We start from the raw sequence: 121,487 nt of genomic DNA, 5'->3' as shown, positions 1-121,487 counted from the left end.
GAGGGAAGGAAAAATAGAACATCTCCCTTTCCTCTGGAAGAAAGGAAGAAAGAAAAAGACGCACACATAGCATTATTGTGAAATACAGCCTCGCTGGTACCCTGCAGCGTAGTTCGCTCCAGCACTGGTGTACTTCAGAGACCAATTTGTTTAGCTGATCACTGTCTCTTTGACGTGGCTGCAAATGTTACCTTTCTTTTTCAATCAAAAACACAGCAGGGTGTGCCATCTGTTTGGCACAGCCTCTCGCTCTCTTCCCCCGATGCCTTTTTGTGCTGATCATTTTACATGGCAATTTGTTCTCAAACCACCACCACAACCACACCAGCCCCGCTTTTCTTAGCTTGGGCTTTGGTAAAAGATAAGAAAACGGGGGTGGGGTGGGGAATCAAACTTTTATTTTATTTTATTAAAAGAACACACTGTTCTGCTTTGGCATTTTGTGCCTACTCTCGAGTCTCTCGATGGATGGGCAGCCTCGAAAGATCAGAAGAGAGCTCTTTGTCCATAACCAGCTGGATAGCTGCCTGTCAGCATGGGGGTGATTTAAAAGAGACATGTTACCAAGGCTGTTTTTCCTACTACTCCTGCTTACCATTGCGGTTCAGGTCATTTTCCTTTCGATGATTTAACCTAAGTAGCCTTGCTAATTAACTGATTTATTGAAAAGTTCCCTCCTCCCACCATGTATTCTTCTTCTTTGTTACCACTACTATTATTATTAGCAAGTTAACATAGAAATACATAATTTAACTGTCACAAGCTACACAGAAGCTGGACTGGAGAAGAACTTAAATATCCCCTGTGCCACACCATCTCAGATGCAACTCAGAATGCTGATAGCCCTCTTTATACCAGAACAGATGATGGGCACCCAACCTGAAGCCACGGGGATGTTGGTGGAGTTTGGGATGCCTTCGGCATGCAAATGAATCATCATGCCCCTTTTGCCTATGTGGGTAAGGCAAGCTAGCGGCCTTCATTAGGATTCAGTATCATTCCGCTTTTCTAATGTTCATCTTCCAGTTGTGTGGGAAACACAGGGAGGGGAAAGTGCTTCTACTACTATTACAGTCAACATGATATCCTAATTCTGAATTCATTCATTCATTCATCCCCCTTAAAAGGGAATTATTACATTTTCAAAACGTGCTGCTCTTGAAGTCCTAATGCAAACCCACTCCCTTCCCATATTAATTAATTAAAAGCAAGCCTATGCCCAGTTTAGAATTGCAGTGAGCACTTTTAATTTTTGTTTCAAAAGTGCTGCTGTGAAAAGAACAGCTTGTGCGAAACCTTTGAGCTCATTCTGCTCTGAAAGTAATAATGCACTAAGCAAACAATAGTATCAGGTAAGGTGTGTGTGTGTGTGTGCGTGAGAGAGAGAAAGAGAGAGAGAGAGAGAGAGAGAGAGAGAGAGAGAGAGAGAGAGAGAGAGAGAGAGAGAGAGAGAATATCCAGGAATAACTCAGACGAACATTAGGTGCCCTTCCTCTTTTGTTTGATGAAAAGTCTAATGGAAATAAAGCTAGCAAGGAAAATTGGGGCAGGATTACTACTTGTGCCTTTTTTAATAAGCCAGGAAAAAGTTAGCTAATATTTGTATGAAAAGATGCCATTTTAGCACGATAATCAGATGTTTGCACAGTCAGGACATTGTGACTAAATCATTTTTTTCAGAGTGCTGATGTGCAGAGATTTATCTGCTGGGCGGAGGTGCAGCTTCACTCACGCTGAAGGCTGGACTCAAGAAACTACCAGATCTGTACTTTGATTTATTTGCAGAAGGACAACAAACCTCTTCTAAGACAAGTGACCTGGAGTGGAAATCGCACATAAGAATTGCAGATATCAATATTTAACCAAATGTCTTGTTTATGTCCCCAGCTTCTTCTGCTGTTGTGTTCACAGCGAGAAAGCAATTGAGTCTGAGACATTATTAGGTTTTCAAAGAAAGAAGCTTCCCTTGTTTGTATATCAATCCAAAGTTATACACTGGCATATCTTTTATATAGGCTCAGTGTTATTTGATAGGTTATTATTGCAAAAATGGCAGCTTAATTGAAAAGTTAAAACTTCTCTAAAGTGATATTCACTTAAGGCTATTAAGTCAATCTGAAGTATTTACCTGTATGGGGTGGCTAAAAACTGTGTTTCTTTTGAAATTCTCTTAGCTGGGAGATTGAGCTTACATTTTGTTAAATTAAGCTCCCAAAGATACCGTAGCAGATCCCTTCTTTATCTAAAGCGCACCAGCCAAAGAGAGAGAGAAATGTAACTCCCAGTGCCTAAACAAAATGATGTTTCTATAAAATCAGTTGCTGAGAAATGCCCCATTATACCATGTGGTGAATAGCATGGTAACACTATGGCTAGTACAATATTAATCTTTAAAATTAAGACCACAAAGTAGGCTATAATGCTGCTTCTGTCTAAGGATACTTCTACTGCAATTAAGTAATCAATATGGAGTATTTATTGCTATAAACCCAAGCATGAAGAGAAACACAGAAAAGGCACGCTTTAAACCAAGGGTAGGGAACCTTTTTTCAGCTTAAGGATTTCCTTCCCTTCCAGTCAATCTTCTGCGTGGGGCCAAGGGCAAAAGTAGATACTACAATTAATATTATACCTTTGTGCAGCATTCTAGTTCCACACAGTCATGCACCCCCCTCTAGGCAAACAAGGGACATGGGTGGCGCTGTGGTCTATACCACTGAGCCTCTAGGGCTTGCAGATTGGAAGGTTGGCGGTTCGAATCCTCACGACAGGGTGAGTGCCCGTTGCTCTGTCCCAGTTTCTGCCAACCTAGCAGTTCAAAAGCATACCAGTGCAAATAGATAAATAGGTACTGCTATGGCAAAAAGGTAAATGGTGTTTCAGTACACTCTGGTTTCCGTCGCGGTGTTTTGTTGTGCCAGAAGTGGTTCAGTCATGCTGGCCACATGACCCGGAAAGCTGTCTGCTAGGTCCCCCCATATCCCTACTTTAAACCACACCTGCTTGGTCATTCTCAAGAACAGGCATCCCCAAACTTTGGCCCTCCAGATGTTTTGGACTACAATTTTCATCATCCCTGACCACTGGTCCTGTTAGCTAGAGATCATGGGAGTTGTAGGCCAAAAACATCTGGAGGGCCGCAGTTTGGGGATGCCTGCTCAAGAATGTCCTTTATTTCCCCACCCAGATTAATGCACATATATTACTGCACAGCCTTTTCTGAAAGACTCCTAGCTTGTAATTTAGCACAGGTTTCCATCTGTGGTGACAAAAGCCGTGCCAGAACTCAAAATATTACAGCTCTCAGGTCCATCACAGCTTTGTGTTACATTTGGTCTTGTAGTTATTGTTTACAGGAGAGGCAGTTATTCCCAGCGTGTGGATTTCAGTATAAGATCATTGAGAACTGCTTTAAACTCAGGTGGAAAAAGAGAGTTCTTTAAAGGACAATCTACAAAGATAATGGATAGGCCAAAACATATATTAAATGTAACAGCAGGTGCATGTGTCAGTGTGCGTGAGAGAGAGAAATCCAGAATTATCATGACTGGGAATATGAAATCTTCTCCTCCCTTCCCTGCCCCAGTTAAAAGGAGAAGGATATCCTGAGAGATGCTTAATGTACAAGACAATGAGCAGAGTATAATTACATTACAGTCGTACCTCGGGTTACGAACACCTCGGGTTACGAACTCTGCAAACCTGGAAGTATTTTCGCCGTGCGCGCGGTCTGCACATGCGGAGAAGCGGCGTGCGTGGTCTGCGCATGCGCAAAATGGTGCTTCGGTTTACAACCATTTCAGGTTACAAACTGCGTCCTGGAACGGATCGTGTTTGTAACCCGAGGTACCACTGCACTGTAAAGCAGAATGGTGAGCATTCCAAATTCTTCTCAGAAAAATACATTTGCAGAGTGGCATTGTTATGGAAGTTCGGACATGGTTTGGCACTTGCAGAGATGAAGACTAGAGATGAAGAAACTCCTCCACACCCCATTCTTCTTCTTCTTTTTCCAGGAATACACATGGACACACAAAAGCAGGCCTGTGTATTCCCTTACATGTGAATGCACCCATCTCCTATCTTCCGGTCAGCATCAGCATGGCCATAATGTTCAGATATGCTGAAGGAGAAAATGGCGACTGTAAGTGAAAGGAAGGGAGAAGGCCCCCCCCCATGACAATGAACTCACTGTTTACCAGAAGACTCCCCTGATCAAGTTTCCAGCCACATGCACACTGTACATTTAAAGCACTAATGAATTATGGGAGCTGTAGTTTGTTAAGGGTGCTGAGAGTTGTTGTGGGACCCTTATTCTGCTTCCATAGCTACAATTCTCAAAGGGATTTAACCACCAATCCCTTGTTATAGCGAACTGTGGGAATTGTAGCTCTGTGAGAGGAATAAGGGTCTCCTAGCAACTCTAAGCAAACTACAGTTCTCATAAAAATTTGGGGGGTGCCATGGCGGTTTAAAGTGGTATCATAGCACTGTAAGTGTAAACTGCTTGTTTTCCTTAAGGCACACCTACGTGGCAGCAGCCTGCACACAGCTGAAAGCAGAGGAAGGATTCCTCATGTGCAGACTTGTTAGCTAGAGAGAGAGTGGAATCTGCCAAGTTTGTTTTCTGCCTGTTTCTTGTTTTCCAAGTCTCAAATCCGGTTCTGCCCATTTCCACATCACAGCTTGTGATTTATTTATTTTTAAGTCCTTACCGAAATTCATCAGCTTTTTTGTACGAATTGCAGTTTAGGTATGTGGTTTTCGTGGCAATATATAAAAATAATAATACCTGAATTACCTGAGTGGAGAACGGCATTGTAAAATTTGGAGAAGTGCAAATTTCAAAGGGTAGCTGAATTTTGCTTCATGTATTGTTTTGGGAAGTAGAAATTAGGTAAGTCTGAGTTAAAATATGATCTGAATCTTCCCCCCCACCCCTACTGTCATTTATGCACAAAGGGGAAGGGGGCAGTGCTAATAGCTCATTAGATTCTGAAACATGAATGTAATGGTTGGTATCCAGTAGGTTCATTGAACTGGAGTCTGAAAGCAATAGACTAGAAGGGAATGGACTAACTCAAGGATGACAATGCTGAGAAATTGTTGGTGTGAAGCCCAATAGAGGCTTGGTGTTACGTAGGCCCTTGAGATACTCTTAACCAGGCATCCCCAAACTTCAGCCCTCCAGATGTTTTGGACTACAATTACCATCTTCCCCGACCACTGGTCCTGTTAGCTAGGGATCATGGGAGTTGTAGGCCAAAACATCTGGAGGGCCGCAGTTTGGGGATGCCTGCTCTTAACCATCACACTTACAGTCTTGGGGTGCCCTTAGATCCATCTTTGCTTCTGGATTCTCAGTTGTCACCATTGACAAGGAGAGCCATAATTTACATCTGTCCATTGTGTACATTATGCAACCCTTTTTCTCAGCCTAAATAATGATAAATTATAATAATTTATTATTTATACACCGCCCATCTGGCTGGGTTTCCCCAGCCACTCTGGGCGGTTCCCAATAGAATATTAAAAACACGATAAATACATCAAACAAACTTCCCTAAACAGGGCTGCCTTCAGATGTTTTCTAAAAGTCAGGTAGTTGTTTATTTCCTTGACATCTGATGGGGGGGGGGGCGTTCCACAGGGCGGTCGCCACTACCAAGAAGGCCCTCTGCCTGGTTCCTTATCTGTAAATGAATCTACTACTTACTCCCCCCCCCAACCACCACCTCAAAGGCTGTTGTCGAAGGAAATGCAATGGTTGGAGAGACATATAAATGAAGGTCATCCCACTCAAGGATTGCGACACCCTGAATATTATTGTTTAACTCTGGCTGGGTCATTCTACAGATATCCTGGTGCATATTTAGGATATGAGCGCTGTTCAAATGCAACAGAAGTGTGCATGCACACAAAAGCTCATACCAAAATAAAAACTTAGTTGGTCTTTAAGGTGCTACTGAAGGAATTTTTTTATTTTACTTTTACCAAAGTGAATGAGCCCCAATGTCAGAAACATAGCAAACAGTCTTGGAACGATTAGTCCTCTTCGTAGATTAATTATGAACTTGCATTATTTTATTTTGCATTATAAAGTTCAACTTCCAAAGGAAGTGATGGATTTTGTCCACATACGAGAAAATACAGTGGGGACTGAAATGTTGCGATCCTTCCCACACAGGCTGCATAACAATGCAGACATTGGTTAGATATGTAGAAGGAGCTCGTGTCAGTTGCCCCGTGCACTCCAACAGACAGAGAGCACTCATGCAATGTGTCAATGAACCTGCTTCCTCCATTGGAATGAACAATGGAGAAACAGTGGGTGGGTCAGTTTGCAGCTCACATGTTGGTGTGTTCAAGCATGGCTTCAGCTCGATCAATATGCATTTGACAAAACTTACATGAAATACATCTCAAGCCGAGTTTATCTGACACTGAGCCCTTCGCTTCATTGACCCATTCTTAAATAATTGGTGTCTACACCTGGAAGCAGCTTGTTTCAAATACACAGAAGATGGTCCCAGCGTTGCTGTAAGCTCCAGCATGCATATCTGGAATGTTTACATATGTCTGATGTGCAACCAGGAAAATACACAAGGGGAAAAGATTAGAATTCAACTGAAACTCTCCAAACCTTGAATGTTTCAAGTGGGAATTAAAAAATCTGCAGCGTGTAGCCGAAGTTTCCATCTGGATAGGGGAGGTATCTAATATGAAGGAGATCTTCTCCAGGCAGATGGATACCAGCACAAGAAAAGTCACGGACTTCTTATCGCTCAGAAAGTAGTCCATATTCTACCAGACACAAAGGACTGCTGCACGCACACTTTCAAATTCTGCATGTTCATAATTTTCAGTGAAGGCCGTTCTGTGAAATACATGGGTGAGCATTCAATCCACAAACACTGCTTAGAGCTAGCGAAACTTCGGACATGAATTTTGGTATTTTAAGCATACCTAAACTTTGGATGTTGAGTTCCAATGAAATGAACACTCCGGCGCAGTTAGTTTTGTACCTGGAACTGATGTAGTGTATTCTTTCCAATTGTTCCACTGATGATTTGATTCTTAAGATTTTAATCGCTGAAACATTTATGTTGGTCGCATTCAAATCTTTATTGTAAGCTACTTTGAACAGATTGTTGTAAAAACAGGATATAAATTACTAAATGAATATTATAGCACCCAAACCACCCAACCTAATTAGCTATAACTGAAATAGACCAGACATGTAATTAAAGGAGATACATTTTTTTTCTAGGACTACTATAATGATATACTGTTACTCTAAGGAAATGTTGTTGAGATTTTTTGCTGCGTTCTACATGTTTTCATTCCTGCACACTTTCTGCACTCTGCACAGGAAGAACATCACACTTTTGGAAATCATGACTATAAATCATGATTGCACTGTTTGTAAATGTGCAGAGAACAGCTTGCACAATTTTTATAAGCTTCCATATATTTAAAAACTTTGATCATCACAATGAATGATATTATACATAGAAGCAGTTTAATGGTACAGTATAAATTCAAGAAATATACAGTTTTTAATAAATACCACTGTTTAATGAAGTATGGCTCCGTTTCATGTAACTACATATAACTAGGAGTCCACAGAAAATTGATGGATGGGGGCCTTCCATGTAGATTTGATCGGCGTTCTACAATATACCAGTGCCCATCTGCTGGTGTTCTTACAGATGGAACTTCATTAATGATTTCCCTCTTCCAAACTTCCAGTTTCTAACTAGTATTTAATACAGAGCAGGCCAATGTGAAGCAGCCTGCCTACTTAAGTATGCAGCAAAATACATCCCCCCCTCCATCCCCCTCCATCCCCTACGACTTTCTGCTTCGCTGTGGCTGAACAGATTCCAGGAAACTTCTCTATGTGACTGCAACACTGACTTCACAGGCACTGACATTCATATTGCACACACAAAAACAACAACAGTTGATTGTCTTAATAAGCTGAACGTCATTTCTATAGAACTAGGGTTGCCACCTTTCAAACAGTGGCAAAGTTGTTGGGCTATTTTTATATGGAATCAGCAAAAATAGCACTGTTGACATGGGCTGCCGCCATACATCTGGATTTTCCCGGACATTTGTCCAGTTTCTGCCCAGACTGCAGTATTCTGGACATATGGCAACCCTAATAGAACATAGGCCTAACCGCAGCATCATGTGCTTTTCTAAAGGATTGGTCTGGTTTGCTCAGCCTTGTTTTGAATAAGACCAGCCTTTCCCAGCTTGATGTCCTCTAGGCGTTTTGAACTACAACTCCCATCAAACGCAGCCAGCATCGCCACTGGTCAGGGATGATGGCAGCCACTGGTGTACGGTCAGTAGACTAAGGGGGACTAGGCTAGACCCCTAAATGTTCCCCTGGCACCTCCTTCCCAAAGCCTTGGAAGCTTCTGCCTGGCTTAGGGAGGGAGGCACGATGCTCATGCACATAATGTAACACACATGTGTGTCCCCCTCCCATCGCCCTTGCAAGCTGGTGGCTCTGGCCCTAATTATTCACCTACAAAAAAAAATTCACCACACGCCACCAGATGGGATTTATAGGCCAAAACGTTGGAAGGAATCAGGTTGGAGATGGCCATGGGCGTAGCCAGAGGGGGCAGGGGGGCAGCTGCCACCCCTCTAAATCAAGTAAATAAAAATACTTAACTGACCAATCGTATCACAGATAGCTCGGTTCTGCCCCTGCCCAACAAAAGTCCTACCTCCCATAAATCCTATGGAGATGGCTGAATTTGAAATGAACTTCTGCCAAGAAAAAAACGATGCACACTAGTAGAAGAGAGTCTGTATTTATTCTGAATCTGAAACTCAATTGCCGCTGATGGAAAGAATGCTAATCCAGGATCCAGCTAGAGAAGAGCAGATTTTCGTAGGATTGCTTAAAAGATGAGTTTGTGGTGACATCTTAAGGTCTATGTTGTCTTCTCCAGGGTAAGCATTTATGCTATGTCCTATAGGTTAGCTCCCAGCCCATTCTTTGTTGTTTACCAGCACAGAGACCAGCAGCAGGGCCTTGTGTGTGGTGGTTTTAAACAATCCTACCTACTCTCGAGAAGCTATGAAACGTTTACTCGATGCTAAAGGGCAATAGGAGAGATTGCTTTCAATACCTCTAGAAGTTTTATCCACCTTACCCTTGGGATGGCTCAAGTTTAAGTTAGTTGATCTTGGGCAGGAGTAGGCAACCTAAGGCCCGCAGGCCAGATGTGGCCCAATCGCCTTCTCAATCCGGCCTGTGGACGGTCCAGGAATCAGTGTGTTTTTACATGAGTAGAATGTGTCCTTTTATTTAAAATGCATCTCTGGGTTATTTGTGGGGCCTGCCTGGTGTTTTTACATGACTAGAATGTGTGCTTTTATTTAAAATGGATCTCTGGGTTATTTGTGGGGCATAGGAATTCATTCATTTCCCCCCCTAAAATATAGTCCGGCCCACCACATGGTCTGAGGGACGGTGGACCGGCCCACGGATGAAGTTGCTGACCCCTGATCTTGGGTCCCACTGAAATAGCTACTTAGGACTCATTTCCTGTTGATTTCAGCGAGACCTGAGCGCAACTCACCAATGCTCCTAACCTCTACGTACTCGCTTGGGTGTACATCCCATTTGAATGTACTTCTGATTATTGCACTACTTGTTGTTGTTTAGTTGTGTCTGACTCTTCGTGACCCCATGGACCAGAGCACGCCAGGCACTCCTGTCTTCCACTGCCTCCCGCAGTTTGGTCAAACTCATGCTGGTAGCTTCGAGAACGCTGTCCAACCATCTCGTCCTCTGTCGTCCCCTTCCGTGATCTAAGAAAGGTCGTGCACTGCTATTGACCCCATCACTGTGAAGCACAAGATCTAGAGATCTCTACAACAGTGTGTCCTCTCTTTGTCCATCCTATGTACACTTATCTGGGAGTATGCATAACTCAACTGAAGTTGACTTGCTTACGTGAGCAAACATGCACAGGATTAGGCAGCAAGTATCACAGCAGCTGTAGGCTAATTCAGCCACTGGTTTTATTTATATCCCATTCCATCCCAGTAAATAGTATGTGCTTGAAGTTATTAGCATAATTCCAGTTTATTTCTCTAATCAGAACTAGTGTCTGAAAGAGCCGCATTTTCTGATTCTGAACTTCTTTGTACAGGTAATTTTGTCCCTCAACTCTGCGTTATTTCACTTGATGCAGAAGATGAGGAGAATCTGAGACAAGTGAGCCGCAAGAAGAATCCGAGGAGCAAAATGCCAGGCATACTCACCAAGTGGACCAAAATACTTGGGTCTTTTGTGTCAGGCCCCAGATCTCTGTCCCTTTCCCCTATTTTCTTAAAAAGCTTTTGTGGCTATATGCACTGCCGGGTGCAGAACTGACGAGACCCAACATCTTAACTGAGTCAGTGGCACATATATTAGCACATGCAAATGTTATGTAAATTCATGTCATGGGCCTGTGCCCACAGCTCTTTAAGCAGCCAGCACTTCCCTAGTGCCGCAGCAAGTTGCAAGTGCTTTTCCATAATCATGATCCAAGAGTGTTGCTTGTTTAATAATCCAGTCAAATGCAGCTGCAATTCTATCATCACTAACATTAATCTATACTTGAATCTGGGATCTTACCCTTGTTATCTCTTGGCCTATCAGTCCTAACAGAAAGGCCTCTGGTCTTTTGGGAAAAGTATATTTAAATATCTTTTTCAGTTCGTTATATATCATTTCCCAATATCCTTTAACCTTTTCACATTTCCACCACATATGATAAAAGTCCCCTTCCTTTTTATTACATTTCCAGCACATTCTATTACTCATTCTATACATTTTCGCTAATTTCACTGGAGTTAAATGCCATCTATACATCATCTTCCAAACATTCTCTTTCAAAGCAGTACATGCTGTAAATTTTATTGTTTGGTTCCATAATTTCAACCACGCATCATATTCAATATTATGCCCAAAATCCTTAGCCCATTTTATCATTACCTCTTTCGTCAACTCATCTTTAGTATACCACTCTACCAGCAAGTTATACATTTTGGACAACAATTTCACTCTGCCCCCTAGCAACTCTGTTTGAAATTTGGACCTTCTCTCCTCAAAACCAATTTTTTTATCTTGCACAAATACATCATTAATTTGATGATATTGCAACCAACTCGTCAAATATACTTTCACCTCTTCATACGGTTTCAGTTTCCAACCTTGTTCCGATTGTCTTAGAAAATTTTCATATGTTGGTCTCTCACCTTCCATATTCACTTTTTTCACTATAATCACTTCCATTGGTGAGATCCACCATGGCGTCTTGGTCTCTAACAAGGCTTTATTTCTTTCCCATACTTCAAATAACGATCTTCTTATAACATGGTTCGTAAATCCTTTATGGGTTTTTTTCTTATCATACCATAGATATGAATGCCAACCTGCTCTGTTGTCAAATCCCTCCAAGTCCAACAAGTCCGTATTTTCCAATGTTATCCATTCTTTTATCCAACAGAGACATGACGCTTCAAAGTATAATTTCAAGTCTGGCATGGAGAATCCGCCTCTTTCGGTCTTGTCTACCAATATTTTATATTTTATTCTTGGTTTCTTCCCCTGCCAGACAAATCTTTGTAAATCTTTTTGCCATTCCTTGAATTGTCTTGTCCCCTTTATAATAGGTATTGTTTGAAACAAGAATAACATTTTGGGCAATACGTTCATCTTTACAGCTGCAATTCTACCGAGGAATGACAACTTCCTCCTATTCCATATCTCTAAATCTTTCTTTATTTCTTTCCATACCAATTCATAATTATCATTAAACAAATTTATATTTTTGGTTGTCATCCATATTCCAAGGTATTGTACCTTTTTTACGATCGCAATACCATATCTTTGCTGCAAATCTTCCTTCTCTTCTTTACCAAAATTTTTTATCATCATTTTCGTCTTTTGTTTATTCATTTTAAATCCTGCCAATTGTCCAAATTCTTCAATCACTTCTATCACTTCAGCAACACTTTCTTTGGGGTTCTCTAAAGTTACAACTACATCATCTGCAAATGCTTTCAGTTTGAATTCTTTCGCACCTAATTTAATTCCTTTGATGGATTGTTTTTCTCTAATTCTGTTTAGTAGCACTTCCAAGACCGTAATGAACAATAACGGGGACAGCGGGCATCCCTGTCTGGTCCCCTTTGTGATTTCAAATTCATCTGTCAAAATATTATTTACTATCAATTTTGCTCTTTGTTCCGAATATATTGCTTCAATCCCATTCAGGAAACATCCCCCTACCTTCATCTTTTCCAGGTTCTTTTTCATAAAATGCCAAGATATATTATCAAAAGCTTTCTCTGCATCAATGAACATCAGCGCCGCAGGTTTATCTATCCTAACCTCCAAGAATTCTATCACGTCTATAATATGTCTTACATTATCTTTTAATTGTCGGTTAGGTAGAAAACCTGCTTGGTCTTTATGGATCAAGTCCTTCAAGATCTCTTTCAATCTTGTTGCCATTATGTCTGCAAAAAGCTTATAGTCATTATTCAATAATGAAATTGGTCTGTAGTTTTTTACATCTAAACCATCTGAACCTTGCTTCGGTATCAAAGTTATATAAGCTTCTTTCCATGTGTTTGGGGTCTTTCCTCCTTGAAGTATGTTATTCATTACTTCCACTAATACAGGGATCAACTGTCCATTCAGTACTTTATAATATTTTGCCGATAGTCCATCCGGTCCTGGCGCTTTTCCTTGCTTCATCTTCTTTATCGCATTCTGGATTTCTTGTGCAGTTATTGAGGCATTCAATATATTCTTCTCTTTTTCCATAATTTGCTTTAACTTATGTTTCTCCAAATATTCATTTATCTTTCTAGCATCTTCTTTTCCTTTACTATACAGGTTTTTATAATAATTTTGAAAGGCCCTTCTGATTTCTTTTGGGTCTTCAATTATTTCTTCCTGAACTTTAACCCTTTTCTTATATGCGACAACCGCGGCGAGGACATTATTAGCCCAAAAATGGAAAACCCAGGACTTACCGACAATTGGAGACTGGCAGACAAAGATGATTGAATATGCAGAATTAGCGAGACTGACTAGCAGGATTCGAAACCAGAGGGAGACAAGGTTTCTAAGGGATTGGAGTAAATTTGTGGACTATATGGAAATGAACTGTAAAGGTTTAAAGACACTTGCAGGCGTGAAATAAATCCTACGAATTGACCCTAAAGATTAGATACAAAGGAACTGCGAGATAAGAACTGATTAGAAAACCTTTTGAGGGGAGGGAGGGAAGTCAAGCTCGGCGGAGCATGTTTTTTTGGGATGTTTGTATTTTTGAATGTTTGTTTATGTGTTTGTTTGTCTTGTATAATGTTTTAAATGTGTTTATTTTGGAAAATTTAATAAATAATTATTAAAAAAAAAAAAGAATCTGGGATCTTAAAGAGATTTATAGTACAATGAACTGTCTGCAACAGTATTATTATTATTGAATCTGCTGCAAGAAGTGTTCCACTAATCCAGGGCTAGGCAACCTAAGGCCCGTGAGCCGGATGCGGCCCAATCGCCTTCTCAATCCAGCCTGCGGATGGTCCGGGAATCAGTGTGTTTTTACATGAGTAGAATGTGTGCTTTTATTTAAAATGCATCTCTGGGTTATTTGTGGTGCCTGCCTGGTGTTTTTACAAGAGTAGAATGTGTGCTTTTATTTAAAATGCATCTCTGGGTTATTTGTGGGGCATAGGAATTTGTTCATTTAAAAAAAAAATTCAAAAAATATTCCGGCCCACCACATGGTCTGAGGGATGGTGGACTGGCCCACGGCTGAAAAAGCTTGCTGACCCCTGCACTAATCCTTCTGAAAAAGAAAATATTTCACTTTTTTAAAAAAATCCCACATTTCCCCATGTATATATAGCATGTTTACTTGCAAGTAAGCCTCACTGAGTTCCAATTCTGTGCACAGGATTATAAGTAAGAGTACTAGTACCTGGCACTGAGCTATTTCATTTCACACGAGAACCATTTAACATGCCATTCCCTCACCGGTCACTACAAACAGGGCCCTGTTCCTGAGATTATAAGGTATGGTACCCATAATCACTAGCCATCTTTTTACAGGGAGATTGGCTCAAGGCTGAAACACAAGAGGAGAAGATTTGCACCTCCACTATTGCCAATCCCCGAGTTTAACAGCAGGTGTCATGTCTGCGCAGGTTTTTGCCGCGCTGAAGAACACAGCAGCGGAATTGTTCCCCGTGGCAATTTGTTTTTAGCGTGCAAACGTGGCAGTGTCTGCTCTCGTAGCCCTGGCCGTGCGAAAGGCAGATACCATTAAACAAGAGGCAAAGAAGTCTTTAGAACAGGGGGGGCTCCGGAGCATGGAAGCGCGCAAGCAAGTGAATTACTGCAGGCAGTGTATATGAAATCGTTATATAAGGTGGCATGGCTGCATCACGGTGGCACTGCAATTGAAGTCATTTGTATTAGCCCTTACTCCTCTGAATAAATTCAGATGACAGCTCCATTTCATTTCTTCATTCACACTGGAGGCCAGATGGCATTAGAATCATTTACTTCACCTTGTTGTGTTTAATTACTACAATCAACACACTATTTTCCAAATTAATCATAACAAAGTAATTTCATTAGTAACACAGCAGGCTGTTGAATTATTAGCATCATAACGGTTTGCAAACAATTAAACTTTATTTGAACCTTAAAAATTTGCAGCGTGGAACATTATTGCAAGATCTTAATGGCGGCAGAGTACAAATCCACGGTACAGAGCAAATAATCAAGCAAAATGTTGCATAAAATATGACTTGCAAAACAGCTCTCTTAGTATTCCAAGGAACGCAAAGGAAATATAAGTAAACAATGAGAACAAAGCAATTAGCATATATTGCAACGTTCTCTTCTGTTTGAGACACATTAACGGGGGGATTCTCCCATTCCCCCCCAAAAAAAAAGGTTATGGTATTTGTCAAGATTTCAAAGCAAACATTTCACCCCTTTTATTTTGCCGGGTTTATTCCAAGGCATGTCTACTTAAAAGGTGGGGATGCGGTACATTTGAAATATCTTCATTTGCAGTGTGTGTGTGTGTGTGTGTGTGTGTGTGTGTGTGTGTGTGTGTGTGTGTGTTTGCTAAATAGATCACTTTATACTGCATGAGGGGGGGAAGGTTATGGAAATAATAAAACTGCTGCTGTCTATATTCTCCTATCAATAGGAAAAATTGTTTGAAGATCTGTCATTCATCAGCTGGCTAAGGACTCCCTCTCCTGGATTTACATGAAAAGGGGAAGGGAGTCCTACAAATATTTTAAGTCGCAAAAGATTCATCTGAGCGTGATGGTGGGGGATGGGTTTTCCCAGAAGCCCAATATGCTGTGAAAGTCTACTGCCATCTACTGGCAAACACTGGCAGTACAGAGAAGTCTATTCCTCTCTCTCCCCCCCCCCTTCAGATCAGTGCTAAGTAGCACTGATGTAATTTCTGGTTTGTTTGACTAGCATTGCTTCTCGGGGATTTAAGACAGCTCCTCCACAAACCTGAGGAAGTCTTTAGTCCTTTGGACTGGATTGGACGGCAATGCTTTGGCTTGTAAGCAGACATGTTTGAATGCTCCCCACCCCACCCTCCCGGGGAGGAAAATCTCACAAACAAGAGAGTTGGAGCCAGAAAAACAGCACATGTCTACTTAGAAGTAAGCCCCTTTGAGTTCAGTGTGGGACTTGCTCCCACAAATGTGAGTGTAGCAAAGCATACCACGTTAGTCACATTTAGGTCTCAATTAGCTACCGTACTAACATGTGACCACAGTGGGAACATTATTTGCTTCTTTTTGGAATGATTCCGGAAGGGGGACTTTTTGCAAACATGTTCAGGAGCGACAACACACACGTCCTTTTCATGGTTTGCTTCCCCCCACCCCCCACCCCCCGGCAGCATGGCTCACACTCTCAGTTGGTTTTATGACATGTCTCAATGACATGTTGGTACATCGTTACATAATCCCTCTATTATGCAAATCCTGGTTTTCTGAGGATCATCTATAGACTTACCAAGGAAGTGTGAAAACAACAGAACCAGAAAGAGGAAGCAAAGACAGTAATCTCCCCCCATCCCCCTCTAAAAAAAGAAAAGAAAAATATTCAGGGTTGCTGGTGGGGGGTGGTTGTCGAAAACTCTACAATGGCACTGCATCTGGCCTGAAGATATGTAAGAATGTATCCTAGAAAGTGCAACATAAAGCATCTATAATCAAAGACTGCTCTCTCTATATATATATACAGAGAGAGAGACTGATATATATAATATTTCACATCATATATAATTTGCTAACACAGTGTCGTCGACTTTTGCATTTTAAAAGAATGTGAAAGTAATTAAAAATGTAAAATACCACTAAAGTAAAATGTACCGTTAGAAAAAAGAAATGAGGAATATTTCACATCCAAGACTCTCTGCTGTGTATAAGACGTAGAAGCTTAACTTTTTTGGAGATGTCTTCTGTGTCACTTGTGTTAAAATGAATGCGAGACGGTCCATAATCTCTTGTAGATTTCCCTGACATTTATTTCAGCTGCAGCAGCTCAGGATACATATCCTGTGTGTGATGCCTGTTTTGCAAAAGTATAACAAATGCCTGAACGCAACAGTTTTTTAAAAAAATAACTCCGATGCAAAATAATTTGAGTCCTACGATAAGCAGAAATTATGATTATTTAAAAAAGAAAGGTTAAGCTTAATTTATACGTCAACACTCACAATAAACATGAAATATAAAAATACAGCATTAGAATCAATATGTAGAAGTGCAATATATTAGGGTTAATGCTCTTGCTAAAATCTAGGCACCTGCAGATTTTTCATTGGCATACTCCTATGCCAGGCTTCATGCAATTTGTAGAATCCACCTAATGAAAGAAAGAAAGAAAGAAAGAAAGAAAGAAAGAAAGAAAGAAAGAAAGAAAGAAAGAAAGAAGCCCACAGTTAATGTGTAAGAAAATACTCACACCTCTTCAAAATGAATGGCAATCCTTGAATACTCTACACCTAACTCCAGTGAACTGGTTTTCCCCATGGGTGCAGATGAGCACACGCAAAACTGCACAAACCACTCAGGCAGACAGACATGGGACTTATTTTCTATGATCAGTCACCACCGATCCAGACTACAAAAAACTAAAGGTAAGAAGACTCAAGCAGAATGCTGTGTTTGTTCTGCATCGTTTATCTGCAGTGTCCAGAATTTAAAAGAAAAGATGGAGGCAGGGCCTTAATAAAATTCACAAGCCCCACCTTCCTCAATTTTAGCCAGATTGTGCCCATTACAGATGTCTAAAAACCATAGATCAGGAGGTCAGACACAAAAGGTAAGGGGGCTGGGTCCCCTTGCTCTACTTAGTTCCTCCAGGAACATAAATTCTGTCCATCCCTTCTATTGCTTGGCCAACAGCAGCCATCGATGGCAAGCTGGGAATCTCCCTAAAAAAAGCTCTTGCGGCAAACGGGTAGCAACTATCCCACCAATGCAGAATGACTTCCCTACATGGTGCCATCTGATTGGCTGCATTTGCGTTATCACGGAGTGAAACCCAGAGCTGAATTAATTTAAAACGGCAGAATCCAGGAATAATCTGGAGCTGTTTTGCCTTGGGAGGAGAAACATACGCAGATGAGTGGGATTTGCGGTTTTAAGCAAGCCATGACCCCAAGCCAGCGTTAGCATTACTGGCGATGTAAAGAAATCCTAGGAAGCAGCATGAAGCACCACTTCTGTCCTCTGAATGGCCTGAAAGCCATTCATATAAGATCATTCCTGTAATGTGGCATTTGGACACATGGAAGCACCCTGACATCATCATCAGGCTGTTGTGTATAAGGAACGTGGCTAACAGAGCTTGCCATGATGGGAATTCTAAAGCAAAATAATAATAATAATTTTAAAAATCACTTTGACTGGATCACGCTCAGAATTCGCCTTAAAAGAGTTTTGGGGCGTATACAGACACCACATTATTTGAGCCACTATTTGCTCAAATGAATGGTTTTTGCCTGCTGGTTTTGCTCAGGAAAAAGCCGTTCCGAGCGTCTGAAGCAGAACCACAAGTGCACACAGCATTTTATGGGCTTTGTGTGGCACACACACACACACACACACACCCGCCGCCTGGTGCCTTCCAGATATTTTGGACTACAACTCTCTTCAGCCACAGCCAGGCCTGCAGCAGTAGATAGTTGCAGTCCAAAATATCCAGGCTACCACCTGATGTCATAAAGCCCCCTTTTCCCTCTCTCCCATCCTGGAAGCCATTTTGTGCTCATGGGTATGATATTATTACAACTAGTGTGAATTAAAAAGATTAATACTAGCTCCTTTGAGAAGAAGTGGGGAATAGAATTGTGATTACTGTTATGGTTACCATTATTGGAATTAGAATTAAAGTTTACTGAATGTACAAGTGCCTCATCCCGCAAAAAGGAAAATCCATTGTGACTCCTGCTTCAACATTGCATCTGCAGGCATCCTCAAAAAATTGAGGCAGAAATACGGTGAGTCACCCGGGAGGGATGTGGAAGACTTATTTCCTCCCATTATACAATAGTTTATTTTATTTCACTTAAAACTACACTACGGGTCCATTTTTTATTTTGTTTTATTTGCTGCAGTCTTTATTAACAGAACTCCAGCGAAGATTCCAGGAAAAGAAATCTGTATGAAACAGAGAGCAAGGAACATATAAGCCATTACAGAAGATTGAATTAAAATGTACTTACCCGGGCCTCTCAAATATCATACATCTCCATTATGTAGGCTCTAGGCACCAAGCCAATGGTTCCTTTCATTTCTCCTACCCACCAGCCAAATCTACCGTACTCCTAATTGAAAACAATATGCAATATTAACCTTTAGTCTGATATAAATGCAATAGAGTTTTTGCATGTGACTCCTTAGGTTTCCTCCTTATATACAGTTACAAAAGCATGAATGGAAAATTAAAACATTAAGGAATTGTGTGTGTATGTGTTTCTGAAGCACTTGAAATGCAGTTAAGCAAAACAGGAAATTACATTTTTAAAGACTATCTGTTACTACGTCCTAGAGAGAGAGACAGCGAGAAAGAGAGAGTTGAGAGAGAGAGAAATACTAACTACCTATAGCAAGCCAAAATTCACTCAATGAGCAATACAGAATGTGATTATACTAATGTCTTGGTTTGTAGTGTTTGTATATACGTCTAGTTGTTGTTTTTAACAGTAATATCCAAACCATGCAGCCTTCATTGGGCTTATTTCATTCCTGGTTACCCACTTTGCTTTTCCTCAGTTAATGGTTCACCTTGAACTTGCTGGTTTTGCCTGCTTTGCCCCCCCCCCTGCCCCCACCTCCGCCGGCTAGTTTTGAAGGAGAAATAAACCAACGATCTCTGGCTCAATATTATGTCTAAATCAAGGATCGTGGCTCATTTCATGCCAAACACATCACGATCTGGAGCCAAGGTTTGTTCTTGGCTTACTAACTGTGGTTTGAACAAAACATACTAAAAAACCCAGGAATGGACACAATACTAACCAAAAGATCATGGTTTGCGTCTCCCACACTCAAGTGGGGAGCAGCAAAGTGAGCGAGATCAGGACATCATTAACTGTGGTTTACTGTATCGTGTGAACTGGGCTGTTGTGTGTTGTGGGTTATGGTTTGGTATTATAAACAGTATATTATTATTATTATTATTATTATTATTATTATTATTATTATTATTTTGGAATACAGGTCATGAGGCTCATGGGGTGAATTCCCCTACAGTCAGGGAGCCTTAGTCTGCCTTCTTTTTACATTCTTTCATCCAAAACCGTATCAACAGCTGACATTTGAAAACTAATACTTTGTAATAAGGTACGGAGATCAGCTGGGAGCCATTCAGTAACGCAGCCTTGAGCCGTAAAGAACCGTGGTTAGTTAAGTTCACATATATGCCAAGTTAAGTTGACGTAGAGGGGCGATGCTCCCCACACGCAGCCTCTATATCCCTTCTCAGAATTCACCATTGCTTTATGCGGAAAATTCTATCACAGTTCTCATATGCCTGACAGGTGACTAATGCATTTTGGTTTGAAATCTGCTTAGGCGTGGCGAGATAAATCTGGAACAAAACAAGTATATGATAGTTTAAGGAAATAATATTTTCCAAAAAGCAATACCAAGTAAGAGCATTGCGGGATCCAAATTTAATCTCTGTCCCTCTGAGGTAAATATTGTTAAGATCAATCCTAACAGCAGCTCAATAACTTCCAGCTGCTGAAATTGCCCCAATCGTACGCTGCGTGGAGCAGGCAGCCGTATGAAAACAGAGAGCTCATTCCAAAACCAGGCTGACAGTGACCGCATGAGGGAAAGCAGAAACACAGAGAGACTTTGATATAGGAGAGAGCATAAACCTTCTGTTGGAGTATGTTGCAGTATAAAGCAAGCTGTTTTCTACCTGAATCTAAGCACTGGTGGCATTCCGATTGGATTCCGGCATGCATGTGAGATGCAAATTTTACCTGTCCTTTTCTATAGATTATAGGAAAAGGATTGAAATTATGCCCAACCCTTACAGGGATATCTTCAACAATCTGGTTCACTCATGCCATATATATTATCCCCAAAACCCAAGCCATCCATCTCTCATAAATGCACGTCTCCCAGTCATTTCCACCCATTAGCCTGGATTGTGCTGTTCAAACAATCAAAACTACACCATGCTTCCTGAAATATGCCACACTTTTTTTTTCATTTTCCTTAATTTATAATTTGACATTAACTGGTGAGAAAGCAAGGGAACTTCTTCTGTAGGTAAATCAATGATGGTGGATCATGGATCTGTCAAGTCTGAATCTGTCAAGATATGATCCTGGTGCCTCTTTGTAAATTAAAAAAATTAGAGATTTGGGGGGGGGGGGTCAATGAAATCAAGGCTATTAATGGCTACTCAGGTCGGTGGGTAGAATCCAATGCTCAGATTCTGCTTTGGGGCTTCTTATGGGCATCTGGTTGGCCACTGTGGGAAGAGTATGTTGGAATAGATGGGCCACTGGCCTGATCAAACAGGCTCTTCCCTTGCTCTCAGATAAAAAGTTGTATTCTGGCTAGGATGGCTATACAGAATGTTTTACATGTTTTATACATGGAAGACAGGCAAACTAATATCAGTGTACTGGAAGAAGCAAAGATTACCAGTGATGAAGCAATGATTCTTCAACATCAACTTCATTGGACTGGTCATGTTGTGCGGATGCCTGATTATCGTCTTCCAAAGCAACTACTCTATTCCGAACTTAAAAATGGAAAGCGTAATGCTGGTGGTCAGCAAAAGAGGTTTAAAGACTGTCTCAAGGCAAATCTTTAAAAATGTAGTATATACACTGACAACTGGGAAACACTGGCCTGCGAGCGCTCCAGTTGGGGAACAGCCTTTACCGAAGGTGTCATGGGCTTTGAAGAAACTCGATCTCAGGACGCAAGGGAGAAACATGCTAAGAGGAAGGCACGCTTGGCAAATGCACACCGTGATCAACTCCCGCCTGGAAAGCAATGTCCCCACTGTGGAAGGACGTGTGGATCCAGAATTGGCCTCCACAGTCACTTACGGGCCCATTGTTAAAACCGTGTTTATGGAAGACAATCTTACTTGGCTACGAGTGGAAGAAGAAGAAGAAGAAGAAGAAGAAGAAGAAGAAGAAGAAGAAGAAGAAGAAGAAGAAGAAGAAGAAGAGGAGGAGGAGGAGGAGGAGGAGGAGGAGGAGGAGGAGGAGGAGGAGGAGGAGGAGGAGGAGGAGGAGGAGGAGGAGGAGGAGGAGGAGGAGGAAGTGTGTGTATGGTCGTGTCTGCGTGCGAGCCCACACAGTTATACCCTAACATAAACAAGATGGCAGTTTTCACGATGGAAGCAATCTTTTATTTTATGCCTAACTTCACCTGGATATTAAAAACAAAGGTTATGAGATACGCTAAGCATGTTAATTTAACTGAGCACCTACAACGAGAAGCACGCCCAGGCTCTGCTTTGAAAGCCCTGCACCTTCAGGGGGACAAGAGAAGTCCCAAGGCAGAAGTGGGATTTCCCCTTTGCCCATTGGAGTGAATGGCGCTGGTTCATCAGCGCAGACAGCAACCAGGCCGCTCTGCCAGGGCAAGAACGACTCTCCTGCTGCAGTTTCGAAACGACTGTTCTGGGGCCAAAACCCTTAAAGGCAAAGAGGAGCTTTGCTGCCTCACCAGGGGTTCAGATGTTCCAGCTGTGTGTTTGTGTTTAATAAACACATGTTTCATCCCACATTAGGCTGCTTAAATATACAATCCGTGTCCCTGCAGACTTAAAGAGCGAGCAATCACTCACGATGCCAGCCCTCACCTGTGCGGGAGGGAATGGTGCCAGGAAAGCTTTCCCCCCCAAAAAAAGAGAAAGAAGAGAAAGTGGGGGGGGACACACACCGCCACTTTCTGAACACTAGCCATACAAATCGTTCATAGATGGGGCAGGGAGCAAAACAACGTGAGGTTTGCGGAAGGCTGCTTTAGTTAAGTGATCATTAAAGGCTTTTACGACTAATGGCAGAGAATAAAAGCAGTCTCCTAAATTACAGAATGGAAATATCCCATGCAGACATTTCAGGAACTTGGAAATAACACGTATTTTGCGGTGCGGGTGGGTTGGTGGGTGGAGAGAAAGCGGCTTCAGAAGAATCCAATTAAATTAAATTTAAAACCAAATTTCTCTTCCTTTTTGAAAAAAACAATTTCTAGCTGCTAAGGAATATACAGTTTAATGCACTTGCATGAAGCTAAACTAAACTCGAAGATGAAGTGGCTGGTGATGTAACAGTCTAGTAAGCTAATTTATAGATTGGCTGCAGACATCGGCCCAGAAAGAGGGAGAAGCCTGCAACCCAGATGCTTTTATTTTATCATTACTATTCTTGGTATGAGCCTCACGAGCAACATGAATCCCAATTAGAGCATTTGTAGTATAAGCAAGTAGGAAGGAAAACACAGGCCCCGCTTGATTGGGGACGCCATATTTTAACCTTCGGCTGGAGTCATTATTGCAGAGAGACCCCTTTCTAACCAGTTAATGTATTTACATCTGTCTCTTTTTTTAAAAAAAGAGTGCTTCTGACTTTCATACGCACACAAAAACCAATTTGATCCTGCTCTTAGAGCTCTGTTACAGATACACTACTTACAAGTGACTCTAAAGGTAATTGATTCGGGCTACTCTGAGAGTCATACATGCTAGTTATTGAACTAGCACGCACATATGGAATAAAAAGCCTTAACATTCACCTCCGGGGAAAATATAAGCATTAGGGCAATTCATATATTCTAGGTTCCTTGAAAACCAACAAGCTGCTGCCATGCATTTTGATTCATGGCTCGGGGGTTGTGCGTAAGTGGGAAAGCACATACGCTTGTGCAAGGCAAGGCAACCCCACCTTGTTCCCCTGTGCCACACATCCCACTGTGAGGGTCTGTCGCGGGCAAGGGAATGCAGTGATAGCGAGCCAACAGATCTCTGTTGCACAATCAGAGATCAGCTCAATCTACTCCGGATTCAGCCATTTATTATTAGTACATCGACTCTACGAGCAGCAAAATATGACTGATTGCATTGTATCATAATACAGGTAAGATGCATGTAGCCCCTCCTTTGTAACTAAATGCTAAGAGACAAAATAATTTATGCTATGGAACAGCTCCATATCATTCAGGAGGGTGCAAAGATTCTGTTCATTACAGGGAGGTCTCTCGAATTTGAAAGCCGGTCTTTATCCTACAGCCAGTGAACGACAGCATCCATCAGCAAATTATTTAATATTTGTGGGGAAACAGCACCGTGAGAGCCTGTTGTGTAAGCTGTTTATTTATACCTTATTCAGGTATGAATAAGCCTACTATCTGGTATTCCTCAGCATATGTAGGTGGAGCGTGTGTTCTTCCCATCAGCTCCAGCTTGGGCAATTGACTCCACTTCAGAGAGACTGATAAAATAATGAAGAGTCCTTTAATCTGCAGGAAACCATTCCAGTCAATTTATAAGAAATATTGCATTCCTTTGTAGGATGTGTAATTATTTTCTATTAATCATGCGCTATAAAGCTACATGATGTGGTTATTCTGTTATCGCTAGGAAGAGGCCTGCAGTCAGCTCCTGACAATGTTAGGTAATTACGAACACAAAGCTTCTTTCTCTTTCTGTAGAAATGCTATCAAGATCCAGGAGCACTGTAATGCTTTATTGTATGAAAATAACACTCGGAAGAAATTAAAGAGCCACATAATGAATGGCTTAAAGGCAAATGTGTGCGTGGCAGGGAGAAGAGGAGGGAGGAAGAGAAGGCGGGGAAAAAACACTTTAGGATTTTGTAAAAGGAGGACTATAAAGGGACAACCAGCAGTGACATTTTCAAAAGACGCCATGCACCCAAATTTCATCTGGAACTATTAGCCCATCCCTCCTGAAGCACTTAATGCAAGTATATCTGGCTACCTGAAATTATAGCTGTGAGCCAGAACGCCAGTTACAACCATTGCTTAAATCTCAGTGACATCTATTTATTGGTTTATTTAAAGATCAATTTATTTCTACCCCTGCGGCTCAGCCCAAAAAAGGTTCCCAGAGCAGTTCACAAAGATCAGTCATCTGTCAGCCCTTAGACAGAAGACAGAAGAGAAGGCTTGGGAAGAAAGCAAATTTAGGCCCTGGATCTTAAGCACAACCTTCTTATACCTGGAATGGAAACAGTTCAAAGGAAGAGGAGGAGCCAGAAGTTGCTGGTCTTTGGGCAGAGCCAATAGGATGACCTTGCTTCCTTTCTCTTGCTCAGCTGCAGCCCACCGAAAAATGGCTGATGCAGGTGACAAGGGAGATTTCAGCTGGCTTTACTACGTGTAGGACAGGCATAGGCAAATTTGGCCCTCCAGATGTTTTGGGACTACAACTCCCATCATCCCTAGCTAACAGGACCAGTGGTCAGGAATGATGGGAATTGTAGTCTCAAAAACATCTGGAGGGCCAAGTTTGCCTATACCTGAGTGTAGGATTTTGCTGCAAACTTCAGTACAACCGGAATCTCGCTAATAAAACAAGAACTAAATAAACAAACAACACTAATGATAAAAGTAGTTGAGAACTTTTAAAAAAATAAACGCCATGTGCTTCTTTAGTATAATAGAAATTGCAGGTTTTCTACAATTACTGCAAAAGAAAATGGTTCATGTGGATGAATATAGGAAGATTTACGTAGCAACTCTTTAACATAAAAATAAAATGTGCACTTACTCCAACTAGGCAACAGAGATCCTGATCTTACAAAGGTTGCCCAAGCAGTTAAAATGAATTGAGGATCTTTGGAGAATTTGTCCCAAACGCACAAAATCCCATCATTTGCCTTCGTAATATGAATTTCCGGGACCTTTTCTCTGCAGGTAGGCGTGAGGGTGTTTATAAGGCAACTCAACAGCAAAATGCAGAACACGACATTTTATGTTACTAAGTTGCTGAAGTCACAAGTAGCTTAAGTTAATATACTCAATTGGTGATTCAAACTATACTGTGGTTTGAAATGCATGGGAAAAGAGCTGCTGGGTGGACAGTCCTGACTTTCAAGCCAAGCCATTGGCCTAGATTGCCTTTTCAAACTGTCTAACTCTTTGATGCTGTGACTCAAAGAGCTCATCAAAAGCCTTTTGATTATACAACCCTCTCACACCCTGTAACACCTGAGTAAGAACTTGCCCATCAAAAACTTCCTAAACTTGAGAAGTCCATGCCAGAAAACAGAGGTTCTACCCTTCCCTTCTCCTTGTTTTGTAAACTTTCTACTTTAAACTTTTCTACTTGCTTCCTACTTCTCCCCCCCCCCCTAAGAGCAGCAAAACAGAGAGATCGCAACAACACAATTCAATCACTCCATGGCTGAGTGGCACTGAAGTTTTAAACCAGGTCCAGGAGAAACCCTGTCCACTGACATGCACTAGAATTCTGTGCTGAACTATTTTGATACAAAGTCATCCCAAGTCTAGATTGGATTTAGTAAAGCAACACATTAAGATCAACTCTAAGTATCCTTTTACAGTTTAGGGACGTATCTTTCTGCAACATGCGATTTGTACATGGTCGTTTTTAACAAACAGTTTCAAACCAGCAGTCGGTTCAATAGCACAGAAATATCAAATATTATCCATGTATTTAGCTAAAAAAAAAAGTTGATGAAATACATAACCTACAGATATATTCCAGAGTAAGTGGATAGCAATATGCCTGCTATTATACAATACAAACCTGGATTTCTAGCTCTCATATAACTGGAAGTGAAAGGCTGTAAACTATTTTAATAGATTTCTGTTTGCTTGCTGGACAAAGTTGCTGGTTAAGAGAAGGGTTTTGTTTTTCCCTAAAACTACTTTGGTCATCTTCTACTACTAAAAACAGGAGGACAATGTTTTGGTTTTTTTAAAAGATTTTTATTAAAGTACGATAATTTTTACATGCAATATATTCTACAGGAAGACAATGTTGAGCATATTTTCCATTTATAAGCAAAAGCTCCAAAAAGATGTTCAAGCAGAGCTGAGCCTATACTTTTTTTTTAAGGACAGCTAGGCTTGTGCTGCACGGGCATGTGCTGAATTAGAAACAGGAAATAAGCAGCGATAATAATCTCTGAACTACGGCACACATCATCCCAGTAAATGTTATTGATTGCTCTGAAAATAGGAGTGTATAAGACTGGGTTGGCAGAATATCTGGCTATAAGGCTAGAATAAGGCTATATTCTGACTGAATTCAGATTTGTGTTATAAAAATAATAAGGAGGGGTCTGCTGATATACTCGACATAATCATTTGCACCTGGCACATGAATTTATGCCATTCAATTTATGAAATTATCTCATAGCAAGATAGCTCACACCCTCCTTACTCCATAATGTGGGCCACAGTGTTCCTAACAAAGGCTTGGAGCAAAATGAAGACTTGCCCATTTCTATTAAAAGTTTATGTTTAAAGCTGAACAGTCTACGGTGCAGGTATTTTGGAGCATGCAGCTTGTGAAAAGAACAACAGGATCTGGTGCTAAGCAATCTTTTTCTAAATGAAAAGTTTTTCAATTCTTTTAGGGTCCTCAAAAACCTACATTGTAATTTATATTCCTATTTTAAACCTGGTTTTAAGATTTAGCCAAAATTAGGGGAGAAAGATTCCTTTAAAAAAAAAGTTAGTTACAATATTTCAAAAGTGAAAAGTGATTCTTCCCCCTTGTTAAAATCCTCAGTACTGTAAACAACAAATTACATTATGGAGGTAGGAAACCACCTGAAGATTTTTTTTTCTTGCATAAAAATCAGGATAAAGCAAACACAAAGTATTAACTAACAACACAACACTTTATGGTGCCAGGGATTAGATCAGAAACGTATATTTGCCTGTGAGCAGTCAGAATGCTCCTATATAATATTGCTATTAAGTTTAAAATCAAAAAGATGATAGGGGAAGGAGGAGAATATAACCCTGCGAACTTTACACATACAGGAAATATATGTGAAAACACAGAATATAAAGCTCTGTGCTATTGAAGAGTATTTAAGACCAGCCTTGTGTCCAGTTGCAGTTGCATCTGTTTGCAATAAGATATGAGCAACAAGATGCACAGACAGAGTCAAAAGTTGAAGTGTGCAATCTGTTTCAAAACCTACGTACGATCCCACTGTTTCTGTACTTAAAGTGAAGTTGTTTCCAAATATTTATTTTAGGGAAGGGAGGAATTTGTCAAGACATGGTTAGTTAAAATAATTTTGTTGCTCATATTTTAGGAACGACACCCACCCACCCACAAAGATGCTACTGGGAGAAGCACCAAAGGTGTGTTTCGGCTCGTTTCACAACTGGCCCTGCTGTTATTTAAATTTCCTCTCCTGAAATGCTTCCTGCCTCCACAAGTACTTTATCTTTCAGCTCACGTTGCATTCTTCTCACAACATATAATACTTACCTTTAATTCCTTATCAGCAGAATAAGATTTCCTGAGGATTAATGTCAAGGGGGGGGGGCTGATATACGATCAGAAAGTAATAAGCAATAGCTGAGATCAAGCCAAAGTTGAAATTTATGACACCATTTTGGAACTGCAGACATTAGCGTCTCCCCACACCTGCATCCCTCCTTTTCAACCACTAGATGGTGTAAAAAAATGTTTCTTTAAAAAAGAAAAAAACTGGCAAAAGAATCATCCGAGTGCCATAAAACTGAAGCACCAATTTAGAGGGTTAAGAAGTATTTGTTCAAGTCCTTCAGTTTAAGAGCTTGTGGATTATATCTTACTGTGATTATATTCTTAACAAACCCTTTGGCTGGTAACAGTCAGTTAGACCTTGAACAGTAGGGGCAGATTATTCCCTGGTGTTTTAACTTTCCAAAGCCCCTGAATTCAACGCTGACTGGAGACCTCACTTTGCTGCAACAGTCAAAAGCATGTTGAATTTTCATCAGATTTATTTGGGAAATTGGAGGGGCAAATTCTGAACATAAAACTTCCATAGATCTGGAGCAGCTACAACTGATCAAAACCAAGGTGTAGATCAGGGGTCAGCAAACTTTTTTTAGCAGGGGGCCAGTCCACTGTCCCTCAGACCTTGGGGGGGGGCTATATTTTGGAGAAAAAATGCAACGAATTCCTATGCCCCACAAATAACCCAGAGATGCATTTTAAATAAAAGACACATTCTACTCATGTAAAAACACACTGATTTCCGGACTGTCCGCAGGCTGGATTTAGAAGGCAATTGGGCCGGCTCCAGTCCCCAGGCCTTAGTTTGCCTACCCATGGTATAGATCAGGCATCCCCTCCAGATGTTTTGGACTACAATTCCCATCATCCCTGACCACTGGTCCTGTTAGCTAGGGATCATGGGAGTTGTAGGCCAAAACATCTGGAGGGCCGCAGTTTGGGGGTGCCTGGTATAGATAGATAGGTGATAGATAGGTGATACATAGGTAGGCAGGTAGGTAGATGAATCAAGATACCACATAGGATTGAAGGGAAAGGGAAGGCTTGTTTGCTCCACCTTGTGTTTCTTTGCAAAGTGGAATGCTTTCAGTTCTGGGTCAAATGAACCATGAATTTGACTGGTGAAAATCAAGATGCAATTCCTTGTAGGAATGTTTAAAGAGCTGTAGCTGTTTAACATGTTAGTTAACACACTTAAGAGAAAAGTACAGTAAGACAGTGCTATAAAATAAAAGTGTAAGGCTGCAATTGTGCACCCTCTGTTGGAATACAGTGGGCCTTATTTCCAGAAAGGCATGGACAGGATTGCAGAGCATGACCACACACCTGGAAGCTAGCTACTCCATTTAACAAAGCAAAAAGAGTGGATTAGATATGCTGGGTCTGGATTTAAGGGAGCTAAATTCCTGCTGCGCCAAGGATTTAGCAAGTGGACCTGGGAAAGAACCAGTTCCCCGTCTGTAAAATGGGAATAAGGATAAGATCATAGTGTTCTGAGGACAGATGTGCAACAGAGATATTGTAAATCATTATTATTAAGTTATTTGTTACATCAATGATGAAGCAGAAGAGGTATGCTTAGTTCCAATGAAACACATCTATTTAATTAGAAATACTTTGCACTTTACAGGCGTGGGAAAGGCATGGTAAGGTTGCCACTTTTGTTCTGGCAAAACACAGGACAGGGCGGTGCGGTGCGGTTGGGAGGCATTTATTTTTTTTCATCTGATGCTGAAGTGACTTCAAAGCAATCCATTACAATATACTGCAGCCTATCACAATGGCCCCTCTGGAATTTGTCTGTCTGTCTGTCTGTCTCACACACGCACAAATTTGTAAATCTGTCTGTTCTTGGCTACCCAGAGCTTAAATACATGACCTTTCACATACCCTTTCAAAAACATGCAGTTGGAGACGTTCTCTAACTTGGGGTGGGAAAGAGAAAGAGAGAAAGATGGAGGGGGGGGGGAGAGGGAGAGAAAGAAGACCTGAAATACAGGACAAAACTGTATCAATACAGGACGTAACTTTTTACGTTGAAATATGGGACAATCCTGTATTATACAGGAAGAGGTGGCAACCCTAGCAAGTGTATGCCATGAACATTGGCTTGCCAGCTCTACAGACAGCAAGGATGGGGTTCAAGAAGCAATTGCTCAAAGTATCGCCCAGGTGCCCAGGCCACAGCCGTGGCTCATTGTCAGGGTTGCCCCTCTAGCTTCTGCACGGCAAGAACTGAACATTTTCTGGAAAGGGGGTCTTGCTCATTTGTGGAGGAATTGAGGGGGGAAACAACTCTTAAGTGAGACTCAAAAATAAAGTCCTGTTGTGTTTGCGGCTTAGAGGCGCTGCTATAGTGGATCTACTTTCCAAAATAGTTAAAATATTGTAAGAACGAAATATTAGTTTGATGCATACTGACGTTAATTCTGCCCCCTTCAGTAAAAGCAGGGAGGAAATTGCATTTGTGTACAGTGATTAACAGAAAAGAGAGGGAGGGGAAGCAATGTGGTGAAAGTCAACTGAATCTGTAACACACACACACACACAGAGAGAGAGGGCTGCTGGTTACTGCTGAGGCCAAAAACTGTGATATGAAAACAATTCCAAATATTCCGAGTTCAGCACATGCAAGAGCTGCCAAGGAAGAGGATGTAACTTGTATGCACACAGTAGTTGACAAAGCTAACTTTTACACGCAATTAAGCGCATTGTCTCCGAGGGAAGCAGAGATAAACATGCTTTAAAGGCAATTCCTGTTGCACAATACCACTTCAGATGTGATTACATTCCATTGACAAAATAATTAATGGGCAAGGAACTTCTGACTGAACGCGAAGGATGTAAAGGAAATGCCAATTTCCCGACACCCTTGAAAGCTGCACGGTCCCCCCCCCTCTTTCTTTTCTTTACTTCAGCTATCTCCTCGTACCTATCTATTCTCGGTAGGATACAGTACCTTGCTGAGAATGTAGATAGCGTCCCCACGTTTGAATGTCAGCTCATCAGGAACATCACCGGTACAGTCCCACATACCTTGATAGAAATTAGCATAATCGGGTTTTTTACTGCCTGGGGACGGAAGAGGTGAATACATTAGATTTGTCAGCATATGTGATCTGGGGTTTTGTTATCAAGGTTACAAATACACCACCGCTCAAAAAAACACAAAGATCGACCGAGAAACATTTTCCAACTTTCTTTTCTGTCATAGGAAACCACCCCTTCGTCTCATAAGTGCGGCAGCAAGGGTGAAAAACAAGTTCCATTTCTTGCAGTCGTCAAACATGTAGTCACATTTATTTATCCTTTTTTTTAAAAAAAACAAGTTATTGCTATGGAGTTGCACATCACAAATCTGCTACTTTATTTCATGTAAGCAGCTATGCGTTTTCCCATAGAAAAGGGGTAAGATTGCTGCCGACATTAAGAAAACCTGTGAAAACAGGGCAAACCAAGCACTTTGAAGCTCTCCATGTCTTTCTCCTGAAAAAGACAAACTTCCCCTCTGAAAACGTCTCCCTTTTTTGAGGGCTAAAGCTGAAATATTGTCACGTCGGTAGAGCTAACCTTGCTGAAGTTGTGTTTTTAAAAATATTTGTGTCAGCACCAGCTTAGGACATTAAGTTCCGGCTAAATATGCAACACACACTACAGCCGGTAAACTCATCCTTCTAAGAACATAAGCACAATGAATGTGCTGCGTTCAAACTGCCATACAGACCATTAACTGATTGATTATTTTAGCACTGTTTGCTCTGGAATGCCACCATAACACAGTAATAAATGCTTTGTCATATGCTTGCCATACAGAGAAGCACTTACTGGAGCACAGAAATTCCATGCGGTTGAAATACTTTGGAAGCCTCTGTGAACACAGGAAGCTATTTCCTGTTTGCGATTCTGTAAGAAGCGCATTGGCCGAGTTTTAATACAGCAAGAATGCAAGAAGCCCCGATGAGGCAAGCGGGGAACATTACGCTTACAAGACCCGCGACAGATGCAAGTGTGCTAATAATCTGCATCTTTCAATTCAGATATAAGCATTCCAGATTTAATCAGATTAAGGGAACGCTGTCTTCATTTTGTTACAGCTGCAACAAAACTGCCATACTAGGAATCACACAGCAACACTTTCATGGTATTAGAACTCAAAAATCATTACTTATATCCCTCCACACATATAACCGTGTATAATTAATGGTTATCACATCTGTAAAAAATTAAAAAAAGCCTCGCCAAATGTAAGCTGAGCACTGCATTTCAGAAAACGGCGCGGTTTTCTAATCAGGACGGTGATCTACATTTAATCCCCTCCAGTATTAAGATGTCATAATAATATCTTCCAATGCTACATTCAGCTCAGCTCACGGAAAGTCATAGGCAGATGTTTCCCTGATCTGCATTTCACTCGAGGAAGCAATTTCCATTTTCATCACGTGGCCTGGATTCCAAACAGAAACGGCTTAACTTCTGTTGGAAAACGCTAGAGGGCACTCAGGGTGGCAGTTTGCACAATGAGTGGGATTCTGCATGCACCACTTATTTTTAGCCATTTCTTTTTTTTCCTCCCCCACCCCCACCCCCATAAGCAATTTGCGGGTTCTATGTTAAATACCTATATCATATTTCATTAGGATTTTTTAATAGCTTATAAATGTAAGGGGGGGAATCTGATTTGTGGAATGTGATTCCTATTCCCCGCCTCTCCAAAATTGTAAAGTAAGAGTCTTAAAAATAAGGTGCTTGGGCTTGATAACGCCTGCATTTATTATCTTGCATTTAATCATTCCCAACAGGGTTCTAGAGCTGCTGCAACATGCCGTTGCTTACCACACAATTTGTCTCGCAGCGATGCACGCTTGCAAAAACGTACGTACAAATTAACATCAAAAAGATAAAAACAACACCAATAACTAAAAATGCTCAACCCCAAAATATTCTAAGAAGGAAGAATCCTATCCTACTATAATAAGGTGAACACCAATACAGAAAAAGGTATATCCCCATACCTCTGTACAACTGATAGATAATGAACAAGGAGTTTGATATCGAGATCAATATATATCTTGATAAACTAGTTCTTATCTGAAATCAGAATACAGACTCATAGACTCATAGAGATGGAAGGTACCCTGAGGGTCATCTAGTCCAACTAAACTTGGCTCCATGAATGTAACAATATTATTAACTGCGGCTTTATCATTTTGAAATTTTTATTATTTTAAATTTGTTCTGTCCTTCATGGTGATTTAAGGTGATTTTGGATACAGCCGTCGAATGCTTATAATGACTTTTTTTTTCAAAATCTTTTTTATCTTCAACATCGTATCTTTCTGTACGGAGAGGGCAAGGCATTTACCTATTAAGAATGTAAACATTGCTCTCAGTAAATTGAATTCTGACAGAGAGTTAGAATTCAGTGCCAAAACCAAAGACCAAGCGGGCTAGGCTGCTGTACATTTATTTGGATTACAGCCTTAACGTTAACAGGATTTGACAGTGCAAACCTATGCTTGTCTACTCAGGTATGCTTGCCTACTCAGGAGGGCTAGAGTTCAGTGAGAATTACCCCCAGGGAAGTGTGTACAGGATCGGAGCCTTAGATATGAAAATAAGGTACGTGAAGAAACAACTTTTTCCCACATACGTATCTAAAAGTCACATTTGTCCATGAGGGGACTAGCACGACTAAGGCATTGATTGTGGTCAACACATGATGCCCGGTTGTTCAAGCCACACAGGTATGCAAAAAGAAAACTCTCTATATATTATGGTTGGAAGGTGGGGGGAGTTTTAATGTGAAAAACATCTTACATTCTTAAGTAAGGTTAGAACAAGTTCATGTCATGTGATCTGTAGTAAGGCCAAAATATTCTTTGCCAATTCATGACCCTACATAACAAACAAACTTCTAGCATTACATGTTTAACCGTCCAGAGAGGATCAGAGGTCACTGCCGTACTAAAGTGTTAGAACTATTGCTTGAAATGAATTTCACATCAGGGAATAATTATTATGGTGCTTTATTTCAAGGATATTGTATGAAACGTACTTGTATTTATAGGTTCGCTCATAAAAATTTAAGACCATGCTAACAAAGAAAAACAGTAATATTTCACGATGGGGGCAGGCCACTTTTTCAACACAGAGACTGCTGGTAACATGAACTATGTTGTCTATTATTTATGTGCAATAGCCATCATTTGCATAGAATTTGCATGAGTGTCAGGGCACAGCTGTTGCAGAAACTGCCACTCTGGGACAATTGTACAATTTCTGACGTGGGAGTTAAAAGCTCTGAGAATGCTTTGTAAGTTACAATCACTTTGGAAAGATTAAAGTTTCAACTCCTCAAAGACTTAGCAAGTGGGGGGAAATGTTTTGCCCCCATATATACACAAACAGACTTGTGAGGAAGAGCTAAAAGTATTGTGGAGGGTAGTTGGGGAGGAAAAGGCAAGGGGAGTTCATGACAGAAGTTAATAAAAGTATGTATAGTGAGCATAATTTTTCATCCTCTCTCATAACTGGATCAGAACCTGAAGCCAGAAAATGAAATGGACAGCAGGTTTAGGACAGGCAACAGAAAGTAATCACTCAGACATCGCACTAAACTGTAGTTTAGCATTTTAAAAAATGAACCATGGTAAACGCTGGTCTCACGTGCTCCTCTGCTGTGCCTACAAGATGTTCACTACCAATTCAGATTAACCCTAGCTTGTTGTCTTGGCTGAACCTGACAAATGGTGCTTAATCTTAACTATGGTTTGTTAAAAAGAAGCCAAATTCAAACCATGGTTTATGATGGTAGCTTGTTTAATCAAACAATAACTTAACATTAACCACAGCTTTTAGTGTTTGGAAAATAAGTTGAACTGATGCTTATGAGACGGACAGCTTACTTGGGCAAAGCATTATCTCTAGACCTATTTCAATCTGGGAGACAGGAAGACTATCACTTTTATGCCCTGTTGCTGGAAGCTGCTGTGGGAAACAAGATCCTGGATTAGACTTTGATCTGATCCAGCAGGGCTTTCTAATGTGAACAAAGAAAAGGTAATTTGGCCACATGTTGCAACAAATATGTGTTAATCCCATCCTTTCCCACTGTCAAATCCCTTTGGACTGTTCCCAGCGCTATAGTTCACATCAACAAAACCCAAATGTAAAGAAGAAATCCTAAAAGGTTCTCAAAATAATCCAAGTGCAAGGAATAAATTGCATTCAAGTTAGGGCCTACTACACATGCCGGCACCTTAAAAATTCTTCAACTTTGTGGGTTCTAGAAACAAACTTTTAACTTTAGAACTTGGGAACTTTATCGGGATTAATTTGAAGAAACATCCTGAACATTGCATACAGAGCCTAGAAGTTAAGAGGCAATTGTGGTATGGCAGTTGCCTAGTACAGCCTTCATGTGAACGGGATGGCATTTTATTATTAAATTGCTTCGTGTTCAAAGTTCCTAAGGCTCTAATCCCTAGGAGCCCAGGCATCTGACCATTGGGTCCATCCAACTCAATATTGTCTACACAACTCAATATCGTCCGCCCTGATTGGTAGCGGCTCTGCAGGGTTTGAAGGAGGAGTCTTTCCCAGCCCAACTTGAAGATACACCTTTACCAGGGAGTAAGCCCTGTCGAACTTCCTTATGAGTAAACATGTATAGGAGAGGCTATGGTTTTAGAAAAGATTCTGGCACTCACTTTATAAATGGGGCTGGCCTACATCGTATTAATTTGGGAACGTGCCTATTTACTGGAAAGCTTCCGTGATCCTGTTGCCAAGGTTACGCTGAGAATTATTTTTTTAAATGCTTGTTTTGTAGTGGTCCACTCTGACAGCAACTTCTGATGACTCACCCCTTTGTTTCCTGTGCACGGCAAACCCAAGCCCAAACTGTCTACAACAACCTGCTCAGATAGCTTCCTGTGAGAGGCCTGCCTGTTCCTCTCCACACACTATATGAGGAAGGGCACAGCTAAGACACTTCCTGAACACACTCCTCGTCCACCCTTTCTGTGACAGCAGTGGAAGAATGATGTGGAGCAAATATGACGAGAAAGATAACCCTAGGGCTCATTCCTTTGTAGGGCCCAGCTGCAACAGTGAGCCCCTTGCTCAGCTGGTGTCTGGGGCATAAAGAACTGTCCTGATAAGGAACAAGTTCTGGTTTTCGAAGTTAAAAACAACACTTAGCTCAAAGTGGCAAAAGACTGAGCTCCCAAAGGAGAAGTTGAGTTGGTTTTTAAGAGTGGCAAAGAAGGCTGCTCCTACCCAAAGGCTTCATATGGCGTGTCCAGTCCCCACCCTGCTCTCCCGAATGTAGTGCTGCTAATTTGCACGGGGCAAGTTGCCAAGGCACAGCGGAGAGAGGCCATTCTTCACGGCACTTCATGAGCACCGCTGTCCTTTTCTGATTTTTTTATGCTGCCGTCACTTTTCCATTCTGCTGTCACCGAGCACCGGCATTTCTTAGCCCAGTTCATTTGCTTTCTGTGGTATAATCATATGCAATGAAGATATGCATGGCCAACATTTAAACAGGCTGCAGATCAATTAGTGGTCTTAAGTTTATCTGATTTTTATCAAAGAAGACAGAGCTGTGGGTCGATTGTCAGAGCCTGTGTCAAGATGACCTTTTCAGAGACGTCTACATTGCTGGTCCCCTGGGCAACTTGTTGTCCCCTGTTAGTCTCTGAATGACAGAAGTCTGTTCTGCTCAAGCACAAAGTATACACAGATGTCTATATTACATTCTTATAGGTTTGACAGGAACTGCATGTTGTATCTATAAACTGTCCTTTAGCAGTGACACTTCCTCAATGATGATAAGCTAATTTATGCAGCTAAATCTCCTTTGTGAAGAAATGAAAGCTAATTGAGTCATTACAAAGTAATTCAGGAAGGAATACCTTGTATAAATTGGCTTACTTTATAAATCCTTCTCAAGCGATTTTCATGCATCCTAAATGGTGCTATTCGGATTCCGCCCCCCCCCCCCACCTTTCTCCTGCCATAAGAAATCAGTTAAAACTTTCAGAAACTTCAAGGCTTTTATCTGTGCCAAGGGCTGGGATGGGCGAGAGGAAAACACCGAAAAGTAAACGTAAAGCAATGGAGGCAAAACACAGGCTGGGAATCCAAAAGGTACCTGAAGCATTGCTAAGGTTCTCTTGGCTCGGTTTCCTTGACTCTTCAGCCTTCCCTGGCACTCTGGCCGGTGCTTCTTCTTCTTCTGCAGACACAAGCAATACGTTGAACAAACATGTTAGTCTACAGGAATTATAGCCCACGACAGTTTAGAAAATACAGAGTGTGGCTGAGGCGGCGTAAATTCTGTCTGTCAAGGAGGCCACAAAGTCAGCACACACAGCAGGGTTGAAATATGGTCAAGGACTTGGATGTCCCTCTTAAAAACAAACGCCCTAGTTTTGAACTAGAAATATAACTCGAGTGCCTTTAGATCCAATCCTTGTCCTCCGAAGGAAAGAGAAGGCAGCTTGAAGCATCATTTTCACTGGTTGGCTTCTCTAGTTCCAGCGCTGACACAGGTTTTTGATGTAATGATGCTCCCCACAAGGCGTTACTTCTCACATCGTTTTCACAACGCCACCATATTGCCGTTTAGTTCGCCTTCGTACAGTGAAAGCTAGTAGCATATCAAGGCAGTGGTGTGCCAAGCCATTTTGCCGCCCGAAGCAGAGCTCACATAGCACCCTCTGCACTGAGGAAAAACCAATTCAGTGGACCAATTCAGCCACTCATTCCTGACCCTTCTCTATTCCCCACACTGCCACGGCCCCATTGTGTTCCCTGAAGGAGGTTGCTTTAGCCTGCTGTATGGCAGGGCCTATCCCACATCAAGGAGACAGGCCTGAAAATCACAGTTCTCCCTAATGAAATCTAAGATATCACCATATGCAACAAGGTTCACCACATAAAAGAGTACGCAATTAAGTCAACATGAGCTAACATTTTCATTTCAAAAGGGGAAAAAGCCTAAAAGCTTGATGGGTTCTAAGAAAACAAAAAACAAAGCAAAAGCGGTTGAAACTAATTTACTCTTTTTGTGTGTGTGCCACTGATTCATACATTCTCAAAACAATTTAGCTGCTGCTAAACTATGGCCACATTCTCACCATTTTAAGCATGTTATTCTATTTCACACAGCCCGGTTGATTAAACATAACCACAGCAGAAATCCTAGAACTCAGAAAACAAAGCAGCAAGTAAGCTATTCTGACCATTTCTACCCCGCCCATCCGGCTGGGTCTCCCCAGCCACTCTGGGCAGCTTCCAACAGAAGGTTAAAAACACATTAAAACATAATTAAAAACTTCCCTAAACATGGCTGCATCTTTACACCAAGCCTGAAACTCAATAAGGAAGGAGCCAACCATACCTTTAGGACGGTGTTAAGACAATGTGGTCCCCAGATGATGATGTTGGACTCCAGCTCCCACCAGCCACAGTCAATATGGCCAATGCTCAAGGAAGTGGTAGTCCAACAACATCTGGGGACACCGTGGCTGCTCTTGCATAAGCCTCAGCCCGAGATGCCAGGAGCAGTGTGCACATACCACACACATACCTAATGCTGCAGGGGTAAGAAGACCCCATCGTTCAGAAATACCCCAACTACTTCAGATCACAAAATAATAATAATAATAACAACAATAATAAATAATAATAATAATGATGATGATGTATGGAAGTGAGAGCTGGACCATAAAGAAGGCTGATCGCCGAAGAATGGATGTTTTTGAATTATGGTGCTGGAGGAGACTCTTGAGAGTCCCATGGACTGCAAGAAGATCAAACCTATCCATTCTGAAGGAAATCAGCCCTGAGTGCTCACTGGAAGGACAGATCCTGAAGCTGAGGCTCCAATACTTTGGCCACCTCATGAGAAGAGAAGACTCCCTGGAAAAGACCCTGATGTTGGGAAAGATTGAGGGCACTAGGAGAAGGGGACGACAGAGGACGAGATGGTTGGACAGTGTTCTCGAAGCTACGAACATGAGTTTGACCAAACTGCGGGAGGCAGTGCAAGACAGGAGTGCCTGGCGTGCTATGGTCCATGGGGTCACAAAGAGTCGGACACGACTAAACGACTAAACAACAACAACAACAACAACAATATATTATTTATACAAGGATGCTTTAACTATCACTACAACCTCTGCACCCAGATTCATTTTGTTGAACCCTACGTACCCAACCACAGCTACCAGACACTGTCTCATGAAACAACACTACTCCTGGATTGACAGAGGATTTTTTTTATTAAAAAAAGGTAAACTGGGTGACAGCATGCTGGTGACTTCTCATTTCAAACTGATGAATAGAGATTTTTAGCAGCCGTGAGACCACTCATCTACTTAGACATGTTTCGCACTTGTCAAGTGCATGCAAGGCAGAGTACCAGTTCATAATACCTGCTCCACCTGTTCCACAACACCCCACTTAGAGGCTGGTTATGTGCTGCTTACCTGCAGAAAGCAGCAATTGTAGTTTGGATGTTAAGGGCACCCTTTACTCAACATAGCAGCTTTGTAGATTTCAATTCCACCATCCAGTGTAGACAGATTTTATGTTGGCACAAGACCCCCACAAGAACGCTGGCATGGGTAGATCTGTTGCGGAAACCGTATTTAAACTGACATAGCACGCTCGAGGTTCAGCTGGGGCCAATTTTTTTGTTCTGGGATCTGGAAATAAACCCACTTGCGATTGCCGTTCGGCCACGAAGCTCACTGGGTGGCCAGGGGCAAGCGAACCACTAGATAAGGATTTTGTACAAATAAAATGATATCACTTCATACAAGGGAAAGTGCTAGGGAAATGCTGAAGAGCGGATAGAGTTTCCTGTTACCACACATTTTAAAAGGCTAAGTAGGAACACAAAGACAAGAAAAGAAATGCCTTTCTATATACTGTTAGGGGCACCAGGAGGCACTCTCATCCTATGGCTTATATCCAAGGAACAAACATGCCCTGTTAGTTATCTCTCCTTTCCACTGGGTATCACTGTTCCTAATTACGTTACACTGCATAAGCATCTGTTAATATGCAGCACACTGGAGGGAAAAAGCTCTTCCTAATAAACCCTATAAAACTATTCTACTGCGGTATCAAGGTCAACAGTTCTCACCAGTTTTAAGTTTCTCCAGAACTGGAGAGGGTAAAAACTTTTCCAATATCTGAATTTAACTAAGGAGACTAGTCTTTCAAAAATGCTGGTCTAGCCCTCTCCTCCACTGCCCCAATGCACCCTAAGCAACTTTTAAACAAATCCGTGCAGATTTCTCAGATGTTAGATTCCAACTTGCCTCGTCCCTGCAAGAATGGTCAAAAATCAGGGGTGCTATGAGCTCAACATCCTGTGGGGGGTCCCCCTCCCTGATATAGATGGTGATTTTCAGATTAACACAAGGATGTGTGGATGACTACAGTGGTGCCTCGACTTACGAATTTAATCCGTTCCGAAGGCACCTTCGTAGGTCGAAAAATTCGTGAGTCGAAAAGCGCCATTGGAAACGCAATTTCCCATAGGAATGCATTGGAAACGGAAAAATCTGTAAGTCGAAGCAACCCCATCTAAAAATTCGTAAGTCGAAAAAACCCTATCTAAAACCACCGTGAAATTCGTAAGCGTGCGGCCATTTGCCCCATTCGTAAGTCGGAAAATTTGGTTGTCAAGTCGTTCGTAAGTCAAGGTACCACTGTACATAAAGGACAATAGGTTTCTTTCTGTCTTATGAGGAAAATTATGATTAAATTTTGATAGAGGCCAGCAGATCATAGACCAGGTCGCTTTCTTCATCAGATGCATGAAGCTCATCTTCCTGGGTAGTTATAAACAGGGGTGCCAAAATACCATGAAAGACAAGTAGAAATATCTTGTGACTATGAATGAAGAAATAATTTGTTTGGTCCACTTTTTGCAATAGACTAAACCCAATCTGATACTCCAGAATTTGCTTGCAGATTAGAATGTAGCTCCCAGTTGGATTGCATGCTCTTCCAGATTTTGCAATGCATTTTTGGTGGACAGAGCACGTATTTTATTTATTTAGTGCATAAACTGTATATACCACTTGGCTGTAGAAAAGAACTCAGGGTGGTATACAAGATGCATATTTTACTGGTGAATGTGGTGAGAAGCATGTATTTCATGCAAAAAGTGTGCACAAAATGCATATAATGGAATTGAATGACTGGAATTCTACGAATACAGTTAACTGAAATAAAAAGCAAAAATCGTATCAGGGTCAGTAGTTGTTGTTTTGTTAATGTCCCAAGTTAGCTTTCTAGAGCGCACTTCTGTCACGAGATTGGTTATGCCCAAGATAAAGATGTATTTGAAGTAAGCAATTCTATCTTAGATTCCCGTCAAAAGCTCTAGTATTCATTACTAGGATACCTCCATTAGCCCTTATTAATAACACGGCTAATCACAAGCAAGCACTGTATTGTGCTATGCTAGCTAAGAGACACCTGTTAGGATTTTGTGATGCTGGGTAGTGTGATTGGTATAAATCACATGAGATGTCTGAGAAGAGTGTGGGAACGGAAGACTGTCTTATCTCTTCTGTCTGAGTGTGTTATGGTTTCTTTACTTTCACTTTTGCAGTATGCAGCATTCTTGTTCTCCCTGAGCTGGAGAACACAGATGTGATCATGGATTCTCTGTACATATTGTGAATAAAACGTAGTTTAGATCTACGGATGTTTCCTTCTTCTTGCTGTTAGATGCCAGAAGACTTGCGTACACTTTTCATAAGAGAAGTGTCGCTAGGGTTGCCAGACTCAATAGAGGACAGAACCTCTGTGCCTTTAATTGCCCTGCTCTCTTTTGAGTCTGGAAACCTTAAAGAGAAACCAGCAGACCCTTTGCTTGGAAATTAAACAAAGGGTCTGCTGGTTTCTCTTTAAGGTTTCCAGACTCAAAAGAGAGCAGGGCAATTAAAGGCACAGAGGTCCTGTCCTCTATTGAGTCTGGCAACCCTAAGTGTCGCAGAGAGGCACTCTGGAGTGAAGGGGCATGTCATTCCAGAGACATGCCTACTGGGAGACGCACGGAGGCACCGGGGTTCGGCGTGTCCCCGGGTGCATTTTCCAACAACACCATGTCATTGTACAATATTAATTAACACCTTAGATAACAACAGTTTGTGTGTTAATATATTCTACTCAATACTTTTAGCAACAGTAAACACAAACAGCTGAGCTATGCAGTAAAATCCATCAAGCAACACAGATGGTTATAAGGTTTTCATTATGTGGTTTCCATAGCAATCATCTTGCAAATCTGGAAGGTCCTTGCAAATAAGCAGCTTGCATTTACATGCCTTTCAGCTGCACCGTGGAAGTCTTCAACACGTAGAGTTGCTATTCCAATCGCATTAGAAGGGTCATTGGGATAAATTTTGATCAGCCACTACTACTGCAGATTCTTAAGACAATTTGCCTTTGTGAGAAAAATGCATTGGTCAATAATTTCATGCCTGTAGTGTATAAAGGTGCATTTTTATTTGAAAGCTCAGTGATATCTCAGCCACTTTAAGAAGTACACAATTTTTTGTTTCAAAACTGATCATACTAAAGAAGGGAGAGCCTTCTCGGGAGTCGCACCCCAGCTTTGGAACTCCCTCCGCTTTGAGATACAGCTGGCACAGATGTTGCTGAGTTAAAGATCTGGTCATTTGTCTAGATTCTGCTTTGCACTTCCAAGACCCCCTTCCAAGACCCCCTTCCTCCTCAGCTAACGTCTGGGGGGTGGGAAGCAGACAGGTGCTACCTTGGTAAATAAGTACAAAACCTTCTGAATTACATGAACACACCTAAATCTATTCTATGGTCCAATGCAGCAGCAGCAGCTATTGTATACTGTAGCTGCAGTTAAAAATATTGTGCTTGTTTACTCTCAAGTTGTAATTTTCTGGATGGCTGTCATGACAAAAGGCTATTGGAAAAGTGCCTTTGCTCGGCATGTAAAACAGTTGTAGAGGATATTATCATCACCGTATCAGTAGCATTTTACAAAAAATAAAGTGTCAAAGCGACTAAACAGGATAAAATACAACAGATAAAAGCAAAAAAACCCACCCCAGTATATTTAAAGCAATGAATAATACAATATAACTAAAATGCTCATCCAATAACATAATAATGAGGAGGAGTCCAACTAACCCATTAAAAGATTAGTACCACCATAGAGGCCAGATTAGTTAGCCAAGGCCTAAATGAATAGAAATGTCTTAATCTGGTGCCTAAAAACCCAGCCTGTTTTCCTCAGGACAGCATTGCACATTGTTCACTACATCAATGTCCTTTTTATAAAGATCCTCATAACAAACATTTCTCACACCTACCAAGCTTCTATATTTTTTGGTATTTGACCATGAAAACTATGTTGCTTTGCAATTATATCTCATTTGCATTGGCAGGCTGTTTATGAAGGGCTAAATTTGTGGTTCAAATCCCAATCCTCTTGATGTTTTGTTATGGCTAAACAAATACAAACTATTGCCCACAAGAAAGCCAGAGTCCTTCCCTAATTTCCAAGATAATAAAATACTTTCCCAATATTTCAGACATTGATTTCCCCTCTAAAGAAAGTTAAATTCATGTCAAATAAGTAACACTAAACCACCATTTAAGATTAAGTTTCATTGCCACTACTGTTTTGTGGATAAATTAACAAAAATTTAATCCCGTTAGTGTAAATAGATTTGAGAGTCCACTTAGTTACGTGTGTGTGTGTGTGTGTGTGTGTGTGTGTGTGTGTGTGTGTGTAAATATAACAAACACATGAGCATCTACACAACAACATTTTTTTGGTGTGTTCAGATTTAAATGGAATTATTTCGAGGCTTGCATATGCTAACTGTTCAGAAACCAATGGTTTTATTTTGTGTACCTAAGTAAAAGGGACATTAAATCTTATCATCTTGTTTTAAAAAGACCTTGGAATGTATATGGGATATAAATCTGCACACACACACACACTTATGGTTCTCCGTCTCTCTCATTTCCAAGGGGTAAAGAGGATGAGTGTGTGGCAAAATGTAGGAGGCTCAGGAAACACTAAACTTCAGAGTGACTGCCACAGCTCTCTGTGGGTGGCCAGAGATCTGCAACATTTCCATGGACAACTTAGACCATCAGCAGACATGGTTAGTCTCAACTCCTGCTGGCTTTGCAGGGTGGCACATCTTTTGAAAAAGCAATCAGTGGGGCTTAGAATAAAGCATTTCCTGGCACTTCCTGAAATGATTTCCCCCCGTAAGACAATAATTTGGTGCAACATAAGGAAAGCAGAATTAATTAAACGAAGTCAAGAATAAGGTGACTGCTGAGAGAGGTCAGATGGGGTGGGTGGGTTGGATTAAAATAAGAAAAAAGAAGAGGGGGAGGAAACCTGCCACATAGTAATTATTTACTCATGAAACAGCTTTACGTAATATGCCTTTGTTCAGTTCTTCTACGTTGTATACACTTGAAGAAAGAAAGGGCCCATAAAAATTAAGTCAAAGCAAACACCTGTCCTGTTCTTTGAGCATGCTTCCTCTCTCCTCGTTTAATGCAAAAAAATCAGAGAAGCAAATTCATGAAAAATGGAGTTAGTCTTGACCTTACTACTTTCAGAAGACATCTCAGCATTTGCAGCAGCTGTTAAGAAATCTTGTAGAACTCATTATTTTTTGCTGAACCTCTCAGCGTTAAAGTGAACACTCCTGTGAAAAATATGAATTAAGTCAAAGAAAAAACACATTGAAGCCCCTTTTGTTCCGATGACACAGAGAGGGAAGCACCATTCTTGAACTTCCTTATTAAAATCAAAAGTAAAATCATGTTAATAGCTTATAGTGAGCTCATGCCAAACAATTACAGTGGTACCTTGGTTTACGAACTTAATCCATTCTTAAAGCAAAGCGTTCTTAAACCAAGGCGTGCTTTTCCATAGCAGCGGGGGACTCAATTTACAAATGGAACACACTCAACATGTTCTGCTTCCAAGGCAAAGTTCACAAAACAAAACACCTACTTCTGGGTTTGCAGCGTCCTTAATCGAAGTTGTTCACAAACTAAGCTGCTCTTAAACCAAGGTACCTCTGTAGTAGTCTGTTGCAGCAAGCAACAAATTCTTGTGGCACCTTAAAGTCTTAACTAATTTATTGTGGCATTAGGCTAAAGCAGCAGGAGGAAGATGTACGCTCACACAAAATGGAAAACTGTTGCCTCTGTTATTGTTGGTGTGGACAACAAAATACATTCTGAGGTAAACAATGAAGTTAGAAGAGAGAATATATACTTATTGAAGCATACTGACAATTGGAAAGACCTGAGGCAACAGGTCTTTGCCTCGACTCTTTTTGAGCATCCTTATCAACACCTTCTGCTAGAGACAGACCAGCAATACTGAGCTGAATAAAGAATGGCTCCTGTCTGAGTTCTAGAAAGAGCACACATGGAAACTGATCAAGCCACAAAGAACTGGAGATACTACAAGTAACACCGGGGACTCTCAGCTAACATGCACACAAATCCTAATCTAAACACTTCCTAAATCAATAGGGACCATAAACGCTTAAATTCAGAGGGCTGTGGAACTGCCTGAGAGGCAAAAGGCAATTAAGCAGATCTCTGAATCATTGTTAAAAGAAGTTCCAAAATGCCTGCATGTAATGGTCGATTCTGGGACCCAGGTGGCGCTGTGGGTTAATCCACAGAGTCTAGGGCAGGCATCCCCAAACTTCAGCCCTCCAGATGTTTTGGACTACAATTCCCATCTTCCCTGACCACTGGTCCTGTTAGCTAGGAATCATGGGAGTTGTAGGCCAAAACATCTGGAGGGCCACAGTTTGGGGATGCCTAGTCTAGGGCTTGCTGATCAGAAGGTCGGCGGTTCGAATCCCTGCAACGGGGTGAGCTCCCGTTGCTCGGTCCCAGCTCCTGCCAACCTAGCAGTTCAAAAGCACATCAAAATGCAAGTAGATAAATAGGGACCGCTCCGGCAGGAAGGTAAACGGCGTTTCCGTGTGCTGCTCTGGTTTGCCAGAAGCAGCTTTGTCATGCTGGCCACATGACCCGGAAGCTGTCTGCGGACAAACGCCGGCTCCCTCGGCCTATAGAGCGAGATTAGCGCCGCAACCCCCGAGTCAGACACGACTGGACCTGATGATCAGGGGCCCCTTTACCTTTTTAATGGTCGATTCTAGTACTATGGATACTTTCGGACACTTTTTTAAAGCACACAATGCTTAGCTGTAGTACAGGTTGGGTTTTGATTTGACCTTTATAATGCCCTCTTGAGATAACTCCCTCTAACTTATTAGCTTCATCAGTGCAGCTAAAGGTCATGAACACAGGGATGATTATGCACACAATTATAATGGAGAATGTGGCGTGACAGCTTGTAACGAAACCTTAAAAGCAAACTTCTTCTACTTTTTATGCATTATGGAGAGTTAAACAGCATTTTTCACAGGAATAAATAACATCATGTACAACCAAATCTCCACCAGGACCTACTTGGTCAAAGACTTGCACAGACTTTGCTCAGTTCAGATAGTGGCGATAATACATAAGATTGGTCATTCCACAAGGTGAACACACACAACATTTTCCTAAGCAGATTTCCTAAGCGCTTAGTGTGTTTGGGCACTGTTTTGTTCTTGCTGATATTTCCCGTTTAAGTCAGTTATCTGAGTTACAAATACACTGAGCAACCAAAAAGTCATTTTCATACCGTACATGCTTGGTCAGTCTCCGGCTGCAAACACACTTTACATTTAAAGCACATCCCATCAAGAAAAACAAAGAATCATGGGAACTGTAGCATGTTAGGGGTGTTGGGAGTTGTAGCTCTTGAAAGTAGAGTTCCCAGACTTTTTTTGGGGGGGGGTGCAAAAAAATAGTTCAGTCAAGAAACTGCCTTATTCATATATTGCATTAGAGAAAATTTCAGTTCTACCATCCAATCTGAACAGAGGTTCCTGTATCATGATTTCACCTTTATAGATTCCATTACAGGGTCAGTATTCAGAAAACTGTGAAAACTAATTCTGCAAGTCTAAAGGGAGCTCTTGCACTCGTTTCCTTCCAACTGCAGCTCTGTCTCCTGTAGTCAATGCCACATGGCAAATTGCTCTGGAAGCTGACGCAACACTCTCAAGCAGTTTGTGACATGGCATAGAGATGGGCAATTCAGCCTTGTTGTTTTAACACTCGTTGATCCAGTGCAAACACCTTTGGTGAGCCTAAGCAGGTATTTGGATACTAGCCCAGGATATGCGAACACAGCGTAGTCTTTCTCCTTCTTGCTTCCTAGAATGCCTCCAGCTCATATTCCATACCATTGGCTCCCAGTGCTTGGCATTTCAGCCAAATCTATATGGCATGATCAGAACTGGCAGTCGCAATTGCGGGACGCACTGCCAAGCATTCCTTCTTGGGACTCAGTCCATTCACAAATCAGAAATGCAAACAGCACACGGTCATATATGTGCCAGGCCTCCACATTTGTTAGGCTCATGGCAAGAGGAACCATTGATTTTTCATACAGATAGATGAATTCCCTACTGGATGCCTGCCAAACCGCAAACTATAAAGAGCCTGCCATCTCAGTAATGTTTTGCCTCAACTTTAAACTAACTTTGGCCCAACTTCTCAAACATCTGTTTCCCTTGATGCTTGGCATTTGCAATCCACACTCCTAATGTGTAGACGAAAGCGCCTGCAAATGTGGACTTCTGTGTGCACTTTATAGCAAGGCAGAGAGTATAAATAAATGAGAAGGTTTTGTGGGTGGTGGGACTACCTACACACACACACACACACACACACACACACACACACACACACACACACTGCAGCCCTTGTACCTGCAAGTAACCAGTGTGTTGGCACAAACAGATTGGCACCTGTCCAAAATGGCTTACCATTTAAAATAGTGGACATCAGGTGGAAACCGTAAGGCAAAAGGAGGAACAAAATGGCTCTTATTAATTTTAACTGCTCCTCTCACAAACAGCTACTCCCAAAGATTTATGATCAGCGATTTTTCACATGTTTAGAATCACCTGGTCAAGCCCATCTGTTTTGATTTTTAAAGTGTTTTGAGACCCTGACAGAAGACGGCATTCTACCTTGGACTTGCAAAGAACACAAGATACTAGAAGACAAAACCCCTTTTAACTAAAATGCATTTTACAGATTCAAAACATAACAGCATGAATCCAATGGATCCATAAAGAAACAAGGCGTATAAAATGTGGTTCAAAATGTTAGGGTTAACTCCTGACCGCTGGGTGTCATTAACACATGACAACACAAAGCAAAGCACAAAAAGTTCTGCTTGACTATAGACTGAAAACAAAATTATTCACCTCTGTGTGTTTTGTGTTGCCGCATCAAGCCCTATTTGGAGCAATTTAGAAATGTTTGCTCACCAAGTAGTTCAACAGACCTACATTACGAACTATAAACTTCATGCTAAAATGTAGCTAATGAATGACAAGGGTAAATAGTTTTCATAAATAAATGGCCAAGCGTGCACACACGTACACACAAAAGCCTGCAATAAAAAGTTGCCCTACTTTAAGATCAATTTGTTATACACAATATTCTGTGCCTTAAGCATAATATGAGCAGAATGAAGCAGAAACTAATCGTGTCCTGTGACATCTCCTGTGCATATCTATCGGGAGGGAGGGATCTTGATTTAAGAGTAATTCATGAAAACTAAATATCTCTAATTGTGACAAATGTGACTTGGCAACATAGATAGCATCAGAATGACCCACTGTACCTCCTACTTTGTGAATAATTATTTGTGGGTTTAGAACACTGGATTTTGTTTCCTGTTCTTTGGATAGATTCATTTCTGTCTGAATTCAGGGGAGAGAGGGAGAGAGAGAAACCCAAAGCAAGTTGTTTCAATGTGACTTACTACAGTAAAGGAAACACAATGCAGTTTTTTGGAATGGTTCCACAGGAAAGGTCTGGCTCCCAGACGTTTCACTCCTAGCTGCTTTGGCCATTTTAAGTAACTAATGTTTATGCATTCCCTGCATAGACAGCACAGGGACAAGAGAGTCGACCAGAGAGATCATTTGCCATACTTTCATTCATTGTCAATATAATTAGACACTGCTGCCATTTTCTGCCTGCTTGAAATTGGCATCACCACGTCCTACAAATTAGCTTGTCCCCCCACCCCCCGTCTGTACTAAAAGAGTCCAGTTTATAAACTAGCTAAAGGTTGACTCATACAACAGAAGCGAAAAGTAAGAATATGTAATAGACAGCAAAAGAGCTGTCGGCCGGCACTCGACAATAATTTCAGTCTAAATTCTTCTGCAACCCAGTCTTGTGGTCCCTAGCTGAACCCACATACCAAGAACATATGCTTGCACTCTACCATCTCAGTTGTGGAGGCAAGACACATATCCACAGAAAGGGGGTATCTTTTATTTCTCTTACAGCACAAGTTCAGATATCTGCCAAGTGGTTACTGCCACTTTAAAACATGCAACTTTTTGTGGTGGAGCAAAAATTGCACTGCTGTGTTATTAGGTAGTGGCTATTCCCCTTCAGACTATTTTCAGCACTTGAAAAGCCATTAGCTTAATCTAACCCTTTTTGTGTTTACTATCCCCTAGAAGGGCACTTAGCAATTTCCTTCCCAGGGGATCCCTTAAGCTGCCTCCCCTCCACAGACATACAAAAGGGGGGGGACCTGAAGCAGAGAGCTTCTAAAATATCAGATGTACATTCTCAAACTTCTCTTCCTCCATGCTTGCATGCTGAATGACATGGCAAGTGATGATGCCGCTATCCACAGAGAGCTCAGCAGCAGAAGTGGACTGTGGTGGTTTTAAGGCTTTGGGTATGGCAGTGTTGAGTATGCTAATCTAGATGGGCCCATGGTCTGATTCAGTATCTTATCTTTATCATTTATTAATTTTATGCACCACCCTTCCTCCACATGGACCCCAAGGCTTAGTATTATGGCTTCATGAATACTCTGTGGCGCTAGCTTTTTCGGGGGTAGCTTTGTTCATGTGCCTCCTGCCACTCATATTTGTCACCTTCTGTCCTCCAGTGTTTTGTTTAGGTAAGGTGCCAACTGTACCAGGGGTGTTCAACCAGTAGATCATGATCAGGGGATACCATCCATCACACCATCAGGGGATGGTAGATCAGGGGATGCTTATTGTGTACAAAAAGTTATGGGGGAAAGCTAAAAAACTGTGCAATCCTCCCAAAAAAAGCTCAACAACTCTGGGCACTTCCCTCCTAAAAAAAAGCTCAACAATTCTCATGCACGCTCCTCCTCCCTCTAATGACAATGGGTAGATCACTGCCAGGTTTTTTTTTATACTGGGAATAGCTCACAGTCTCTTGGGAGTTGGATATGCCTGGTTTAAAGCAAGAGTGGGGGAACTTTTTGGCTTCATGGGCCACATCATGAACAGGTCAGCAGGATTGCCCCTCTGCAGCTTTACAAATTGACCTTTGAACAAGCCTCTCTCCCCTTTAAAGGCAGGGAGGCTGGTTCAAGGAGCATTTTGCTCGGTTTCTCCTTTAAGTGGGTGAGCAGCAGCATTGGTGCACCTCACCCACTTAAAGGAAAAGAGTGGAGATTAAATTCTGCTGCCTAGACTGTGCAGTTCTGTTTCCTGCTTGGGACAGAGTGGTACATATTATACAAGATTTAACCCTACCTTCCTCTTATTCCATGACAGCTAAGCTTACTCAGGAGTATTCAGTGAGGTAGTATGTCAAAGGCTTTTCAGAAATCTAACCGCATGTCAACTGAATTGCCTCTATCTATGTGCTTGCTGACACTCTCAAAGAACTCTAAAAAGTTTCTGAGACATGACTTGTCCTTGCAAAAGCCATGCTGGTTCTGCTTCAGCAAGGCTTGTTCTTCTATATGCTTGGTAATTATGTCTTTTAGCAATGCTTTTCACCAGTTTCAACAAAAATATATTGCTTGTTCTTTGTTTTAATTTTTAATAATTCTGATATTCTGGAGCACTGATGTTCAAGTTTAAGACTGTTTCGTTGCATTGCTTCTTAATCACAAGACAGCTTTGCTTGCATATGGAGAAATATTCTATTTTGGGCACATAGTGTGCCAAAGCTATTCATGAATAAACAAAGTGTTGTTAATGTGTAACATGAAGCCAGCTGTCAAAAATGTAGTCAACAGTGAAAAGGCTTCAATATAAGGAAAATTACTTTTGTCTCTCTAGAATGACAAGATTCTCCAACTTGGGATTCTCCCCCCTCAATAAAGCAGCCAACTTCTGTCACACAGCATTCACATCATATTGGTTTTACAAATCAATAGTGTCAAAAATGTTTTCGCGTTGGTCCATTCAAAGCAGTAAAAAGGATGACTGATCAGAACGAGTAATAAGCAATCTTATTTTAATAGGAAGCAAATGTGTGGGAATATGATGCTTGATTGTTTCTCTTTTTTACGGTTCTTTCAAAAGTTGAACTGCATGCTTATGAAGAAACCTCCCTTTTTATTGTGCAAGGGGATCACTTTCAAAAATTACAGGGAAAAAGTATTACCAAAATGCTTTAAAAGGATAAAAAGCTAAATGGTGTTAATCCGAACATTAAAATGCTTGTCTGCAGACAAAATCTGTTTATGCAGGGTTCTTCCCCCTAACCACTCAGAGGTTAGGAATGGCCATGCAGAATGGCCATGTGAAGCTCACCTTGTTACTCCTCCCCATAGTGGCGTAGCTCTAGTTTCTGGTTGCTCTAGGAACAACACTGCCTTGGGGAAGGGCTGTTGCAACATCAAGTCCTCCCACATGGCCTGGGGGCTTTTCAGGTTAACTGAGCAGGATATGGCAGCTCCCATGCATGAGTAAAAATGTAAATAGAGGACCAGAATCCTGAAAAAGTTTCATACAACAACAGTGTATGCAGTGTTAAGTAGCTAGATTTCGTTCTAAAAGGGAAAAGCTTAAAGCTATCCTGCCATGTTTTGGGGGCAGAAATAAGAAACTAAGATCATGGCCACTGGTCCCATCACCTCCTAGCAAATAGAAGGGGAAGATATGGAGGCAGCGAGAGATTTTATTTTCTTGGGTTCCATGATCACTGCAGATGGTGACAGCTGTCACGAAATTAAAAGACGCCTGCTTCTTGGGAGAAAAGCAATGACAAACCTAGACAGCATCTTAAAAAGCAGAGACATCACCTTGCCGACAAAGGTCCGTATAGTTAAAGCTATGGTTTTCCCAGTAGTCATGTATGGAAGTGAGAGCTGGACCATAAAGAAGGCTGATCGCCGAAGAATTGATGCTTTTGAATTATGGTGCTGGAGGAGACTCTTGAGAGTCCCATGGACTGCAAGAAGATCAAACCTGTCAGAGGGCCTGATATGGCTACTCAAGAGTAACGACTCCAGCATGGTCTTTTAAGGCTTTTATTAAGTGCTGATTATTTACAGTGTTCAGAGCAGTAAAAATGCCTCCTTAAGGTGAGGTGTCAGAACCTCCGAATGGCGATTGGCGCGTTTTCTTCCAGCACCAAAGCTTTGGCAGACCCAACCTCTTCCCCCTACGTTTGCGTCGCAATTCGGGAGTTGGGGGGATTGGCCTCCCCCCCCCCCCGTGCGTCCAACTTCCTGTCCCACCGGCGGCATGGGCTCCACAACCTTGCCTGAGCCTCGGACACCACTTCCTGACTCTCCGCTGGAGGCAGAGCTCTCCTTACTCTCTCCAGCGCTTGGGGATGGGCTGGAACTTAAGATGGGAGGGACTTCCCTGTATCCCTTGTCCCTCACAAAACCTATCCATTCTTAAGGAAATCAGCCCTGAGTGCTCACTGGAAGGACAGATCGTGAAGCTGAGGCTCCAATACTTTGGCCAGCTCATGAGAAGAGAAGACTCCCTGGAAAAGACCCTGGTGTTGGGAAAGATTGAGGGCACAAGGAGAAGGGGACGACAGAGGACAAGATGGTTGGACAGTGTTCTCGAAGCTACCAAGATGAGTCTGACCAAACTCCGGGAGGCAGTGGAAGACAGGAGTGCCTGGTGTCACGAAGAGGCGGACATGACTAAACGACTAAACAAAAAAATTGGGGAAACAATGAGCTCCTTGTTCTGGATATTAATAATTGGGGTGGGGGATTAAGGTAAAGGTAAAGGGACCCCTGACCATTAGGTCCAGTCGTGACCCACTCTGGGGTTGCGGCGCTCATCTCGCGTTATTGGCCAAGGGAGCCAGCGTACAGCTTCCAGGTCATGTGGCCAGCATGACTAAGCCGCTTCTGGCGAACCAGAACAGCACACGGAATGGGGGATAACAAGCCACTATTACTCAGCCTAACCCTCACAGTGTTATTGTAAGGGTGAACGGGAATGGGAGGACATAAGCAACCTTGAGCTCCTTGGACAGTAGCCAGGATATGAATGTAATAAGCAATGGATCAGCAATGGATAGCTCAGTTGGTTAGAGTGTGGTGCTGATAACGTCAACAAGGTTGCAGGTTCGATCCCCGTATAGGAGGGCTGCATATTCCTGTATTGCAGGGGGGTTGGACGAGATTACCCTCAGGGTCCCTTCCAACTTGTATGATTCTATTATTCTAAGATACGTCACAAAGTTTTGGGGATACTACAAAAAGCACAAGAAATGCAGTTTATTGTATCACAAGTTAGGAAAAGCTACTTTTTTCAGGGGGTAGGAGGATTATGCCATTGCATCACTTGGCAGCAAGATGCTTTGGAGCCAAACACACTTATGGACTGAAGCTGCAAATGTCACAGATTTTATTACAATTGTGACTGATACCAAAGTCCAATTATTGCTGACATTTGGGGTTGGGGGCTGAAATCTTGCAAAAGGTCAGCGTGAACAGTGAAGTAATACTCCCTTGGAACATTTCTTAAAAGGAAAGCTGAACGGGACTCCCCCAGGCATGGAGCAGCTTATGATGGCTACTCTATGTATTACTTAGCAAAACCCAGGACAAAAGCAATAGGATACAATCTGCAACAAATGGGGGCAATTATTGTCTTATTTGAACAAGCAGTTTAAATTATACATGTTGGGAGAAGGGCAAATCTTGGGAAGATCGCCGCAAGAAGAAAATCAAATCTGACTATGTGCTGTGTTTTACAGTTTAATTGTACAGTACAGTAATGCTTTTTATTCAATATTTAAACAGCACATTGAGTGCTTTAGGTGAAAGAGGTGCTTTTAAGTACACCTAGGGGGCTTTAACATGCCTGGTGTAATGTTTTCCCTTTAAAAGATGGACGCCTCACCCCACCCAAAACTCTCGTCTCAATATGCAGCATCACAATTTGTGTGGTGTAGTGGTTAAGAGCAGTAGTCTCGTAATCTGGGGAACCGGGTTCGCGTCTCTGCTCCTCCACATGCAGCTGCTGGGTAACCTTGGGCTAGTCACACTTCTCTGAAGTCTCTCAGCCCCACTCACCCACAGAGTGTTTGTTGTGGGGAAGGAAGGGAAAGGAGAATGTTAGCCGCTTTGAGACTCCTTACGGTAGTGATAAAGCAGGATATCAAATCCAAACTCTTTTTCTACTTCTTCAAGTTCTATCCCAAAACAGGTTTTCTGTGTAAACATGGGGTGGGGCTGCTGTTCAAAAAGGGAAGGAATCCATTTGGCATGGCTAATGCTCCCTTGGATGCATTGAATAAGTTGCACAGCTCTTTGAATCCAGGCCAAAACAAGCTATGTTGGGTCAAGACTGGAGTCTGTGCTTCGATATTCAATTTCTCTGCAAGCCTTTTAACCCAGCGTAATTTAATTACACCCAAGAGAATGTCCGTTTAACTTTCCTTAAACAAAACTTAAGAACATCAGAAGAGCCTGCTGGATCAGGCGAGTAGTCCATCTAGTCCAGCCTCCTGTTCTCACCTTGGCCAAAGAGATGCTTAAGAGAAGCCTGCAAAGCAAGACCTGAGCACAGCAGCACTCTGCCCACCTGCAATTCCCAGCAATTGGTATTCATAGGAATATGGCCTCTGACAGTAGAGGTAGGACATGGCCGTTGTGGCTCTCAGCTGCTGATAACCTTGCCCTCCTTGGATTTGTTGGATCTTCTTCTGAAGACATTCAATTTAGTGGCCATCACTGTCTCCTGTGGGAGCGAGTTCTATCATTTAACTATGTGCTGCATGAAAGAGCACATTGTTTCACTCTGTCCCGAATCTACCAATATTCAGCTTCACTGGATGCCCACGAGTTCTAGTACAGTCATACCTCACTTTAAGTACGCTTCAGTTTGAGTACTTTCAGTTTAAGTACTCCGCAGACCCATCTGGAATGGATTAATCCACTTTCCATTACTTTCAATGGGAAAGTTCGCTTCAGGTTACGTACGCTTCAGGCTAAGTATGGACTTCCGGAACCAATGACACTCAGATTTTGGGTTAAATACGCTTCAGGTTAGTACTCCGCGGACCCGTCTGGAACAGATTAATCCACTTTCCATTACTTTCAGTGGGAAAGTTCGCTTCAGGTTAAGTACGCTTCAGGTTAAGTACAGACTTCCAGAACCAATTACACTCATACCTCGGGTTAAGTACGCTTCAGGTTGAGTACTCCGCGGGCCCGTCTGGAACAGATTAATCCACTTTCCATTACTTTCAATGGGAAAGTTCGCTTCAGGTTAAGTATGCTTCAGGTTAAGTACAGACTTCCAGAACCAATTACACTCATACTTCGGGTTAAGTACGCTTCAGGTTGAGTACTCCGCGGACCCGTCTAGAACGGATTAATCCACTTTCCATTACTTTCAATGGGAAAGTTCGCTTCAGCTTAAGTACGCTTCAGGTTAAGTACGGACTTCTGGAACCAATTGTGTACTTAAACCGAGGTACCACTGTACTATATGCTGTGTATGATTTTGTAAACGTCTATCATGTCACCTCTTACTTCCCTTTTCTCTAAACTAAAAAAATCCCCAAATGCTGCAGCCTTTCCTCCTAGGGGAGTGGCTCCGACTCGTTGCTTGTTTTACCCTATATGGAACTGGGCACACTTTGTACTTTATCAGATGTTAAGAAGAGATACCTCAGCAGGTATACCAACTCTGTGGAGGAAGCAAATGACTGACCACAAAGCAAAACCTGGAAGGGAATGAAATTATGCTTCCTAGTTCTCTAAAAAAAATGAGAAAAGGCTAAGAGCAGCCTAAATGCAGTCTGCTTGCAAATAACTGGTGTCAGTCCAAGTGGGCTCAAGGGAACTCTGGAATGTGGCTTTGGCTGAACAGCAGAGGCAGCCCAGAATCCTGGTGCTGCTGAGAATAATATTAGTCAACTGCAATAAATTTATTCTGTTTCCAGAAAATAAATTAGTCATCTCCCCCCTTGTAAAACCAGATTTATGGCACAAGGTACCAATAGATTAGTCTCCCCTATCCAATAAACAGCTCCTTACTTAGCAAGAGAATTGCAACACAATCCTATGCAAGTCTACTCAGAAGTCCCATTGAGTTCTGTGGGATTTACTCCCAGGTAAGTGTGTACAGGCCTGCGGTCGTATCAACCTGCAAGACAAGCTAAACATTTTAATGCACCAACAAATTGGTACTATGCATCAGTCTGAAACTATTCTGCTCTATTCAAGGGAAAAATTGTTTCTACAGAACATCCTGGTTTTATTAGAAAGATTCATAATATCTGGAAAATGTGGCACAACTCTGGGCTCTCTCTAGTGTTGAGTACCCATGTTTTAAAAAATGAACTGAAAGATTCCCCTACCTTCTTGTTCTGGCAGGAGGCTATCTTTGAAATCTATATTCCACTCTCACCCAAGGTTGGTGCAGATGTGCAACTTAGCTGTGATGAAGGTGACAGGGAGACTGTCATTTTGTAAAAATAAAAATAAAAATGATGGCCCTTTTTACCTTTTACCTGGGTTAAGTGGGCCTATACTCATTGCTTTAAACCAGGCATCCCCAGACTTCGGCCCTCCAGATGTTTTGGACTACAATTCCCATCATCCCTGACCACTGGTCCTGTTAGCTAGGGATCATGGGAGTTGTAGGCCAAAACATCTGGAGGGCCTCAGTTTGGGGATGCCTGCTTTAAACCTACCTTAAACAGCTAGCGAAGTTCAAAAGTAATGTCACAGGACAACAGCATGGTCAATTATAGTAGAAGGGTGAGACTAAAGGGATGAAGTCATAATTAATTTATGTCAATATGGATGCTAGGATCAAACATTAGGAAGAACTTCCTGGTGGTCCAACTTGTTTGACAGTGGAACAGTCTGCCTTAGAAGGCGCTGTACCCTTGATTAGAAGTTTTTAAGGCGAATGGCCCCCTATCAAGGATGCTGTAGTAGTGAGTTTCCTGCGCTGGCAGGGGTTTGGTTGGACTAGATGACCTTTCAAAGTGCCTTCCAATTCTATGATTCTGCAGGAAACTGAGACAGATGCAAAACACCTGCCACCACGAAGAAATCATAAGAACTGCAGTAGTGATTGGACAATTGAGGAGAGACAGGGCAAATGCCCCTGTGATGAATGGGTACTAACACTAATGGAAAATCATGTCCAAAAAACATGGAGTAAATTTGCACCTGATGTTTAACAGCACCAGCCCAAATTGCTTACATTTGGGTAAATTTTATTCAGTCTTGAAGCTTGTTGAATGTAATACTGTAAATGTAAAATACTGTGCATTTTTCCACACCCACTTCCATAATTGATCAGGGATTTACTTGAATAAATCTGCCTCCCATTTTACTTGGCATTTATTTATTTATTTATTTACTCACTCACTGTTTCCGAATTAGAGCTAGTTTTGTAAATCCGACCTAATACTCCTCCTGTTAGGCCAACAGCTGGCATTAACTTTTCAAACTTTGCACAGTCTCTTAAGTGATCCATGTCATGTCATGTCATGTCAATAAATAGTTTAACATCTGTCTTACTCAGCAATACTGGGGGGAAAGGATCAGTGCTCAACCCATATCCTATTGGATGGCATGACTTAATTATGCCTTCTTTTGATATCTTTCAAAGTTCAAGCATTCCAAACCAGTCCCAAAGCTTCATATTACTCAAGAGCTCTTTCCTTTCAACTCTGCATTATTGCATTGTGGTCAGTGGTGAGAATTCTGGGCTCTGCCTACCTTGAAACTTTCCCCTAAATAAGTAAGCATCCTAATGCAAAGATTAATCTTAATAATTGATAGATTCCAACCATTGGGTAGATTTCAAATTTGCAACATACCCTGTTATTATTATTGTTATTGTTATTATTATTTGAATTTATATTCTGTCCTATACCCGGGGGTCTGTTTGAGATCTGTTACTGTGTTTCTCATTAACCAAGTTTTAAAATGAGCTTGATACGGAGAACACCTGCTGATAAAAAGTCTAAAAGTCTACAATAGTTTTCAGTCTGTGTCTTTCCTTATACACTGAACTTATTACAGTTATATTTTCTGGAGAACTAAAATATCTGAAATGTATCAGATGTAAGTAATTTTTATTTGCCAACTTACCTTCTGATAACATTCTTTTATTCTAGAGCAGGCATGGCCAAACTTGGCCCTCTAGATGTTTTGAGACTGCAATTCTCATCATCCCTGACCACTGGTCCTGATAGCTAGGGATGATGGGAGCTGTCGTCCCAAAACATCTGGAGGGGCGAGTTTGGCCAAGCCTGTTCTAGAGATATACCCCACACTCCCCATTACATTTACAGTAATAAGTGCTGCCGTTCTCTGTATTCAAGATCTCTTTAAACTGCAGCAAGGAGGACACCTCATTTCCATGTATTTACATCCCTACAGGCCCTGTCCTGCCACTTTCTTTTTACTGGAGTGAAGTTCAGCACTAGATGCCAAAACGAAGGTTTTAATGAGATTTACATCTGGGTGTCAAGATGCAGAAAAACTTTTCCGTAACTGAAAAATCCAGAGAAGAAATCATGGCACGATCAGATTCATGCTGGATGCAATTGGGGGGGGGGGAATGTCAAGCCAAACCCCACAAAGACCTTTGTTGACAGTTCCTCTCTACAACCCCAGAAATCAAACCCCCAAAACACCACACATCTTGTGCTATATGCAGGGATTATGAGATCATAGTATGAGGGAACAGCTGATAAAAAACAGAGAGTGTGAAGAAAAATGGTTAATGCAAGTGACACTGCGAATAAAGTGAGGAGGAATGAGTGACTGCGTTGGTGAGACAAAGCTGTAAGGCACGTCAATGTTTTAATTAAAAAATTATGTAGCAGAGATGATGCTAATGAGCCAATAATCTCAAGAGACCATTTCTACAATTCCTGTCTAGTTTCAATGCCCTTATTAGCCTGAAGTGAGTAGTTCTTTTTTTAAACCTAGTAAAAAACAACCCCACCACACTTCTTTAAATACCACAAGCGCCTGGCATTAATCATGGAAGACCATGTGGAACTGAGGCTGACACACTATGACTCACCTAAGACCAGACAGTTGAGCTTGGTTCAGGTCTGCCATAGCCAAGAACTCATCTGCTAGAATCAATTCTTTCCACCAACCCCTTCTGTCCCTCCAGAGCTGTACACGGCATCTCCACTACGCAACCCAGGCTCTCCCCACCCCAATACCTGGAAGTTCTTCGTAAATATCATCATCAATTGGCTCTGTGCTTGCTTGTTGAGAAGGAACAACACTTTCATCAATGTCATCATATTCTTCTTCTTCCTCCTCCTCAAGAATATCTTCAGATCCCATGTCTGTTCAGAAGAATGCAAGAGCTGCTCAACAGGTATCCACCCAGTGAACACAGCCACAAGGAATGCGAAAGAAAGCAAAATAATTCTGACACTTCCCAAGGAAATTCAATGCCCCAGTTCTAGCTTATTAAGAGACGCCTCTGAATTACAGATGTGACTGTTTTTATTTAGCTAGCACCAGCTGAATAAAAACAGGCACATCTGTATTTCAGTGGAATTTAACTCAGTAGCATGTCCTCAGCTTATTACTGTGTATATTTCTTTGGAAGCAAGTCCAACCGAGTATAGAGGAACTTATACCCAAGTGCGCAAGGGATTCCTTATTCACACTCACACAGAAAGCTGAAAACAGGAAACGTGTGACACAAAAATGGCCACAATGAAATTCCAAGATCAATAAACAGACAATCTATTAGAAAGCAATAACGATTGGAATTCCAACATGCACTGTAAACAAAGACTCTTTTCAACAACTGGCTTACCTCGTATTGCGTGTCTCAACGTCCGCACCCATTCCACAGCTTCCTTGGAAGTAGCAGCTGTAAACTGTTCAAAAAGTTGATTTTACTAGTAGTAGTCATGAGCATAAAACCACAGCCAGCACGGTATCAGTAATGAAAAGAAAGTAACATTCTTGTCACTTCTTCAAGGCACCATTAGCAATTCTTTACATGTCTTCTGGTACTTTTCTTGCAAGGATGCTTCTTATAATGTACAGTTAATTTTGACAAATTTACGTAATTGAAGCAGAGGATGATGGATTTGGAACTCTGATCAGCAGCTGGCAGCTGTGCAGAAAAAAAAGCTGCTTCTCTTCATCAATGTCAAAAGCAGGACTGATGAACAAAATTCGCCCTTGACAATTAGAAGACACCCATGAATTTCTTTAGACTGCTGGGTACAGTTTTCTTAAAAATGTTCTTGTCAGATTCCAACACAGTACCTGACAACTTAATTAACTGGCTTTCAACTGCAATCTCAGATATTTAAAACTTATTAAACTTACATTCCACACTGATGCCTAGCTGATAGATCTTGAATCACATAGCTGATATGTGCCTTTAACTTAGATTTCCTTCCCCGTCCTCTAAGCAATACAAGATATGTTTAACAATTGGAGTGTATATATATATATATATATATATATATATATATATATATATACATACACACACACACACACACACACACACACACACACACACACACATATACATTATTATTCATCCAAGAGCAGACCTATTAGATAATAGATATTTAAATATAAGCTGTGAAATGGAACAGCAGATAAAAATGGTATATTGGTTGTTCTTATCCAAAAAGATAGTATAATGTTTAATCTATTCACACACATACACATATATATGAATGAATGTACAAGGTAAGCAAATCAAGAGTTACTTCTTCTTGAACATGTCAGGAGTTGTTTTATTGAAACGTTAATGTCTTCATAACTGGAACAGTAACAGTTTTTATCAATTTAATTTCAAGATGACATAAGAAGTCCAACCTGATAAATGCGTTTATCAGGAGCAGCGATTTCAAAACAGCAATCTTTCTTTCCATCCTTCCGAAGGGTATTATTCATTCTGACGGTGTAGCCATCTATAGCAAATTCACCTTTCTGTTGTTTGTCTGTCGTAGATAAAAAGCAAAGATAGAACTTCATTTGCAACGCTGAACGTGAATGGCACGACAGGTTATCATTTATTCAGATTTTGCTTTCCATTTCATGAATATTCGAGAGAATAGGTTAGACGTTATTAGCCGAATGGTTTAAGTGATGCTATGAGTGATTTAAAAAAAAGAAAAACCTCTCCTTTAAAGGTACAAACAAAGCACATTTTTATGAAAGCTGCCTACAGAATCCCCCAGGATGATACTTACAGATGGTCACATTTAGTGAGAAGTACATGCAATGATTTCTTTACCTAGGGAGAACCAAGAACTGGAACATGGAACTTGCAAGACAAGTGCATCATAAATCAGTGTCTCTTTCTGGTTCAGTAGCCACTGGGAAAATCTGTCCAGTGAACAACTTACTGATCTCCTTGGTACATCTGCCCCACTATTGCATCTCAAAAAAGAAGAAGTAAACTTCAGAGGCTGTTAGCGACTGTAAAAGGGGGTTCTTAACCTACTGACCAATGTGAAGGCGCCTACAAAATGCTCAGCTTATTCTAACTTCTGCTGAGACAACCCAAAAGCCAAGTAGCAGCATACACAACCATTTCAAGATAAAAGTACCCTCAGGACAAACGGGGGAAAACCACGAAACCAGCAGGTGCCTCTTCATAGCTCCAGTCTTCAGACACTGAGATATATCAATTTATCGTGATGTTTAGCTGTTGATATATTGGGATGTTGAAAACCTGGTATTGCCCAGCCCGTCTGCCACCTTTCAAACCCTGGAAGCCTCTTCCTTTCAAGAAATTCAAGAGACTCCTTGAACTATTCCTTAACTATTAGCCCCGTTGACCAAACATCTACTGTACTAGTCAATCTGGACCATTAACAACAAAATGTATGGCCAGCCAGCAGCTATAACAATAATTACTTGTAAACGACAGAATTAAATGGTGCTGCTAACATTCTTGCAATGGCCTTTGAAAACAAATTTTGCAGTCATACTGCCTTCCTAATAAGACATACAGTGGAATCCTAGTAAAGATTCATCTTCAAGCTGCAAGTAGTTCCAATTCAGCCGAGAATCATTAGAAATTCAAAAAGCAGTTAACCATTTTCTGTAATAAAAAGTTCAGTAGATCTGGGTTCTTTTCTACCTCAAGGGAAGCTCTGATGCTATAATTATGAATCAAATTTATTTTTCTGCCTCTGAATGCAGCCCTAAATATTTTTTAACAGGCAGTACTGTAAGGCCATTCCCCAAAACTCCTGCTGCAGACAGACGGGAAATGGACCTGTGCTAAAACTAGGGAAAGTCTTTCGCTTTTCAGGGTAGCATCAGTCACTAGTTTGAGCCTTCTTTACTGTTTTTATTTAGTCTTACATGGACTCTGCTTGTGTCACAAGGCAACCTCAATGAGGAGGACAGATCTACAGGTCATCCCTAAATAACATGAGTTCTCTACCATGTATGATTGTTTAAAAAACAGATTTCTTTATCTTCACAATCTAAACTGTCTGCTCAGACAGTGCTTCTACAATCAGTGCTACTGCAGTTGTTAAAAAACATCCTTGAGCTAAAGGATGTTTGCCAAGTGCCAGATTTGGTATTTCCTGAATGAGGCTTCTGCACAAGAGACACAAAGAGTGTTAGTATAGCAAACATCTCAGAAAAGAAACAGCTGGCCTTTAATATTAATTAATTTGATGTTTGCACTGCACACACACAGATACGCACGCACACATTTCTGGAGATGTCCCCTTTCTAAATCTATGTCTAAATACACAACAGAACTCCTAGAAGACAACACTCCTTTCCCACGTAAGTTTAGTTTCTGTGTAAATCAGTCCACTGTGGGTATATAACTAGAGTACGCCCATCTCAAACTTTTCTAGTAATCTAGAAGCAGAATGTATTGGTGTGCATACTAATATCAGCTTTCGGGGTGGCCTTAACAATTTTGTAGCACACCTCATGTTATATCTATGAAGAATCTCTCTCCCTCAAACTTTTGTACAGCAACTAGTGTGTCATGGTGCACAAGTAACTTCTTGGGTTGTTTTCAAGCAACAACCATTTGGAGGCACACTCCACAATAATTTCAACAACATGTGTACCAAATATGCTCAAAACAGTGGGGTGGCAGTTCCTGGGCACTCTGGCCATTTTGCACATGTGAAAACCACAGAGAAAAAGCCACCAAGAAAATGCTGGCAACAGGCTAGTGTCTCCTGGCTGCCATTATTAGTTATTAAGGAAGGAAATTGTGATATGCAGGAGGAATTGCAGGAGACTGAAGTATTTAGAAGAGAGCCAGGGAGCACTAGATGGCACACTGGGCACTGCTCACCTTTGTGGAAGTTGCCAGCGTGCACATACAAACTCATAAATAAGAACTGCCTCCAGTTTTTTAGCTACTGCAACCAACCGTCTTTCATCCAACTTCTCTGAAATTCAGAAAACATCTGGCCCACACCCAATAGATCTTCTCTACCAAATTTCACAATTATAGAACAAACCACTTTTGGAAGGGTTTATATAATAAACAGTCATTTGTAATTTTAACATGGAATGAAATACATCCTAAGTCTAGTGGTGTTCCCACAATGTAAACTGTTCTGCCTTACAAATTCAAGATTGCCATTAATTCCATCTGGAACTAAATTGAGACAAGAAGATGGTAAACAGGTATAAAACTTCAAAACCACTTACGAGGGGAGGAGAGAAGAAGAAACAACAAGGGAAACTAAGTGAGAATAATGTTAAGGCATCTTGAAAACTGATCAAAGTTTGGGGGGGGGGAGGGGGGAGGACCTATCTGAAATTCCAAAGGAAACAACAGAAGAGATAAGACAACATATAACAGATACAGTACATTCACACCATCTGGAAACACAGGGACCATTATACAAAGGCCATGAATGTTGCACGTAAATCCGGAATGCCTCAAAACAACAGGGCGACCCTAGAGGTCTGCAAACAGTCAACCGCATTGCACTGGGCTCTAAGATAAACCACAAATTTTTTACAATACCTTTGTCACTTCCATAATAGTAGAAGACTGTTCGAGTCAGAGCGCACCACCGCTTTTGCCACTCAAAGCCAAGAAAGCTGTGGTCTGCAATTAACACAATCTATATTAGATGGGCATTCTACACAAAATTCAATGACACACTTCATATTTGTTTCCATTATGTATTTCCTTTTTTAAGGATGGAACTGACTTCTCAATTAAAAAGCAGAAATGCAATGTTGGAACAAAATTTTAAAAGCACTGCAAATAAACAGTAATATAGGCTTTATTATTTCTACTGTATTTTTTGTAAGTCAAAATAAGGGTATACAGTGGTACCTCTACTTACGAATTTAATGCGTTCCGAACGCACATTCGTAAGTCGAAAAAAATTGTAAGTCGAATCCCATAGGAATGCACTGGGAGAAAAAAAATCGTAACCCTATCTAAAACCCTATCTAAAAATTCGTAAGTAGAAAAAATCCTATCTAAACCGCATCCAAGATGGCGGACGGAGCTCCATTCGTAAGTAGAAACATTCGTAAGTAGAGTTATTCGTAAGTAGAGGTACCACTGTATAGGCAAATATATGTGCTAGTATGATTTCGTGAGTGTGTGTGTGTGTGTGTGAAAGAGAGAGAGAGGGAGATAGATTTTCCTAGGACTTTCCCCCTTTCCTTGAAGTAGCAGTAGGTGGTTGAAGAATGGCAAAACTTTAGACAAGGAAAGACTAACTATTTTTCAACTTCCAGCATAGTGAGTTAACAGTTCCAAGTACATCCTACCAAACTTTACTTGATCTTTAAACACTGGTCCAGCTCAGTCTTGCTTTACAGCAATCTCGTATGATGGAGGAACTACAATGCATCCCCTTCAGAAGTCTAAAGTTTGAAGAGGCGAGTTATGCAAACTTGTGCATATTCATATCATTTCCAACTTAAATTTTGCTTCTGCAGCTTGTAAGGTCTTAAAATCCATAAAGGGGGGGGGGACTCTTTTCTTAAAAGAATTGCATCCAGCAGTTCAATCTACAGAATTATGCTTGATCCTCTCTCTCTCTCTCTCTCTCTCTCTCTCTCTCTCTCTCTCTCTCTCTCTCTCTCTTTTTAGAACATTTTGATGAAATTTTCTTTCATTGTACTACAGGCGGTAAACCTTATATCTTCCTACCAAAGTTTCTCCCATTGCTCTAAATATTATGTTTGATCCTCTCTGCACTTCAAGGTGTTTAGCAATACCTGCTGAATTTGGGAGTTAGTCTAGCTACAACAGGGAATGTCATTCTTACAATATATAATTGTGTTTCTTCAAATTAATGGGTTCTGTCTTATATGATATCATTCCCTTTAATTGTTGTCTAGAATAGATCACATGCTGTTTCAGACACAGATTTATAAAAACATTTAAAGATGTGCCCAGCAAAAAGCAGGGGTGCCAACTTGAATAAAATATTGAGGGGACCCAGGTAGGCCCCGCCCTGCATAACTGACACGGCACACACACACACACACACACACACACACACACACACACACCATTTGAATGGCAATGCCCATCCTTAGCCCCTAGGAGTTGGCTCCTATAGGGAAGAGCATAGTAATCTCTTAGGACTGGCTAAAATTCTCACTGTGACCTGGCATCCCGCCCCTGCCCTCACTGTTAGACTTCACAGCCCATGCTGGTTCTTGAAAGTCATGAGCTGTGGGGAAAGGGAGAAGGAAAGCGAGGTTTTTAAACATTGTAACAGGACTGCGATGATCCAAAACAGCACGTTCAGTTCCATGTTGACTGCAGTGCCTCACGTCTTCATGCTGTTCATCAAATTCCACCCAGTGATGGATGCGTTTTTAAAGGTCTCTTTATAGCACTCTCAAACATAGCCACACATTTTTCAGGACTCTCCAAAGAAAGCCACTCATCTCATGGTTTTAGTCTTCTGAATACTTCTTGCTTTTCCACTAGCTAAGAGTTCTTCCCACCTGTGCTACCAGTTGCAAGGGGAAGCGGGAGAGAGAAGCTGCAATTTAATTTTTCCAAAGCTGCTTACCTTTCCTGCGCTTTTCCAGGTACCCAGATTTTAAAACACACTGAAGGTCTTGCGCTGCAACTGGAAGGAATTGATTCCCTGAAAAAAAAGAGGGGAACGGGGGGGGGGGGTAGTATTTTTAAAAAGCATTGGCAAATCATTATCAAACTGGGGGGAAAGATAACCACTAGTTATTAGTGAATGTTCAGTATATTTGTAGACATTGATCAGCCCCACTTTTTAGCCAAGATGGTGTGAAATTGTTGTATTCCATTCCCTCTTCCAGGCAGCCCTCCTTCGGTGGCTCGGGAGTAATTTCCTGTGTTTTAGGAGGAGAGACACCTGGTTAGGAGCACTTTCCTCAAGCAGCAGTGCAATTGTGGGAGACAGCATTCATAACACCAGTTCCAAAAATAGCCTAGAACAGTTACTAGTTACTACACAGATTGGTGAAGTAAAGACTGCATCTGAGCATGCCTGTCTTTTACTATAACCAAGGTCCACAAATATAAAATTAAGCACATCCCCACGTCTTATCAACAATTGGGGTGCATCCTATACTGATTTTTTTTCTTTCTTTTAGAGACAGCTGGAGTTTTTCTTGCTACAGAAAAAAATACGTAAGGCATCCTTTCATAGAGTGTTTTCACTCAGCATTATTTTAGGGGGAAATATTTTAAAAGGAATAAAAAAAATTAGCTTATGAATAGCACAAATTTAGGGAAGATTTAAGCAATCAATTAATTGACACCGATTTTTTCCCCCCACCATGACAGCTCTAAATAATAGTCCTTTGAAGATTTGTTACATCAGTAACGTTAATTACACCTTAAGATTTAAGATAACATACACTATGAATTATTCTTGACATCTTTTATTAGTACTTAAAATCATCTTTCCTATACCAGGCATTGATGGACACCTGCCACTTGTCAATTTATACCACTAGGGTGCTCCAGTAGTCAGCAGAATTGAGACAGAACTCTTGAAAACGCACATTTCCCCTCATTTTTTTTAAAAGCTTTACCATTTTACCATTGATTGCTTCTTTGCTACACTTCAGCAAATACTGCAAATAATTAAGCAGTAATTAATTTTCTCCCTTTAGTTCCCATATGCTCCTTTTTCTACATCGCAGTAGTTAACAGAGGCATTGCATGGATTTTAAAGGATCAGATGGAGTGCAACGGCAAAGCAGGCAATTACCCAACTGTCAGCAAATTACAATGATCACCAAGAGCTCTTGGCATCCAGATCCAGGTTGGTACTGGGCAACATGAATAATCATTTCCCAGCATGACACTCTAGGCAATCATGTCATTCACAACAGTCTGCATGCTTTCGGGTTATTGGAGAGAAATTTCATCATCAACATGGAAAAGACTGGGGAGTCTCTGGTTATGTCATCTGGCCAAGAGAGCAAGGACTTCTTTGCACAATCTGCTTAAATCAAACCTCATGGCTTCTTGTTTCCAAGGCATTGTAGCAGTGCTGCCATAATACATTACCTTTCATATCTTCTTTCCTTAACTCCCCCCCCCCCAAAAAATGAAAAAGTGCAATATTTCCCCCCCTTCTGCTATGAGGGGCAAGTTTAATAACTTCCCACAGTTATGAACCATCAACACCTTTTTGCTTAATACAGTGGTACCTCGGTTTATGAACACAATTGGTTCCGGAAGTCTGTTCATAAACTGAAGCGAACTTTCCCATTGAAAGTAATGGAAAGTGGATTAATCCATTCCAGACGGGTCCGCGAAGTACTCAACCTGAAGCGTACTTAACCCGAAGCATGGGTGTAATTGGTTCCGGAAGTCTGTTCATAAACTGTAGCGTTCATAAACTGAAGCGAACTTTCCCATTGAAAGTAATGGAAAGTGATTTAGGTATCAGGGTGATATAAGCTTCTTTCCAGGAGTCCGGTGTCCTCCCTCCCCTCAGTATTTCATTACATAAATCAGTCAAAGGTTGTATCAGCCATTCTTTTAATGTCTTATAGTATTTGGATGATAGTCCATCCGGACCTGGTGCTTTGTCCAATTGCATTTGATTTATCGAACTTTCCACCTCTTGGGTCGAAATCTGTTGGTTGAGCAGGTTAATTTTATCTTCAGAAATTTTCTGCAATCCATTTTTGTCCAAAAACTGTTCTGATACCTAAACCAGAAACGGACAGAACACAGTTGAAGAATTATCGACCCATCTCCCTACTTAATGTGGATTACAAAATTTTTGCAAATGTACTAGCTTCTAGAATGAAGAAGGTCTTGGTTGAACAAGTACATGCTGATCAAGCCGGGTTCTTGCCCGGCAGACATATGAAGGATAATATCAGAAATATTATTGATATATTGGAGCTATTACAGGAGAAGATCAATACTAAGGCGATGTTGATCTTCATTGATGCAGAGAAGGCATTTGATAATATTTCTTGGAATTTTATGAAGAAGAATCTGGAAAGGATGGGGGTGGGACGAGGATATATGAATGCTATAAATGCAATTTATAGTGATCAAAAGGCAAAGATTATTGTAAACAATGTGGTATCAGAAGAAATTAGAATCGAAAAAGGAACCAGACAAGGGTGCCCTCTCTCCCCCCTTTTATTTATATCGGCCCTGGAGGTGCTTTTATCAATGATAAGAAAGGAGGATGAGATTAAGGGGGTGAGAGTGGGGAAAAAACAATATAAGCTAAAAGCCTTTGTGGATGACCTAGTTTTGACTTTGCAAGATCCAGAAGTTAGTGCAATTAATGCACTAAATATGATTCAGGAATATGGGAGCGTGGCAGGTTTTAAACTAAATAAGAGTAAAACCAAAGTATTGGATAAGAACCTAACAGCAGAGGAGAAAAAGTGGTTGGAGGAGGCCACTGGTTTGCCATTTGCTAAGAGGGTGAAGTACTTAGGGGTGAATTTGACTTCGAAGAATTTAAATTTGTTTAAAGATAATTATGTAAAGGTTTGGAATGAAATTAAGAGAGACATGGATAGATGGTCTGATTTAAAATTGTCCTTATCAGGCCGAATTTCTGTGGTAAAAATGAATATATTGCCAAAAATGCTATTTTTGTTCCAGTCATTGCCAATTATAGATAAGTCGGAATGTTTCAAAGAATGGCAGAAGGCACTTTCAAAGTTCATATGGCAAGGGAAAAAGCCTAGAATTAAATATAAGTTGTTGACAGAGAGTAAGGATAGAGGAGGCTTTTCCATGCCAGATCTTAGAATCTACTATGAAGCAGCTGCCTTCTGCTGGTTGAAGGAATGGTGTTTGTTAGAAAATGCAGACATATTAGACCTGGAAGGGTTCAACAATGTGTATGGATGGCATGCGTACTTATGGTATGCTAAGGTTAAGAGTCACAAAGGCTTTAAGAACCATGTAATTAGAAAATCGCTGTTGAATGTTTGGAACAAATATAAAGACCTATTAGAGAGGAAAACACCTCTTTGGATTTCACCGTTGGAAGCGAAAGCGCGAAAGAGGATAAATTTGGAGACCAAATGGCCTAAATATAGAGAAATTCTGGTGGAGGAAGGAGACCAGTTAAGGTTAAAGACATATGAACAGTTAAAAGGTAATATTGATGACTGGCTCCAATACCACCAGATAAATGAAATGTTCAAAATAGATAAGAAGATTGGTTTTGGACTAGAGAAATCTAAGCTAGAGACAGAAATGTTAGATCCAAAGACAAAGAATCTTTCCAGAATGTATGATTTATTGCTACAGTGGCATTTGAAAGATGAACAGACAAAAAAAGTGATGATAGATTGGGCGAAGGATGTGGGACATAATATTATGATGGAAGACTGGGAAAGATTGTGGGGGGAAAATATGAAATTTACCGCTTGCACTGTGTTAAGAGAGAATATGATGAAAATGATGTATAGATGGTATTTAACGCCAGTGAAACTTGCTAAGATTTACCACAAACAGGATAATAAGTGTTGGAAATGCCAAAAAGCGGAAGGAACATTCTATCACATGTGGTGGACCTGCCCACTAGTTAAGGATTTCTGGGAAAAGATTTATAATGAGTTGAAGAGAGTGTTCAGGAACACATTTATTAAAAAACCAGAATCCTTTCTACTGGGCATGGTAGGAAAAGAAATACCTTTAAAGGATGTGAATTTGTTTTTGTATGCCACAACAGCTGCTAGAATATTAATAGCAATGTACTGGAAAACACCAAAAATACCTACAGTGGAAGAATGGCAAATGAAGATGATAGACTATATGGAGCTTGCTGATCTGACCGGAAGACTACGCAACCGGGGAGAAGAGAAGATGGAGGAAGAATGGAAGAAATTTCGAATCTACTATGAAAAATATTGTAAAATTGATATTTGAAGAGTAATTTAAGCAATTATGGATGCTGCAGGTTAATGACTTAGAAATTTTTGCTTGGGAAATTTAGAGTGATAAACGGACTTTGATAGTAAAATACAAGGGAAATTGAAAAATGTATATAGGGAAAGAAAATAGGATTAGAACCTGCGAGGTTTGATATACAATGAACCGATAGAGGGGGACCTCGAGGAGGTCCATTATAGATAAGATAGAAAATTTGAAATATGATTAGTGTGTTTTTCTTTTTTCTTTTTTTGTTTTCTTTTCTCTTTTTGTATCTTTTTTGATGTTGTTGATGTTGTTGTGATTCTTTTTTTTTGTATTTTTCTGTATTTAAATTTTGAAAATTTTAATAAAAATGAATTTAAAAAAAAAAAGAAAGTAATGGAAAGTGAATTAATCTGTTCCAGATGGGTCCGCGGCGTTTGTAAACCAAAAATTCATAAACCGAGGTGTTCATAAACCGAGGTTCCACTGTACTGCCAATAACAGTAAAGTTTCATATCTGTATTACTGTTTATTTTGACAGGGTTCCACAAGTGGCTAACCTTTTCCTAGTGGCCACGCACATAAGTCAAATGACCGGTTGAATTGTGTGTGTGTGTGTGTGTGTGTGTGTGTGTGTGTGTGTGTGTTAGCCAAAGGCCACTGCAACATCCAAAGAAAGAAGAAGGGGGGGCAGACAGCCGTCACTACATTTGCAGTAAAACCATGGTCAAATGCACCAAAATTTCTTATTACCCAGAATAGGAAGTAATTCTCAAATAAAATGTGCAGACTAGATCTCAGAGCCCCCTTTGCAATTGACCGCTAGTCCATCCAGTTCTTTCCTCCTAATCTTCCTAGCTCCCAGGGCATAGAGAGCCACCTTATAAATCACAGAGTCATCAGTATCACTTAGCAGCCATTTCACCCTGCAAATGAGGACGGTAAATTTCTCCCTCATCCCTACCCATCAGGTAGCAAAAAAATCTCTTCCCGGCTCAGCAGGAGGAGATGTTGTGGGCTCACGCGGCCTTCACGTGGGGGGGAATGGTTAGCATTCCCCCCAGCCCATTGGATGTTTTCCTGCCGCGGCATGCCTGCGGTGCGTCCAATCGGGGCGCACCGGGAGGGCGTGGCTTGCCAATATAGGCGAGTCCGCGGCAGGAGTCGTCCTCTTTCCTTCGGACTCAACTCACCTTTTTCTCCCGTCCACCTCCCCCCGTTCAGGCAGGGTTCTTTCTTTAACGTTGCCTACAGACTTCGGTTGGTCGCCGTTGAGGGGCCTGGTAGGAATTTTCCCACCTGGCAAATTGGCTCGGGCCAGGTGGTTTTCGCCTACCTCGTGGTAATCGTCACAACTTTGGTTTTGGCGGTAGGCATTGGATTATCCCTTGAAGGTCCAGGTGTGGGGGGAGGTTACTGCCATCACCTCCCCCAAATGCGGAGGGGTACTCCCTTAAGGAGTCCAGGGGGCGTTGCCAAGTCCGAAACCATGGAAGGTGAGGGCCAGAGGGCACGACCCCTAGTGGTGGCCCCAGGATGGGTACCTAGTTGATGTGCATCGCAGGACCCATCCAATCGGTGGTTAACCCTTCACAGACTGCCAGCAGAGCGGGCTGGAGTCAGATATAGTCGGTTAGATCCAATGCCTATGCCAATACCTCTCTTCTTCCGTAATCAATAAAGTTGTGGCCTATTCGACCCATTAACCTTAAGCTATGTGTCTTGTGTCTTTATTCTTCCGGGGAGGCCTCGTGTATTGCCACACAACTGTCTGGTCTGAGATTACTTTCATCAGCATATGACTCCTCCTGCTCTTTTAAAGGCTGGCCATGGGCTCTTTCCTTGTTTAAACGAGGATCAAATGAAAGCAAAGTAAGTCTTCCTTCATCAAATGGTACTGTAAAGAACGGGAAATAAGCAAGGATTGCGTTTTTTCCCCGTTTCCAGTTTGCAACTTCTGTGAAATACTACAATACTTTCTGAAGGCTCAGGGCGGGTCACAGCTTAAACATACAAAATACATAATAAAAACAAGAACAGAAGAAGTCAATAACCCCCCTCTGACAACACATTTAAAAGGACATAGGATATTTAATTAGCCAAAGGCCTGGTTGAATATTTATTTATTTTTACTGCCTGGCGCCTAAAGATGTTTAATGAAGGGGCCAGGCGAGCGCCCCTGGGGAGAGCATTCCACACACACAGCTTTTAAAACACGTGGTGTCCGACAGCTAAATCTTATAAGAGTCCATCCTTCCCTTCTTAAATCATTATATCCTTTGTAAAGCAAATATATACTCATTTGCCCTGCTACTTTAAAATGGTTGATTCTGGGGTGAAAGCGCATGGCAGTGTTCTATCTGCACTGTGTAGCCCATATGCCAACTTTAGTTGAAAATAGGTATGACACCTCTAAGATCAAAAGGGAGACTTGTAGCAGCTGACAATCTTAAATCTAGCATGGCTAGAGGATGAAAAAATAATACGCCTGTAAGCTCCTATAATACCTACCACAAACTCATTAATATGAACGATGTTGGCTTCACAAGGCACACTATACACAGCACAAGGGATGCCGGCTTCATTTTGAGAAGCAAATCAGTAATCAATATTTGTAGAAGCAAGCTAATCCTTTGTAAAATCACTGGTTTAGTGATTGAAGAGTTTGCTCCATCTACACAGTTAATCCCTCTTCATCTGTTTGAGCCCTCTATTTATTTCAGCCACTTACAATGGTAGCTGTGTCAGATTAATACATCTCCACATGCTAAACATGCCTTGACAACTGACAAAAGCTTACTACTGTCAGGATAATCTCTACAAACACAGGGATTTTTCTTAGAGAGCCAGAAGGCAACATCCAGAAATCAAATGTTTGCAATGGGTCTTAACTTCAAGTGACATGGCCTGTTCCCACATCATCAATCACACAGTAACCACCTTACCACTGAATCTTTTTTCTAGCCCTCATGGACATTTTTTCTTTAAACTGGAAAGATGTGAAATTGCTTAAGCCATAAGAAGATTTTGATTTTGATTTTCTTTTCTTTTTAACCAAAGCAAATACTTCATATAAGAGATGGACCTCCAGGTGAACTCTCATCAATCTCAACCTCTCCAGCCATGCCATTTGGAGGTGATGGGAGTTACCTGGAGGGCAACACCGGGATGACTTGTTTACAGCATGTAAAAAACTTTCTAACTATGCATGTCAGAGGGTTGGACTAGATGACCCTCACGATCCCTTCCAACTTGGCAATTCTATGATTCTATTGAGGGCTTACCTTCCAAGTCCCGGACTGCAGAATCCGGGACCGGCAGCCATGTGACACCGGAAGTTGCGTCGACGTAACTTCCAGTGTCGCTTTGCCCTTCTATGGGCACCAAAAATGGCCACCGCCAGCTTCGAAAGTCGCTTGTACGCATGTCAGGAAGTGCGTTGACGCAACTTCCGGTGTCACTTTGCCCTTCTATGGGCACCAAAAATGGCCACCGCCGACACCGGAAGTCGCGTCTATGCACTTCCGGACATGCGTAGATGCGACTTTTGAAGCCGGCGGTGGCCAGTTTTGGTGCCCATAGAAGGGCAAATCGGAAAGGAAAAAATGGCCGCCGGCAGGAGAAAATAACGGAGAAAAACAGAAGACGAAGTGATATGGGGGACCACCGGGAAAAGGTAAGTAAAAGCGGGGGTTTCCCGGGGAAAACGGGGTACTTGGCAGCTATGATTGAGGGACAACCTTAAAAAGAAAAGAACCACCAAAATTAAACTAAAATCCTGCAAATTTGCCACCAACAGAATTCATGTAAATGATGCCTGCAACATTTGACCTATTCCTTTTTCTTGAGAAACCTGGCATGGCAAAAGTTATTTCAGGATAATGCCACTTGTGTTAGATTAAAGATCACCCTAAACTGCAAAGTAGTACAAACTGTAAAACAAAACAGCATAAACTCCTGAGCTGAGGATGGACCCTAAGGGGAGAGGCTGCAAACTGCCACAAAAAGGAAACAAACCAATACCTCCTGCAAAATAAAAATGCATTGCAAATTCATTTAAGAGTTGAAAACCATGTCAGATTAAAGCAAACACATTATTAGGTCAGTGTTTCTCAAACTTGGGTCGCCAACTGTCGGTGGACTACAGCTCCCATCATCCCTTGCTAGCAGGACCGTGGTCAGGAATGATGGGATAATGTAGGCCAACAACAGCTGGGGACCCAAGTTTGAGAAACACTGCTTTAGGTACTTGCAAAGCATGGGGATCATATGTTAAGGCAGCAATGTGCAGCAAACACATTCCATTGCACACTATCCCTTGGTCCTCCAGCCCTAACCTTCCTCCTCTGCAGGTGTGTGTGAGATGTCATGTGGATGTCCACAGTTGGAAGAGTGGCCAGTCAGCACACCAACCCTCTGCTTTCCTGATGTGCTTTCATTTGGGCTACAGAGATTGGCATAGGTGAGATGAACACACAAGACTGAGGGCAGGCAGCCATTGGGGCTCTCTGCATCATGAAGTGACACACCAGCGAGTCTTAAACCTCCTCTGAAACCTAGAGATCTTTTCCTCAGTTTTTGAAAATAACTTCGTTGCATGATGTGAACCGGGGTGGGGGTGGGGAGTAAGAGCAAAGTTTATCATCATTAAAGGTAAAGGTAAAGGTACCCTGACCATTAGGTTCAGTCGCGGACGACTCTGGGGTTGCTGCGCTCATCTCGCTCTATAGGTAAAGGGAGACGGCGTTTCTCCGCAGACAGCTTCCGGGTCATGTGGCCAGCATGACTAAGCCGCTTCTGACGAACCAGAGCAGCACACTGAAACGCCGTTTACCTTCCCACTGGAGCGGTACCTATTTATCTACTTGTACTGGTGTGCTTTCGAACTGCTAGGTTGACAGGAACAGGGACCGAGCAACAGGAGCTCACCCCGTCGCGGGGATTCGAACCGCCAGCCTTCTGATCGGCAAGCCTTAGGCTCAGTGGTTTAGACCACGGCGCCACCCTCGTCATCATTACAGATCTATAAATATTGCTGTTGGGTGGGGGGGGTTGTGGTTTTTTTGAGGGCTTTTTTCTCCCCCCTCCACATTTTTACACAATTCTCTCTCCCAATTTCTGGCCAGATTACAACCAGAAGCAGCTCACCCAATGAGGCGAAGATGTACTCATAGCTCCTTGCAGCAGGAGCACAACTGCCACTTACTGGATTGGCTCCTCCAGTGGGCCCATGCAGACCCAACCTCACCACCTCATGAGACACTATGGGCTCTGCCCCAATGCTTGAACAGAAAAGCAAAGCAGAGCAACAAAGGAGAATACCGAAATACTGAGGCAAATACCTGAGGTACCTCAGATTGCTAATTATCCTACCAAGGACTGCTAACCTGTGGGTCTCACCATGTTATTGGCCTCCAACTCCCATCAGCCTCAGCCAGCACAGTCAGTCAGACCTGTATTCCAACAACATCTGGGAAGACCACAGATTGGCCACCTCACCCCTGTTCTAGAAGATTCTCTTCTTTCACCCAAAATATCCCACCATATACACAAATGACCTCAACTCTAATAACAAAAATGGGCACTGTTAAGGAAGTGGAAGCAACTGACAAACAATGTGTAGCCCGCACAGCAATTGTATGTTATAGGAGCAACCTTTTACCTGGCGCTGCTCAGGAATTCTTTAAAAAAAACACACACCAAAAAATGGTTGCAGTTTTGAAAAGTTCAGTCTGCCATCTTGATTCAAAATGGCACCCAATAGTAACCAAATACAGATGAAAACCTGCTCCTTGCTTTCAGGAGCCATCGCGTGAAATTTAGTTACACTCTCTGAAGAAGTGTCCAAAAGCATAGCGAACAGACAACTTTCCAAGATATATAGTATGTACACGTACGTACACACACAGAGAGTTTTACTATTTTCACATGAATACAAGCAACAAGTAGAAGATTAAGAAAAATGTTAAAAGACTAGCAAGGTTTATTCTGTGACTTGGAGAAACGTAAGGTGCCCATAAAATGTGTGTTCCATCTTCTTTTAACATGACTCCCATATAAGGGAGTTTCAGTCTTGCAGATGACTTATGGGTTTTCACATGACTCTAGCAGACAGATGTTCATGCTTAAGGCCTGGCTGTAAGACGGAAAGAGGGGAAACAGCTGGAATGAGCAGCAAGCACCAGCAAGCAAAGTGACAAGATAGAATGCCGAAATCCTGAGGCAAACCGCAAACAAGAGGAAAACACCATCTGAAGGATTGTTTTAGGGTGCCTGCTATTCTAGAAATTTATCTCTTCCCCTCGTCCATCCAAGTTACACAAGCATTCACACCTGCCTCCTCCTCTTCTAATAAAACTGGCCATTTGAAATGCCGAAGCAGGAACATCTATGTTTTCCCCTTCTGTTTTGCTGTTTCCATATGGCGATAAGGATATGAAACAGAACCCAGCACATGAAACAATGTCCAAAGCCTTCATGAAAAACAAACAGTTTACATGTTAGAAGAACTTGCTCAAGTCAGTATCAAGAGAAATATGCAGAATGAATGCTGGACACTGTATATCCCGGCTACATTATGTGTGCCAACATGAGTTTGACCAAACTGCGGGACGCAGTGGAAGACAGGAGTGCCTGGCGTGCTATGGTCCATGGGGTCATGAAGAGTCGGACATGACTAAACGACTAAACAACAACAACAACAACATGTGTGCCAACAGCATGGAAAAGATGCACATTCTTTTCAGCTCCTGGGAGATTGCTAAATGCTGCACATATTTTTATACGCCCCCTCTCCCCTTGTGCAAGCAGAAGGAACAAAAAATATTTGTTTAATATGCACAGATACTCAGGATCCCCATTCTGAGCAAAGTATGAACTTCGTACTAATTGCAAGCAGGTTTTTTTAATATATTCTTCAATACACTAGTTTTTGGTACATAACTATATTTAAGTACCAAATAAGAACATTGCTAACGTTTCAAAGCCATCAATTATTAACTGGGCTTCCCCAGGTCCTACTGTTGTACCGATGTTTGCCATCCTGGTGCACTTGAAACTTTCTCAATCTTCAAAGTGAAGTCACCTGTTGGCCCTAGTCCAACATCCTGTTCCCACAGTGGCTAACCACATGCCTATGGGGTGCCCCAACGCAGGACCTGAGTGCAGCAACCCTCTGGCCAGTTGTGATCCCCATCAAATAGCCATCCAAGTTGGTGGCCACTGAAGCATCTTCTGGAAGCAAACTGCCACAATCTTAGGATCATATCTCAGCAGAAAAATAAAGTTGGAAGAGACTCCATGGATCATCTAGTCCAGGGGTCAGCAACCTTTTTTAGCTGTGGGCTGGTCCACCGTCCCTCAGACCAAAGGGGGGGGCGGACAGTATGGGTTTTTTTTGGGGGGGGACGAATTCCTATGCCTCACAAATAACCCAGAGATGCATTTTAAATAAAAAGACACATGTAAAAACACGCTGATTCCCGGACCATCCGTGGGCAGGATTGAGAAGGCGACTGGGCCGGATCCAGCTCCCGGGCCTTAGGTTGCCTACCCCTGATCTAGTCCGACTCCCTGCAATGCATGCATATGCACACACATGGCGATCAAACCGATGACCTTGGCATCAAAAATTTAAAAATGAATGAAAAACGCAAACATGGTTGAGCAGGGCTTCAAACCCCAAAACGCCACATATTACACAGTATTCACTATTTAGACTTCTTAGAAGTAAGTCTACTGATTTCAGTGGGGCTAACTCCCAGATAAGCTGTATGTAGAATGGCAGCCTGAACCACGAATATGTGCCCACTAAACAGAAGCGTCCATATAATATTGATTTCAGTGGTTGGTAGTCAGGTATTCTTTTCCTCAATGTCAGAACCTCTTACGCAAAAGTTGGCACTTGAATTTGCTGGCTTTTGTCTTCTTTCCTTTTTGTTTCATGTGCATGAAACTACCTATAAGCTGTTGTTTCAATTTGAAAACTGCAGTAAGTGCATTGGAAGAAAGGCAATATATAAACGAAAGAAAGAAAGAAAGAACAAGCAGCGTGAAAAGTCCTTGCTTCCCAGATCCCCAAAGGACCTCAGAAGAGACCCGATAAGCACTTTTCCCTTTGTCAATCAAGAAAAAAAAAATCTGGCTGACTAAGCGGTTTTTGTGCTTTTCCTCCTTACCACCTTTGCAAGATGCCATAAGGCAGAGAATCCTGGGTTAAAAGGACAGAATTCCATTTTTTTATGAATGGAAACTGAGGTGGGGACAGAGTTACCTAACTCAAAATAGGCATACAAATGTACAGTCCTCCTTTCTTTTCACACAACGGACAAAGGCCAAACAGATTTTTCTAAAAGTGGCAAATAAAATAAAATATTCCCCAAGGCTCGATTACTGTACGTTCAAAGTTAAGCAAAGAGGGTTTTTTTTTTTTACTGAGTGAACTAAAGCAGAGTCATCATTCTCGAGGCAAAGGAAGGAAATTCTAGCAGGATGCAGAACCCTTGAAACTAGCACTAAAATTAGGTAAAGGTAAAGGGACCCCTGACCATTAGGTCCAGTCATGACCGACTCTGGGGTTGCGCGCTCATCTCGCATTATTGGCCGAGGGAGCCAGCGTATAGCTTCCAGGTCATGTGGCCAGCATGACTAAGCTGCTTCTGGCAAACCAGAGCAGCACATGGAAACGCCGTTTACCTTCCCGCTGTAGCGGTTCCTATTTATCTACTTGCATTTTGACGTGCTTTTGAACTGCTAGGTTGGCAGAGCACTAAAATTAGCAGATACTAAAGGCATGATTAGATGACCACTTACAAGACAGCAGTTTCGTTGTATTGAAGAGGAGATTACCACTATGTGCAATATGACCCTTCAGAGTCGTTTATGCTATAATTTGCTGCTCCATATCGCCATACATTTTATTAAACTCTCAAAATGCTTCATTTTTTTGCCCAAAGATCAAAACCCATTTGCATTATTTATCTATTCCCCATCCCCCACACAAAGCATCCACTATTTCTGGGTGCTTTTTTTTGCTTTTTTTCATTTTATCAGCAAAAATAATAACTCTTTGGACCTTGCAGGCAGCCAAGTATCAGGCTTTAACCATCTGTCAACTGGCTTGGATTCAGCAAGCATGCTCCCATAGTTTGGGCTCTAATTGTGTTTAATGCTGCACTAATTATTTCAATGGGGAATAATCTTGTACAGTCAAAGTTGACTCATTTTATAAACTGGAAGCTCCTCAGCTATAAATTGGCAGGTCTCATCCTTCATTTCTCCTAAGCGTTGTGCCAAGGGGGAATAAGTATATGGTTGCTCTGTGACCAAATGTCATGTGCTGGGCAGAAACATTGATCCTGGCTATTAATCACTCCACAAGCCCTCCCAGTAATCAAAGGGCACAGCTGCGGTGATATATGACCAATGTCAAAGCAGAAAGCCCTTTACAAGACTGCATGCCTACCAGCTGATGGCCAGTATGTAGTACAGTGTGCAGACTAGCCAGCCCAAAATGCCCAGGCTAATTAATCACCACCTCTAACTGTTCATACCATCATTAAACACCTTTATTGGCTGAATTATCTGAGGATTCTTACCCCGTAATTGCTTAGGTCTGGAAGCTATGAACCTTCTCACCTGGATACACAGAGCTGACTATTACCTGCTCTGGACCACCCCCTGGCCTTTCATTCTCTCCTCGGAAGAGTTTGCTGACCCAGCAGTGAACCAGTGACGAGGAGAAAATTGGATACCTTTCCAACCAATCTTGGGATGCTTCAGTTTATTGGGAGAACTAAATAATGCCAGGGAGGTGGGGACGGGGAATCATTGGATCAGCTTTAAAATCTACTCATTCAGACTTCTATTCTCAAAGGGCATGAATGCCAAATGCAGAAGTCAGGGGTGCCAACTCGAATTAAATATCATGGGGGCCCAGGTAAGCCCTACCCCACGAAACTGATCACATGACGCAGTGCACACACACTATTTGAATGGGAATTTCCATCATCTTTGCAGGGTGCAGGGGCCCAGCCCCCTCAAATATTTGATTGTGGGGGCCGAAGCCCCCACTGCCCCTAGGAGTTGACTACATTTTTAAAAATCTGAAAGCCAAAGAAATGAAGATTACAACAAATGCATCGATTCAGGCCAGAATCTGTCTGCCAGAACCAACCCAAGGCATCAGCACCAGCACTAAAGGCTAAATGACTTCCATAATGCTGGTTATCACTTGCTGCAGATCTGGAGCATCAGGTCCAATCTCCGTTATATCCAGAAAGGACTGGTAGAGAACCCTGACTGACTGAAACCCTGGAGAGTTACTGTCAGTTAGTGTAGATGATACTGAGCTAATATGGACCCAATGGTTTGACTCAGTATAAGGTAGTTGCCTGGCCCAACATTTACAGAGTTGAAAATACTGGATTCTTTTCATAGCATCTCCTTTTGAATGCACTTGGGTTTATATGGGGCAACTACTGGTTCCATTTTAGCAGACATAAAGGGAATTGTGGCAATGACCCAACAATTTGAAACCCATGGTTCTTATTCATTTCCTGTTACGTGATGCTTGACAACTAGCAAAAAGTTGAGTTGCGCCAAACTAATGTTACTGGAACAACAGCCTCCTTGGTGGCCAAATTTTTTTTTATTTTTTTTTTTTGGCCCTTAAGCGTCGTAAGGTTAAAATTGACAGCACCGACCTGGGTCTAAATGTATAGCCTAATTTATTGTCAGTTTCAGTTTTAAGTTTTTTAGATGTTTAGATGTTAAATGTCTAGATGTTTTAAATTTTGTATGGATAAATGTTTATTTCTGACTGGCGGTCAAATAAAATTGAATTGAATTGAATTGAAAGTTACGCCAAACAAATCAATTCAGTTTCGAATGAATCGCAACGTACAGCTCCTCGTGAAACCAATATTCAGGACACCCGTCATGGATACCTTAAGAGCCACAGTAATCAATGAAGAGACCGTTTTGGAAGCAAACAACAGGTGGAGGCAAACAGCATTCTGGAGAGAGTTGAAGGCATGACGATAGATGTGCCATTGCTTGTGGTATACACACTTATTGTTATGGCCCCACTATCATCTCTGGTCAAAACAGAACACACATAAATTCCTGCCAGGGAAGAAGAGGTCAGAGAAGATAATAAAACAGTGGTGCCTTGCAAGGCCAATTTAATTCGTTCCGCGAGTCAATTCATTTTGCGAAAAATTCGTCTTGCGAATCGCAGTTTCCCATAGGAATGCATTGAACTTTCTTTTTTTGCCCATAGGAACGCATTAATTAAATTTCAATGCATTCCTATGGGAAACCGCGATTCACAAGACGAATTTTTCACAAAACGAATTCGTCTTGCGAGTCACCATCAGATCACAAGACACATTCGTCTTGCGAAAAATTCGTCTTGCAGGGCATTCGTCTTGCGAGGTACCACTGTAATAATAATTTTTTATTTATAATAAATAATAAATTATTAAAACCCATCTGGCTGGGTTTCCCCAGACACTCTGGGCAGCTCCTAACAGAATAAAAAAGTGATAAAATATCAAACATTAAAAGCTTCCCTTCAGATGTCTTGTAAAAGGCAGGTGGTTGTTTATTTCCTTGACATCTGATTGGAAGGTGTTCCACAGGGCGGGCGCCACCACCGAGAAGGCCCTCTCCCTGGTTCCCTGTAACCTCACTTCTCACAGTGAAGGAACCACCAGAAGGCCCTCGGTTTCCGGGCAGAACGATGGGGGTGGAGACGCTCCTTCAGATCTACATCAGAAACAAGGGAGGAAGACAGACATTGGGATCTGCTGCCCCTGTGGGAGTCCTGGGAGTCCTGTTGCCTGCGGCAGCCTCCCTACCTTGCATCAGGAGTGGACCTGCCCAGTCTCCAGGTTACTGAGCAAGGGGCTTTCCCATTTACTGCTTCCTGATCAGGGGCGTATTTTCTATTTGGCTTAGTGGCGCCCTGCGCCACGGCGCTTGCCCATCAGGGGCACGGGCGGCAAAGCCTACAGCTAGCGGTGCTTTGCCGCTGCTTTGCCACTCACTGTATGCTTGGGAGTCACAGCAGCTGCATGACAAGCGGCTGCCCCACTTCCGCTCAAGGGGAAAGGGGGTGGCGGCGCGCTGGCTGGCTCAGCTCAACTCCCTGCAGTATATAGAAGAAGCCCTGGCTGGGGATCCAGCAGCAGAGGCGATCTGGCATTTGCTCTAGCTCCTGCTTCCTTTGCTGTGGGATCAACTTCCCCCTGCCAGTTCCACAAGGGAGCCGCTGCTCTTGCAAACTGTCCCGTCGGGTGGATCCTGCAACCAGTATGTCTCCATCCTCGGTGCCCTTATGCCAGACCTTGCTGCCTGGCTGCAGCAGCTCCGGAGGGCAAGACCAAACTTACTCGAGATTGCCCCTTTATTCTTTTTAGTGTGTGTGCTCATCCCCTGCCAAAATTGTGTGTGGAGTTTACTTGAGAGATTGCCTTCCCCTATGCATTCCCAACTCAACTGCTTTGATCTGAGAAAACTGGCGCAGTTACTGGTTCCACATAAAACACCTGCACTTGTGAGAAATCAATATTTTACTGTGGCAGCACAGGTAGACTTTGGAACTCCCTGCCTATTGATACCAGGCAGACACCTTCACTACTTTTTCTCTTTTTTTTCCTTTTCTTTTTGGTGCCTGCAAAAATAAATAAATGTTTGTTTAGGCAAGCCCACCCAGACATGTAAAATGTGGACATGTATTTTAATCCGCTTTTTAGCATATGGTTCATTTGTAATTATTTTTAAATATTTTAAATAGTTGCGTGTAACTTCTTTTACTGATGAAATGAAAATGGTTATACAAAATCAAATTATGAGAGTAATAATATATGCGGTTTTTCATAACAAAGCAGTTTCTTATTAGAGCAACAGCATAATACAGGAAGAGAAAATTAGCAACGCGTATATAAATATGAATGTTTTGGACTGTTGGTAGATCTCTGTCCTCTTTAAAACTGTTATATTCCCTATTAAAGCTATCTACGGCTTTATACATATCATACTTTTAAAGCACATGCACTCCAAGAATTCTGGGAGCTCTAGCTTACCCCAAAAGAGCTACAACTCCCAGCATCCTTAACAAACTACAGCTTCCTGGGACTGCTTTTTCTAGGTGCTTTAAATGTATGGCGTGCACTCAGCGTAAGCCTAGACTCCACTTTCTTGAGCCTTTTGTCGTTTTTTGGGGGGGGGAGTTGGGAATATTCCCTCACTCCAGTTTCCTTCCAAATATTAGAATGCACATATTATTTCTTAATTTTAGAACAGTTTCCCCCAGTGATAGCTGCTGTGGGGTTTGTGTTTCAGCATTAATCTTGCACTGGCCGCTCTGTAGACATGGCTGCTTGAACAAGCTGGGCTCTCCCCTTCTTACAAAGCAAATTGTGAAACATCTGCAAGCAAGCAAGGGTGCAAGGCTAGCATTGTTCTAGGCTTAATTGCATTAAACAGGCTTATTTGCCAGAGAAAGGTAATAAGCGCTCGCACCCCCGTGGGCGGATCGGTCCACACTGCAACCCACCCTAAAAGAAAGCTGATCAACTATGGTGTTCCCTGCTCCACCCCAAAAGCTCAAAAACTCTGCACAACCTTCCCTTTAAAAAGCTCAACAACTTTGGGGTAACCTCTGTAAAAAAAAATCAGGGGGGGGGGTTGACAAAAAAAATTGCACCGGGTACCACCTGACCTTACTACTCCTCTGGTTATTGCCCCTTGCATCACGGAAATCCTGGGACCGCGTCATGTCACCCCGCCAGCCAAAAGGTTGACAACTCTGGGAAACTTGGGGGGCGGGGTGCCGGAGGGATCTTTGAACCACGGTGCTGGATATGTTTAAGACGACCCTGTTCCTGATGTTCCTGAGCCAGTGTGGTGTAGTGGTTAAGAGCGGTAGACTCGTAATCTGGGGAACCGGGTTCACGTCTCCGCTCCTCCACATGCAGCTGCTGCGTGACCTTGGGTTAGTCACACTTCTCTGAAGTCTCTCAGCCCCACTCACCCACAGAGGGTTTGTTGTGGGGAAGGAAGGGAAAGGAGATTGTTAGCCGCTTTGAGACTCCTTAGGGTAGTGATAAAGTGGGATATCAAATCCAAACTCTTCTTCTTTTAACTGGAGAGGCCAGAGGTTAAACCTCAGACCCCTGGAATGTACAGCATGTGCTCTATAAAGGTAAAGGTACCCCTGACCATTAGGTCCAGTCGCAGACGACTCTGGGGTTGCGGCGCTCATCTTGCTCTATAGGCCGAGGGAGCCGGCATTTGGCCGCAGACAGTTTTTCCGGGTTATGTGGCCAGCATGACTAAGCCTCTTCTGGCCAACCAGAGCAGCGCACGGAAACACCGTTTACCTTCCCGCCAGAGTGGTACCTATTTGTCTACTTGCACTTTGACATGCTTTCGAACTGCTAGGTGGGCAGGAGCTGGGACCGAACAACGGGAGCTCACCCTGTCGCGGATTCAAACCACCGACCTTCTGATCGGCAACCTGCAATCCTTGACATTTAAAGCATCTCTTCAAAGGCAGCCAGTACCAGGAGCATGAGGGAACTTAGCATGGGGTGGGGGGAGGAAACTTTCCCCAACAATTTGTAGGTATCGAGAAAAGATTTCAGAACTTCAAACTTTAATGAAAGCTGAAAATTACTTTTCAGCAATTTGACACAGAATTCGAAGAAGAATTTTTTAAAGATAAATTACCTGGCGACAAAAAGTGCTTTGAGATCTTCGCACTCAAAGTAGGAAGTGCTTTTAAGACAATTAAATTATTTCGCTTCGGGCTCTGTCTTTTCAATTTGAGCTAATGACACCATTTACGGATGGTCCATTTAACTGAGGGTCTTTTGCGAGGCAGACAGACAGAAGGCAATCTGGAAGTGTTTGGTAGGATTTTTCCATATTTCAGAATTTAATACTGAAAGGTTTCCATCAAATTCTCCCATTCAAACATTCATCACCAGAATGAAAGTATAATCTCACAAGATAAATGTGTGGCGTGTTTTAAAGAAGTTTCTCCCACATTTTTTTCTTCTTCCCTCAAAAAGGGAATCAATTTCATCCTAATGGCAATTATGCCACTGTGGAGTAATAACAGTATCAAGTTGGCTCAGTCTTTCCTCCTGCCTCTAGAGTGCGCCCAAATCACTCCTATTACTTCTGGCTTCAAGACCAAATTTCCTGTTTCTACTCTATCAACATGTATATTAGTTTAGAGTTTCTAGAAGAGGAAGAGACTGCCAGGCCTGTGCCAGGCATTTACCATAGGATACATACCCTCCAACATTTCTCTGATAAAAATAAAAATAATATTCAATAATACTAAATGAAGAAGAAGAAGAAGAAGAAGAAGAAGAAGAAGAAGAAGAAGAAGAAGAAGAAGAAGACTTTTATTATTTATACCCCGCCCATCTGACTGGGTTGCCCCAGTCATTGTGGGCAGCTTCTAACATATATATAAAAACAGAATAAAACATTAAACGTTTAAAAAACCTTCCCTATACAGACATACCTTGGAAGAGGAACGGAATCCGTTACGGAAGTCTATTCAACTTCCAAAACACTAAACTTCCAAGGCACGGCTTCTGATTGGTTGCAGGAGCGTCCTGCAGCCAATCGGAAGCCGTGCCGGACATTCGGCTTCCGAAAATCATTTGAAAAAGCGGAACAATCGCTTCTGGTTCTTGATCATTCGGGAGCCAAAACGTTCAAGTTTACAGGCATTCGGCTTCCGAGGTTCCACTGTACAGGACTACCTTCTGATGGCTCAAGGGCTGGATAACTCCGTAGCCTCTAACATTTCTCCAATGTAAATAGGGATGCCCTAAGGAAAAGCGGGACATTCTGGGATCGAATCAGAAACCGGGACAGCTTCTGTAAATCCAGGACTGTCCCTGGAAAATAGGGACACTTGGAGGGTTTGAGGACAGTGACAATTGTATGCTTCTTCAAAGCACTTGTGTTGTGTGTGCTCTTCTGATTATCTGGGAATCCAAATAGACGCATCATCATAGGGTGTTTAGCATCCACGCGCAGTGCAGTGGAAAACCTAAGCCCCATGTGCCCTGTTCCCAAATGTTGTTCCTTGCTTCAGAGCACAACAGCCCTACTCTGAAATCCACAAAGAGCTCCGCCGCCCATTAAGGTTTACTTGCTTTCCCCCCCCTACCTGCAAATGCCACAAAGCTCCTTTCTTGTAACTTGCTGAGGAAAAACAAGCATACGTAGCAATTTCATGTGCACACCGGATCACCCACAGCATTGCGAATACAACAGAGAAACTATTAAGCAGAAGTCCAGATTAAGATGAAAGAGAAGATGAGGTGTTTTCTCCTGTCAGCAGTGGGAGAGCCCCGCTGCTAGTATGTGCCGCGCTACATCATTGCCAGCATCTGCCTGCTTGTATAAAAACATGAAAGTTGCGGATTCTGAGGCAGGCTGAAATTAAAATGTGTTCCACACACACAGCACACAAAATTCACCAACACCTCCGACTGCATTATGACTCCACGCTGGTCTCGATTCAACTTGATTAACACTTGGCGTTTTCACTTTGCAGGAGGAAAGCAGATTTTTTTAAAAAATAGGTTTGCTCAGGATTCAAGGACTCTCATTTAAAATGCCACAGATGATGCAGTTCCAGGTGTCATTCAATTACTAATGGGATGTGCCAAATTTGTAGTTGTTGTTTATAGAACACCAGGTAAAACAGAAAAATCGGAAGTGCATATACTTACACAGAAGGCAAGGCGCCATTGTGGTGTAGCGGTTTAAGAATGCTGGACTAGGACCTGGAAGACCAGGGTTCAAATCCCCGCTCAGACATGAAGCTCATTGGGTGACCTTGGGCCAGCCAATGGCTCTTATCGTAAGCCTACCTTATAGGACAGGGGTCCCCAAACTAAGGCCCGGGGGCCGGATGCGGCCCAATCGCCTTCTAAATCCGGCCCGCGGACGGTCCGGGAATCAGCATGTTTTTACATGAGTAGAATGTGTCCTTTTATTTAAAATGCATCTCTGGGTTATTTGTGGGGCATAGGAATTAGTTCATTTTTATTTATTTTTCAAAATATAGTCTGGCCCCCCACAAGGTCTGAGGGACAGTGGACCGGCCCCCTGCTGAAAAAGTTTGCTGACCCCTGTTATAGGATTTCTTGTGAGAATAAAATAGGAGGGGTGCAAAGTATGTATGCCACATTGAGCTCCTTGGAGGAAAGGTAGGATATAAATCAAATAAACAAATGAATAACCACCTGCAGATATGGCCACGGCTGTTGAAAGAAAAGCCAGTCCCAACCTCCAACATGGCCGTGGCATAGCATGGCATCAGAGGGCATTCGGTAATGTAAATTGCTACATTTCTGCGTTGCACTACTTTTAAACATGGCACAGTTTGCTCCTCAGTCTATAAACAATCCCACTACCATTTGGGGCTTTTGGATGCTCCTGATTCCCCCACGTACAGCTACTGCCACATCCTAGTATGAAGTAGCACATTTGTTTGGCTTCGGAGTCTTTGGTGGTTGCCATCAAAACGCACAGAAGTGCTTAAAGGGGTCACAAGTTACAAAATAAGTGAAAACTTCAGGGTTAATGACAATTACCAAAAAAATACAGCAGGGAGCTCCTTAGGATGAATGTGATCGAACACCATTCGCATGCGAACATAACGTGATTTTGCTGAAGGAGATACCAAGATCCACCTAAATCTGCCTTCTCCAACCTCACACCGTCCAGATGTTTTGGAATGCAGCTCCCATCAGCCCCGGACATCTGCAGGGCACCAGGTTAGCAAGGCTGACCTAGTACATCATCCTGTCTTCAACAGCCAGCCAGAGGCCTCTGGGAACTAACAAGATGATTGTGAGTCCGATAGCAGTTCCCTGTTTGTCCACAGCATCTGGCATTCAGAAATATGGTGCCTCCGTTTATGGAGTCTTCATTTAGTTATCATAACTAATAGCTGTTGATAGACCCACCCTCCGTGCACATATCTAACCCTTTTTGATGTCATCTAAGCCAGTGACCATCGCCACATATTGTGGTAATGAATGCCATAAGTCAATTATGTGTTGTGTGACAAGTGCTTCCTTTTCTCAGTCCTAAGCCTTCTGCCAACTGACTTCATTAAATGGCCCTGCATTGTGTGAGAGACTCCAATTCCTTACCAAACATTTTCTTCACGGCACTCGTTGTTTCATAAAATTTTGACTATGCTTTCCCTTATTTTACTTTTTTTAAAAATGCTAACTAAAAAAGGTCCAAATGCCTTTCCTCGAAGGAGACCGGCATGGAAATAAAAACCAGATGGCATTAATGGAAGTCAGCAGAACAGAGGAGAAAAGTGATTCCTGACATAAAAATAACCACAAAGGAATATATAAGAGCATTGCACAGGTTTACAATAGGCGTACCAGTCCACCTACCTGGATTGATTGAACTTGTCCCAGCCAAGTGGCATTTTATCATTTATTATTACATTTATATCCCTTTCTTACTTTGGTGAAATTCAACACCCAACTTAAGTGTTTTCATGGGTTGCTATTTTAACTTCATATTAAAGTCTTGAAAATTAAAAAATAAGATAAAAAACAGTACTAACTTGCAAGCATAATTGTAAAACTCTATTATGTGTTATATAAACTAGTGACATGCCCACCAATCGGCAGAAGGGGTGGTATCTGCAGCACAGTCCAGCTTGCCATTTTAGAAAATGGATTTTCCAAACAGCAGAGCGATAGGACTGGTGAAATGCTGTCAAAAAGCAATCCTGTTCCTCAAGAGACTTTCTCTTATTACTTTTCCCTAGGGGGGTGGGTCAAAAGAGGGGCATGCCTTGCACACAGACTCACAGACACATAGACAGACAGACAGACAGACAGACAGACAGACAGACAGACACACACACACACACACACACACACACACGTCTCCAACAGCCACTGAACTTACTAGGAGTTCACCATGCTGTTTCCGTTTTATATCTCCAGGCAAGGCTCCTTCCCCAGAGGAACCATCCTTCCCTCCATTTTGGTCTCCCTGTCACCCAAGTAGCTTCTCTGCTCATCTCCGGATAAACCCAGTGGCTATTCTGTTTCACGTGGCATTTGGGGACGCAGAAGGAAGGTGAGCTAATCGCACTAAAGCTGTCATAATAAATGAAGTGAAATATGCATTAGAAAGCTCTGCCTTTGAAGGTCTGGAAACGACAAGAGGCCTTACGAGCACACCTGTATGCACGTTTGTGCATGCCTACCCAGACAGCCACCTCTCTCACAGCAACGCTGTTCAAATGTCTGAAGAAAGGCCCAGGACTTGTTCCCCTGGCACAGACCGTCAGCACTGTCAAAACCGTCAGTGCTGACTACGTTGACACTGTGCAAGAAGTGGTTCCCAATTCAGTGCTAGGAAGGATGTTTGAGGCCCCAGAAACTGTACACAGGCCCTTTTCCTCCCATGTGTGGTTCGTAATCCAAAAGATGGTACATTAATGCAATTCTGCCGACGTCTCGTCCTTGTTCGTTCAGGGAAACTGTACATCGGAAATCTGAAATCTTCAGTCATTCTTGCTCGCAAAAGACAAGATGAGTTATCTTATGCAGCCAGAAAACAATACAAAAGGCATTTCCAAGATGGAACAGAGGATGCTGTTCAGGATGCTGTTCAGAAAATCAAGTTTTACTGATTGTTAATGAAACTGAAAGTCTAATTAGCAAGAGTGGGAGATTTAACCCCAGCATTTTGGCCAAATACCAAGTTGGTTAATTACCGGTACATCTTCCTAGCCAAAAAAAACCCCTTTGTCACTTTAATTAGAGAGGCTATTCCTCATTTCCTGGCTTTAAAATGTTCTCGTGGGTTCACAGTACCACTGCGACAGCTTCCTAAGTTCTACCCAAGAGGCAGCTGTGTTTGATGTTAACACAGTGATAAAATATCTAGGTCACAGATTATATCCTAGGAAGCGCTTCAAAACATTAGTATCATGCTAACTGTGTTGCATTAAAATGCTCTGAAGAAATAACTCACTAAAACACATACAGCTACCCACATTCCACAAAGCGAAACCTAATTGGTGCCCAAGTGCATATGGGGGAACCCCTCAAAGGTTATTTTGTGAATCAGAGAGGCGGGGGGCAGGGGGAAGCTTCTCTGAATTATGCTATGTAAGCTCCTTTCAAAGAGGCAGGGAAAAAATCAACCAGCTAATTTTATAAAGCACTTCAGCATACAGTAATAGCACTTCAGTTTTAATTCTGCATTGTTATAACTATAAACAAAGATGGGGGGGGGAAACCTGTCACATTGTTGACTATCAAATAATTTTACACGCCATTAAAATGCTACGATCTGTGCATCTATGCCTTCAAAGTCTAACATGACAGTTCTCATTTTCCTTTTAGTAAAATTAGTAAAGCTGAAATAGTTCACATCAATGCTAAAATATATGTCAGAAATACATGCAAAGCTAGTGAGATGTGCCTAACTTTCTACTGTGCAAAAAGAAAACTGACTAGCTGCAAAACACTGCACATGCCTGCTCAGACGTGTCCCATTGAGTTCAATAGGATTTTACTCCCAGATACGGGCATTGCAGACTATATCGGCTCCATACCGTGTGTGTGTGTGTGTGTGTGTGTGTGTGTGTGTGTGTGTGTGTGAGAGAGAGAGAGAGAGAGAGAGAGAGAGAGAGAGAGAGAGAGAGAGAGAGAGAGAGATCTCCTACAAAGGGGTTTGGAAATACACCGGTCCTCTTTAGCCAAATAAAGACGTCTGTAGATGTGATGTACTCTGACAACAATTCCAATAAATTACTATTTTAAGTGGACTGTTATGCATTTAATCCTGTCCTTATTCCTGTGGCTGCAATTTGTTTTCACTGTTTTTGATATGGAATTTTAAATTGTAATCTGCCCTGGGAGCTGCTGGCGAAGGAGGAGCAATAAACAAAATAATAATATTTACAATGGTTTCATGTAACGCAAAACTCCTGTCAGGTATTGCAGATCCACAGTAATGTACAGAATTCCTTTACTATTTTAAATTTGGAAATCTTAAACATTTTTTAAAAAAACACTCGGGGGGGGGGGGGGTTCTATAGATTTCTAAATTTTCAATACCAGAATCTAAAGATTCAAGTCCTACAGGGAAAGTAATAATCTCCCTTTAGCAATATTCATGTGACAACGCGCTCCTTGTTCTGTTATAATAGAATTATTAAGGAAAAATCACAGTGGCCGAAAAGAAAATTCTTCCAAAAGATTTGACTATGAATACACCGAAAGTCAGAACACAGCTGAGGAGTGAAGAAAGCCATAAAGCTATAAAAACCAGTGTGCGATTTCCTGGTCTGGCTTCTTGAGGTCATAAAACTCAAAGCATCTTCCCCAAACCGTCTTCACGCAGTTGTGCCTTAACTATTTGGGTTATAAATGCTTTTCATCTCCTGACACATTTTTTTTCCCAGAGGCTCCATTTCCTGTGGAAATTGTAAATTCTTTACATATTACCATAATAACCAAACACATAGACGCAGTATTATTATGGTCAAGGTGAACTGGAGTGCTCCCCGAGATAACACACATGGGTATTAAAAGCCTTATTCTGAGTGGGAAAGGTTAATATCTGAGAAAAGCTGTTTCAAACTGTGATGAGAACGCATTATTTTGACTTTGCCGGTAAAAACACCGCGCGTTATAAACTCGGCAGCCAGAAACGTACTGCCTCTACGCTCCGTCTGCAAACATCTTCATCCCAACCATTTTTCCCCCAGCAACAATGCAACCACTAGAAATCTACAAAGGACAAATACAAAATTGGTTGTAGACTCTTATGGAACAACGAAGGCATCGTTTGCCTGTCAGGAAACAATAAAGCATTATTCCACCATCACACAAAAAAAGGGTTTGGGGAGGGGGAGAGAGAGAGAAAGACCCATTGGAGACAGTATAGTTCTGTCGGTTGTGCAAATGTGCAGTTGCTAAGAGGCAAATATGCCCCTTGTAATCAAATAGCCCAGCTCAGCTCTGCTGCTGGCTTGGGGCGAAAAGCAAATTCCACCAGCCACAAACTTAGAAACAGTCTTGAATTATTTGTTGCTGACCGCTGGCTGAACTCTGTTCTGATGAACATCATCACCATTAGCCACTTCTCAGTGTATTCCATCACCCAATAGCAACAGCAGCATGCTACAGCTCAGGCTACGAGAAATTGATCAAACAGGGTAATGAGACTATTTCTTCACGGAGGTTATTTTAAATGAATATAAATATTTTCTTTCTACATAATTTGCCACAAAAGGTCACCGAGCTCCCCGTGACTCTAAAGAAAAATGCGGCAGAATTTCCTATCTCCGCATTTGAGTGAAGCAAACAATTTCTGTGGATTTTCCCTTTTTTTTCCTTTTTTTAAATGGACGGTGGCATAAATCTCAATGGTCTGGCAGCATCCTATACAATTGATTAGAGGAAACATTTAAGCTGCACGTTTTAGTTACAGCTGAAAAGATATAATGCAATTTCAGAAAGGATGTATAACCAATCACGACTTGCTGATTATAAACCTTCCACAGAGGAACGTGTTTTTTTTGTTTTTTGCTGAACAGCCTAAACTTTAACTCACACAAATTGAACACATGGGCTGGGATCCAAAGAGCCTTACACAGTGTTTCATATATGTGCTCCCCTCCAAAAGCTGCTCCAGTGTGGCCATATGAGACCATATTGAGAATCAGGAACCCCTCCACACACAAGCCGGGTCCACACAGGGCTGCCTTCCATTGGTGCATGAGAAGGTTTGGATCCCAGTACCATCATTAGGCTGAACGCACCTAGAATTATTAGGATTAAATATCCGAGGACGGGTTAGCGGTTTTCTATGGGATCCCTTCTTCATAATGAATTTTGCATTCCTGCTACTGAATGCGAGTTTAACTCGCTTACCGTCCAGGTCCATTTTAAGCTTTGGCAAGCTACAAAGAGAAGGCGAAACCCTTCTTCCAAGTCTTGAGTGTAATTCTCAAGTATGATTTTTTCAGCGGGGTCTCTCTGCAGAATTACCATTAAATATTGCACATAATCAGAGTGCTTCACCGACTGCGGCAAGGAAATACACGCAGTGACGAAATATATCCGAATGAAAGCTGTTGCTTAGGGTTTAGAGAAAAACGTTAAGTGTAGCCTATAATGAAACAAACCCTTTCATTAAGTGCTTTGATAAAACAGATATCGGGATTCACATACACACACACCCCAATACTGGCATAATTTTAAAAGAGGAAATAACAATGAAGAATTTGAATGGAGAGAGAGGCTATACTTTTTAGTACACGCAAGTTGTATTGTGCTTTATAATTCCAATTCTTGAAAATTATCTAATGCATATATATTAAAGGAAGGATGCACCAGCTAAGGCACAGATGACTAACCTCTGCATTCTTGGGAGCCAGTCTATTTCTCAAGGGGCCAGAAATCCTTCATAGGTTGCCAGGCTCTAGAGGTGCAGGCTACCTGCTTTTTGAGCGCATGCACACAGGTAAATTTGGGGCACGATGTGTAGACTACACCTGTATACATTGAGCTCTTCGATGGACAATCTCCTGCAAGAACCACACTCATCTGTAGGAGACAGCGTCTACCAGAAAGAGGGCAAACTTTGTGTTGCCCCCAAATTCTCCCTATCTTATCGTTTTTCGGCTGCTTTAAAATACCTTTTCTAAAAGGTATTGTTCTGTGCTGCTTTTTGTGATCTCGTAGCTTTTCTGTGTCTTACGTTTTGTTTCTTATGTATGTGTATTGCTGCAGCGTAGCGGAGGCAGTTTTCCCACTTCACCACTTCTTTGCTTGAAAGGTGACTAGGAGGCCCCATTAATGTCTTTCTGTACATGCCCTCTAAAAGCAATGCTCAGCTCAAGAAGAACTACACCACGGTTTCACTGTATGTTTAGGAAACTTAACAAATCAGGATTAACGCTGACTGCAGTTAAGTGCTATGTCCCTCATCCATTACAGAAATTTCCAGTATCTGGAGCATCACTATCTACTGATGCAAAATGAAAATATATAGACTATTAAAAAGTATTCTCCAGAATGAGCAAGCGTAGTTTCCATTATCAGTATAGATAACTCCAGAAGGGTTAATTTCTCTGCTGAAGCATCAGACTAATTGTGGAACCTGAACTTCTTAGAAGCAAACTACAGGCGAACAATATAATATCCTCCCAAAATGTCTCCAGTACGGTACTGAATTCTCAACATGTCCACAAGTGGGATGAAAAGTGCATACAATTACCAATTAAAATCAATAGTACAGGAAAATTAGCAGCCACTAGCAGAAGAACTCTAATCAACTGCCTAGCCATTTGACAAAGTCCATTGCAACAGCAAAGGAGCCATCGCAACTTCAAGTGCCAATGAGCCAGATGGCATTACTGGAAAAATTATGCCCACAGACTGGCAGCCTGATCCTGTGATCACTGCCCAAGGGAAGTAGTAATGAAAAAAATGAATACCGTAGTTAGATGTGATAGAGTAAATCAATTATCACCAGCTCTCTGCAGCCCCCCCCCCCCGCCCCTCCAGATTACTTTAGAAACTTCTTTCTCCAAACTATCAAGCACCTGGTTAGGTGAACAGGTTCTCATCCATTCTGATGACAAGTTAACTGCCAATGGAAATGGAGTAGAATGAGATATAATGTGTTTTTTCGTGATTGACAATGCAGCCATCTCCTAATTTGGTAGCTGGCAATTATTGAGATTAGTGAAATGTATTTCTAAGCACTGCCATGAAAAGCTTCCTACAGGCATTGGAAATATGTGCACCGTGAAGCTGCATTTTGTGCTCTACTCACAAGAGTTGTTTGCCAAGAAATCACTGAGAAAGCACAAAAGCAAGTAAGGAAGTTTAAAGGCAAGAGCTTCTGCATTATGGCTTGGGAAACAAGCCCCGCAGCCTCCCCTATTCCCATCCCTCGCAAGACAATTGGGGGTGTACACGTTAACATCCTACTGGGGCCAATGGGAACCTTCGCTCAAGCATAATTGCCATATGGGGGAACGATCTTGTTGAGATCAGTTAGAAGGACCGACCCTCCTCCAACCCTAAAATCTCAGTGAAGATTCTCCTCCATTCCAATAGGAGGCTTTTAAAAATCCCAATTCTTATGGCAGAGAAAGGGATATGTCAGCAATCTTTGTGTATGAATAGATGAAACCATGAAAGCAAGCGAATATCCACTTTTAGCCTTGGTCTCATATGCTACTGATACGTGACTCCTGGAAGTTTAGCTGTGATGGAATGAGGCCCTCAGGCTGGAAAAAAGTTCCCCACGCACAGTGTGACCCAGCATGCAGAAAGCTATTTCATTGCACAGCTTAAACTACCTTAACAGCTTAAACTACCTAAACTTCTCATAAGAATATAAGAGCAGCCCTGCTGGATGAGGCCATAGGACCATCTAATCTAGCATTCTGTTATCACAATGTCCAGTCAGATGTCAATGGGATGCCCACAAGCATCCTACACAATTAAGGCTGAAATACTATCTGAAGCAGAAAAGGGGACACTAGACAAGTGTGACAACCTTTCTCCATTACTTTTCCAAGAAACAAGACATAATACCCAGTGTTGTTTTTGAGTCTCTTTCCCAACTTCTTGCAAAAAAGCAATAAGCCAAGCAACGATAATACCACTGCTTCCCTAAAACATCACTCGCTTGAAGACATTTTTTTTGTATGTCAGACGAGGCTGTTCGCAAGTTCTATCACTCGCATGCTGCTATAAAGCCCATAGCCAACCACTTAACTATTTGCAATGAAACACGATGGCATTGCATAGGGCAGGCATGTCCAAAGTCTGTTTCGGGGGCCTAATTTCCTGGGGTAAAATCCTAAAAAAAAACCTAAAAAAAAAAAGCTCAACAACTTCAATCCTAAAAAGGGTTAACAGCTTTGGTTGGCACTCACGGCCCTTCACTTCATCAAATCTGGCCCTCTTTGAAAAAAGTTTGGACACCACTGGCATAGGGACTGCAAAGGGAACTGAGAAGCAGTGCAGTGTGTTGCATTGATATGAAATACAAACGAAGGGGTGAGAAGCAATGAAAGATGTCTCAAACAAATGAAGTTTAAGATTTAGCAGTCTTAAACTATGAGGAGGAGGAGGAGGATTTGGCCAACAATGGCCAAAAGGGTACAGAACATGTTTTTACCCTTAGAAGCTTGGCGAGACAAGGCAGAAGGGAAACTCTGTCGAAGTCATAAATGCAAGGTGGCTGCAAGCCAGTAAAGATCTTTGATGGCAAGAAAAAGGATGGCAGAAATGTGTTCGTGAAAACAAGTTACCATCTAATAGGGGTCAAAAGTTCCGTAAAGAAAATAGTGAACTAGGAATCAACCCAGTACGCCCTCCTCCACAGTGCTATATAACACAGCCCTAAACCTGAGTTGTGGTTTATTATGGTTACAACTCCTACAGGGCTGAGAACCTGTGGCTGCCCATTAGCTCAGTGCCAGTGTAAGGGTAACTGGCACCCTAGGAGAACTCCGAGTCACTGCCCCTCTTCACTCATATTATAACCCTCTGGGCATGGTAAGAAAAAGCACACTTTCTGCTTGTCCCACATCCTCTAGAGTCTAGACCAAGCTTCCTCAACCTCGGCCCTCCAGATGTTTTTGGCCTACAACTCCCATGATCCCTAACTAACAGGACCAGTGTTCAGGGATGATGGGAATCGTAGACTCAAAACATCTGGAGGGCCGAGGTTGAAGAAGCCTGCCCTAGAGGAGCTGAGGCTCATCTCAGATTAAGTCAAGATTAAGCCAATATAAAGGAGATTGCTACAGTCAGCATCAATTCCCGCAAGTGTGGAAGCAGGAAGGGTGCTACAATCGTGAAACCTGCTACTGCTTATTGTTATTATTTATTAAATTTGTATACCACTCTATGCCCATACAAAGTTGCAACGGTAGTGTATACATGCATTTCTCGAAGCAGTCATTGGCGCACATATGACTGAGTTGAGCTTAGGGCAGTTTGCATGTAAGAGAAAAAATTGCCGTGTAAAACTGCTGCAGTTTTTCTCTGCTTAAAGATCAAATGATCCCGCCTGTTATAAATCTGCAGACGTGTTTGCATTTCAGTATTTGAGGGGGGGGGGAATAGCACATCTCTTTTCAAGAAAATAGCAATGCTAATCGTGCATTGCAAATAAAACCACACCCCTTAGCTTTTCTGATTTCCAAGTATATCAAAGGAATGGTCATAGCACCATCAGGTCAAGGTCTATTCCTCACGACAAACGTATTAAGAAGAACTACGAACGTGCAACACTGTTGTGCTATACAGTACAAGATCCTGTCGTCTGTTTTGCGAGAAACCCGGTCGTCAATAAGTTGTTGTTTTTTTTAAAAAAAATCCTATTCAAAAATCAATTATCTGGAGTCTTTTGTATAGAGAAGTACCACACCTTTCAGACAACTGGTATTAATGGGCAGGCATGACTATAGAATCTCCATCCGTTTTTCTGACAAAGCGGCAACTACTCTAGCCTCTCATTGAAATTCCATTAATCTGGTGCAGCCGGCTCCAGTGTGAAAATCAAAACTCCATCTAACCCTTTATCAGTTCACAATAACCTACCAGTGAACTCTGCCTGTTAGCATATAGCAAGTTATGATTTGGCTATCAATCAGGCTGCGAGCCAATAAAATAAAAGCCGGCCAGGAACAGGGTGTCTGGCGAGAATTCTGCATCTTGCTTTATTCCTCGGCATGTTCCTTGGCAATTCTTTCCACCTTCCCCTCGACTTGCCGAACCTCTTTCTCTAAGGTGTCTGGAACTCCGCACTCTTCTCTTCCCGTGCAATTTAAATGCAGCCGGCAATCAAGACAGAGCATCACTGAAGTGCGCTTGAATTTCATTAGAAGATATAACTTATGCCACTTTACTACAGTACCTAATAAACCATAAAGGAAACCCAAACACATATGGCTGGAGGGAATAACTGGAAAATTAGGTGGCCATTGGGGAATGGAATGAACTTTTGAACCAAGGAAACGGTGGGGTGGAGGATATTTGTTAGAAAACAAAGTGGGGTGGGCATGAGAAGGCAGACTTTAAATACATATAGAGATATGGGGGGGCAGAGGGTTGATATTTTCAAGACGTGCAGAAATTTATTGACATAATAAAACAAACACATGTTTATTGCTTAGATAATCGATCAACGTTTGGATCTCGAGTTGGATGCCGAACACTTGGCGACAACCGAAAGGACAAAACAACTTCATCGTATTTGACAAAAAGGCCTTTTGGTGACCTGGGCTAACTTAGTTATACTGTAGTTACTGTTAAAAATAATTGCCTTCTTTCTAATTAATGCACACTGTTAGTCAAAGGTCAGACGAAAAAAGCAGGATTTTTTTTCCATACTACAATGTACCTACAGTCCTGCAAGCAGATTTTTGCTACACATTCTCAATTATCTTTCGACAAAACCCCAGTGTCAAATCAAAAGTTTGTTTATTTATTTATTTTAAAAAACTTGGAAATGGTGCTTTAATTCTTTAGGTGTACTATAATTACCGAGTATAGTGGTTTCCATTTAAATGGAGAAAAACAGTTTACTTGGACGTATAGCAATTTCATTCTTCTCAATAAGCGTTCTTGCAATCTTAACACCCGTTTCTGAATCTGAATATTTTAGGTGTGCACAATCACACGGAAACAAAGTTTGTGCATTTAAAAATACTGAATGCCAACGAAAGCACAAACAACTGAAACAAGTCTGAAAAGAAAGAATGGGCTCAATTTGGTGGCCTTAAATGTAACTCCTTTCTCTGTACACAGAAGCCTTCGAGATCCGCTGGCTACGTAGAGATTAATATGGATTTGCTTATTTTAACTTACGGAGCAGATATGAAAATGTCTGACATAGAGCAAAGCGAACACAATTCGCACCAGAGAAGGATAAATCTGATATTTTAACCAAGATACAAACAGCAAAATTCATAATTGCTTAGTTTGTATATCCTAGCAAACCATAGTCTGAAAGGAAGGAGCAAAGGGGATGTTGCATCTTTACTTTTCATTTAATAACCGATGGCGTTTTTAATGTCTGCTTCACCTTTGGATGGTGATGTACATCACCCTGAATTTTTATTTTTTTAAACTGAAAGACGGCATTACAGTGGTACCTCATGTTGCGAACAGGATCCGTTCCGGCGGCCCGTTCACAACATGAAAAAGGCCGCAACATGAAGCGCCTCATCTGCGCATGCGCATGATGCAATGTGGCACTTCTGCGCATGCGCAAAGCGCAATTTAGCGCTTCTGCGCATGCGTGCAGATTACGGACGCGCCGAACCCGAAAGTAACCCGTTCCGGGACTTCCAGGTTCGGCGCGTCTGTAACCTGAAAAGACGCAATATGAAGTGGATGTATCGTGAGGTATGACTGTAAAAAATAATGTTTAAAAAAAATTATAAAAAAACAGCAACCAAGTTGGAAACTTCTCAAACAGATAACCCGCACATTTATATCGGTGATACTTAATGCCCAAGCGTCAGCACCGTCGAATTCGCTTTCACAGACAAAAACGGTTGTCCATTTTTAAACAAACAAGGAGAAAACACTTCTCGCAACCGCTTCATTATGCCCAGTGTGCAGTAAGCCATAGGCAGAAAACACAGCTGCATATTTTGTTACAATATCAACCACGCCATTTAACACCGGGGGGGGGGGGGGAGATTCATCTAAAAATTGCATAGAATCTGTTTTGCCAACAAATATAAAAGGGGTAGTCAAAAGCTAAAGGTTATTTTATGGCTAGTTTTTCCTTTACTGTAGCATAAGTTGAATTCAGCAGAAGAGAACTCTGATCGCAGAGTTCTACCATATAAATGTAAAGATCCTGTTTTCTGAATCAGTTGTTAGAACGTTCATCACTTATGCACATGTTTGACTTATCCCTGTTCTGCAATAGATATAATTTTATACCTCATAAAAGCAATATATGTTTCCAAAGGGAATAATGTGAAAAACATAAAATGTGGAGTAGCATGTTGCAGGGAAGCATTATTTTCAAGCAGCAATTGAGTTGGAGCTACACAGTTTGATCATCGTATGACAGAAAGGAAGAAACAGTTGCTCACTTCCAAGTCTAAAATTTGGAACAACTAATTAGTATACATTGTTATGTGTATGCAAATTGTGATCTATCAACACTGTCAACTAGCAGAAAGAGATAGCTGCAAACAATGATGCAATAATCCCCACAGAATATTCACTTGTTCTTCTCTTCAAAAATGTAAGAATGATTAAAATTTGATATATAATAAACTTGGCCGGGGGGGGGGGAGTACTGTTCAAACGTAAGCACCAAAAATTGTTTGAACGAGAAACGTCAGTATATTAACGGGAAGACACACCATAAGAACAATTAATTTAATATTTTATGAACTCGCTCTGTTTCAAGTGTGCCCCATGCAAAAAAACACAAATCCATCAAACGAATTCTTTTTCATTATTTATACACTAAATAAAACAAGTACAGTAAAATTAAGCAAGAATCTGATGCTGAATTAAGAACAGATTTGTCCTAAAAGTGGGGGGGGGGTTGAATCTGAGTGTATCAGTTGCCGATTCATTTGTGGGAGGGCAAGGAGGAAAAACTAAGAGATCTATTTTGGCTACTGAAACAAACAAGCAAATGTGCGTTTTTTTAAAAAAAAAATCCCACTGTATCTTATTTTTAGCCACTAGAGAGAGCTCTTCAGTTCCTTAAGGGTCTTGGGAAGGTAAGGAACAGGACCCACATGGTTCGCTGCTCATCTGTTTCCCAAGAACTGCACCAGCTCAGAGACACTGGCAGCCAACAAAACTCCCAAATCACTGTGATTTGGGTACCTTGAGACAAAGAGAAGCACTTACCATCAGAGGGGCCTTCATCCTCTTTATCACAGCGGTCAGATGCTACAGAGATATTGTCAGGAGGCACAGGGCAAAGGCCTTCACGCTCTTCCCCATCTTCGAGTTCTCCTGCACAAACCAAAATATTTATCAGGAGTTAAGACAGGCTCCTTTCAGTTTAGTTATACACATATTCATCGCGAGGCGAATTTCAAAGTAAAACATCACCAAAAAAAACCACACAACCCGAATCCAAAAGTAAGCTTTCCCCTCAACCCAGTTACCTCAGAAGCATGGTTGAGATAAAAGTTACAGTAAAGAACAGGGGTGCCAACTTGAATAAAAATGGGGGAGGGGGACCAGGTAAGCCTCACCGCACAAAATTAATCACAAGATGTGGTACACACAAACCATTTGAATGACAATGCCCATCAAGTTGGGGGGGGGGGGCTCCAATATTTTATTGGAGGGGGCAATAGGAATGGGCTCCTATGGTAAGGTTACCAGATTTTTTTTTCAATGAATCCGGGGACACTTTTCAAATTCAGTCGGAATGATAGGACTTTGTCAGGGGGCTGATTTGTAAATCCGGGGGCTGTCCCCGGGAAACGGGGGCGTCTGGTAACCTTATATGGTAAAGAATGAGAAAGAAGAGTTGGATCCAAAATAAAGTTAGCTGAGCTTAAAATAAAAAAATGTGATGTTCAAATCATGGCTAGCATTCCATTAATTTCAATCGAGCTAAGCTTAGTAGAAATCCTCACTCGGCCATGAAATTCACTGGGTAAGCCTGTTATTTTCTCTACCTCACAGGGTTGTGAAGATAAAATTAGGACGACGACGATAGCTCTGTACGCCACCTTGAGCTCCTTGGAGGAAAGGAGATATACCGGTAAATGTAAAAATAAACTCAACTTTACTCTGGATCCAACATGAAGTGTTTGAATGAGGAACGGCTTGTCAGCACTATCTAGGTGCAGATTCCATTAACTACCATAATATCCCTTCCAGCAGAAACCCAATGCAATAATTCATTTATTAACTGGGGGCGGGGGGGAGGAGGAGGACCATGTTTTATTAGCTACACAGCAATATGTGCTTAAACGTAACATTTGATTTAGTGCTTTCTCTGACCATTCCAGCATAACAGCCACGCAACGCTGACATGCCATTGGTAGCACAATGTAGTGCGGTTTCCCTGCAGTAAACGTTAGTTTGCCGCGGCAGCAAATCTTGGGCCATGTGTGGTATGACATACTTGTGACATGAACGCTTCATCACCCATCCACCTGCCAGTTCAACCTATATCTATCATGCCATCACTCAGTCCACTTTTCAGCAGCCTTGCAGTAGGGTAAACTCAGCATAGATCCACTCAACACATGCACTCACATAACACCCGTTTGGTCTTATGAATGGGCCCTTTAGCCTCTGTCGCTTGTCAAATCCATGGCTACTTGAACATTCGCTTCACAGTGTTGATTTGCAACAGTGTGTTGCACTGAGCCCTATTACTATTATGAGCAGAGAGGGATTTAAAAACTTCTCTTCAGATGTTATAAAATAAATGTAAATGCCCTCCTGGAAATATTCGCCTCCTAAAGCATTTCTTTTAAGGAAGGGCAGAACCCAAAATGATAATTAGTGTCCAAATTCCACAGCAATTTAAATCCTGGACAACTGCTATTTGTCTAGCTCACCTTGTGCTTCCCCAAAAGCTACAACTCCCGGGGCTTCTTTGTAATCTGGATGTGTCTTAGCTGAATCCACCACAATGTACAGAATCAAAATAATTGCAACTATTTCTAGCTAACGCATGAGTGCGCCTTCTGAGTATCTTTCAGCCCCTGGAACGCTGATGAAAGCAACATTTAAAGCTTACAGAAAGAAGAGAATATCCCCATGTGTTTGAAAAATGCAGTCTCGTTAATCTGAAACCTCTAAACTGAAGTTTCAAAGTGTTTCTTACATACATTATAATACTCGATGAATTTGAATCATTAAGAAATGATGAACACAGGAAAGATAAAGTAACAGAGGCTTGCTCGGCCTCATTTTGTCACAGAGTTGTGAACACAGACCACAGCCAGCGTGGAATCACAGAAACCTCTCTGTCGTAAATGGGAAGCAAGCCCAGTAAAGGCCAGATCACATGGCAATTTCAAATTTTAGGTCCACCACTCCAGCAGGGATCCACAAAGCCTCATCCCCATTGGCAATTATCCTCCTCCACTATTGATAACCTACTTAAGGAAGGGATCTCTGTACTAGATCATGAAGACCAATGATAAGGGCGGGCAGTCACAGAACATTAGGAAGAGGGGAAGAGGAAGACTATACTAAGAAGTGTGCATGCATATGTAATAAACGTGTATGCATATGTAATTAATAAAATATATTAAACGCATATTTGAATAAAGTATTCAAGCTACATCACATGCACTTTGCTGATGCCCCCAGAATCAAATACAGTGGTGCCTCGACTTACGAATTTAATCCGTTCCGAAGGCACCTTCGTAGGTCGAAAAATTCATAAGTCGAAAAGCGCCATTGGAAACGTGATTTCCCATAGGAATGCACTGGAAACGGAAAAATTCGTAAGTCGAAGCAACCCCATCTAAAAATTCGTAAGTCGAAAAAACCCTATCTAAAATCGGTTTCCGTTCGGATGTCGAGAAATTAGTAAGCGGGCGGCCATTTGCCCCACTCGTAAGTCAAAAAATTCGGTTGTCGAGTCGTTCGTAAGTCGAGGTACCACTGTATTCCAATTGAATACTTTGGGGAGGGGAGTCACAAATATTTACCCAGCACATAAAATTAACACAGAGCACTTCTTATGTCTTGTATACTAAATATGTCAAAGATGATGATGATGATTAATTTATTTATACCCCACCCATCCAGCTGGGGGGGCTCCCAACAGATTAAAAACAGAATAAAACATCAAATATTAAAAACTTCCCTGAACAGGTCCCAATCAATTTATTACAGCATTGGAAAAATGCCCAATCCATCTAGCCCACATCACTGACACCATTCCAGCCCACAATGTCGTACTGCCATGCCACTCAACAGCTGAGGGATACCAAGGGAGAACTGAAAGGAAAGACATGGGAGGATGAGGGTGGAAAAGAGAAGGGACCGAAACAGGGAGAACAAGCTAAAATAACGAGGAGGACACCCATCCTTTCCCTGGTGGCTACTTCCTCATATTCTTGGAGGAATAGCAACAGGAACTGGGCTCAGAATCCAGCTCTCCCCTCTAGCTCCTGCAGCTGACACGAGAGGCTTGGTTCAGAGTGCTGCTCTCCTGTTCCTCCAGTATTTTGGTAGAACCATCCACAAAGAAAGAGGCGAGAGTCCGTCCATGTCAGCCTGCTCACTTCCTCAACTCGCCCGCTGTTCTTCCCTACCAGAAAGCTCGTCCACTACCCCACTTGTGCATCTCTCTCAGGGGGGGTGAGATTCTTCGTGGGAGGCGGAGGTCAGCATGAAAGCACAAGTCTGAGACCTGGGAAGCACATGGTACCCAAGCTACAAGGGCCAATTCCTACCCTAGGAGTTGAAGATAATGGTTGGAGGTTAGCCCAAGCCAAAACTGTGGACTCCCAACTATCAGCAAAGTTTGTTTCATTTCCATTTCTATGTGATAAGGCAAATGGTCATATGGAACTAGTTTTCCCTCCCTTCCCTCTAGTTGATGGGAAGCAACAGTGGCAGAGAACTCTTGATTTCATGCCCTGCTTGTGGTCTTCCCAGAGGGATCCAGTTATCCACCGTGGGAAGCAGGATGCTTGGCTAGATGGGCCTTTGGCCGGATCCAGTCGAGCTCTTCTCACGGTCCTCATTTGGAAGTTGTATACATACTAGAGAGTTTGGATTCGGCGCAGAATTTTATTCTATGTTTTATGGAGAGCAGACACAGCCCTGATTACATTTCTCAATGTTGTGATGAAAGTGGCACGAGGAATATCATTTTTTAAAAAAAAGTTTAAAAAAAGTACTCAAGGCCTCCAAGATTTGTGGAAAGGCATTAAAAAGCACCAGATGTCTATATCTGCTAAGTCTGTCCATTTAAAAAGCCAACGTTAAGTGGGCTGCTTCCTCCTCAAAAGATTTAGACAAGATATACAGCATACTTAAAACTAAACCAAACATACCAATGCCCTCTTTCATGCAACAAAAAGAAGTGAGCTTTTGCTTTAACAAAAAAGTGTGTTATAAGAGCCAAACAAAGAGTTCATGTGATGAAGGATGCAACGCAGTTCACTTTAACATGTCCAAATTTCCTCTTTAAAAAAAAAACAACAACTCATTATACACACACACACATAGATCGGGCCCTACGACCAACACTCTACAGCTTGTCAAAGGGAACCACATTTGAAACAATGAATGCTGTGCCTTCGTTCAGTCAGGAGTCACTCTTGAGCTTCTCACCCAATAATAATAATAATAATAATAATAATAATAATAATAATAATAATAATTGTCCCCTTGACAGGTGCCTTGTGTCTACTAGCATACCTGGGAGGGGGAAGGAAATCAATAAAGCAAAGCGTTCAGTTGGTATCTATGTAACAGAAAACTAAACTACAAAGGAACAATAAGCATCAGGTAAATGTATCCAATACAATTTGCAGGCATAATTGAAAGCATTACAGCCTAATCAGACATCTAAAAGCAAGGCATGTTCAAACGAAATGTCTATAGACTCATTAGCGGGCAGCCATTCCATTATAATCATGCATAATGTCAGCGATGCCTTGAGCCTGTGCCAATGACAACAGCATAAATTTTGCATCTCATTTCTGCAGTCATAAAATTAATGATCAGTTTAAAAATACTTCTTTATAAAAAAGTTATTACACAAAGAAAAAGCATGAATGTGTCCCTGTGACATAGCCAGGAGGATAATTAAGAGACTAATGCTCATTAATATGGTTTCCCCAGAACAACCTTTGATTTATCCTAGAACTTTAAAAAAAAAGTTTCATTAATTAAACACATTTAATGGTTACCGGGAAAAATACACTTCGTATTTTCTTTCGTCTGTGATTTAATCACTTATGTTTTGAGGGTAGGATGCTTTAACTTGCTCACAATATGACACACAGTACCTGACCCTTCTTTATTAAATAGCATCTTTTTTCATTTATAGTATTATTTGCTTATTGATCCCAGCAGATAATGGCGTTGCACTAAATACGGGAAGCTAGTCACTTAAGTCCATTGTTAATGGAATTCCCAGTTATCGCAATAAAGATGTCAGATTGACTTTGCATCAGCTTCATATCAAGGAATCGGTATTTTATAGTGTCTTATATGTTTTCTAACACAAGTGAACTCTCTTCCGCCTATGCTCTCCACAACAAGCGGAGTGTTTTGACATCATCAATATTTCCTTCTGTCACAAAACCCGCAATAAAGGAGCCATCAACATATATTTCAGTCAATACGTTTGAAGCAAACTGTTGCTGCTCTGAGAACCCTCCCCGCCTCTCAAATCCCTAGACATATGTACAGTGTTCACTATCTAACTAACCCATGGTCTCAAATTGCTCAAAGTTCCATCTCTAAAAAGTCTCTTCATCTTCTGCTATATCACATTCCATTAGGAATTAAGCTGCTCGTTCATCCCACTACCAAACACCTTATGCAGTGCTCTTAGCAAATTAACCAGTTGTGTATCTAATTATATACATTTTAGACCCTTTAGTCCCTAATTTCATTTCATTTTTTAAAAAGGAGTCTTTCTGCTATTTTAAAAACAAATAGCTATACTATCTTACCCCACTCTTTTGTGGTGCTTTGGCCTGTATATTACTTAGATGTGTTCCCCACAAAAGGGAAGCCCAGGTTTTGAACTCAAGGAGAAATTCCCTTACCACCAATAACAGTAAATGAGCATGTGAGTACAATAGTACCTCGGTTTGCGAACGCAACCCGTTCCGTGGAGGCGTTCGCTCGCCGAAGGCACGCTTCTGCGCATGCGCGAAGTGCCGATAGAGCGCTTCTGCACACACACACACACACTGTGCAGGTCGCGTCTGCGCATCCGACGCCGTGGAACCCGGATGTAAACACTTCCAGGCCCGCGGCATTCATAAACGGAGGTAGTCGTAAACCGAGGTTCCACTGTACATACGCATGTATGAAGCTCCTTACACAGAGTCAAGATTGTTGGCACATCTTGCCCAGGAAGGACATTGTTAGAGAGTGGACCGGGCAGCGCAAGCCCTGGGTCTTCTGCAGGGGACCTGGGAATCACCTGCTTTTAAACCATAATTTCCCTGGTATCACCATTATCTGGTTGGTGGTAACCGGGTGTGTCATAAGGCAAAGTGCTGATGAACCCCCAGCCACTCATTGTCTTAATTTGCCCAGAGGCTTATGCCAAGACTCCTTCAAGTACAGAGCAAGCACAGGGAGGTGCTAGTAGTGCAGTGGAGAGTGTTGTTGTTGTTTATTAAATTGTTGCTGTTTATTAAATTTCTATACCACCCTTCATCCAAAGATCACAGGGCTGTTTACAATACAGTCGTACCTTGGAAGTCGAACGGAATCCGTTCCAGAAGTCCGTTTGACTTCCAAAACGCTCAAAGGCCAAAGCGCAGCTTCTGATTGGCTGCAGGAAGCTCCTGCAGCCAATCAGAAGCCATGGAAGCCCCATCGGACGTTCGGGTTCCAAAGAACATTTGCAAACCGGAACACTCACTTCCGGGTTTGCGGCGTTTGCAGGGAGCCAAAACGTCAGAGTACCAAGGCGTTTGTGGTCCAAGGTACGACTGTACAAAAATACAAACCATGGTAACAATCAAAAACAATAACCCCAACACACACAGTTTAAAAGGCCATAGACTGTTTAATTAGCCAAAGGCCTGGAAGAAGAGGAATGTTGTTGCCTGGTACCTAAGGTAAAGGTAAAGGGACCCCTGACCATTAGGTCCAGTCGTGACCGACTCTGGGGTTGTGCGCTCATCTCGCATTATTGGCCGAGGGAGCCGGCGTATAGCTTCCAGGTCATGTGGCCAGCATGACAAAGCCACTTCTGGCGAACCAGAGCAGCACATGGAAACGCCGTTTCCATGGGGGACCCAGGTGGCGCTGTGGGCTAAAGCACTGAGCCTAGGGCTTGCTGATCAGAAGGTCAGCGGTTCGAATCCCTGTGACGCGGGGGAGCTCCCGTTGCTCGGTCCCAGCTCCTGCCAACCTAGCAGTTCGAAAGCACATCAAAATGCAAGTAGATAAATAGGAACCGCTATAGCAGGAAAGTAAACAGCGTTTCCATGCCTGGTACCTAAAGGCATGTAATGAAGGGGCCAGGCGAGCTTCCCTGGGGAGAGCATTCCACAAGTGCGGAGCCACCACAGAAAATGCCTGTTCTCATGTCACCGCCCTCTGGACCTCTCGCAGAAAAAGCACATGAAGAAAGACCTCAGGTGATGATCACAGGGTCCCGATTGGTTCATATGGAGAGAGGCGGTCCTTCCTTGTGCTATTTCGGTCCCGAGCCAGTTGTTGCTATTTGGAAACGAACTGAAAGCCCCACTCTCATAAAGAACTCACATCTATGCTTCTGTGGACTAGGATCAATTTTAAATAATTTGCTCATTAGTATTTGCTATGCAATATTGATTTCTCTCTCTCTCTTTTTCTTTTAAAAAGCGCTGTGCTTGGACCAGGCAAAAGAGTATTTTACCAATAGTAAAGTTAGGGTTTTTTATCTGCTGCTTTTATCCTTTCAGATTCCAAATTCCACTACTGGGAACTGGCAGTAACTTTTGTGTGGATGTCATGCGCGCTTGTAAACAAGAAACACATTTTCTGTCTGAGATATGTGCCACTTACAATACTGGCACCAATCCATGCTAAACATTTCTATTTGCAAGCTGCCCTGAACATATCCCTGTTGAAGGCTGGCATACAAATGCTAAAGATAAAATAAACTCTTATTATGTCCTGGCTAGGATCCCCACGCTATTGCAGGTAGCAGAGAACCTACTGTAGTTCCATATACTTTTTTTTTTTAACCTCATGCTGTGACCCTCATGCTAGCATTCACAGTCCACAGGTCATGACCTCATGAATTAGCATCGTGAAAATAGGGCCGTTTCAGATTCAGAACAGATCACTGTAACAGCCTGCTTTTAATGAAACTATAAAGGTCTGTTTCAATACATGCACTAGGCGATTATAGGCAAACCACATTAGAGTTTCCCATTTCAGCATTTCAGATCTTGTTCCCACATATAAAAAACTAAAAGTACAATACTGGCAAATGCAAGAAGCAATTTCTTTTGCTTAACACCAACACCAGTCAGGGAAACAAAATCTGTATTAATATGTTTGTGCTATATCACAAACTTCTAGACAATAATTTCTATTTTGAACATATTCAATTTCTGCTGAAACGTCCATTTAAAACTTGGGGTTCATTTAAAGAGCTTGGGGTTCACGTTAGAAAGGTGATATTAATTAATTTCTAAAGGAAATAATCCTTTTTTAAAGTTTGGAATGTAATGATTAGTTTGGTTGTTCTTGTAGTGGCGTGTCTTTTCCCTTTTTTTAACAACACAAAAAGTTCACAAAAGGAAAAATCCCACAAGCTGTCCTCTTTTTCCTCCAGCAGGGGGAGCTAGCATCCTCATCCATGAAAAAGTCAACACGCACACACAGTGCTCTGGACCCTTGAATTTTGGGATTTTAAATTGTACAATAGTACATTGAATAAAACCAGAGATCGGTTTAAAAGCCTACCAGTGAGCAAGATTTCTATGCCACGTGCAAATGAGTAGTCATATCCTTACCTCTTTCAGGAAAGTCTTGTGGGTAGCTGCAGAAGAGGAAGTGGGGGATGGGAAAGAGAGGATAATGTAAGTATTTGGAAAGTCTTAAGGCTACTTATTTTAAAAAACGGGGAGAAATACAACAGACAGAAAAACCAACAAGAGACACTGAATATTTTAACGCTAAGTGAAACAATCAAGAGAATATTTTACTAGCTTTAAGATGCCCTTCGAGATATTAAATTAAAGGTTTGCACGCTTTACACGATTTGCATGTTTACAGGAGCAAACAGAGACTTTATCTGGTTGGGATGCATGCCGTCTCCAACTTTAAGATCAATATATTAATCTGGAAAACTGATAGGTGTTTAAGTACGGCTCTGCAAAATACCTATTGACAGATAAGAAAGATTAGGTAAATCAAATGAACAAGAAAATCAATTAAGTTAAACTTGGCAAGAACATTTTGAACACAAAAGAGTGAAGGTGCAAGTATCGGTAAAACTGATGAAATACAAGGAAGGAGCAAAAGAAAACAAAAACAGAAAATGCATTAAGCCACTTAAGTGAGCAGAGAACAAGCCCTCTGTATGTTGCCGGACTACAACTCCCATCAGCCTCAGCTAGCATGGCCAATGGTCAGGGATTATGCGAGCTGTAGTCCAACATCAGTGCAACATCTGTAGTGCAACACCTGAAATGCAACACACAACAATCTGGATGGAAGAGTAATGAGTAATGGAGCTTCAGAGCTGATCTAACTTCTGTGACCTTTTGAAGCCTCAACATGCACTGCTTAGAAACCAGGGTGTTTATATTGCTGATATAGATAAAATAAAATAAAATTAATGACTGAAGCACCAAGAACTTGTCGCTGTTGGTACTGCAACAAGCAGCCTGTGGAGATCCACAGTAGTTTGGTACTCATATGGGGCACTGCCTGTTCAAGACGCATTTGATGTTCTTAGATTTCAATCCATGCCCACGGGATATCTGACCAGTAAATCCTTTAGCAGGCCAACAAATCTTTGCATACGCAGATCAGGCAGTGCTTTTTTTTCTGGGGGGATGCAGATTTTGTAAATCTAAGTTTTGTCTCATTGAGGGCCAGTAGTTCAATATGAGTAGGAAAATGAGAGTACCACTAACTATATATATATATATTTTAAAAAGCACTGAGATCAGGACAGATCAAAACACTGTGCACTAAATCCAGTATTGCCCTTTATACAAATCGCTGAGGGATAAATGCCTCTATTCATTTCGGGGGGGGGGTCACAGTTCCATGGGATGTGTTCAGAATTATATGGCTGTTGCCTGGTGACAAGTTTGTTACCTGCAGAGGAGATTTAGCAGTATATGCACTAGCAATGAGAAAGTTATGGGCTACTTTTTTTAGCCAGAACACACACACAGGGGGGGGGGACACAAGATTTGGGAAACTTTACAGTCTTAAGCTCAGCTTGCAACTCTGAAAACTGGTATGTTTTAACTTACTATCTGATTGTCTTGGGGCCTTGTGCATTCTTGTGTGTGCAATGTTTTATAACAGCAATTGACTATAAACAATAACAATCTGACTGATCTAATAGTTCAGTTGGTTAGAGCACAGTGCTGATAATGCCAGCGTTGCAGGCTCGATCCCTTTATAGGACAGCTGCAGATTCCTGAATTGCGTTGGGCAGGGTATCTTCCAACCCCACAACTCCATGGATTCTATGATCTCTATGTCCTCACTTCAGTCCTTGAGGAGTGTTGGCTCTGGCTTGTAATTAAGCAATTAAAACATGCTTACCAGTGCTAAATGTTACATTGGCTGCAAGTCATCAAAAAGATGACTTCTCTTTGCTAAAGTATTATATGCACAGACAAATCTTTCACAGCAGCTTACACTGACAAATTATATTCACAAGAATCACTGCACAGATTTGCAAGAATCTGTCTATTGCCCAGCTCACGAAAACCATTTCTCCAGGCCGCCATAAAGAATTACGTTGAGTCCGTAAGCAAGGTTTACATGTGTAAACTAGCCTGGAGGAATAGTACAAAGTAGGTCAAAGTTTTCTGTACAGAGCAAGTTCATTTCAAATGCCGGTCGGTCTGTTTACACAGAAACCACAGCAATCTCACTCCATTCTTCTGCAATTCTTCATTTTTCAGGAAACAATTATTCACAGGTTGGGTAGCATGCCATGATTTCTCTTATTAGGTAAATAATCTGTCTGGGTCAACCAAGAGCTCTGGTATTTCTAAATTCAGAGACTGGGTACACCGATTCGGCAGCATGCTGGCCTCTATAAGTCCACAAAGCTGACAAGCACTGGCAGAAGACCATGATAAGCTATTCCATCCAGACTGCAGACTTCCTACACTGAACCTCAGAGGTGCCAGAGAAAGAGAGACAGATTGCAATGCTGGAAACAGAAGCCACTGCTATTTAGATGTGCATTTGCATTCTAGTTTAAGAAATTTAAAGGCACATTCCTTTAGAGCCAGTGTGGTGTAGTGGTTAAGAGCGGGAGACTCGTAATCTGGGGAACCGGGTTCGCGTCTCCGCTCCTCCACATGCAGCTGCTGGGTGACCTTGGGCTAGTCACGCTTCTTTGAAGTCTCTCAGCCCCACTCACCTCACAGAGTGTTTGTTGTGGGGGAGGAAGGGAAAGGAGAATGTTAGCCGCTTTGAGACTCCTTCGGGTAGTGGTAAAGCGGGATATCAAATCCAAACTCTTCTTCTTCCTTTCACAATTTCCCATCTCTCTGAGATGCCAAAGAAATGCAAGCAACCCAACCACATGCACAAACGACTGTAAGGAAAGACCCCCCAAAAAAAATCCTCAAAAGAACCCAAGAGGAACAGAAATGCTTTACTCATATTACTCATCAGGACGGAAAGCCATAAAAAGGTAGTACAGTTCTTTCCTTTTCCCAGTACTGACTTGTATTTTAACAACTCACCTGCTAGCCACAGGCAAGTAGGAATTCCATACAGGTGAGTGAACAAGCTTGTTGGGGTGAGATGGATCTCACCATCTCTCCTCTGCCTGTCCGCTTGGTTTCCATGCTACAGAAACAGAGCTGGAGGGGAGGTTGTCCTCCTCCTCCTCCATCACTCTGCTTAGTGGAAGGCAGCTTTCCTCTCTTTTTTTTAACTAACCTACTGAGAAGCAGCAGCCTGTGTTTCTGTCCTGGCTGCAGAACAAAAGACTCTTCTCTGCTGAACTTTTCACAACAAGCAAGAAACAACCACGTCGCAGTAGCCTGGCCACGTGGCATGTCCCAAAGCGGACCAGCATAATCAAAACCATTTAAATGGCAAGGATCTGGAATTTACAGGCCATGTTCACACATAATGGTGTGCCAATGTTTCTGGGTAATCACGGTTTATTGTGATGAACCCTGACCATGTGATCATCATCTGAGGCTTTTCTTTGTGTGCTCCCACTATGGGAGTTTCAGAGGCTGGCAACATGAGAATGGGTGTTTCAGGCCTGGCACCATTTTTATCTTTTTCCAGGCATGAATCTGGGCTTAATTTGAAGGATAGCACTGCAGCTTATTTTAGCGGGGAAGGATCAGTAATTGTATTTTTAGGTTTTTATCGGTTGTTCTTAACTGGTTTTAAGGTATACAGCTTTGGGTTACTCTCAGGACCAGATTTAGGTTCGATGAGGCCCTAAGCTGCTGAAGGTAATGGGTCCCTTTATGTGTCCAGCTGTCCTTTGTCAACAACAAATTGTCACTGCTTTTTGTGTTGAATATATGCTACATGGTAACTTATGGACCTAATAGGTATCTAAAGCCATTTGCACATGAAGAATGTAGGCACCCTATATATAGAAATGATCGAACCAGTGATATTTTAAGGTGCAGGCTAGCAGGCGGGGCCCTTTACTTACATCATAGGAGCCTACACAGCAACAAAACACTGTGATCATGGAGCCCAAGAAAGTAAAATCTCTCACTGCCCCCATTTCTTCCCCTTCTATTTGCCAGGAGGTGACGGGACCAGTGGCCATGATCTTGGGTTTTTTTTATGTTGAGCTTCAGACCATATTTTGCGCTCTCCTCTTTCACCCTCATTAAAAGGTTCTTTAATTCCTCCTCACTTTCTGCCACCAAGATTGTGTCATCAGCATATCTGAGGTTGTTGATATTTCTTCCTGCAATCTTAATTCCTTAATAGTGAACAACAAACCATGAGTCAGAGGAGTGAAGAGGGAGGAGTGAAGAGGGAATTACAGCAGCATGCAATAGCATTCCACTCATTCAAAACAAACCACGATGACCCAGAAATTCTGGCTTACACTTCTAACTAAACACTGCCATTGGGTGCCCTCTTTCAGCCTCAGTTTTTCCATTGGTAAAATTGTGAAAAAATAATAATGATAGGTTTGATGCAGGGATAATTCACTTTCTGCAGTAAATGCACAGCATACATGCATAATTGCTTACTTGGACTTGATGTCTTTTATCTTCTTAATCAGAGCATCCCTCTTTTCCTTTGCTCTTTTGGATAAATTCTCTCCTTTTAGGGTATCCAATATAAATGTGTCGACATCTAAATCATGAAAGAATAAAGAGAGAGGAGAGAGAGAGATGAGTCAAAAGAAGAAATGATAATTTTCAGAAGATAAATACCTCTATTATGGCTTTTTTTTTCATAAGGCAATAATATCCAAACTATCTAATGGAATTACTTTATCAGTCCCAGGCATAATATAATTGAAAGATATTTCAAACTCTAAATTGGATAGATTTGTTCACTGCTGTGCTTATGCTTAGCACAGCAAATGCTGTTTTGACACTTGCCATCATTAAATGAACAAGAACCCAACAAGTTTTAATAAACTGTCAAAGTGTGTAAAATATATATACACCCCATTACTTGAGAAATTAAAGCTAGAAGACAATAAACTGTTCAAATGCATATATGATTGAGCAAGATCAAACATCATTTGGCACTTTCATTAACAAAAGCCCATTTTCAGAAGTGACCGTAGACTTATGATGTCTTCCTCTGGGTTAAAGCTGGTCCCAATTTTGAAAGCATGTGGGTAAAAGTGTCACATTAAAACTAGTCAATAATCTCAAAGGCATCGACAGTTTCATTCTATGGACAGAAGATGTGACACCAGAAAACTTAATATTTGAAAAACGACCCTATATTTTAAGTTTCACTAGATTTTGATCATTAGAAACATGGAAATAACATTTAACTTCGCACGCAGAACAAACTATGCAGTTTACATTCTTGCATTTTATTTCGTTTTTGTAATCCCCTTTGCGAATGATTAAATACCCTCCAACATCTAAATGCTTTGTAGTATTTTACTATGAGAATTGGGGGGGGAGGTTGCTCTGAGGGTGGAGAAGTCAGCGCATACAAACAAACAAGTCCCCTAAAGGAAGGACAACCTTTTAGCACAGTAAGAGGAAATTTGCCGGAATATGTTGAAAAATTGGCAAAGCAGCTTGTGAAATTAGCTGTAGTTTTATTTATTTGTGTCCCCCCCCCCCCACCCACACCCACACACATACACACTCACATATTGAGGAAAGTGGTCTCAAGTAGAGCAGGGGTAGAATCAAAATTTAAATGCCGAACCCGACTAGTTGGAATGGCAGGGGGGGAATTAGAACGGTCTTGAGGAAACTGAGCACCACTTTCTTAAATGCAAAAAACATAAACCCAAGTTTACATACTCTTAGATGTACCCATTTAAGTTTCCCTGACAGGTAACTGGAAGAAAAGCCAGCAGGACAAGATAACCAGGCCCAGTGTTAATTAAAAAAGAAGCTAATTGAGCAGCAAGTATATAAAAAAATACCCCATGCCATTTTTATTACAGATCTGACACTTACATCAAATTTATAGCAAAGACAATTGAACTATGTTTCAAATACTGTAGGCTATTTCAAGAATGTCAGTGGTCTCCTTTCTTCTCTCTCTCTTACTCTCTTAACTTCAATGTATGTAGCCTCATTTCAATACTGTTTTAATAGATGGTAATTGCAAAGGTAATCAGCTTAAATGATATCCACATAATGGTTATGTCTTATTCAGTTATCCAGAATCCATCTGTGATGAACATTCATTTCAGTAATGTTCAGACTGGAAATGAAGCACTATAAGAGTTCAATCTTTATGTCCGAGAACTAAATGTAGAAAATATCATATTCTACCTTGGCTAGATTGCCTTAACTGAGAGCATGGGCAGAAGAAATAAGGAGGGTGGTTACCATTCTTTTAATTATGGTCGCTAAATCAGTTTTATAGGATCAGACGGATCATCCATATTCACGATCTGCAACCTTGCCAACCTTCTCATTTTGTAAAACTTACTCCTCCTCCCCCCCAAAAAACTTTTGACCACTGTCTTAAAAGTAAACTAGCACATGACAGTATAGAAGTTGGCCATCCCTGGTCTAACCATATAGGTCTGCCAAAGAATATATCCGACTGTACTCACTGGACACAACACAACAGAGAGTTCGGCAAGATCAGTTTCCCAGGCTTGGGTTTCCAGCTGTTGTTGGACTACAATTCCCATCATCCCTGACCACTGATCCTGCTAGCTAGGGATGATGGGAGTAGTAGTCCAACAACAGCTGGAGACCCAAGTTTGGGAAACCCTGTACGAGACGTTCCTTGGGATCCCTTCAAACTCTATCATTCTATGATTCTATTATTCTAAGACTGTTTTGAAGATCAATAAGCAAATCCTAAATACGCTGAAATGAGAGCTATTCAGACCTATGTGATTCAATTCCAAATAATGTGCTTTTGTACAAACACTAGTATGTTGTAACTTGCCTCATCTTTGGATGAGGGCTGGTATATTAATTTAGATGAAGATTATGGTTATAGCCCTTGGAGCAGTTATGCAAAAGTAGATGATAGTGGTTATTTCTTCAGTAAAGTCCTAAAGACCAGATATATGCAAGCCCTTCATGTGGGTGCACTGATGTAGGCAAAATTAGATGAGGTGCAGAAGACAAGATGAGGCTCACAAGCCATCCCACTACCTGCAAGACTTCCTTGGAAGTCCAAAAGCATGTGCTATCTAATCTCTATTCTTACTACAGGTAGGTAGCCGTGTTGGTCTGGGTCGAAGTAAAATAAAAAAATTCCTTCAGTAGCACCTTAAAGACCAACTAAGTTTTTGTTTTGGTATGAGCTTTCGTGGTATCTGAAGAAGTGTGCATGCACACGAAAGCTCATACCAAAACAAAAACTTAGTTGGTCTTTAAGGTGCTACTGAAGGAATTTTTTTATTTTACTCTATTCTTACTGCAAATCCTCCCCTGAAGCACTACAGTCTGACTTATTCTGCTAAATATTTAAGACTCTCTTTCTTTCCCCATCCTCACTAGCCCTGACCCGTTCAATTTTCTCGCAACTATTTTAGGCAAGAATCTGTATGGGCATATCCAAGGCACTGAACAAACATTTAAAAGTTGCAATTGTCCAACCTGGAGAAATCTGGTCCAACAGCCTAATGGCCTATCATCCAGAAGGGTTATAATATACGATGACCCCACAAAAACTAGCCCTGGAACAAAGAGACTGGAGGCTTGTTTGCAGCCACTTATCACTAGCACCCCTTAACTTGTTTTAGTTTCTGATTTATCAAGAAGAAACAAATCCACTAATATGTCATTACATCTTGGGTTAATTAGTCATGTAAACAAGGCCAGAGTCAGGAGCAGTACATAGAAAGGCCAGGAGAGGTGCCCATCACCTCAATGCTGGACATTGCTCTTTCCATCTTTTTCATATTGATACAGGCTGCCTCAGCAAGTCAGAAACAGATATCCAAAAGAAACAGAGCATAATGCTCTGCCTAATGGAAGATGAGCAGAAGAAACTCCAAAAACATTGGTTTTCTTATGTCTTTAAAACCAGCAGGAAGTGCCTTCCTGGCCAGATGCATTTGGCAGCTGCCCAACAATCCAAAAAGTTGCCACCTAAGCATATTTTTAGGAGTTAACAAGAGTTTTCAGGAGCTTTTCTCTGTTTAATTCAGGTCAACCAACAAAATAATAGCTGGATGGAATCTTAATTGGTCAAGGCTCATCTGGGATGTAACAGGTTTTTCAGAATTTGTGAAAATATATTATTATTATTGCTTATTAAATTTCTATACCGCCCTTCATCTGAGGATCACAGGGTGGTTTACAAAATAAAAAAACAAAAACCCTGTGTGTTTTGTTTTTGTTTGTTACTGTGCAATGACATATTAGTACACAGTTTGTTACTGTGTAACACAGTTTTAAAAGTGGTAGATTAGCCAACGGCCTGGGAGAAGAGGAATGTTTTTGTCTGACAAGCCTCTCTGTGGAGAGCATTCCACAAACAGGAAACCACCACAGAAACCGTGTTTATGGCAGCCAGCCCAGTACTGGTGTTATATGCTTAAACTGTCTTGCCCAGTGAGCAACCAGGCCACTGAACTCTGCACCAGCTGAAGTTTTTTTGAACTGTCTTCAGACGTAGCCCCACATATAACGTTGTGCAGTAATCCAAACGAGAGGTTATCAGGGCATAGACAACACAAGTTAGGCTATCCCTGTCCAGATAGGGACGCAATGGGCCACCAGCAGAAGCTGATGAAGACACCACTGAGGCCACCTGAGCCTGAGGCAACAGCAATGGATCCAAAAGTACCCCCAAGCTGCATACCCACTCCTTCAGAGGGTGTGTAACCCCATCAAGAGCAGGTTACACACCCTCTGAAGGTGTGTATGAAAGATGTATTCCTTGGTGTTTTATTCTCACCTTGTAAAATTGATTCCCTTTCTCTAGTCTTAGGAATGTATATATGCATGCACGCAGCCTACACCTTTACTCTCGAACTCAGGACAAAAGGGAGAAACGTGCTAAGAGGAAGGCACGTTTGGCAAACGCTCACCGTGATCAACTCCCACCCAGAAACCGATGTCCCCACTGTGGAAGGTCATGTGGATCAGAGCTGTCTTTCCTATTGGGCTTACAGGCGCGTTGCGCCAGGGCACTAGCCTCTTGGGGTGCCCCAGTGAGTGGGGGAGCTGTGCGTCTTTGCCGGTGGCCTCCCCTTTCCCTGCATGCCCGCCAGATGTGCCCCGTCAACCATATGACTGGCGGGCGTGCAGCTTCCTTCCGCGGGAGGAGAGCGATCCCCACAGAGGCTTGGGAAAAGGTCAACAACTCTGGGAAACGGTGGGGGGGCCCACCGGAGGGATCTTTGAACCACAGCACCGGGTATGCTTAAGACGGCCCTGATGTGGATCCAGAATTGGCCTCCACGGTCGCTTACGGACTCACTGTTAAGACCGTGTTCATGAAGTGATCGCCAAAAAAGAAGCTATGTAGGTTGTTGGTGGGAGACCCTGCATTTATAAGCTTATGCTGCAATAAGTTAATTAGACTTTAATTAAGGTGCTTATAGGACCCATTTGTCTTGTATTCCTGCTCACTCTGAAAGAGGTTATTTAAACAAGTTGACTCTTAACCCCATACTGTACATATTTAAACAGAAAGTCCCACTCAGTTCAACAGACTGTCCATTCAGGTAAATGGGCATAGAATTGTATCATTAGGAATTGGGGGGGGGGCACAGGTTCTTCATCCCAGGCAGAAAGAAAAATCACAAACACAAAAAGGCCACTACTTGGGACAGGAGAAATTGAGAGTTTATTCCAAAGTTTCTTGAAAGGGAGTAAAAGAAGAACTTCATAGCGGAAGTTGTAGATTACCAGTCACAAGATGCATTTGTCAAGATGAGCGATGCAAATTTCAACAAGGAAGAGTGTATATTGGGCGACACAGGAAATGCAGTACAGTCTAGTACAGAACTGTTCTCCCATTTGTCAGATGCATGAAAATGTAAGCAAATATGTGGACTTCATAGGCCTCTTTCATTTGGTTAAAGAGGAAGCTTCTAAATTTTGGCCTTCTTCATTTAGTTCACTCCACCACCCTGTACTCACACATAAAAGCAGGTTGTGATTGGGGGGGGGGGAAGAGTCAGGCAGCTGGCTGGACACATTGAAGCACTTTAGTTCCTCAAAGAAACACTCTTAACTATGCTTTGCAGTGCTTTTTTCTGGGGAGATGCAGGGGTATGCATACCCCTAAACATCTTTGTACTTTTGTCCATTTGCTATATTTATTTTTCCCGATTTGAACTATAAAATGGTGATTTTCTTGAGTCAAAACGAAAGTACCTCTAAACATTTTTTAAGAAAAAAAGGCCTGTATATTTGTATATACATAATTTAACAATTTGCCCAACAGCTTCCAACCTGTTCCTCCCTTTCCCAGGAGGCTTTTCTTAGCAAAACTCCTGGATGATATTATTACCTACAATTCTCCAATTTTCGTTTCTCTCCCCTAGCTGGAAAAACCTATTCACAATAAGTTTTTTTCCCCTATCCGGCTTACAGAGCACCAGTCACATCTTCCTGCCACATCGCCCCCTTCCCGAGACTTCCCTTACCCTCCTCCCTGTAACTCCACTCTACCCTTCGTCCCAGAGAAACTTCTACCGCAGCCGCAACCCCGCACTGAATCTTTCCCAGGCGCGCTGAATCTTTCCCAGGCAGCTGAATCTTTACCTGCAAGGAGGCTGCTGACCTCCTCGGGGATGGCGGGGGAGCCGTGCATGATGCGCCAGAAAGTTGCGAGAGAGAGGCAGCTGTTCGGCGGCTCCGTCAGGGAAAGACAACGGCCCCGCCCACTTTGCCCGGCTCCGGGAAGTTCAGTCAAGGAAGGCACAGGCAGCAAGGTGGAGGGCGTGGCTACACTTTTCTAACCCAGGGGTGCCCCGCCTATTAGGTCGGTCTGCGCATGCTCATTCAGCCGTCCGCTTGTGTTACACTCAGTCGCGACTTCCTCGTCTGCTATGGTTACAGGCGC

The 121,487-nt window shown here is 41.9% G+C and overlaps 1 protein-coding gene across 1 annotated transcript; it reads right to left on the bottom strand.

Annotated features, from left to right (window-relative positions):
- Positions 1 to 14,718: 14,718 nt before the first annotated feature.
- Positions 14,719 to 121,247, bottom strand: SKAP2 (src kinase associated phosphoprotein 2). Its single transcript, XM_035128877.3, has 13 exons — positions 121,187 to 121,247; positions 115,043 to 115,148; positions 110,612 to 110,637; positions 101,823 to 101,930; positions 66,536 to 66,613; positions 64,510 to 64,593; positions 61,359 to 61,483; positions 60,331 to 60,394; positions 59,720 to 59,848; positions 37,248 to 37,331; positions 31,050 to 31,162; positions 18,819 to 18,920; positions 14,719 to 16,954 (listed from the first exon to the last, which is right to left on the bottom strand). The coding sequence occupies exons 1-12, from the start codon at positions 121,233 to 121,235 to the stop codon at positions 18,828 to 18,830; spliced, it is 1,059 nt and encodes a 352-aa protein (XP_034984768.3). The 5' UTR covers positions 121,236 to 121,247; the 3' UTR covers positions 14,719 to 16,954; positions 18,819 to 18,827.
- Positions 121,248 to 121,487: the final 240 nt, after the last annotated feature.

The sequence above is a fragment of the Zootoca vivipara genome, chromosome 11 (assembly GCF_965207765.1).
Source record: "Zootoca vivipara chromosome 11, rZooViv2.hap1.1, whole genome shotgun sequence".
NCBI lineage: Eukaryota > Metazoa > Chordata > Lepidosauria > Squamata > Lacertidae > Zootoca > Zootoca vivipara.
This window is presented reverse-complemented; position numbering and strand designations above follow the sequence as displayed.

Bases quoted from the DNA above. Each gene is read 5' to 3' on its own strand.
- SKAP2 (XM_035128877.3), bottom strand. From the start codon at position 121,235: ATGCACGGCTCCCCCGCCATCCCCGAGGAGGTCAGCAGCCTCCTTGCA. The intron at 61,484-64,509 runs GTATTGTAAAAA...TATCTACGACAG, and splicing joins CTATTATGGAAGTGACAAAG to ACAAACAACAGAAAGGTGAA. The intron at 31,163-37,247 runs GTACCTTTTGGA...TTCCGTCCCCAG, and splicing joins GAACCTTAGCAATGCTTCAG to GCAGTAAAAAACCCGATTAT.